Source organism: Lampetra planeri, chromosome 38 (assembly GCF_965212315.1).
Source record: "Lampetra planeri chromosome 38, kcLamPlan1.2.h2, whole genome shotgun sequence".
NCBI classification, from domain to species: domain Eukaryota; kingdom Metazoa; phylum Chordata; class Hyperoartia; order Petromyzontiformes; family Petromyzontidae; genus Lampetra; species Lampetra planeri.
The window spans coordinates 4,690,284-4,796,152 of record NC_136144.1 but is presented as its reverse complement, the minus strand read 5'-3'; the positions used below and the strand labels follow the sequence as shown (position 1 = coordinate 4,796,152).

The following is a 105,869-nucleotide window of genomic DNA, read 5'->3' as shown; positions in this document are numbered from 1 at the left end:
AATGCTTTATATTAAGTTCGCTTGCTTGCGCGCTTACGACCGTGCAAATCTTTCGGTCGTTTTTTAACCCACTTCCCGTGATCCAATCGAGCTCACATTTTGCACACAGACTCGTTGTCCGTGTAGCAACGCTCACGACTCGTTCACACCGGATAGTTGGAGGCACACTGGTTTATTAACACCATACGTTATGACATACACACTTGAGGGGGTATCGGCCCCCTCACCCGTCTATCTGAGGACACACCTCCTAGCTAACCCTAGCCTGCCTCAGAGTCCTCCTCTCGTGGACTAGGGGAGGATATCTTGGCCCGACACTGGTCAGTCGGGCCCGGTACTCAGAGTCCAGACCAGCACTGGCTCTGGCTCTGGTACCACGCCACTGGCTCGAGCCTGCGCGGTCCTGACAAGGACGGCGTACCAGGGGGAGACCAGGGCTCTATCTAGGACGTCTTCCGTCTTCTCTTCTTAGCTCACACATCACTCCCGAGCCCCCCGATACATTCCCCTTTTATACACCCCCCTCCCTGAGGGGTGGGGCCCCGGGGGATCGTAACGTCCGAAGCGCGGACGTCGTAGAGGCCACCTGCCCGTGCACTGACGTAGCCCCGCCCACTGTGCTTGTTTACCATAGGCTGCCATGCATAACGGGCTCTCTGTAACACCCCTACATCACTCCCCCCCACATAGCATGCAGCCGTCCCGGCTGCCAACATACAAAAATTTGACAATAAAGGTGCCTTCACCCCCTGACCGCGCGTGTGCCTCACTATTTTTGAACCATAACAGGAAACAGAACAAGACGCAACGACAAGATGAGAAACAATCCGTCGCACCCCCCCCCCGAATAAATACGAATTCCGTAAAAAAACAGCCTATATACAATCAGCAGGGAACCCACCACGCACACACAACAACGGTGAACCCAACATATGTACATCCGAGGAGCGGGAAACACACCATCCACACAACACCCAATAAACACAACACGCGCGTCCTTGCAGCGGGCCCCTCACACGGGGTAACCGCGCGTGGCGGACCATCAGGTAGCGACTGTCCGTCTTGAGGTGAGCATTCATCTGACTCCGCGTGACCCTCGGTATCCGCAGGAGGGGTGATCGGGCGTGAGCCCGTCACTCCTGATGCTCCTGAAGGTGGCACAGCCGGCAAGGCATTAGGTGAGAGCGACGGAGACGGACCCAGCAAGTCGGCCGACCCCCCACATGTTTGGCCACGCGCGTGTGAAGTGGGGTTGTGTACCGCAGCGAAGGGTTTTAATCTGGAGGGGTGCACGAACCATCGCCGCTTCCCCCACTTGATGCGCACGCACTGCGGACGTAACACCTCCACCACTTCCACAGGGCCCCGCCACGGCCGCACCAGTTTAGAGGAGGTTGCCAGTGGCACCTGGGGGCAGTGCAACCATGCCTTGTCCCCCGGCTTCCACTGCAACATGTGCGCTCGACTCAATCTAAGGCGCTCATTCGCCTTCTGACGGAGGTCAGGGTTTTGCATTGCAGCATCCCGTGCCTCGGTCAATTTGTCCAGATTAAATTTAACGTGGTCAGCCAGATTAGTTTTTCCCTGCGGCACGGGGATCCGCAACTGGGCACGAACAGGCGGGTCTGGTTCTCGGCCGTACATGAGGTAAAAGGGAGAAAACCCCGTAGCCGCATGGGGTGCCATCCGGTACGCCGCCAAGACCCCCTGAATTTGTAGGTCCCAATCCGTTTGCGAGTCCGAAACTTGTTGTGATAACATGGACGAGATGGTGCGATGCAAACGTTCGACCATCCCGTCAGTTTGTGGGTGATATGGGGAGGTCCGAATTTTCTTTGTGCCCAGGAGATCACAGACTTGTCTGAGTAGTTTACCGGAAAAATTTCTGCCCTGGTCGGTCAGCAGCCTCTCCGGAGCACCTTTGTCCAGGACATAACCCTGAACAAAGGCCTCCACGATGGCTGCTGCCGACTGGTTGGCCAGAGGCCAGGCCATAGGCCAGCGTGTAAAATACTCGACACCCGTCAACAAATATCTATTTCCTCTGGGGGTGGCGGGGAATGGTCCCAAAATGTCGAGAGCGACCAGCTCGTTTATCCTGGACACTTTAATCGATTGCAAGGGCGGGTTAGACTCCCGTGCCGGCGGTTTGCGTTGTGCACATTGAGGGCATGATCCCAACAAATCCCCAACATCCCTCGTCATGCCGGGCCAGTAAAAATCAAGTTGCAGCAAGGCGAGAGTCTTTTGGGTCCCCTGGTGTAGGAGGCGCTCATGAGCGGCCCATACCACCCTACCCCGCAACCCAGTAGGGACCACCAGCCGATGTCGACGTGACTTCCCGTCCCAATGCATTAGCAGACCTTGGCACATTTCCCATGCGTCGGAACCACCTCTTTTTCCCCCCGCCGCACCGCCAACGCGACGTCGCCACCCGAGGAGGGAGACATCCTCCATCTGGAGGCGCCCCCATTCAATGACGGGCAACCCCAACAGGGAATCTTTGCCCTGTTGTTCGATCGAATTAGGAACCACTGCATCGTCGTCGTTGGCGGCCGCCAAGACAGGTACCGATGTGTCCCCTGGAGGCCGGCAACGTCCAGACCCCAGGAGGCATGCACACTCGGAGGTGGTTGGCAAGCGTGACAGAGCGTCCGCGTTGGTGTGGCGAACGCCCTTACGGTATGTGGTTTGGAAATCGTAATCCTGGAGGACCTCCAACCATCGGGACAATTGTCCCGATGGCTGTTGAACCCTCAGGGCGTACTGCAGTGCCGCATGATCTGTGCGGACGGTGAAATGCCGACCGTACAGATATGGGCGATACTGTTGGACGAAATGGACAATTGCCAACAGTTCCCTACGGGTGACACAATATCGTTGCTCCGCTGGAGACAACACCCGACTGCCGTACGCAACCACACGTTCCACGCCGTCAACCACCTGGGAGAGCACGCCCCCAATACCCGTGTTGCTCGCATCGGTGTCGAGCAAGAACGGTTTAGAAAAATCAGGGTAAATCAGGGGAGGAGCGTTTACCAAAGCGTCCCGAAGGGAGCAAAAAGCAGCTTCCTCCTCCTGACCCCAGCAGAACCGAACCCCTTTAGATGTTAAAGCATGTAGGGGTTTGGCGATAGTCGCAAAATTAGCGACGAAGCGTCTATAATACGACGCAAACCCAATAAAACTCCTAACCTCTCCCACTGAGGTGGGAGTCGGCCAGGAGCTGACACACTGCGTTTTGGCGGGATCGGTAGAAATACCTGAGCGCCCCACGATGTGCCCCAAATAACGCACCGACTGCGTAACAAATGGCATTTTTGGGGCTTAAATTTCAAATTAGCAGCCCGCATCTTTAGGAAAACCGCCCGCAACCTCTGGAGATGTTCATCAAAAGTTTTGCCAAAGACAATGACGTCATCCAAATAAATCAGGCACGGCTCCCATTGCAAACCAGCCAAAACCAATTCCATCAACCGCTGGAAAGTTGCCGGCGCTGAGTGTAAGCCCATCGGCAACCGGTTGAATTGAAACAGGCCGTGCGGAGTACGGAAAGCAGTTTTAGGCTTTGAATCATCGTCCAGAGGAAGCTGCCAGAATCCCGAAAGTAAGTCCAATGTGGAGAAGAATCGCGCTCCCGCCAAGGCGTCAAGCGATTTGTCCATCCGTGGGAGCGGGTATGCGTCGGCAACCGTAATTTTATTAAGGCGCCGAAAGTCAACGCAAAACCGCAACGAACCGTCCTGCTTCTTAACCAGGACGATCGGCGCTCCCCAAGGGCTGTTGGAGGGAGAAATGATGTCGGCGGCTAGCATGTCATCAACAGCCGATTTGACATGGTCCTTTTCAGCGGGACTCAACCGAAAAGGATTCTGGCGTATTGGCGCGCTGTCACCCGTATCAATGTGGTGACGCAGCAGATGAGTGCAGCCCAAATCGTATTTATCCCGACTGAAAACGTCGGAAAATTCCCGCAGTAGTGTCTTAAGACGTTGGCGCTCTAAATTTGAGAGGTCCGTCGATCCCGCGCAAAGCGCCTCGAGCCACCCTTCATCGCTGTCCGAATGTGGCCGCGGTGCAGGGACAGCGCCGACATGACTCGCGACGGGTTCCTCACAGGGCACCGGCGTTGCGTGAGCAAGCACGGTCCCCTGTGGGACCACCACCGTCTGCGAGCCCACATTGAGGACCGCGATGAAGGGTTCTCCTTCCCCTCTCACTATGGTCTGGGCCGGGAGTAAATTAGGTCCACTGACCCCGGCCCTAGACGGTCCCAACAGAACCCCTTGAGCCCCAATGCCCTTAGCGAAGGGCCGCCGAAGTTTCAAGGGGATCAACATTTGCGCCCCCGGAGGAACGCGCACCGTTCTATCTACGAACGCCGGCACCGTCGCGAACGCCGTCCGGCTCGTAGCGGGGGATGGCAGAAACGCCATGCGTCGGCCCGATGGGAGCTCAATGCATCCCTGGTCGATTAATATTCTAATCGGCATTTTGGCCAGGAAGTCCGTCCCCAGCAGGCACGGAACCGCCAGCGAGGAGGAAACAAAAATCGGCCCAGATAATTTAATATCCCCGACACAAATCTGGGCTCGAATTTGTCCGATGATGCCAAGTGAACCCCCGTTAGCAGCAAAGAATGGTACATTAACAGGCATCAAAGGACGGCTCTGGGCAGGGAGAATGTTATAAATCAACTCCGAAATAATGGTCGCCGATGCCCCTGTATCGACCAGGATGCGCACCTCGACCCCATCGATGTGACCCACAACGGCCGACGACCCCGACGACGCGGCTACAACCCGATGGGCCAACACGGACCACTGGCTGGGTTCAATGTGAGTACCCAGAGCGGTGCGTGTTGGTGCCATGGTACGCGGTGTTTGAGTGTGTGATGGGCGTGTGCGTGGGCCAAACATGAGGGGTGCCGCGACTCGCCGGATTATGATGGTGGAGCTTGTGACGAGGGCCGGCGTCCCGTTGAGGTGTCGTCCCGCGCTGCCGAGGAGAGCGGCACCCCGAGGCGACGTGGCCCCGGATGCCGCAGTTATAACAGCGTGGAAGCGCTGGTGGCGACGATGGATGTTGTAGACGGCTTGAACCGGCCCGGTCCTCCCGCACTCCCGCTCCGTGCTGCCGTCGATGGTCGATGGAGCAAACCGCTTCCACCGGGAGGGTGGCTGCAGTGACGGCACGCTCGCTCGCTGCCTTGCTGGCCTTCCGTCGTTGAGAGGACAGGTTTGCGTGGAGAAGACGGGCCGCTTGGAGGGAGCACATCTCTGCATCGTCCTGTGCGACAATGACGATGTCTAAGTCGTCCGCCAGCAAAAGTATCTTCTCTGTCACCATGGCGTCGACACCCTCGTCATCCATTCGTGGGAAGGCCTCCTTCGCCAGTGCCAGGAGGCTTGTGCGGTACGCCAGGGGCGACTCCTTCGTCCCCCGCTGGCGATCGTAAAAGAGTTGGCGACAGTCCGATGGTGGACCATATACTGCAGATAGCACCTGCATCGCCTTCCGCAGCGTCGAGCGCCTCTCCTTCGGAGCCGACGTTAGAGTGGCGAGGGCGTCGCTGTCGAGGAGTGCTGGCAGCGCGCGGAGAGCCTCGGCGTCTGTCCACTGTGCCATCTCCTGGTGAGCGAGGAAGCGCCGCTGGAAGCCGCCCCAGTCGCCATCCTCGCCCACAAATTCCTTGAGCGGGGGCAGACGCTGATGTAAGGCAGCGGCTGCAGAGGACGATCGCGCTCCCTCGTCACCCTCACTTGACTCAGCGTCGGCCCGAAGCAGCGATGGCATCGCCGGTCGCACCCGTGAAGACGTTCCGCCCGTGGGTGGTGACGCGGCAGATACTGTACTCTCGCCGTTGGACGCGATGCTTAGAGCGGCCACGCCCTCAACAGCAGCTGCGGCGATGGCGGGAGTTTCAAAATGTTGCCCCGTTGAAATGGCGGGAAGGCGCTGTGGTCGTTGGCTGCTGTCGCCCCGTGGCGGTCCCGCAGCCCCCAGCCGCGTGATGTTGTCGAGCATGGCGGCTGCGGCGTACAGGAGCTCGGCCAGCTTCGCGTGCGCCTGCCTCAGCCCCTCCGTCGACGGCTCCCCTTCCTCCAGCTGCTGTGGCGCGGACGCGCCCAACCCCGGCTGGTCGATGGCATCTTCAGCCGTGTCGGGCCCTCCGACTGCAGAGGTGTCTTCTGCCTCTGGTACCCCGACTCGAGTCGTCCGGCGTGTATCCATGTTCGTACTTTGTTTCACTTCTGACGCCAGATGTAGCAACGCTCACGACTCGTTCACACCGGATAGTTGGAGGCACACTGGTTTATTAACACCATACGTTATGACATACACACTTGAGGGGGTATCGGCCCCCTCACCCGTCTATCTGAGGACACACCTCCTAGCTAACCCTAGCCTGCCTCAGAGTCCTCCTCTCGTGGACTAGGGGAGGCTATCTTGGCCCGACACTGGTCAGTCGGGCCCGGTACTCAGAGTCCAGACCAGCACTGGCTCTGGCTCTGGTACCACGCCACTGGCTCGAGCCTGCGCGGTCCTGACAAGGACGGCGTACCAGGGGGAGACCAGGGCTCTATCTAGGACGTCTTCCGTCTTCTCTTCTTAGCTCACACATCACTCCCGAGCCCCCCGATACATTCCCCTTTTATACACCCCCCTCCCTGAGGGGTGGGGCCCCGGGGGATCGTAACGTCCGAAGCGCGGACGTCGTAGAGGCCACCTGCCCGTGCACTGACGTAGCCCCGCCCACTGTGCTTGTTTACCATAGGCTGCCATGCATAACGGGCTCTCTGTAACACCCCTACATGCGTGACAATAAATTTTCGTGAAAATTTTTTTTTCCAAATTTTTACACTTTTTAGGAAAAAAAAAATTATATTTAATTACCAATTGCTTAATGATGGCAGGCAATCATCTGACCCATATGTGGCAGCCATCTCAAGCCAGAGGACGAGAGGACTCTAGCCGCTACGCATATAAAGGATTTATAGTGAAAAACTTTGTTTTTACGGGTAAATTTTTTGTTTGTTTCCCCCACTTTGGGTTGACGTCTTAAATTCTGACCACCCCCCCACACTACCCCCACCTCCACCCTTCTGATCGACGTGACCGCAATGTCTCAGCCGGGCGAGTGCCCCAGCAGCAGCAGCAGCACGACTCCAAACGTGAATTCCATTCAAATCTGAACGTCCTTTACGGGGCGTTATCCGTTGCCCCCTCCCCCCCGTCACTGACCCAATTCATTAACGATGTCATTGTGGCCTGGAAGGCGTTAACACAAACTGGGGGGGGGTCCGGGGGGGGGGCTGAGCGTGGGTATGGGGGGGGGTGAACACGAGGTGCCTTTTGGAAAGCTCTCTTCTCTCCTCTCTCTCGGGAGCCGATTTGATTTTTGTTCGGCCGTAATTTTGGATTCCCGATAACAAATCTGGTCCGGCAGAGGCAGGAGGCGGCTGATAAGGACCCCGCGTGTCCTCAAGATAACGGGGGGGGGGGGGGGGGGGGGACGCAGCCCCTGCACCGCCCCCCACCATCACGTTTCCTAATCCCCCCACCCCCATCTCTCCCTCCTCTCTCTACACCTCCCCCATCTCTCTTCCTCCCCTCCATCTTCCTCTTCTCCTCTCTTTTTCCTCTTCCTCCCACCACCTCATCTGCGAACGACCCTCGTCGACACAGTCGTCCTTCCCCCGCGCCTCCGACGAGCACGGCCGGCTACGTACGGCGCAAAAGAAGTTCGCCGTACATGCTGCATTCTCGTCCCTTGGCAGCAGCGAAGATTGCACGGAAATCCACGTGGCGGTCATCCCCAGACCAGCCACGGACAGCGCCGTCTGGTCAATTCCAACTCTGGCTAGAACGTCTCCCTTATGCCACGCAGATTGTCCGGCGGCTATTTGGACCATACTTCACCACGGTTGGTCAACGCAGATTGAGGACCAGGGAGCACGTCGCAAATCCCACTCGCCCGTGCAATTGCACCGCCTGCACACTCGATAGCCAAGTCACCGATCGATGCCCGGAGCCTTGACACTGGCTCACACCACTACAAACCTTCACCAAACCACACAACCACACCAGCCGGCGGCCACCTCATCACACCCAACACCGTTACAAAGACACAGATCCCCCGTATAGACTGTAGGGGGGCAAGTGCTGTTAGCGAGCACCTATGAAGGCCGGAACGGTACACAAGGGGGTGGGTTGCCAGCACCACACCCGACCGTCTTTGTCTCCCCAGTGGCCAGTGGCGATGTTTACTACACACCGCACCGGGTACTCATTTTAGGGGAGGCCCAGGACCGGTTCACAATCGTCACTGGTATTGGCCGTGAGCGGGAGTCGAACCCCAGTCGCCGGGTTCACAGCGCAGGGCGCTAACCGCTACACCACCGCTCCCCACATCACACCCAACACCGTTACAAATCCTCTGCGCAAGACGCACCACACACCAACAGGCAGGCAGCCACACCACCCAACTACCCCTACACAACAACCTCCCCCCTTCAGGACCAAACCACCTCGGGACACCAACGCACAGAGAACCACACCTGACACCACCTCCACCAACCACGCCATCGCACCACCCACCATTCCCTCGCGAATTTCTGCCCAGCAGTCCACGGACACCACGCGGCGATTTACAAAAGCACGACTTTATTTTGTTTATTCATGGATCACGTTCATTCGCAGGGCACCCACACCCCCTTCCCTGGGGGTGGAGGGGGGGCGCGGGAGTTCGCAAACGCTCGCAAAAGGGACGTACAAAAATACGCGTAAACTTACGTAGGGGGGGGGGGGGTGCTCGCCGGTCGATCTCCCTTTGCATCCGTGCGTCGGCCACACCACCGCGGGGGGCCTTCCCCCCCCCCATCATCCGCCGAGAAGGCGACTTGGCACTCGGCGCCAGCCGCGAGTGACTTTGCCCGACCGACCAAACGCACCCCCCGTCCACCCCCCCAACGCTCCGGGCTCGCACCCCTGGCCGCGGGGGGGGGGGGGTGAACTGGCGGTGGAGTCCCGGGGGGGGGGGGGGGGCTTGCACCCACACCGGGGTTTGGCGCGGGTGGTTGGGACGAGGAGGAGCCGGCGAGAGGGTCCCGCCGGCGATCTCCCGAGATGCAGCAGAGAGGCTTCGCCTTCCCACTCGAGTCGTTCGCTCCCACGCTCTCGGATCCGTACGCTCGCTCGCACAGGTGTGTGAAGTCAGCTCACTCACACAGGTGAGTGAAGTCAGCTCGCTCGCACAGGTGTGTGAAGTCAGCTCACTCACACAGGTGTGTGAAGTCAGCTCACTCACACAGGTGAGTGAAGTTAGCTCACTCACACAGGTGAGTGAAGTCAGCTCGCTCACACAGGTGAGTGAAGTTAGCTCACTCACACAGGTGAGTGAAGTCAGCTCACTCGCACAGGTGTGTGAAGTCAGCTCACTCACACAGGTGAGTGAAGTTAGCTCACTCACACAGGTGAGTGAAGTCAGCTCACTCGCACAGGTGCGTGAAGTCAGCTCACTCACACAGGTGTGTGAAGTCAGCTCACTCACACAGGTGAGTGAAGTCAGCTGACTCACACAGGTGAGTGAAGTTAGCTCACTCACACAGGTGCGTGAAGTCAGCTCACTCACACAGGTGTGTGAAGTCAGCTGACTTACACAGGTGAAGTCAGATCACTCACACAGGTGAGTGAAGTCAGCTCATTCACACAGGTGAGTGAAGTCAGCTAACTCACACAGGTGAGTGAAGTCAGCTCACTCACACAGGTGAGTGAAGTCAGCTGACTCACACAGGTGAGTGAAGTCAGCTGACTCACACAGGTGAGTGAAGTCAGCTCACTCACACAGGTGAGTGAAGTCAGCTGACTCACACAGGTGTGTGAAGTCAGCTCACTCACACAGGTGAGTGAAGTCAGCTCACTCACACAGGTGTGTGAAGTCGGCTCACTCACACAGGTGAGTGAAGTCAGCTCGCTCACACAGGTGAGTGAAGTCAGCTCGCTGACACAGGTGTGTGAAGTCAGCTCACTCACACAGGTGTGTGAAGTCAGCTCACTCACACAGGTGAGTGAAGTCAGCTCGCTCACACAGGTGTGTGAAGTCAGATCACTCACACAGGTGAGTGAAGTCAGCTCACTCACACAGGTGAGTGAAGTCAGATCGCTCACACAGGTGAGTGAAGTCAGCTCGCTCACACAGGTGTGTGAAGTCAGCTCGCTCACACAGGTGAGTGAAGTCAGCTCGCTCACACAGGTGAGTGAAGTCAGCTCACTCACACAGGTGAGTGAAGTCAGCTGACTCACACAGGTGAAGTCAGCTGACTCACACAGGTGAGTGAAGTCAGCTCACACACACAGGTGAGTGAAGTGATCTCACTCACACAGGTGAGTGAAGTCAGCTCACTCACACAGGTGAGTGAAGTCAGCTCACTCACACAGGTGAGTGAAGTCAGCTGACTCACACAGGTGAAGTCAGCTGACTCACACAGGTGAGTGAAGTCAGCTCACACACACAGGTGAGTGAAGTCAGCTGACTCACACAGGTGAAGTCAGCTGACTCACACAGGTGAGTGAAGTCAGCTCACACACACAGGTGAGTGAAGTGATCTCACTCACACAGGTGAGTGAAGTCAATCACTCACACAGGTGAGTGAAGTCAGCTCACTCACACAGGTGAGTGAAGTGAGCTCACTCACACAGGTGAGTGAAGTCAGCTCACTCACACAGGTGAGTGAAGTCAGCTCACTCACACAGGTGAGTGAAGTCAGCTCACACACACAGGTGAGTGAAGTGAGCTCACTCACACAGGTGAGTGAAGTCAGCTCACTCACACAGGTGAGTGAAGTCAGCTCACTCACACAGGTGAGTGAAGTCAGCTCACACACACAGGTGAGTGAAGTGAGCTCACTCACACAGGTGAGTGAAGTCAGCTCACTCACACAGGTGAGTGAAGTCAGCTCACACACACAGGTGAGTGAAGTGAGCTCACTCACACAGGTGAGTGAAGTCAGCTCACTCACACAGGTGAGTGAAGTCAGCTCACTCACACAGGTGAGTGAAGTCAGCTCACTCACACAGGTGAGTGAAGTCAGCTCACACACACAGGTGAGTGAAGTCAGCTCACTCACACAGGTGAGTGAAGTCAGCTCACTCACACAGGTGAGTGAAGTCAGCTCACTCACACAGGTGAGTGAAGTCAGCTCACTCACACAGGTGAGTGAAGTCAGCTCACTCACACAGGTGAGTGAAGTCAGCTCACTCACACAGGTGAGTGAAGTGAGCTGACTCACACAGGTGAGTGAAGTCAGCTCACACACACAGGTGAGTGAAGTCAGCTCACCTCACACAGGTGTGTGAAGTCAGCTCACTCACACAGGTGAGTGAAGTCAGCTCACTCACACAGGTGTGTGAAGTCAGCTCACTCACACAGGTGAGTGAAGTCAGCTCACTCACACAGGTGAGTGAAGTCAGTTCACTCACACAGGTGAAGTCAGATCACTCACACAGGTGAGTGAAGTCAGCTCACTCGCACAGGTGAGTGGAGTCAGCTCACTCACACAGGTGAGTGAAGTCAGCTCACTCACACAAGTGAGTGAAGTCAGCTCACACACACAGGTGAGTGAAGTCAGCTGACTCACACAGGTGAGTGAAGTCAGCTGACTCACACAGGTGAAGTCAGCTGACTCACACAGGTGAGTGAAGTCAGCTCACACACACAGGTGAGTGAAGTGATCTCACTCACACAGGTGAGTGAAGTCAGCTCACTCACACAGGTGAGTGAAGTCAGCTCACTCACACAGGTGAGTGAAGTCAGCTCACTCACACAGCTGAGTGAAGTCAGCTCACTCACACAGGTGAGTGAAGTCAGCTCACTCACACAGGTGAGTGAAGTCAGCTCACTCACACAGGTGAGTGAAGTCAGCTCACTCACACAGGTGAGTGAAGTCAGCTCACTCACACAGGTGAGTGAAGTCAGCTCACTCACACAGGTGAGTGAAGTCAGCTCACTCGCACAGGTGAGTGAAGTCAGCTCACTCACACAGGTGAGTGAAGTCAACTCACTCACACAGGTGTGTGAAGTCAGCTCACTCACACAGGTGAGTGAAGTCAGCTCACTCACACAGGTGTGTGAAGTCAGCTCACTCACACAGGTGAGTGGAGTCAACTCACTCACACAGGTGAGTGAAGTCAGCTCACTCACACAGGTGAGTGAAGTCAGTTCACTCACACAGGTGAAGTCAGATCACTCACACAGGTGAGTGAAGTCAGCTCACTCGCACAGGTGAGTGAAGTCAGCTCACTCACACAGGTGAGTGAAGTCAACTCACTCACACAGGTGTATGAAGTCAGCTCACTCACACAGGTGAGTGAAGTCAGCTGACTCACACAGGTGAAGTCAGCTGACTCACACAGGTGAGTGAAGTCAGCTCACACACACAGGTGAGTGAAGTGATCTCACTCACACAGGTGAGTGAAGTCAGCTCACTCACACAGGTGAGTGAAGTCAGCTCACTCACACAGGTGAGTGAAGTCAGCTCACTCACACAGGTGAGTGAAGTCAGCTCACTCACACAGGTGAGTGAAGTCAGCTCACTCACACAGGTGAGTGAAGTCAGCTCACCTCACACAGGTGTGTGAAGTCAGCTCACTCACACAGGTGAGTGAAGTCAGCTCACTCACACAGGTGTGTGAAGTCAGCTCACTCACACAGGTGAGTGAAGTCAGCTCACTCACACAGGTGAGTGAAGTCAGTTCACTCACACAGGTGAAGTCAGATCACTCACACAGGTGAGTGAAGTCAGCTCACTCGCACAGGTGAAGTCAGATCACTCACACAGGTGAGTGGAGTCAGCTCACTCACACAGGTGAGTGAAGTCAGCTCACTCACACAGGTGAGTGAAGTCAGTTCACTCACACAGGTGAAGTCAGATCACTCACACAGGTGAGTGGAGTCAGCTCACTCACACAGGTGAGTGAAGTCAGCTCACTCACACAGGTGAGTGAAGTCAACTCACTCACACAGGTGTGTGAAGTCAGCTCACTCACACAGGTGAGTGAAGTCAGCTCACTCACACAGGTGTGTGAAGTCAGCTCACACACACAGGTGAGTGAAGTCAGCTGACTCACACAGGTGAGTGAAGTCAGCTCACTCACACAGGTGAGTGAAGTCAGCTCACACACACAGGTGAGTGAAGTCAGCTCACTCACACAGGTGAGTGAAGTCAGCTCACTCACACAGGTGAGTGAAGTCAGCTCACTCACACAGGTGTGTGAAGTCAGCTCACTCACACAGGTGAGTGAAGTCAGCTCACTCACACAGGTGTGTGAAGTCAGCTCACACACACAGGTGAGTGAAGTCAGCTCACTCACACAGGTGAGTGAAGTCAGCTCACTCACACAGGTGAGTGAAGTCAGCTCACTCACACAGGTGAGTGAAGTCAGCTCACTCACACAGGTGAGTGAAGTCAGCTCACTCACACAAGTGAGTGAAGTCAGCTCACACACACAGGTGAGTGAAGTCAGCTGACTCACACAGGTGAGTGAAGTCAGCTGACTCACACAGGTGAAGTCAGCTGACTCACACAGGTGAGTGAAGTCAGCTCACACACACAGGTGAGTGAAGTGATCTCACTCACACAGGTGAGTGAAGTCAGCTCACTCACACAGGTGAGTGAAGTCAGCTCACTCACACAGGTGAGTGAAGTCAGCTCACTCACACAGCTGAGTGAAGTCAGCTCACTCACACAGGTGAGTGAAGTCAGCTCACTCACACAGGTGAGTGAAGTCAGCTCACTCACACAGGTGAGTGAAGTCAGCTCACTCACACAGGTGAGTGAAGTCAGCTCACTCACACAGGTGAGTGAAGTCAGCACACTCGCACAGGTGAGTGAAGTCAGCTCACTCGCACAGGTGAGTGAAGTCAGCTCACTCGCACAGGTGAGTGAAGTCAGCTCACTCACACAGGTGAGTGAAGTCAACTCACTCACACAGGTGTGTGAAGTCAGCTCACTCACACAGGTGAGTGAAGTCAGCTCACTCACACAGGTGTGTGAAGTCAGCTCACTCACACAGGTGAGTGGAGTCAGCTCACTCACACAGGTGAGTGAAGTCAGCTCACTCACACAGGTGAGTGAAGTCAGCTCACTCACACAGGTGAGTGAAGTCAGCTCACTCACACAGGTGTGTGAAGTCAGCTCACTCACACAGGTCAGTGAAGTCAGCTCACTCACACAGGTGAGTGAAGTCAGTTCACTCACACAGGTGAAGTCAGATCACTCGCACAGGTGAGTGAAGTCAGCTCACTCGCACAGGTGAGTGAAGTCAGCTCACTCGCACAGGTGAGTGAAGTCAACTCACTCACACAGGTGTGTGAAGTCAGCTCACTCACACAGGTGAGTGAAGTCAGCTCACTCACACAGGTGAGTGAAGTCAGCTGACTCACACAGGTGAGTGAATTCAGCTCACACACACAGGTGAGTGAAGTCAGCTGACTCACACAGGTGAGTGAAGTCAGCTGACTCACACAGGTGAAGTCAGCTGACTCACACATGTGAGTGAAGTCAGCTCACACACACAGGTGAGTGAAGTGATCTCACTCACACAGGTGAGTGAAGTCAGCTCACTCACACAGGTGAGTGAAGTCAGCTCACTCACACAGGTGAGTGAAGTCAGCTCACTCACACAGGTGAGTGAAGTCAGCTCAATCACACAGGTGAGTGAAGTCAGCTCACTCACACAGGTGAGTGAAGTCAGCTCACTCACACAGGTGAGTGAAGTCAGCTCACTCACACAGGTGTGTGAAGTCAGCTCACACACACAGGTGAGTGAAGTCAGCTGACTCACACAGGTGCGTGAAGTCAGCTCACTCACACAGGTGAGTGAAGTCAGCTCACTCACACAGGTGTGTGAAGTCAGCTCACTCACACAGGTGAGTGAAGTCAGCTCACTCACACAGGTGTGTGAAGTCAGCTCACTCACACAGGTGTGTGAAGTCAGCTCACTCACACAGGTGTGTGAAGTCAGCTCACTCACACAGGTGAGTGAAGTCAGCTCACTCACACAGGTGAGTGAAGTCAGTTCACTCACACAGGTGAAGTCAGATCACTTACACAGGTGAGTGAAGTCAGCTCACTCGCACAGGTGCGTGAAGTCAGCTCACTCACACAGGTGAGTGAAGTCAGCTGACTCACACAGGTGAGTGAAGTCAGCTCACTCACACAGGTGTGTGAAGTCAGCTGACTCATACAGGTGAGTGAAGTCAGCTCAATCACACAGGTGTGTGAAGTCAGCTCACTCACACAGGTGAGTGAAGTTAGCTCACACAGGTGTGTCAGCCAACTTATACAGGTGTTTCAGTCAGCCCACTCACAGAGGTGTGTCCAGTCAGCTCACAGACACACACACACACAGGGGAGGGGGGGGAGGGCAGGCCCCATTCACTCGGTCGCCAGTCGTTCTCTACGACTTGCGACCGAGTGGTCTGACAGAGCACCGGTGCGGTTCAACGCAAACCGGTCCAAACCAGTCCAAACCGGGCCCAACACAGGCCAAGCCGGTGAGCGTACGACTTGACCGGGGGAAGCCAGCCTGGAATTTTGACGAGCTCAGCCCAACCCAATGTGGGATGACCTGAGCTGACCCGACCCGTCCCGACCCGACCCGTTCTGGACCAGCGTGGCCTAGCGACAGGCCCCGGCGGTGGGGGGGGGGGTGGGGCCCGGTGGTGGAGGGAGGTAGGGGGGGGTGCGGCCCGGCGAGGTTGTGGCCGTCACATTGCAATGCCGGACGACTGGAGGACGCGTCTCTCCACCTCGCTCAGGTGATCGCGGAACACAGGGAAGCACGGCTGCTGCGAGAAGTGCTGCAGGAACTCGGTGAGGTAGGCCTGTGTGGGACCGACAGCAGCAGCACAGTTCCGATAACAACGTTAGATCGATGCCAAGATCGAGGTCAAGTTGCCATCGTGGCGGCGATGCTGTCTCCGCCGCATCGCAGCTGCTGCACGGGAGACGCGCGGCGACCTCCAAGATTCTGAGCTGGCAGCCTCATCCCACCGTCTGTTCTTAGACTCACACAGAGACCCGTACACGAACGCAGAGACCTATAGACTCATACAGAGACCCATAGACTCACAGAGACCTATAGACTCATACAGAGACCCATAGACTCACAGAGACCTATAGACTCACAGAGACCCATACACTAACGCAGAGACCCATAGACTCACACAGAGACCCACAGACTAACATAGAGACTCAGACTCACACCCACACCCGCACAAAGACCCACAGACTCACACAGAGGCCCATAGACTCAGTCTCCCGCCATCTGCTCTTGGGTTTTCTCCGAATTAAATCGGTGACGAAAATATTCGTGAAGGAGATTATTTCTCACTCCTCCGGGATCGGCCGGCGTCAGATGGCCGGTGGCGCGGCTGGAGCTACGTGCCCAGCAGTACGGCCGGCGCTTGACTGGTGCTGGTGGTTGCGCCTTTAGCACAACGACTCGGCATGCGGCAAGCGGACGGCCAGGTCGGCCCCCCACCCCCGCTCGCTAGCCGGCAGAACGTGCGCGCACGAAGCCGGCGCGGCATCTGCGAGGCCCCGCGTGGGGTTTGAAAGGCGGCTGCAGTTGGGCCCGCGCGGGGACAAAGCCGCGGTCGTGCGGTTGAACGGCGCACCCTGGCACCGGCACACGGCACCCACGCAGGCCAGCGGCAGACACGCGGTTCGACGTGAACCATGCACCGCGCACACCAAGCACAAAGGTCACCAGCGTAGCCTTTAACAGGCTGTTGGGGCAAGCGCTGTTAGCGAGTGGCATCTATTAGGGGCCCGCATGGCGCACGAGGGGTGGCTGGCCAATGCCACACCTGGCTGCCTTTGTCTGCCCAGTGCTGATGTTTACACACTGCACTCGGTACTCATTTAAGGCTCAGTTAATCTAGGCGAGGTCCAGGACCGGTTTCAATAATCACCACTGCAATTGGTTGTGAGTGGGAACTGGGTTCGTAGCGCGGTGTGCTAACCACTGCGCCACTGCTCACCACGAACGTGTAAACAAGCACGCACACACACACGAGTATACACGTACCCACACGCACACATGTATACACACGTGCGCACACAAATGTATATACGCACGCAAGACACGTGTATACACGCACGTATACACGCACGCACACACACCGTACACACACACACGTGTACATACACACGTGTATACAAACGCGTATACACGCACACACGTGTATACACGCTTGCACACACACACGTGTATACACGCTTGCACACACACACACGTGTATACACGCTTGCACACACACACACGTGTATACACGCTTGGACACACACACACACGTGTATACACGCTTGCACACACACACACGTGTATACACGCTTGCACACACACACACACACAGGAGGCGATGTGGTGACATAGCGGGAGCTGGAGGCTGTGTTGCAGAGTGCGGGCGGCGCAGTGGGAAGCGGCGCCGTTTGTAAAATTAGTCGAGAGCCCCCCCCCCACTCCCCCCCCACACCCTTCTCCTGGATGCCGTCTCCCCCCCATCAACGCAACACGCTCTTTACCCCCCCCCACCACTACCCACCCACCCCCCCCCCCAAGCCACCCTACGCCCCCCCCCCCCCCCGCAAACGCCCCGGGATGCAATCAGCGCTAACGGCCGTCGAGGCCGTTCACGAGCGAAGCGCACATTACGGGCGCCTGACACCGCCATCATCGCCATCATCATCGCCGCCATCATCACCATCAGCGCCATCGTCGCTCTCACTCCCTCCCCGCCCTATCTCACTGCTCGCACATTTGCATATTCTGAAATGCAGCCCAAAGTGTCTCACACCCCCCCCCGCCCGGCGAATCAGAGGCATGAACAGATCTACTCCCTGTCTATCCCTGCACCAACATCCACTCCCTGCCCCTACCTGCACCAACATCCACTCCCTGCATCAGGACATCCACTTCCTCCCCCCACCTGCCCCACCCTCCCTCCCTGCACTCCCTGCCACCTTGTCTCCCTGGTGCCCTCCCTCCCTCTCTCAACAAGATCCGCTCTCCCCATCTCACTCCCTGCACAATGAGCTCCTCTTTCGTTGCCTCCTGTCCCCTATGTCTCCTTGGTCCTCCTCACTCACCCCCCCCGCCCACTTCCTCCCTCCCCCCCTTCCCGTGCATCTCACCTGCAGGTCCACCTGGTAGAGTGGATCCATCACCGCGTCCGGGTCCTCCTCCTCGTCGTCTTCGTAGAAATCGTCGTCTGTTGAGAGGGGGGAGGAGGTGGGTTGAGAGGTTAATGGGTGGATGACGATGATGACGACGGCGATGACGATGATGACGATGACCTTGGTGACCTCCCTCGCTCGGCATTAGCAGCCTCCGCGATTGGGGCGTCACGATTCGATTAATTAATGAAACCAACCAATCACCTGCATACTGCTTGGCTCATCTGTATATGCCTGATTGTTTGTGTTGCTGTGTATATTTGTGTGTATGTGTATGCTTGTGTGTATATGTATATGCGTGTGTGTATATGTGTATGCTTGTTTGTGTGTGTGTATATATGTTTGTGTTCGTGCTTGTTTGTATCTAGCATGGAGCAAGCGCGCTGTGGTTACATCACCGCCACTTACTGGCGAACGATGGCGGTTGTATATCTCTGCATGTTTGTTTGTGCGTGTGTGTGTTTGTTTGTGTGTTTGTTTATGATGGGAGCGGTCACGCAGTGGTTAGCGCACCGCACTACGAATCCGGTAAATACGAGTTCGATTCCCGCTCGTGGCCACTAACGCCAGTGACGATTATCTGAACCGGTCCTGGGCCTCTCCTAAGGTCGACTCAGCCATAAATGAGTACCTGGTGCGGTGTGTAAACATCGCCACTGGGGAGACAAAGGCGGCCAGGCGTGGTGCTGGCCACCCACCCCCTCGTGTGCCGTTCCGGTCTTCATAGGTGCTCGCTAACAGCACTTGCTCCTCCAGTCTGTTAAGGCTATATGGAGGATCTTTGTGTGTGATGAGTGTAGTGTGTGCGGTGAGTGGTGTGTGTGGCGAGTGTAGTATTGAGTCTTGGTGAGTGTAGTGTGAGTGTCGTACTGGCTCTGTGAGTGGTGAGTGTAGTGGGAGTGGTGAGGGTAGTGTTGAGCCTGTTACAGGCTATACGGGGGATCTTTATATTTGTATATAGCATGGTGCAAGCGCAGTGGTGACGTCACCGCCACTTAGTGGAAAACGCGATTGAATGTCTTTGTATGTGTTTGTGCATGTGTGTGTGTGTTTGTGCATGTGTGTGTGTGTTTGTGCATGTGTGTGTGTGTTTGTGCATGTGTGTTTGTGCATGTGTGTGTGTTTGTGCATGTGTGTGTGTGTTTGTGCATGTGTGTGTGTGTGCATGCGTGACTTTGTTTACGTCTTGTGTGTATATCTGTTCGCTCCACTAATCTCAGCGAACGCGGCTTCATTTGAGAGCTTGTGATACGCAGTTTGTGTGCACACGTAGACCAACATCTCCCAAACAATTGACCTTTCACCACCCGATGATTCTGCCGACTGCCCCCAGCCACAGCTTATCCGCTTCACCATTTACAGTTCACCTCACAACACAAAGCTAGCACCGTTTCAAAATCGTACAACGGACAGACGTGCACCGTTCGGGGCAGGAGGAAGGGAGGGCTGCGAGCTTCCCACTGCATCGTGACAGGTGAGTGACAGGTGAGCGGTGAATGTCAGATAGGGAGCAGATGTCACGTCACCCCGTGCGTCCCGTAGGACACTCCCAATGCAGTGCCCCCCTAACCACTGACCCACCCACCCTCCCCCCCTGCCCGTGACAATGGTTTTCAGGAAGGACCTAAAAAGAACAAAGCTATGCACCGAAACAGAATCCACCATCCATCCGCGTCCGCTCCACGTTTCGGCGAAACGTTGCGCGGTTCGACGCCAATTTATATTTCGAGCGGCGTGCGGTGAAATGAGCCGAGGCGGGGAGGGGGGGAGCGGTGTGGTGTGGGACGGGACACCTGCAGAATACGATCGGCGCGCACGGGACACTGAGAGACGGCGGAACAAAAGAACAGCAGAGCTAGCCGGAGCGCGCTCTCCATGGCAACGGGGCGGCACTCGGCCCGCCCGCCCGCCCTCACCGCACCGCCCCCGGCACGGCACCGTTGGCCCCGCTCTCAGCCACCGCCATTATCGGGCAACGCGAGCCCAGGCTCGGAGAGACGGCGGCTGTGGAGAGGGAGGGAGGAAGGAGTGGGGGGGGGGGCGCGCGAGTGATTGAGCGGGGAATTGTGACCCACTAGCACACCACCACCACACAGAGTGCGCGCGCACCACACGCACGCGTACGCACGTTGAACTTCTTTCGTACCTTACGTGGCCAACCGTGCTAATCGGAGGTGCGGGTGAAGGACAACAAACTGAACACGAAAAGCGGTTCTACAGAAATGAGTTTGTCAATCTGGATGATTTAAAATCGCAAAGCTCCAGTGGCTTCTTGATATCGGAAGGGAGAGCCGCGTTCCAGACGGCCGCAGAAGCGCATCCAAAAGCGCGCGATGCGGTGACAACCGTCTCTGTTCCATGTGTGTGCGTGTGTGCACGTACGCGCCGTGCACACACACACACACTACGTACATACGCCCCGCGTACACACGTGCGCACGCACACCCCATGACCCCACACACCCTCGGCTCTCACTCCACATCGACCTCTCCCAATCGCCCCGGGCCGACGCGGCTTTAATCTGACAAATAAATAGGCAGTGCAGAGATGGCTGGGGGTGCTGGGGTGGGGGAGCAGCCGTCACAGCCAGAGAGGGGAGGGGGGGGGAGAGGGAATATTGCGAGGAGGGATCAGGATAATTGATCGAGCCCAAGATGATTGGTTTCTGCTCGCCGGGCAGAGGTGTCCGAGGGCGACAGGGAGGGCCGGAGATGGAGAGGAAGATAGAGGGAGGGAGGGAGGGAGAGGGAAGCGCATACAGGGAGACAGATACAGGGAGATGGAGAGAGCTAGAGGGAGGGAGGGAAGTAGTTAAGAGTGAGAGGAAGGAAGGTGAGAGAAGCAGATACAGGGAGACGCAGGGAGAGGGAGACACAGGGAGACACGGGGAGAGGGAGACAGGGAGACACGGGGAGAGGGAGACAAGGGGAGAGGGAGACACGGGGAGAGGGAGTTGCTGGAGAGGGAGACGCGGGGAGAGGGAGACACAGGGAGACACGGGGAGAGGGAGACAGGGAGACACGGGGAGAGGGAGACACGGGGAGAGGGAGACACGGGGAGAGGGAGACACGGGGAGAGGGAGTTGCTGGAGAGGGAGCGCAGCATGTGCGCGACTGTAACTTTAAAGAGTAAATTTTTCCAATTAACCAAGTTACAAACTCGTGCCCGTCACCGCAGGTCGCCCACCCGCACACGTGCCAGAATGAGAGGGGAGGGTGGGCGGGCGACATCCCCCGCCGCGATCCCAACAAGGGAACCCATCGCGCTCGACTTTTAACAATAAATACAGTGGTGAATGTGGCGGCCTCTGGTGGCTGGAGGAGGCCACGTGATCCCGTGACCCGCGTCGGAAACGAACGTGAAATGAAGAGGCAAGCGCGCGCTCCCACACGACCGGGGACGCCGCTCCCACCTCATCAGAATATTTCTCCTGGAGGAATCCGATGAGCTATCAAGCTCTTTTTCACAAGATGAGCGGCGGCGGTGTGGATCCAAGGGAGCGGGGCCGGTGGGTGATGGAGGCAATTGGCTCTCCCGCTTCCCTTCCCGTGAGACCCAGAATAGTCTTTTTTTATTGATATTTACCAGAGAGAATACATTGCAATGTGTTTTTCGTTGCTATTAATTTAGGGTCCTATTTAAAAACCGTTACCCATCTTCTTGGTTCTTTCGGTAAAGTCACGTAGAAGGGAAGTAATAAAATAATAAAAAGAAAACATAATAAAATCGTGAGAATTATTTTATTGTTTTCTTTTTATTATTTTATTACTTCCCTACTTTTGGGGCCAGTACTGTTAGCGAGCACCTATAACAACCGGCACGGCACACGAGGGGGCGTGTGGCCAGGCTGAGTCGACCTAGGGGGAGCCCAGGACCGGTTCAGATATTCGTAAATATAGTTGGCCGTGAGCGGGATTCGAACTCGGGTCGCCGATTTCGAATCCCGCTACCGCTCCCCACACGCAGAGTGCGCACACAAACGTGAACAGGCACCACACACACACCACACACACGTACGCACCACGCAGACACGTATACACGTACACACACCGCACGTACACACGTGAGCAGCGCATGCGGTGTACGGGAGTATAGCAAGGCGGGTCGCAGACCTCTCTGTCTGCATTGATGATCATTCATCAACGTCGCCGTCGTTTCCGACGGAGACTTCGGACCGCGACCACCCAGCCCAACTCCACAGCCCCCACAGGGGTGGAGGGCCACTAAGGGAACGGGGCTCGGCAGGAACGCCGAGCGACAAAATGCCTCGTCAACTACACCGGACACTGTCCTCGACGCCTGCCGCAAGAGCCCACAGCCACGAGCGGTGATGAAGCGAAGGAGGGTTTAGCCGAGAGGAAGACGACAATCAGCAGCAGCAGCAGCCAAGGTCAATCCACTGCTGGACGAAGGCTTCCCTTCCAAACCGCCGCAGCCACTTTCAATGTAAACGATCCACCCAGATCTTGCGCGCAGACCGAGAGCAGAGCGTCATCAGCGCTCCATCTGTGGGCGGCGATGATGATGGTGGTGATGAAGCTTGCGGCCATACAGGCCTCTCAAAGCACCCAAGGGGGCCTCAGGACAGTGCCAAACGTCTCCACGCGTAGGGTGGGGAACCGGGCGGGGAGCGGGCTGGGACCGGGAGGGAACCAGACCATGACCAGGTGGGGTCCGGGCAGGGACCAGGCCGGGCCCAGGCGGGGAGCAGGCCGGGAACCCGAGAGAAGACGGAGAGCCCCGAGGGCTCAGCAAAGGCCTTACCCGGATAGATAAATAAATAACTCACGGTAAATGACAGCGCCATTAACTCTACCGCCGCCACCTGCGACGCGGGGAATTTACTAAATCCATTACGAACGCGTTATAATTTGAGCACCCCCCCGGTTTCATTAGGGCACCTTTCATAAATCAATTGCAATCTGCCAAGCCACTGCAATAATCGAGCCGCCGTTCTTGTCAAAGAGTTCCATGCGGAAAAAAAGCGACGAGTGCAATCGAAAGCACGGAGGGCGGCCGCCTGGATCGGAGACGTTTAGAGCCAGCGCCGCGAGAGCGAGAGCCAGGGGAGTGAGAGCCAGCGCCGCGACAGCCGGCACCGCGGGAGCGAGCGCTGCTGATATCCTGGGTTCCAGTCCCCGGACTTAAAGCCACCCAACCCGCTGTGTTGGCTAAGCCGGGTTCTCAAGCGTATCGGCCAAGTAACCACTGACTTACATAGCGACCCATCGACGACTCACACAGACCCACAGACATACGTAGAGACCCCATAGACTCCCACAGACAGCCACGGACTGACGTCGTCACCCATGTATTGAGTTGTGATGTAGTCGGCTGACAACCTCAAGACGGACTAACGGACACAGGGACGAATGAACACTCGTGGACGGATGCAGTGACACGTGGATGGACAGATTGGCCAGAATGACGACAGGCACACGTATGGACAGGCGGATGGACTCGTAGACGGACAAATGGACAGACGGACACACAGATGGGCATGCGGCCAGACACATGGACACACAGAAGGACATACGGACAGAAGGATGGACGGAGCAGTAAGTCATCATACGGCTCCCTAAACACCGCGATGGTTGGCCAGTGACACAATGGACCAAAGACAAAGATCCCCCCCCCCGTAGAGCCTCAACAGACTATTGGAGCAAGTGCTGTTAGCGAGCACTTATAAAGGTCAGCACGGCATTTGAGGGGGTGGGTGGCCAGCACCACGCCCGGCCGAATATGTCCCCCCAATAGTGATGCTTAAACTCTGCAGCAGGTACTCATGTGAGGCTGAGTCGACCTAGAGGAGGCCCATGACCGGTTCAGATAATCGTCGCCGTTGTTGGCCGTGAGCGGGAATCGAACTCGGTCCGCCAGGTTCGTAGCGCATCGCGTTAACTCGCTACACTACCGCTCCCCACACACGTATACACGCGCACGCACGCACGCACGCACTGGCAGTGCATCAGTGGGCGCCCGCTTGGCCATGTTTCACCCGCGACAGACGTGACCAATTATAAGTCTGCCTTAAAAAAAACGTCGTTTACACTGAGCCTTAACTGCCTCAATTAGCCCGAGTGACACAGGGCGACGTTTAAACCCGGCCACCTCCTGAAACGATCGCTACGACGGAGGTCGGCGGAGGGATGCGACGTGACGGGGGGGGGGGGGTCAACTCGCCCTGCCCTGTGCTGCCCCCCTGCCCTGCCACCCCCCACGCCCGCCCACACCCATGCCCCCCCCCCCCACCCCGCCCATCAAAGGGAGACGTTCGTGAATTTAGTGTCGCGCCGAAGCGGGCGACGATTTGAATGCAGCCGGGAAAACGGCTTTTATCGCCATAATCGCCGTCATCAATCACTCGCCTGCCAGTGGCAATTTTGTCCTGGGTTGGGATGCGGGTGTGGGGGGTCTCTGGAGGGGGGTGGTGGGTGGGGCATTGTCACCCACGTTCTGCTCCACACTACACGGCGACTGCTAACTCACAGCAGGAGAGAGAGAGTGGCGGTGGACAGCACCACCATCAAAGACAAAGGTTCCCCCCGTATAGCCTTAACAAACAGCCCGGGCAAGTGCTGTTAGCGAGAACCTCTGAACACCAACAATTGCGCACGAGGGGGTGGGTGGCCACCACCACGCCCGGCCGCCGTTGTCTCCCCAGTAGTGATGTTTATACATCGCACCAGGTACTCATTTGAGGCTGAGTCGACCTAGGGGAGGCCCAGGACCAGTTCAGATAATCGTCACCGGTGTTGGCCGTGACTGGGAATCGAACTCGGGTCGCCAGGTGTGTCGCGCAGCCAGCGCGCTAACTGCTACACCACCGCTCTCCACCAGCATCACCACCAGCACCACCACCAGCACCACCACCAGCACCACCACCAGCACCACCACCAGCACCACCACCAGCATCACCACCAGCATCACCACCAGCACCACCACCAGCACCACCACCAGCACCACCACCAGCACCACCACCACCACCCACCCGCCCCCTGGCAAAAAGCAAAAAAAAAACTAAATGAAATCTGCCCTAAAAATAAAATGTAGCTATAAAATTCCGCCGCAGGCTCCAGACCCCCAGCGAGTCGGCGTGGCAGATGGGGCGGAATGAAGCGGCACTGTGGGGGTAGCGCGTGGAGGAGGCGGGGGGGAGAGAGGGGCTGTCGAGTGAGGAGATTGTGTAGTCGTAGTAGTGAGGGGGGGTGCGGGCGGTGTGCGGGGCGGTGTGCGGGAGTCAAGGGGGGAGAAGAGGCGGCGCTGTGGGCGACAGTGCCGCCAGGTTCCCCGGTAGCGCCTTTCACGGCCCGCCCAGGGTCTTTGCCGTTTATCTTGGACCGCCTGTGCTCCTTTCTCACCGCTTGCGCGCGAGGCGCCCTGGTTATGTTTTTTTTCACCACCACCGTAATCATTTTTCGCTTCTCCCCACGCGGCCACGGCTTCTGTCTCACGAGGCGATGGGAGAGTGGCGAGGGTGGGGGGTTTGGGGGCGGGGGGGGGGCGGCCGCCCGGAGACGCAGGATCGCTCGGGGCCTCGCGTCCCCGTTGTGTCCACGCGTTGGGGGTCGTGCCGCGCTGTTAACCCTGCGGAAACGCTCGCCCGCCGGGAAACGCCCTCTCGGCAGCTCCTATACAAGTTCCGCCGTCTAGCAGCGGACAAAGAACGCCGCCCGCATCGACTACGGAAGTGGCCGTGTGGCATCATCATCACCAGCATCATCATCATCGTCGTCGTCTCCCGAAGCCATTCATTATCCAAAGCAAGGTGGGGTGCCCCCTGGCTCGTTGCAAGGCTGTCCAAACGGCAATTTATTCAACCTCGCAAACAACAAACACTGAAGCCCTCCGGTCACTACTGGACCGTCATCTGGAGAGATTCACAAAAAAAACCACAACGGTGACGCGGCTTGCGAATCGTCGCCGGCGCTCGCTCTCACCGTCGCTTCACCAACGCCGCTTTACCAACCGAGCGGCGCCACGGTGGCCCGGGCCCAGTCGTGGCTCGGTCGCCGTTTCGGTTGCACAGAGAAGTTCGCGGTACGGATTGCCGTGGCCACCCCCCCCCCCGCCCTCCGGTTAATACCGCCGGCGCATTTCGTCATAAACACGCGTCGGAAGTCCCGTGACGCGATTCGAAGACGAGCAGGGCCTTTGCGTGCCTGGGCGTCACGGCACAACTTTGCCAGATTTGGAAAAATAACCGGCAAGCGAGCCGATTTGGTCCGATGGCAGAGCAACGTCGCCCCAACTGTGAAACGACCGCAGTTCTGCAGAGCACTCGCCTGTGAAACGGTGAGCCCACGCGGATGTCCCCTGCGCGATGAGAATGGCGCGAACACCAAATTAACCAATCAAGCATTGTTTACGGTGCAATAACCTGCACTCCAAACACTCCTCCACTGCCAATAAAGCACACCAATCCAATACCCATACCCGCCATTTGCCACAAAGTGACCTGGACAGGCCAGGTGCACTTTGAGGCCACGTGACGTATCGAAGGCTCGCTGACAGGTCACGCGCGCGTAAATTGCTCATTCATTTACGCAACGGGTACACCAATATCGCACGCCAATTATTATTATTCTAACAATTGACCATGGCTGATGATGATGACGATCAGTCGAGCAATCGATTAGTTCCTCGGATGACGGTCGCGGCTCTCGACGCGGCCGCTTGCCACGTTCGCTCCGGAGTCGTGCGGAGGAAAGTTTCGAGCGCTTCGGGGTGGGGGGGGGGTGGAAGGGAAGTCAACGAAAGGACGAGAAACGTCACGTGCTAATTAGGCCGCTCGTGCATCGCACGCCGGCTCGGGCGGGCAGCGCACGGCGATGTCACACCGCCCACGCGGACCACAGCCAGGGGCAGCACGGGGGTACGATAGCTGCCCTCCACGCAGTCGATTCGAACGCCTTCGTCGCCCCGTGCATCTTTGCAAGCTTTGCCGACGTTGAACTGGACGACATATGAGGTCCGTCCGCTTGAACGCGCGACTCAACCTTCAGGAATCGGGACATCTAGACAGAGAACACTGACTCGAGCCGAACCCAAACGCCCTCATGCTACAAGGGACAACAAAAATCCATTCGAAACAACTTGCGACGCTGTCGCCGCTGCCGCTGCTGCTGCTGCTCGTGAGAAACAGACCAATCTCCAGTGTTCAATTGTGCTCACTCTACAGATCCTTCATCGCGCACTGCCAAACAGATCGGCTTAACCGCTGAGACAAGGATGTCTGTCTAGAGGTTTAACCGCTGAGACAGGGCTGTCTGTCGAAGAGCTCTCTTTGGACAGGGCGTCACAGGCCGTTAAAAGTTTCTTTGGTCGGAGGAACGCGGCACCGATCCAGCGGACAAGAGCGTCCGCATCAGCTGGTGGGAATCTGCGGGAGGGAGAGACGTAGGGGGCTCTGGCCAAACCGAGGGGGCCCCCCCACACCCTCCCAGCAACCCCCCCCTCCCCCTACCATCACCCATCACCCCCCAACCCGTACCCCCCCCCACCCCTGTCCACTCATACTAATTGGCACTACCACCACGTCCTTGCGCCACGCTTGCAGAGCGACTGCCCCCCCCCGCCCCCGCCGTGCGCTCGCGCGATGGCATTTGTTTACTTGGCCGGGCACAGCGCACGGCTCCACGCGGTGGCGGCGGCAACTGCGGCAGCAGTAGCACCAATAGCAGCAGGAGCAGTAGCAGCAGATGTAGCACCAGCAGCAGATGTAGAAGCAGTAGTAGCAGCAGTAGCATCAATAGCACCAGCAGTAGCAGCAGATGCAGATGTAGCACCAACGCAGATGTAGCAACAGCAATAGTACCAGCAGCAATAGCAGCAGTAGCATCAATAGTAGCAGCAGTAGCCGCAGACGCAGATGTAGCAGCAGTTGTAGCAACAGCAGCAATAGCAGCAGCAGAAGCATCAAAAAGCAGTAGCACCAGCAGCAGTTGTAGCAACAGCAGCAGCGGCGGTTGCAGCAGTAGTAGCAAGCAGCAATAGCTGCAGCAGAAGTAGCAGCAACACCAGTACCAGCTGTTGCAATAACAAATGTTGTAACAACCGTAGCAGCAGCAGCAGGAGCAGCACGGATGTCACATTCACACAGGCCGGGACTCGCCTCGGGGGAGAAGAAAACCGGGATGACATGCACACGCGCGAACGTGCACACATGCATGCACACACAAGCAAGCACACAAGCAAGCACACAAGCAAGCACACAAGCAAGCACACAAGCAAGCACATGTATATATGTGAAATACACACACCCGCTTGTACATGCAGGCATAGACATCCCGATACCCACAAGCGCAGGCACGCAGACACATGCATACGTGCAAACACATGCATACGCACACACATGCAAGCATGCACACACGAACATGCAACACGGGGGTATACATATACACGCATGCAAACACGTGCACACATGCAAACACGTACACAATGCAAAGACAAAGATCCCATACAGCCTTTACCAGACTGTTGAGGCAAGTGGTGTTAACGAGCACCTATGAAGGTTGGCCCGGCAAACAAGGGGGTGGGTGGCCAGCACCACACCCGACTGCCTTTGTTTCCCCAGTGCCGATGTTCACACACTGCACCAAGTACTAATTTTAAGGCTGAGTCGACCTAATAGAGGCCCAGGACCGGTTCAGATCTTTTTTTATCCAAATCAGAATCCTTATTTAGACTGCAAGAATCCATGCCCCACTCGGATGCACATGCACGCAAGGGCACACGCGCACATAATCAACCGTGCACACACACACACGCACTCACGCGAGTACACACACGCACTCGCGTGGCCACAAACCAGAACCAGCAGCAGCATAAACAGGCAAATGAACACAGGGCACGCACGCATACAACACACGAAACAAAGATCACCCGTATAGCCTTAACAGACTGTTGGGGCAAGTGCTGTTTACAAGCACCTATGAAGGCCGGAACGACACACGCGGGGGTGGGTGGCCAGCACCACACCCGGCAGATTTTGTCTCCCCAGTGGTGATGTTTACACACTGCACCAGGTATTCATTGAAGGCTGAGTCGACCTAGGGGAGGCCCGGGACCAGTTCAGATAATCGTCACCGGTGTTGGCCGTGAGCGGGAATCTAACTCGGGTTTGCGGGTTCGTAGCACAGCGCGCTAACCGCTGCACCACCGCTCGCCACGGACACGAAACACGGACACGTGCGCGCGGTGCACTCCTTATAGAAATTATTATTTGTTGACGTTACTCCTAATGCCACCGACTCGCTCATTAGAAACCGCTTGCGTTTTTATTGTCCGGCTCAGCGTCGCGTTTATTGTTGTCATTACCAGCCTGTGGTTATTATGTCACAGCGAGCGATGGGAGGAAGGTGGGGGGGGGGGGAGAGTGGGGGGCAGGAGGCGGGGGGCACGGGAGCGGGGGGGCGGAAAGGGGGTGGGGGGGCGATGGCACCGACCGACTCCGTTCTGCCGTGCCGCCCCGGTGGTACCGGACCCAGGACGTGTCCATCACTCCGCCGGAATTTTGATAACAAAGGGGAATTTATATTTACTCTTTCGCTGCATTCGGCCGAGGGAGGGAGTGAAGGGGCAGTGGCAGTGGAGAGAGGGGGGGGGGGTGTGGAGGTTGGGGGGGGGGGCGAGCGGCAGCTTCTGAAAATAAAATTTATCTCGCTCTCTCGTGCTGGAGCCGAGGCCAGGAGGCTCTGACATGTCCGATTTGGGGGGTCTGTGCAGATGTGTGAAGCCGAGAACGGCAAAATGACTGCTCCTGTTTGTGTCATCCTCCTCCTCATCCTCGAATCCACAGCCCTGCGGCGCATGGGACACTTCGTCATGTTCAGCTCTCCGCACCCCAACGAGGCATTGTTAGGATGCGGTGGCGAGATGTTAACTGCTTCGCCTGGTATACAAGAGGTTCGTGGGTTCGATCCCGACCCTGATGCCTGCAGTGTATGTGGAGTTAGCGTGCCTCTCTCCCCGTGGCCGCGTGGATTTTTCTCCGGGTACTGTGGTCTTTCCCTCCACATTCAACATCACGCGTTTAGAGCATCTGGCTGCTATACATTTCCACGCGATAAGCCACTTCGTTGAGCTATCGTTTGCGGCCAGGTCGCTTCTGAAAGAGCTACATAGCTCTGTGGGCCTTACCTGGTAGAATAAAAAAAAGTGTTTAGTTTAGTTTTTTTTATATGTTGGGTATGGGGGGCTGCTCGCTAAGGCCAGCGCAGTCAACGTCCCCGTCCCCCACCGCCAGTCTGTTGCCTGCGCAGTAGGATTCGAACATGAGCTTCCTCTCTCTTTCTGCGCTCGCTCCCTCTTTGCTTGGCTCGAGGGCTCACTTGCGAGGCGGCCGTACGGTCGGCAGCGATCGGAGCGTGCGAGCTCATTAAAATACCACCCCCCCCCCCTCTGTGCCCGCGCCCCCCTCATCCCCCGCCCCTCGAAACGGGACGAGCGGAGCGGGAGGAGGGACGGCTGCAAACCGTGTCCGCGGGCACCGCTGTGCATTGTCCGCATCTTCATCGTCAACGTTCCGACCGCCGCCACCACCGCCATGTGCATCGTCGCGTGAATCGTCGTCGTCGTCATCATCGTCATTATCTGCGCCATCACTATCCGCATCGCCTCCACCATGCTAATCGCACCTCCAATTAGCACGGTTGGCTACGTACGGTTCAGAAGAAGTTCAACGTACATACGTACATTCCCATCATCATCATCACCTGCAGTACCATCATCACACTCATTATCATTTTGACCACCAACAACCACACTGCCTTGCATGCATTAGCCTCAGTAGTTATCATTATTAACACCATCGTTTCTGCGTAACTATGACTATCACGTCATCATTATCTGCAGTATCATTATCTGTATTATCACCATCATCATCACCACTTGAATCACTATCAACATTACTACCAGCAGCACCATCTGAATCGTCATCTGTACCATGGAGACTTGTTTATGCCGGTAAAAAAGCACACGCGCGCACCAACACACACGCGCTCCTCACACACCAACACACACGCGCGTGCACAAAGACAAAAGCACGGCACACGAGGGGGTGCGTGCCCAACACTACGGCCGACCGCTTTGTCTCCCCAGTGGCGATGTTTACACAATGCACTGGGTACTCATTTGAGGCCGAGTCGACCTAGAGGAGGCCCAGGACCAGTTCAGATAATGGTCACTGGCATTGGCTGTAAGCGGGAATCCAACTCAGGTCGCCCGGTTCGCAGCGCAGCACGCTAACCGCTACACTACACGCGCACTCACACATGCGCACTCACACACGCGCACTCACACACGTGCACGAGAATTGCGTAACGGCATGTGCACGTGCCCACACACATGCAAAACAACAGCCTCGCCTACAGCCTTCAATAGGCTGGTGAGGACAAGTGTTGTTAGTGAGCAGGAGTGGGGGGTTGGCCAGGACTACACCCCCAGGACCACCTTTATCTCCGCCCCCCCCCCCCACCTCGTGCCGAATGTCTATACAGCGCCACACCGGGTGCTCGGCGAGGGCGCAGCGCCGGTTCAGATATTCGTCAAGGATGTTAGCCGTGGCCCGGTATCAAACTCGCGTCGACGGGTTCGTGGCCACCACCGTTGCTACACCGCTGCGGCCGAATCGATTTAGCTGGAAAGCACGAACGTACACACGCGCACGCGCCCACGCATGCCCTTCCATCTCTCCGGTTCAAGGTTACGCTTCCAGGAGACACCTACCCCGACTGGCGGCAAGGGGGGGCCAGTGAGATCCCCATCTCTATCTGCTCGGGCTGTGCAAGATCCTTTTGTCAGGCTCCGCCAAGGGAAAACCTATACGGACTGCCGCTCCCTCCCTCCCTCCCTCTCTCGCTCTCCTCCCCCACCCACCACCTCCTCTAACCCCCCCCCTCTCTCTCCTCCAATCCTCACCCCCACACCCTCCCCGACAACGGCCACGCTAAATTGAAGCCTCAAGCAACAGGGTCTGAAATTGCATTCGGAGGAGGAGGAGGCGGGCGGGCGATGCTCGGTTGCCACATTGCCGAGACGTAACGCGGGCGACGTGGAGGTCTCGCTAAACGCCCATTTGCCTTCCGCAGGTTAATTTTTTTGTGTTTGTGTTTTTTTCGTTCTTCTCTTTCAGCGAATGGCTCCGAGCGATCCAATTAAACAAATTCTCTACACGGCTTAAATGTCTTCGGCGAGGTTTCCATTTCCCCCCCCCCCCCCCATCTGTCGCCCGGTGACGATCGGCCTCCCGAATAAATGTGTACACACGGCTAAAACAAAGACCCCCCCCCCTCCCCCCCACTACTCACCGTATAGCCTTAACGGACTGCTGGGGCACGTGCTGTGAGCGAGCGCCTACAAAGGCCGGCAAGGCAGCACATGAGGGGGTGGTGTGGTTACGACACCACGCCCTCGGACGTCTTTGTCTCCCCGCTGCTGATGTCTACACAGTGCGCTCGTTTTTAAGGTTGAGTCGACCTAGGGGAGGCTCAGGAACCGACTGGAATATTCGCCGAACGTTGTCGATCATGCGCAGGACTCGAACTCGAGTCGCAGAGTTCGTAGCGCAGTGAGCAAACCCGCTGCACTACCGCTCCCGCCCGACACACACACAACAATTATACACGCACCTACACACAAAACAAAGATCCCCCGTATAGTATTCACAAACTGTTGGGGCAAGTGCTGTTAATAACCAACACCATGTCCGGCCGCCTTTGTCTCCCCAGTAGCGATGTTTACACACCGTACCAGGTACTCATTTGAGGCTGAGTCAATCTAGCGGAAGCCCAGGACCGGTTCAGATAATCATCACCAGTGTTGGCCGTGAGCGGGATTTGAACTCGAGTCGCCGGGTTCATAGCGCAGCGGAGCGCTAACCGCTGCGCCACCGCTCCTGCCTGCCACACACACGCACACAACTATACACACACACACACAACTATACACACACACACACACAGCTATACACCCACCCACACACAAAACAACGAGATACACGCACGTACAGTTACACACAGACACATCAGCTGCCTCCCCCTCCCCACACCAATCACAAACTGGGCAACAACCTCTGCACGCAACCACGAGCCACGATCGCTTGCAGTCTTTCATGTCTCGTGTGAGACCTGACGCAAATGCATGCGGGGCTCAGCCGTCAACCGCACTCATACAAGCCATGGCAGCAGCAAATGAAACTATTAAAATAAATAATAGAGTACGACGTTTCGATTGCAACACAAGCAACCGTCATCAGGTGTGAATGCAAGCTCGGAGATAGACACACATAGAGAGAGAGAGACAAACACAGACACGGAGAGAAACACATACACAGAGAGAGACACAGAGAGAGAGACACACAGAGAGAGACACACAGAGAGAGAGACACACACAGAGAGACAGACACGCAGAGAAAGTGTGTGTGCTGTTTGCCTTTTGGCGTCCTCTGGTCTAACACCGTTTTGAGACTAGGCTTAAAAGAAAGCTGTCTCTGGCATGGACCGATCAGTTTCAAATACAATGCATTTACTATCAGAGTATGTTTTTGTTTGCATTCTGACCACAAGCATTGTGGTTTAATGCAGATATGACTCCTTGTAAAAGGTTTCAGTTTGGTGTTTTAACATCTTAACACCTGTTTTGTTGCCAAAAAAAAGGGGAAAACCTATTCTCATAAACGATGATTATTTTGCCAGGCAAGGCCCACTGAGCTGTATATCTCATTTTCAGAAGAGACATGGCCACAAATGAGTGCTCAACGAAGTGGCTTATCACCACCTGGAAATTTATAGCAGCCAAATACTCTAAACGCGTGATGTTTATTCTAAAATTTGGATGGGAAAACCGGGAGGACCCGGAGAAAAAAATGCACGCGACCACGGGGAGAGAGGCACGCAAACTCCAAATATACAAGCGTCAGGGTCGGGATCGAACCCACGACTTCCTGCATACCAGGCGAGCTAGTTAACATCTCGCCACCGCACCCTAACGATGTCTCGCCACCATGACGCAGACGATTGCGCGTACTTGCTGACGCACAAATGAAAATCTAAAAAATCTATCTGGCAGCGTGCAAAGATTGTGATCACTGCCCAGAAGAGAACCAAGGCCCACGTACAGACCCCTTGCCCGCTTCACACACACAAAGGAGCAATCATCAGAGCGATACTCCACTCCGCAACTCCTGACGCAATCTGGCTCAACCACTCCCGATGTAAAATTGCAGTTGTTGCTTTACATCAACGTCAGCCACTGGACGCTCGCTCCGCAAGACCCGTCCTCGATCTAACACGGCCTCCGCTACGGTGCAACGCGTGCCGACTCACAGAGTACCGGGCGCCACGCTGGCTCAGAGATGTTAACTACCTCGCCTGGTACACAGGAGGTCGTCGATTCGATCCCAACCCTGACGCCTGCTGTATATGTGGAGTTTGCGTGTCTCTCTCTCTTATCATCACCACGGTGGCTATGAGATATTAACTACCTCGCCTGGTACACAGGAGGTCGTCGATTCGATCCCAACCCTGACGCCTGCTGTATATGTGGAGTTTGCGTGTCTCTCTCTCTTATCATCACCACGGTGGCTATGAGATGTTAACTACCTCGCCTGGTATACAGGAGGTCGTGGGTTCGATCCCGACCCTGACGCCGCTGTATATGTGGAGTTTGCGTGTCTCTCTCTCTTATCATCACCACGGTGGCTATGAGATGTTAACTACCTCGCCTGGTATACAGGAGGTCGTCGATTCGATCCCGACCCTGACGCCTGCTGTATATGTGGAGTTTGCGGGTCTCTCTTTCTCCCCGCGGTCGCGTGGATTTTTCTCCGATCCTCAGGTTTTTCCTTCCACATTTAGAATCAACGTGCATTTCGAGCATTTGGCCGCTACACATTCCCACGTGCTAAGCCACTTCCGTTGAGCTATCATTTGTGGCCAGGTCGCTTCTGAAAAAGAGCTGCATTGCTCAGTGGAGCCTTACCTGCTTAAAAAAATTTTTTGTTTAGTTTAGTTTGACTGGTGGCGTATGGTGGAGCCGGGGTGGTGGGAGCGGTATGGTGGGACCAGCGTGGTGGGACTAACGTGGTGGGAGTGGCGTGGTGGGAGTGGCGTGGTGGGAGCGGCGTGGTAGGAGTGGTGTAGTGGGACCGACGTGGTGGGACCGGCGTGGTGGGAGTGGCGTGGTGGGACCGGCGTGGTGGGACTAATGTGGTGGGAGCGGCGTGGTGGCACCGGCGTGGTGGGACCGACATGGTGGCACCGGCGTGGTGGGACTAACGTGGTGGGACCGGCGTGGTGGGATCGGCGTGGTTGGAGTGGCGTGGTGGGACCGGCGTGGTGGGACCGGCTTGGTGGGAGTGGTGTAGTGGGACTGGCGTGGTGGGACTGGCGTGGTGGGACCGGCGTGGTGGCACCGGCGTGGTGGGACCGGCAGGATGCGACCGGCGTGGTGGGACCGGTGTCATCGTCTTACCGTATCGGGCGCCGGCGCCCATCCCCAGCAGCTCCGACAGCGTTTGGCCTCCCGCGTCCTCATCCTCGTCATCGTCGTCCACGTTATTCTCATCATCGTCGTCGTCCAACTCGTCCCACGTGTCGTCCAGCTCCTCCCCGCCTGCTGCCAGTGACCACACGCACGGAGACATTCAAACGGCCGTGGTCCGTGCCCTCGTCACGCTCGCCATCTTCGTCAACGTCATCATCGTCATCATCATCTTCATCACTGGCATCACCATTGTCGTCATCGTCGCCTGGATTACCACCAGCTGAATCATCATCATTATAACCTGGATTGTCATCATGTACATTGTCATAACCCAAATCATCATCATAACCTGCACCACCATCGTCATCATAATTACCACCAATACCAATACCCGCCATTCGTCACGAAGTGACGGTGATGTCACCACGGCGCCTGTGCCAGGCCAGGTGCACTTTAAGGCCACGTGAAGTGTCGAAGGCTCGCTGACAGGTCACGGGACAGACCCAGGTGCCATGGGTTGGCTGACTGAAATGACTGGTAGATGCACCAGCTGTACCCTCCACTGTGCTTACCACCAACCACACCACCACACACAAATTATCATTAGAATTATCACCAATTCAATCATTATTCTTTTCTGGACCATCATAACCTGCATCATTATCGTCACCATGTGCAGCATCACCTGAATAATCATCATGGACTTCATCCACCACATTTACCAGTTGCAAACAGGACCCTGCGGGGTGGGCTGGTAGGAATAATACTAATACCGGTACAGGGATATCGACCGGGTATAGAGGAGTTAAAAAGAAAATGATTTATGCATGGGGGGTGAGCGATGACGTCCACACCCCCCTCCCCACTGACTCGCGCGCCCACAGAGCAAGGATTGCAACAGGCGATGTCATTGGCTGCGCCGGATGCGACGGCCATCTTGTTTAGTTCATTTAGTTCACGGATCGCAGGGGGAGCGGGCGGCCATCTTGTCGGACAGACGGACAGTCGGACGGACGGACGGACACATGAATCTATTGGTGGTCTGGTCCACTTCGTTCCTACCAGTATAATTGACCCTTATCTGCAGCATCACGCAGCATGTTACGAAGCACCGATTTACATCTATTGTACGCTAACAATACAAATGCATTAATTGTTGGCGTGAAGATAACTTGTGTTTGTACGTGTGTTACGTTTTGTGTGATTGGACTACGTGCCTCCTGCAGCCACTAGAGGTGTTATATTCCAAGTAGTTTGCAAACAAAATGTTTAAAATCAAATCACAACCCTGAATTGCAACAATGTATTGAATGATGAGGAACGAAAATTGTAATAATCATCATCATTATAGTCGCCTCTAGTCATCATCAATATCTTCACGATAATTAACTGCAACAGCAATACATTATCTAAATCACCTACAACATCCTCCTCATTATCATCATCGTGACGACCAACACCTTCACAATCAGAACCACAACTTACCGCCATCACCACCAATACCACCACCACAATCTCCCCCATCATCACCTCCATCAACATAATCACTATCATCATCATCAACAACAACCACCATTCGTCACAGCACTTGTGCCAGGAAAGATGCGTGTTGAGGCCACGTGAAGTGAGGAAGGGTCACTGATGGCAGGAGGTCACGGGACAGACCCACGTGTTATGGGTTAACCAATAACACCATCACCACCACCAAAGACAAAGATCCAACGTGTAGTCTTTAACAGACTGTTGGGGCAAGTGCTATGAAGGCTGGCACAGCACACGAGGGGGTGGGTGGCCAGCATCACGCTCGACCGCCTTTGTCTCCCCAGTGGCGATGTTTCCAGAACACAACGGGTACTCATTTGAGGCTGAGTCGACCCAGGGGAGGCCCAGAAGCCGAATCAGATAATCGTTACTGGTGTTGGCCGTGAGCGGGAATCAACTTGCGTCCAATGGGTTCGTAGCGCAGCGCGTACCACTACGCTACCGCTCCCCACATCACAACCACAATCACCATCGCCACGAACTACATTGTCGTCAACACCACCCGCATCATCACCACCGTCGCCGACGTATCCACCACGACGCTCACACGCCACACAGCCGCGTCTCACAACTGCCAGCGCACGGCGACAAGAGCACGGAGGCATCACGGCTAAACCAAATAAATTAGCCACCACAAACTGCTTCTCCCTCCCACCTCCCGCCGACCTCCCCCCCCCACTATCCTCTATTTCGTAATCAGACCCGAGACATGACCTAAAACTAGCAACGGAACACTTTTATACATGGATTACTTTTATTTACAGGCCCTCCGGTTTTTCCCTCCACATTATTTAGAAACAAGCGTTTAGATTTCTTTCGATTAAGCGGCTGCTATACATTGCCACATGATAAGCCACTTCGTTGAGCTATCATTGTGGCTGAGTCGCTTCTGAAAAATAAGCTTACATCTTAAACGAGGGCTTTGCCTGGTAAAATAAAATAGTTTAGCTTTATTTGTATATATTTTTTTCAGTCATTTGCTTACCTTTACTATACTTAGCAACTGCTATCGTGATTTAAAGCTTTAGTGACTGCAGGGATTCCTATTCTTGCTTCTTTCGGTAAAGTCACGTAGAAGGGAAATAATAAAATAATATGAATATAAAACAATACAAATTCTCACGTTTCGACTGCAACACAAGCAATCATCATCAGGTGTGAAATCCACAGCAAGAAAATTTGAAAAAATAATTCTTGGTGATGATTGCTTGTGTTGCAGTCGAAACATTGTGATAATTTTTAATTTATATTTATATTATTTTATTATTTCCCTTCTATGTGACTTTACTGAAAGAACCAAGAATAAAACTGCTATGTGTTTTTGCAATGTTTGTTGTTGTAACATTCTGACCCCGTGCCCCAACTGTAAATCTGTGAGAGAGCAAAAAAGAGATTTATAGCTCAATCAGATTCCTCCTGTATAAATTACATCCTGATATTTTTTTTTTATTCGTAAAATTCTCCTCCTGCAGGAAACCCGCGAGGTGGCGGGGGGAGGGAGCGACAAGCACGGCGGAGAGGACGACGCAGCGGCGAGTCTCCCGAAGTCGCGATCTCGGCGAGGGAGAAGGGCGGTGGTGGGCCAGTCGTACGGTGGCGGGGGTGCTGATTGATGAGCCCTGACAGGGCACGGACTCCCCCCTCCTCTTGCCCCGTTGCTCAGTCACGGCTCTAACGCGCCTGTCGCTCGGCTCGCCCGTCCAATCACCCGCTCATTAGGGCAGATTAATCCTCGTCACGCGGGCGGCCGTTACGTCACCGGCGCCGATAGTCGTCCGAAAGCGAGGACGCGCATTAATACCATGCAGTCGTCGTCGTAGTCATCGTCAGCCACCGTCTGTCAATTCATATGATGAAGGCGTCCCGCAAGCCGTCGCCACATCTCACGGTTCTGCGGTGCATTCGCGCTCAGCTAGCGGCCGCTCGCGAGTTGATTTCACCGCTCCATCTCACTGGCGGACGTCCCCTCCACTGGCCACCGGCTCCGTCGTTATTCTCGCAGGCCGGACATCGTCCCCTTCCGTCCCCGTGTCCTGCCCAAGCCCGCTCGCTCGTCTTAGCAGCCAACGTGATGTCCGCAACCTGTGCGTGTTCTCTAACCCCAGTGTGCGAACATCTCGCCGCGGTGGCGAGATGATAACTACCTCGCCTGGTACACAGGAGTTCGTGGGTTCGATCCCGACCCTCACGACGCCTGCTGTATATTTGGAGTTTGCGTGTCTCTCATCGTTATCATCATCAGTGGCTAGGAGATGTTAACTACCTCGCCTGGTATAGAGGAGGTTATAGGATCGATCCCAACCCTGACGCCTGCTGTGTATTTGGAGTTTGCGCCTTTCTCCCCGTGGTCGTGTGGATTTTTTCTCCGGGTCCTCCGGTTTTTCCGTCCACATTGAGAATCATGCGTTTCGAGTATTTGGCTGCTATAACTTTCCGCATGATAAGCATTGGGGCTATGATTTGTGATAGCTTCTGAAAGAGAGCCATGTAGCTCAGTGGGGCCTCATATAATAAAATAAAATAGTGTTCCCTCTTTCCGTCTCCCCACGCAATTGCAAGCAACGTCGTGAAGCCGCCGTCCATGCACAGAATTAAGTCTTAAAGATGTAAAATGATAAGAGCTTTTAATGAAGAAATACAATTATCTAATTCAAATCATAATACAATTCAAAGATGTTTCATTTTAAAACTTCAAAACGGAGCATCGGGTGCTTGCGTGAATGCGTCGTTCGTGTGCGATTTTTTTGGCGAATTTCCTGGCCGAAGGCCGTAAAAGGATTATAATAATCAACTCAAGGTCCCAAGCTCTTTCCCCAAAACATTAAAAAATCATTTGTTTCACCCCCGGTGCACGTTTACCGCCCGCGAAACTTCTCTCTCTCTCCCTCTCCCTTCCTCTTCATCCTTTCCTCCCCCCTTTCACTTCTCACACTTTTCCATTTCGTAGGTAACAGCCAGGGGATCTCCTCTACGGCTCCCGTTCGTCGTGATGCCCGTGGTTACTCCAGCCCTGCGCTTCACCAGGATACGTCGTCATCCTTGTTGAGAAGAGATATATATATAGTTCTAATTAAGGTTTTGGGTTTAGATCGCGTAAGTGTCAATCAGTAAGGGATTTGTCGCGTAAACAAAACGTCAATTAGTGACTACTTCAGCCCACTGGTGCGTTGGAGAGTAAATTAACGATATTTACAAATTTGAGTAGTACGACGTTTCGCTGGTAAATACATCCAGCATCTTAATTGCGTTTTGATTACGTGACAATTCCCTTACTAATTGGCTGTGTCGGGTGGTGGAGGGTTACGACACAACATTTATACTTACGCGATCTAACCCAAAAACCTTGATTATGAATATTGGTTGCGAAATCCTACGTGTTAAACTGATATATATAGTTCTTTAAAGATGATTCCCGTTTATCGGTTTTCTCTGTCTGACGCCTTGCAAGGCTGCGATAAGGGGAGCAAAATGGGTGAAGTATGGGTTGTGTGCGGGACAGAGTCTGTTTGAAAATTATCCACAAAACGACGGAATTAGACGGAACGCCAGCCGCTCGTTGCTCCCTTCATCTCTCTCGCGGGCCGGAGCCGCTAATCGGGAACGGGTCGAAGGAAACGGGAGTTTTTTTCCTTCTTTCTAACGCATCTAACGCGCTGTGGGTTTCAGGACGATGTAGAATAACGATAACAATAAAAACGCAAGAAGAAAGACTGCACGGCGACGGGAGGATGCGGAGCGCAGAAGGCGCGTGCGTGCGCATACTCACACGCACAAAGACAACACAGACAAAGATCCCCCGTATAGCCTTAACAGACTGTCGGGGCAAGTGATGTTAGCGAGCACCTACGAAAACCAGAACAGCATGAGGGGGTAGGTGGCCAGCACCACGCCTGGCCGCCTTTGTCTCCCGAGTGACGATGTTTTTACGCACAGCACCAGGTACTCAATTGAGGCTGAGTCGACCTAGGGGAGGCCCAGGACCTGTTCAGATAATCATCACTGATATTGTCCGTGAGCGGGAATAGAACTCGGGTCGCCGGGTTCGTAGCGCAGCGCTCTAGCCGCTGCGCTAACCGATCCCCACACACGTGCACACACATGCACCCCACAGCTTGTGCGAGCTCATACGCAGAAATACAAATCTTGCCGAAGATCCCCCCCGTGTGGCGTTTATAGGCTGTTTGGGGCAAGTGCTTTTAATGAGCAGCTATTAAGGACGGCACGGCGCACGAGGGGGCCGTGCGGCACGCTTAATGCCCGACTGATAACCTCCTGTCGCCACGGCGCCGAGGTGTTATAACGCCGCACCAAAAACGTACGGACAAGTTGACGTAGGAGAGGTCCAGGGCTGGTTGAAATATCCCCCGCCACTTATGTACGAGCCGTGGCCAGGAATCGAACTGAGGTCCGTCGGGTTGATGGTGTCGTACGCTAAACACTGCCCCACCACTCCTCATACAACGACAAAGATTTTCCCACCATCACCCGTATAGCCTTTAAGCAATCTGTTGGGGCAAGTGCTGTTCGCTCGTAGAGCCTACGAAGGCCGACACGACACACGAGGGGGTGGGTGGCCAGCAGCAACCGCGGCCGGCGGCGCTCGTATATACACACAGACACACACGCAGCACACATGTGTGCACGCGCACACACGATTGTTCACACGCGTGCAAAAAAAAGGCACGCGACGGCGTCTTTGAGTTATCAGCGCCGCACAGCCGCTCGCCCCCACCCCCCGCCCCCCCGAGACCCAGGCTCCATCAAAGCCGCGGCCGCAGCATCATCCGCTAAGCCGCGCGTTAACCCCTTCCCTGCGAGATCTCCCTCCCCCAAAGCCGCCGCGGAGACGGGAGGTGCGAAAACTCCGGCATTCCGCGACATACCACAGGGGGAGCACCCTGGCCGCGTCTGCCGGTCTTGCCCGTTGTTTAAAAGATTACGATTGTAGCCGTGACATGCCGTGCGAGCCTGATGATTGGTCCACGCGTCGCACAGGATACGGGCACACACACACACACGCGCATACACACACACGTGTGCAAGAGATCTCCATCTGAATTTGATGAGTGTTTTTTTGAGGGTGTACTATAAAACCTGTGTTGCGAATTTCTTCAATTTATGATAACGATAATGATGTTGTTGATAATGCACTTAAGGACGATGATGATGATCATGCAGGAAATGATGACAACGGTTATGATAACACTGATGATGACATTGGTCATGATGATAATGATGATGACACTGGTCATGATGATTCTGAAAGTAATGATGATGAAGTTAGTAATAATTATGATGATCATTTAACCCTGGTTAACACCGCGGATTGTATGCACCACAACAATACTACACGCTGTCTGCTTCACTCACGGCGGACGTTCAAGATACCGTGACGTCATTCGCAAGAGAGGAGGAGGCCATCGTGTGCAAGTGCAGTGGCGGCCCTAAAGAGGCACAGCGTGCGGTGTAACGACATCGCGGACACCACGATGGTGTGGGTGTAGTATCGGACCTCGCTCGCTCACACCTCTCACTCACCCCATAGGCATTAGCTCGTTCATTCTTCCACTTGGTTACTCACTCACTTGCTCACACACTCACTCGGCCACCAATTCACCCACACACTCACCCAAACACCCGCTCACTCACCCACACACTTGCTCACTCACCCAAACACTCACTCACTAATTCCACTCATTCAGCCACTGACTTGGCCACCCACTCACTCACAAATTCGTTCACCAAAACATTCGCTCAGCCACTCACCCACCCACTTCACTTGTTCGCTCAATCACACAATCAATCTCGCTCGTTCGCGAGTGATGATAAATTCCTGCCGTCGATCGCGCGTCGCAACATCGGCGAAGCAGTGAGGGCGTGCATTACCGGCTGACGCCTGTCGCGAAGCATTGCTCTCCATGATGACCGACAGGTCGTTGATAATTAGCTTGTAAATCTTGACGAGCAGGGGGATCACCGTCCATCGCTCCGGCGCTGCACCACACACGCGCACAAAGACAGAGGGTCACCGTACACTGTTGGGGAGAAATGGTGTGAGCGGTGAACAGCTAAGGCCGGCAGGGTGAATGAACAGGTGGCGTGGCTAACACCACACCCAGCTGCCTTTGTCTCACCAGGAACTAATTTAAAGCCGAGTCAACCTAGGGGAAGCCCAGCACCGGTTCGGTTTGGAAAACCACTCGCCGCTGGTGTTAGCCATGCTTGTGAATCAAACTCGGGGCGCCGGGTTCGCAGCAGAAGTATAATGCTAACCAACGGTGCCGCGGCATTTGTGCCAAGTTAGGTGCACGAAAGCTTGGTGGTTGGCAGGAGGTTATGGACAGGCCCAAGAATTATGTGTTGACGGATGTGCCAGGCTTGCTGGCAGATGACGAGACAGACCCAGTTGTTACAAGTTGACTGGTATAGATGACTGGCAGATGGCCCCACCTGTGCTCCCCACTATGCCATACACGGCACACCACGAACACGCGCGCAGACGCACGTCACACACGCACGCACGCACAAATAACACAACCAAACTCCGAACCCGGCCTGGAACCCCCCCAACACTTTGGCTCATCAGCACGCCCGAGAGCCCGTCGCTTATTCCAAGGGCAAACAAAGACACATTTGTTAGCCTCTTTTTTTTGACACTGCATTTTCCATATTGATTTTTATATTTGAAAGTCATAAATAAAATCAATTTAACAATATATATGATAATTAAATGGAGGGGGGGGGATATTTAGGGAAGAGAAATATCGTCCGTAAATGGCCACAATCGTGACCACTAGATCGGTCCCTCCCATGATGCCTTGCACGTCACGTGGACATCATCATCATACTTCGTGTAAGCCGCACCGCACACACAAACACGCTTACACCGACATCATCACTTCTAGCCACCACGGTGACCTTGCTATCACAGACACTTCTCCAGCTAAAATACTCTGAGAAAATCACCGTTAGCGTCTGCCATCCCGGGTGGTACCAGATGACACATTTATGGAGGAAACGGCTACTTATTTTAGAAACTAAAGAAGAAACTAAAACAATTTTGATGTTTCCATGTAGGGCCCCCACTGAGCTGCATAGATTTTTTTCAGAAGCGACCTGGCGATCACAAATGATAGATCAACGAAGTGGCTTATCTTGTGGAAATGTATAGCAGCCAAATACTCTAAACGCATCAATCTATATTGTGGAGGGAAAAACCGGTGGACCCGGAGAAAAATCCACGCGACCACTGGGAGAGAGAGAGAGGGAGACACGCAAACTCCAAATATACAACAGGTGTCAGGGTCGGGATCGAACCCACGACGTCCTGTATACGACCAGGTGAGGTAGTTAACATCTCTGAGCCACCGTGGCGCCCAGAGAGCCCGAACGGTGGCCGCCGTCATGCCTACTCTGGGCGGTCTTGCTGCGAGTCTGCACGGCGTTGGATGTCGAGAAGATCTGCTCTCCGCGCACCGTCAGGTCCTGCAGTCGCGTGTCGTGCGTTGCCACGCCGTGCTGCAGCAGCTTGCAGAGCGCCATCGCGCTGTCGGGGGGGGGGCCAGTGGGCGAAGGTGAGCGGCGAACGAGCGGGGGGACACGGGCGCGCACGACGACGCGTACACACCGATGTGGTAACACCAGAGGTCGCAAACGGGTTTTGATTCCTTACCCGTACCCGGCCGCACCAGGGTCGCAAATGGGTACCTGTACCCGTACCTAGCCGGGTACGGGTACCCGTTCCCTACCCGTACCCTACCCGAAATGAGTGACAAACGGTTACTCACCAGTGACTCAGGGCCTACCCGTACCCATACCCGGCCGCACCAGGGTCGCAAACGGCTACCCGTACCCGTACCCGGCCGGGTATGGGTAGCCGGGTATCGGGTAGGGTACGGGTATCGGGTACCCGGTTGTGACCTCTGGGTAACACCGACGCTAACAATGCCACCGAGCCTAACTTAACCTACTAACTCTGGTACACTCATATGGGTGTGAACACAATGATGCAGACCCATTGACACTGAGCCTAACTTACTAACACTGTTACACACAGATGCTAACAAGATTGGTACACACTCATATGGACATGAACACAATGACTTAACAAAACGTACCAACCCTGCTACACACTCACACGGATGTGAACACAATTACAATTAACTTACTCACATGGGTACACACTCACATGGATGCTAACACAATCACAATGACATTACAGATGTGCTGGTACGGCACATCTGTAATGGCGTGCGTGACCGTCACAGCACCTGGCTGTCTCCCCAATGCTGATGTTTACAAGGGAGGCCCAGGACTGGTTGAAATATCCGTCACTGATGTTGGCTGTGAGACAGAGTCGAACTGAGGTCGCCGGGTGGGGAGCGCAGTGCGCCAACCACCGCGCGCCAGTGCTCCCCACCACCACAACTAACCAATGTACTAACACTGATACGCACTCACACTGACGCTAACTCAGTGACACTTCCACGCTTAAACTCTCGTCACGGCGCACACCGGCGCACAAACACAATGACACAATGGCACACTAACACCTGACACACTGTCTACGGGTCTCTGTGAATATTTTCCAGGCCACTGACAAACCGGCGTATGTGGCACGCGGCTAGACGTGGCCACGGCCACGGGGGAGTGGAGTCTACTGGACGTGGTGTGCCGGGCGCACCTGACTTTGCCCTCGTACTGGCCGTAGAAGAGGTGCTGGCGGCTGGTCCACTCGCTCATGACAAACTCGAGCGCGGGTTTCCCCGTGGGGCCCGGCAGGCTGGAGAGGAACTCGAGCAGCGCGTCCAACTGCGAGTGCACCAGGTGCGCAAACACCATGATGAGAGACTGCGGGGGGGGAGGGGCGGTGATGGAGAGGGGGGGGGGGCACGCAGACATATGACACAGTGAGCGAGCGGGTGGGTGATCGAGGGACTGGTCGGCCGAGCGAGTGGTTCATCGTGTGAGTTGGCGATCGAGCAGGCGATTGGTCAAGACAGTAAGTATTATATGATTATAAGTGAGTGGTCCATCGAACAGGTGGGTGTTCAAGCGAACGAGTGGTCGAGCGAGTGGTCGAGCGAGTGGTCTAGCGAGTGGTCGAGCGAGTGGCCGAGCGAGTGGCCGAGCGAGTGGCCGAGCGAGTGGTCGAGCGAGTGGTCGAGCGAGTGGTCGAGCGAGTGGTCGAGCGAGTGGTCGAGCGAGTGAGTGGTCGAGCGAGTGGGTGGTTGAGCGAGTGGGTGGTCGAGCGAGCGGGTGGTCGAGTGAGCGGGTGGTCGAGCGAGTGAATTGGTGATTGAGCAAGAAAGTGAGTGAGCGAACCATCCACTGGGCAAATGGTCGTTCGAGCGAGCAATCGGACGATCGAGCGGGCGACCCACCTGCATGACACTGAGCGTCTCAGCCTGCTGCATCTTGCTCAGCACAGCGCGCAGCATGAGGTCGAGGCTGTCGCCCAGCTGCGTGCCGAGGCGCCCCACCAGGGTGGACACGAGGCGCCCCACGAAGGTGGCGGTGAATTCGGAGGAGCGCGGGTCGAGCAGGCGCGTCACGGCCTGCAGCACGTACCACAGGCCCGAGCGGCCCGCGTCGTCGCGCCAGCCGCCCACCTGCTCCAGCGCCACGCTCACGTAGGCCCGCAGGCACTCGCCGCCGCTCTGCGACGGTGACAGAGAGGAGGGGGACGGGGGTGGCGCATGGGGTCAGGGTCCCCGCAGGATGACGGTTTCGCGGGACGGGTCGCGTGGCCGGCTCGCTCTTGCGGCTTCGCTGCGGGGTTTTGAATGCAAGAAATCTGTGCAGGAGCGCCCGGGGAGTGCTCGCTCGCGTCTGGCTCCACGGGCCAACGTAAAGGAACACGCAGCCAACGTGGGGGAGAAACAACCGGCTCGTTGCATGTTGGGTTGAGTGTTGCCGTTATAGTTGGAGGATGTAGTTGCGGTTGTGGGTTGTGATTGTGGTCGCGGTTGTTCGGGGGGGTGGGGGGGGCGGCACCTGCATGACGGCGTTGTCCTCGGTGCGCAGGGTGCACTGTGCCACGGCCGGGAACGCCTGGCACATGAGCAGATCGGAGAGCGGCGGCTTGGTGTTGCGCACCACCCCGCTCAGGATATCCAGCGCCACCTGGGCCCAAGCGACGCCGCGACGCGTGGAAACGCAATGAGAGACACCGGCGCGGAACTCAACGCGAAACAAACCGCACGGAACTCCACGCTACGAACTCACCGCCAGCGCAACCTGGGGTCGCGCGGCGCCACACGGGGAAGCTGAATGCATACGACTGGGCGAGTGCGAATGCGCACGTGTGCGCGTGTGACAGAGTTATCGAGACAAGCGTAAGAATGAGCGTTTGGAGGTGTGCCTTTGACAACGAGTGCGTCGACTAACCCATAACACCTGGGTCTGTGCCACAAGCATTTTACACTTCACATGGCCTCAAAGTGCACCGATCCTGGCACAAGCGATGCCGCCGACCTGCTATCAGCACCACGCTCACGTAGGCCCGCAGGCAGCGAATGAAAGTCGCTACTGCGGCTGCTGTTTCTGCTGCACAGGCTGCACAAAGGCTGCACAAGGGCATCTTAGGCTTCGCATGTGTGCATGCGTGCGCTCGTGCGTGCATAAGTGTGTTTCGTACGGAGCATAGCCCTTGGGGAACTTTGTCAGGTGGCGCTTGCATGATGCTGACGAGCGTGGGGATGAGGCGCATCTGCAGCGGGGCCTGGCACGCCTCGATACGAGACAGCCCCTTGAACATGTCCTCTGCCAGCGACGCCACCACGGGGTCTACGGGGAAAACACCACCGCTGCCATCACATTCCTCATCCACGCGTACCCACAAACACCATGATCCCCCGTGCAGCCTTTACCAGGCTGTTGGGGAAAGTGCCGTTAACGAGCATCTATGAAGGCCGGCACCGGCGCACGAGAGTGTGGTATGCCCAGGACGACGCCCGGCCGCCTATGCCTCCTGGTGGCTGATATGTATATACCCTATTTGAGGCTGAGTCGACTTAGGGGACGCCCTGAGCAGGAATCAAACTCGGGTAATGGAGCGTCCTAACCACTGCACTACGGCTCCCCACTCGTTCTTTCACACTCTCCCACACACTATCATGCACTCCGATTGATCACACGCACACATTCGTCCACTCTCAAAGACAAAGATCCCAATGTAGCTTTAATAGACTATTGGGACAAGTGCAGTTAGCGAGCACCTATGAAGGCTAGCACAGCACACGAGGGGGTGGGTGACCAGCACCGCCAATGTCTACCCATTGGCGATGTTCACACCATCACCAGATAATCGTCACTGGTGTTGGCCGTAAGCGACAATAGAACTCGGGTAGCCGGGTTCGTAGCCCGGCGCACGCTAACCGCTACTACACCACCGCTCCTCGCTCTCTGCACACACGCGCTCACCCTCTCCCACACGTCACGCACGCACGCACCATTGCTGTACTTGAGGAAGAGCGCGATGGTGAGCGGGCAGACCTTGGCCTCCACGCTGCTCGTGAAGTCGGCGTCGACGGAGCAAACCACGCACAGCGTCTCCATCACCAGCGTGAGCACGTCCGACGTGAAGTGCGTCGCCAGCTGCACCAGCGCCTCCACCACCGCCGGCAGGAACGGGCGGAGCACCTGCACGCTGCCCGCCTGCTTCAGCTGGTCGCAGTAGCTGCAGCAGTAGCAGCAGCAGGAAGTGGTGGCAGCAGGGAACGGGGCGAAAGGTTTCCCATGAGTAAGGAATTCTCACGGGGGGGGGGCGGGGGTCTACAATCTATGGGGTCAAGACACGGCGCCGCATTGGTGGCGCGCGTCCCTGCAGCGCAAGTCTCACCCCCAGACGGCGCGCACGGCCGAGATGCGCACGGAGGGCGGCTGCGCGTCGTGCAGGCCGCTCACGGTCGCCTGGAGGAAGCGCTGCACCAGCTCCGGCGTCATGAGGCTGGCGAAGCGCGACGCCGACCAGAGCGCTCGGCCCAGCAGGAACGGGGAGGCTGCGGCGGTACCCGGGTGGTGGTGGTGGTGGTAGTTGAGGTGGTCGTGGTATAATGGTGAAGGTATTATAGCAGTGGTGAATATTAGTAATGATTGGAATCGTGAGAGGAGTTATAGTGATGGTGGAGATAGTGAGGGCAGTCATTGTGGTGGTGGTGGTGTTGGTAGGTCGGTGGCAGTACAGTGGTGGTGGCGGAGGTGGCGGTGCGTGGAGGGGGTGGGAGACAGACGCGCACAGAGGGACGTTACAGACAAACGTCGCCATTGCCGTTTAACAACGTTGCGCGCAGGGCCGGCACGTCTGTGACCGGAGACACGTTGACTCAATACAGACCTTGTTGGTCACCCCGTGCCCTTATAAATGTCAACGTTCATCCTACAAAGTCCCACACCGTATGGATCTAAAAACTAAATTTCCCTGTATAAGAATACGGGTAAACCTTATGGGTTGACAGGTATGCTAACTACACGTGTCAATCACATCCTCACACTAGCTCCACCCCTAATCCTGACTAGACGAGCCAATCGTATCCTCACACTAGCTATACCCCTAACCCTAACTACACTAGCGAATCACATCCTCACGTGAGGTCTACCCCTAACCCTAACTACACTAACGAATCACATCCTCACGTGAGGTCTACCCCTAACCCTGACTACACTAGCCAATCACATCCTCACACGAGGTCTACCCCTAACCCTAACTACATGAGCCAATCACACCCTGACACTGGGAACTCAAAAGTCCTGGCAAGGGGCCCCTACACGATAAGCCACTTCGTTGCTGTATATTTGGAGGGGTCTCGTGGATTTTTCTCAGGGTCCTCTGGTTTTCCCTCCACATTTAGAATCAACAAAAACGTGTTTAGAGCATTTGGCTGCTATAATTTTCGACGTGATGATAAGCTACTTCGTTAGGCTATCATTTGTGGCAAGGTTGCTTCTGAAAACGAGATGTATAAGCACAGCGGGCCTTACCTGCTAAAAAATGTGTTAATAGTTTAAAATAGTTTTAGTTTGTCATTTGTGCGTATCGACTCGTTCGCTGCCTGCAAGGTTAGCGGCACGGCTCGGGTTGTGCGGTGGAAAAACAACCCGGCGCCTCCCGTGCCATGCAGGCCAGGCCGGGCCGGGCCACCTCGGTTGGCAGTGGAGTGAAAAGAAACAAGAAATAAATATAACCCGTAAAAACAAAGTTTTTCACTATAAATCCTTTATATGCGTGGCGGCTAGAGTCCTCTCGTCCTCTGGCTTGAGATGGCTGCCACCTATGGGTCAGATGATTGCATTGTACCATTAAGCAATTGGTAATTAAATATAATATTTTTGTCCTAAAAAATGTAAAATTTTGGAAAAAAATTTTCACGAACATTAATTGTCACGCACAACGAGTCTGTGTGGAAAATGTCAGCTCGATTGGATCACGGGAAGTGGGTTAAAAAACGACCGAAAGATTTGCACGGTCCTAAGCAAGCAAGCGAACTTAATATAAAGGATTTAAAAAGGAGAGAGAAGTGCCACAGCAATCGACACCACCGGAGGGACGGCTGCTCACCGGACGAGCTGAGGTCGGCGAGCACCACGTTGGTGAGGAAGCCGTCCATGTCGAACTGCACCTTGCCGCTGCGGACCGCGTCGATCACGGCGTCCTTCACGGAGCCCAGGGCCAACATGCACGCCTCGTGCAGCTTCCACCTGCGCACACGACCACCCGCTCACGTCGCATCGCCTACAGCGCGTGTCCACCAGCACGTGTCCACCAACACAGGCGATCGCCTACAGCGCAACATCCACCAGGACATGTCCACCAGCACAGGTCGTCATCGCCTACAGCGCAACATCCACCAGGACATGTCCACCAGCACAGGTCGTCATCGCCTACAGCGTGTATCCACCAGCACGTGTCCACCAACACAGGCGATCGCCTACACCACAACATCCACCAGGACATGTCCACCAGTACATTTATTCCAAATTAAGTGAAAATACACAAATGTAACTTGACGAGTCTGATGCTTTTTGCGCAGCCACCCACTCTTCAAGGGTGAGGGGGGGGCAGGTGGCGGTGGTGGTGACTGAAAGCGCGAGGGGGAAGAGGCATTCACGGCACGACATTAGGAGCTTGCAAGCGACAGATTTTCGCAGGCGATGAGACGGATTTCGAATCTGGCCGGCCAGCCAGGGGAGGGAGAACCACAAGGCGAGCGAGGGACAACAAAAGCCAAGCTGTGGGGGGTAAGGGGAGGGGTGGTTCGGAGACGGCGGCGATCTGAAGGCATGGCCACGCAATGCCGGCCTCGGCACTAAATAATCAAAACGAGCCACCCGACCGTGCACAATAGCGGCCGAGAGGCGAACGCATCCAGCCAATGATTTCACATTCTGCGTTTGTTACAGAACGTGAAAAAAAAAGTATATATTTATAAATACGTGCTTTATATATATAGTTGGAATGAGCAAGTTGGGTCAGAACAAGGCATGTCTCTTGTTCGAGAAATCCAGAGTGACAGGTCCAGTGACGGGTCGTCCGAGCAGGGCTGTCAGCTCGACTCGACAGTGTACATACTCACGCACGCACTCATTTGCTCACTCACACACACACGCGTAAAAGACAAAGATCCACCGTAAGGAGTTAGTGCTGTTCACTAGCAGCGATGAAGGCCGGCACGACACACAAGGGGGTGGGTGGCCAGCACCACATCCGGCCGCCTTCGTCTCCCCAGTGGCGATGTTTACACACCACACACCAGGTACGTATTTGAGGCCGAGTCGACCTAGGGGAGGCCCGGGACCAGTTCAGATAATCGTCACTGGTGTTGGCCGTGAGCGGGAATCGAACTCGGGTCACGGGGGTTCATAGCGCAGCGTGCTAACCGCGACACTATCGCTCCTCACACTGGCACACACACACACACGCGCACTCAGAAAAGGCATGCACGCACACTCGCTCACTCACTCACCCACAAAGGCATGCACTCACACACTCGCGTCTTGGTACGCACACAGATACACATGCAAACGAACACTCTCAGATGCACATGTCCTCACCCCAGGCCACATACTAGCAGACGTACGTTCAAGCACGCCTACTCAGACTACGCACACACACACACTGGGTTCACACGCTCCACATTACCGCACACCCCCACAAACAATGACAAAATATTTCCAATACAGCCATTTTCAGGCTGATAGGGCGAGTGCCATTAGCGAGCCCATATGAAGGCCGGCACGGCACACAAGGGGGTGGTTGGGTTGGCCAGCACCACGCTCAACCGTTTTTGTTTCCCGAGTGGCGATTTTTACACTCCGCACAAGGTACTCATTTGAGGCTGAGTCGACCTAAGGGAGATACAGAACCGCTTCAGATAATCCTCACTGGTGTTGGCCGTGAGCGGGAATCGAACTAGGGTCGCCAGGTTCGTAGCGCAGCGCACACATACACACACGCGTGTGAGTGTGTGTGCGTGAGCAAGCAAAACTCCAAGCGCGTAGCCACGTCTCAAGGGGTCAGACTCAACGGGGGTGACAGCGAGGAGGCGCCTGTGGCTCGCTCGTTCGCTCGCGGCCCACGACCCCCAGCGATCGGCGGCGCGAGTTCAGCAGCGTACCCGTGAGCCCACGTGCGTGCGTCAACACAAAGACCCCCGTATAGCCTTAACAGATTGCTGGGGAAAGTGCTGTTTTAACGAGTAGCACCTAAGCGGGAAATGAACTCGGGTCGCCGGGTTCGTAGTGGGAGTTTTTATTGTAGTGTGCTGATCTTTAAAGGTGAATTGAAAAATGTTGATACTGCTACTGATACTCCTGCTGTTATGGAGTGACTCATGCAGCTAGCTATGGCTGCAAAGTTTGGTCGTACATGTCATGTATATCGTTCATTGTTCAAATTTAATCAGTTCCTATGATCACTGTTACATTGTTTTTATAGCTTTATTTTGGTGATTTTGAAAACGTTTTGGTTTAGCCATGTTTGTTTGTTGCAGTACAGAGTTAGCCTGATATCTAAATTGTCTCATGGTTGTTATTGTTTGACTTGCATCCCACTGGGAATTTTGCACACAGCGTTGAAATGCGGTGTTCTTTCTGGAAGACTTTGCTGTTTTTCCCTGGATTTTTCTGTTGCGTGTAGTCACTTTAAGATGTTTCTTGTTCATGTTTTTGTTTGTTGCGGTTGCACCCGAGTCAAAAGCCGCACGGCTCACAGGGTTATACCTAATAAATGAAACTGAAAACTGAAATGAAAAATGAAATGAAGGGCTGGCACAACACACGAGGGGGTGGAGTCGACCTAAGGGAGGTCCAGGACCGGTTCAGATAATCGTCACCGGTGGTGGTGGCCGTAAGCGGGAAACGAACTCGGGTCGACGGGTTCGTAGCGTGACACGCTAACCGCTACACTCTCACGCACTCACATGCGTTCAAGCATGCCGACGAACAACTGCACACGCGTCGCCCGCGCAATCAATACACGCGTGAACACACACTCTCAAACAAAATCACGCAATAACACGCGCGTGTGCGGTACGTGCATGTATTCCCTTGCATAACCACAAGCCAAACGGAATCTCACACAGACAAAATAAGGCAAAGACCTCCGATGAAGCCTTTCATAGACTGTGAGGGAAAGCGCTGTTAGCGAGCAGCAGCGGCACCAATGAAAGCGGCACGGCACATGAGAGGGCATCGTAGCCAACACCACTACCCAGCCGCCCTTGTCTCCCCACCGCTGATGTTTCCACACCGCACCATGAATTTATTTAAGGCTGAGCCGAACTAGGGGAGGCTCAGGACCAGTTCAGATATTCGCCGCTGTTATTGCTCGGGAGTGGGAATCCAACGAGGTGGGGCCTTTAAAAAAGAGGTGGGACCTTTATGTGTCTCTTAAAATAAAATAAATCACGATGTTTCAGGTGCAACACAAGCGTCCATCACCAGGTGGGAAAGCATGGTCTGCTGCTGAGGCAGACTGTTTAAAAAGGTTTGAAATGGGTGTAACCTTTTAAAACAGTCTGCCTCAGCAGCAGACCATGCTTTCCCACCTGATGACGAACGCTTGCGTTGCGCCCGAAACGTCGTGATTTATTTTATTTTATCCCTACGTGACTTTACCGAAAAAAACAAAGAGTATAGATTCCTGCAGTCACGAAAGCCTCAAATCAAGATTGTCTCTTAAAAGGTGTAGATTCAAAGCTGCTGCTGCGAATGCGCAATAGGGGTGACATTCCCGATGGCCTGGTAATGACGGTCTTGGTATAGAGAGGAAGAGGAGGTTGTGAAACGCACTGCTGCTTAGGAGAGTTCTACCGTGAGCTGTACGTAATCATGCGGAACTTCTTTCGCGCCGTACGTAGCCAACCGCGACAATCGGAGGTGCGGGGGAAGGACAACAAAACAAACACCAAAAGCAGTTCTAAAGAAATTCGTTTTCAATCTAGGAGTGCACGGTGGAGCGAAGAGCGTTACGGTGGGTGGGGCCGCAAAGATGAAACGACAGCCCTGGTCCTTGGTATAGAGAGCAGGAGGTTGCGAGTCACTACTACAGCGGGGAGTTTCTACCGCGAGCTGTAGTTCAGGCTGACAGCAGCGAAGAGGTAACGGGGAAATGATGCCTGGCAGTCACGGGCCCTTGTTCGTCGTACAGAGGGGGAAGGTTGCGAATCACGCTGCTTGCTGCTGCTGCTGCGGAGAGTTCCTACCGTGCACTGTGGCTAAAGTAACAGAGCTCCCGCCACCGAACGGACGCGATCGTACCAGTAGGAGCTGCCGGCGTTCCGCGCCTGCTCCGCCTCCTGCAGGTGCCGCGTGGCCGCTGCCGCCAGCGCCGCTGCGCTGTCCCCCTGAAACTCCGCCATGATCGCCTGAAGCACAGGCAGGCAACACACGCACGCACGCACAAACGCAAGCACAAACACGCACCAACAACAGCCGCCATTTGCCATGGTGGAAAGATGTTAACTACCTCACGTTGTAGACAGGAGGTCGTGAGTTGGATCCCAACCCTGATGCCTGCTGTATATTTCGAGTGGTCTCGTGGATTTTTCTCAAGGTCCTCTGGTTTTCCCTCCACATTTAGAATCAATAACAACGTGTTTAGAGCATTTGGCTGCTATAAATTTCGACGTGATGATAATCTACTTCGTTGGGCTACCATTTGTGGCCAGATTGTTTCTGAAAAAGAGCTACATAGCTCAGTGGGTCTTACCTGGTAAAATATGCTAAATTCCTCTTGATATGCAAATTATTTTGTCAAGGCGCCCTTCCCCCCTTCCAACCCAGCTTAAATATACGCTCCAATTGTGGTGGTGTTTCATTCAGACGCTGTCTCCCCGACAGACCTGGTCTTCACCTGAGGACGGCTGCTTGCGTTGTGGCCGAAACGTCGTGAGAATTATTTTATTATGTTTTATTTTTATTATTTTATTACTTCCCTTCTACGTGACTTCACCGAAAGAACCAAGAAGAAAAATAAAGGTAGTTCCGTTGTTCTTAAAGTGACGTACGTCACTACAACGCTTGGGCCAGGCTAGGTGCGCTTTGAAGTCGTCTCGTGAAGTGCGGAAGGCTCTCGCTGCTGGCTGGAGGTCACGGGACAGACTCAGGTGCTGTGAGTTGGACTTACTGAGGTGACTGACAGATGCACCACCTGTGCTCCTAACTGCGCCAACTCACAACGGCATACACAAATAAAACATTTGTGCACATTCGTACACGCACATACGGACATGCACACAAATAAACACGGACGTACGCATGCACGCACACATGCATGCATACTCAAAAGACACACGCACACACAAAGATCCCCTGAATTGCCTTGAACAGACTGTTGGGGCGATGCTGTTAATGGCACCTATGAAGGCCGGCACAGCACACAAATGGGTGGGTGACCAACACCACGCCCGGCCGCCTTTGTCTTCCCAGTGCTGATGCTTTATATGCCGCACCAGGTGCTCACTGAAGGCCGAGTCGACCTAGGGGATGTCCACGACCAGTTAAAGTATTCGCCGCTGGAATTGGTCTTGAGCGTGAAATCAAATCGGGGTCATAGCAAAGTGCACCAACCACTGCACCCCACTCCCTACGCAGGCACGCGCGGACAGCCATGCGCACACAAACCCACACACACATGCATACAGAGAGTCACATGACGCACAAGCGTCTTCTCCGTGTCCTTATCACCCCCGAAACACCGACTGCCGTAACCCTTTCCATTAGCCCCACCAGGGCCACCGGCTTGCCTCACCCCCCCACGCCCACCACTGCCCCCCTCACCAGCAGCATGTCCTGAGCAGAGATGCGCACGGAGTAGGAGAGCGTGTCGTCGTCCTCGTCCTCCACAAACTGCTCCGGGTTCGCCGTCCACACCTTCACCTGCACCGCACGGCAGGCGTCACGGAACGGTGGGCGTCACGGAACGGTGAGCGTCACGGAACGGCGAGCGTCATGGTGAGTGGCACGGTGAGCGTCACGGAACGGCGAGCGCCACAGAACGGCGGGCGTCACGGTGAGCGTCACGGTGAGCGCCAAGGCCCGGCGAGCATCACGGCACAGCGAGCATCACGGCACGGCGAGCGTCCTGGCATGGCGAGGGTAACGGCGAGCGCCACAGAACGGCGGGCGTCACGGTGAGCGGCACGGTGAGCATCACGGCACAGTGAGCATCACGGCACGGCGAGCGTCCTGGCATGGCGAGGGTAACGGCGAGCGTCACGACACGCTCAGGGGGCTCGCTGAGCTTGCCAGACGGTCCCTCACCGAGGCTCCTGCGGAGTGCTACGAACACTCCCGCGGAGTCGATCGCTCCCCGTCTGTGGGACAGCTCGGCCTCCACTAGGAATGAGTCGCCCTCCCTCTGCATCACAGTACCACCTCACCCACCCACAGTCACAGTACCACCTCACTCACTCACAGTCACAGTACCACCTCACTCACTCACAGTACCACCTCACTCACAGTCACAGTACCACCTCACTCACAGTCACAGTACCACCTCACTCACAGTCACAGTACCACCTCACCCACAGTCACAGTACCACCTCACTCACTCACAGTACCACCTCACCCACAGTCACAGTACCACCTCACTCACTCACAGTCACAGTACCACCTCACTCACTCACAGTACCACCTCACTCACAGTCACAGTACCACCTCACCCACAGTCACAGTACCACCTCACCCACAGTCACAGTACCACCTCACCCACAGTCACAATCACAGTCCCACCTCACCCACAGTCACAGTACCACCTCACCCACAGTCACAGTACCACCTCACCCACCGTCCCAAAACGTGACCCCGACACCCCCCACGAACCCGTTCACGCGGATAGAAGCAAAAAATCAGCCGACCACCGCACGTCTCCTCGTTCCATCTCCCTTCTCCCCGTAGCATCGCGTCGATCCTTCGCGAGAGGGCTTACAGGCAGCCGCATCCGTCTCGAAAATATTACGGACAAAGTCAACCCCCCCCCCATTCCCACCAAAGCAGAAGTTGAACTCGAAACCTGCCGACTGTGATCCGGTCGCTCTACAGCTGAGCCACCTGGCCAGCGTACGTACACACGATACACAAGACACAGACTGCCCAGATAGCCTTCACGGACTCTTGGGGCAAGTGCTGTTAGCGAGCGCCTCTGAAGGCCGGCAGCGGTGCACAAGAGGGTGAGTGGCCAACACCAAGCCCGGCCGCCATTGTCTCCCTAGTGGCGATGTTTACGCATCGCACCAGATACTCATTTGAGGCCGAGTCAACCTCGGGGAGGCCTAGAACTCATTCAGATAATCGTCACTGGTGTTGGCGATGAGCGGGAATAGAACTCGGGTCACCGGGTTTGTAGCGCAGCGCGCCAACCGCTACACTACCGCTGCCCATACGACACGATAGACACACGCGTGCGTACGTGCGCACGGTACACACGCACACACGTGCGCACGCTCGCGCTCAACTCCGCCAGCGAGGCGTTCGCTCCGTGGGGAGAGCTGGAGACACGCGCTGGTCACCACACGGGTTACACGTTGCGGGAGAGACCGCCCAGGGGAGTGCACATTACTCCCATTAATCATTCATCGGAGCCCCAGGTGCAGACGCGAGCGAACGTGTGCGCCTCTGATATCGCACGACGGACGCCGGCGTTCGGCTTTGCGTTTGAATCCATGGATCCTACAGCTGCGGGAATAACAAGACCTCACGCAGTCCTAAAGATGACAATGATTTGGTTTTGGACGAGCATGGCTGGGGCAGAGGGTGGGTGGGGGGGGAGGGCGAGGAGTGACATCAGCACGACTCACGAACCCGGCGCAACGCTGTGGGGATGCGGGTGACGTTACCACTGAGCACTTGCCTGCCCGCGTGCCAGCCGTCCAGCGAGCGAAACTTTTTTTAGAAAACAGTATGTTAGATCCTCCCACGTATACGCCGGGACATCTCACAGTGCTTCGCGTCGCGTTTCATCTCAACACATTTTGAAAGGGGACCCACGGAACACGAGTGTTAGCATCAGCCAGGTCTGCCTGCGACAGAAAACCGGACAACATTGCCGCACGCGACAGACCAGGAGAAACCTCTCGCTGTAACCGTGGCTTCTAGTCACCTACTTCTGTCTACCAGGGTGCCAGAAAATATTTGTACATAAAGACAAAGATCCCCCCTCATGGCCTGAACAGATTTTTGGGGGCAAGTGCTGTTCGCGAGCACCTATGAAGGCTGGCACGGCACATAAGGAGGAGGTGGGTGGCCAATAACATGCCCGGCTGCCTTTACCTCCCCAAATTGCTGGTGTTTACACACTGCACAAGGAACTCGTTTAAGGCTGAGTTGACCTAGGGGAGGCCCAGAACCGGTGCATTTATTTATTTCATTTATTTGGTTTTACCCTGTGAGCCATTCAGCTCTTGATTTGGGTGCAACCGCAACAAACGATAAAATTACAAAATACGTTAAAAATTTACTGCACGCAAATTTAAACATCCTCTATAAAAACAATTAAATCTTCCAGAAAAAGCACCATACGTTTATGCTGCGTACAAAAAATTTGCAAAAATCCCAGTTTGATGTTAGATCACAATAACAATACAATCTATATTAAAATTTTAAGAATAACTCTAAACTGCAACATATATTCACCACTGTTATTGGACCGTGAGAACGGGAATTCAACTTGGGTCGCCGGGTTCAAAGCGCAGGGCACTAAATTCTGCACTACCTACCGTTCCCCAAGTATATACAAAACAAGTTCAACATACGTACCCACACATTCAACAAAAAAACACCGTATTCCGTATTATTATCGAGAGGCACCCCAATCTTGTGCCCAGCGCCAACGCGGTTACATAAACCTTGTCTTACACAGGCACACATCACCCCTTCGACTCACGCATTAAAGCGCAGGGAAATCAAACCGTTTCATGGCAGCGTAAACTACTTACATTCATACGGAGTAGTACATTCTAAAGATTCACACCAATACGGATTCTACCAATTCACTGCACTCTGATATCCGATTAGATTTAAACCGCTTCGGATTCTACAGGATTACACCGCTGTAGATACATGTATATCATGCAACAATCGCTGTAGCAAACAAAAATTAAATAAACAATCCGCCCGCGGGTTGAATTGTGACCCCTGGAATTGAGGCAATTCATCAAATGTGGCGACACGGGTGGCATCGTTACAACTTCTATTTTCTGCGTTTATTTTGTTATTTCATTTCATTCTTGGGGGGGGGGGGGGGGCAGAACAAGACCGCCTCGTATCTGCCGGAAAGAGGCCATCCTGCCCACTCTTGTGTTCTGCTCTCGCAGGTCGATATATCCGAATCACTCGACCGCCTGATTGCCACATCATCGAGTTCAATCAGGTTCAATCAGCCCGTTCGTCCGAGCCCGTAGCCACCGCCCTCAAGGTGAACGGGTGGGTGGGTGAGTGGGTGAGTGCATGAGATAACTCGTGGGTGAGCTGCTGAGTGGACGAGCGAGTGATTAGGTGGGTGAGCGAGTGACTAAACGAGTAGGTGAATATTCTTAGCTAAGAATATGATTCCTTGCAGTCACGAAAGCTTCAAATCTAGAATGAAGGAGTAGGTGAATCTAAATTGAGTGACCTCTCGTGTTTGCTAACACCTCCGATTAGCACGGTTGACTATGTATGTTGCGAAAGAAGTACAACATACATAATGATGTAGAGGTGTAATTGTGTAGATGTATGGGTACGGATGGGAAACAAACACAAGGGGCGGGGTTAGGGCTGTACACGAAGGAGGTGCTCGCACCGACGTCCGCACCTACATCCCCCACGGGCCCCTCCCGGGGGCCGAGTGCTATAAAAGGTGGTGAGCCGGAGGGCTCGAGGTCGAGTATTTGCTTTAACCAGCGAAGAGCGAAGACCAGCTAGAATAGGCCCCGGAGCTCCCCTGGCTCGCTGTCCTTGTCAGGGCCGACCAGGGTAAGCCGGTGGCGTGGCCCCGAGAGCCCAGACTGACGTTCTTATAAGAGCCGGTCTGGAGACTCAGGGTGCCGGGATCCCAGCTTGACCAGGGCTGGGATAGGTAGCCTCCACTAGCTCCGTAGTGGAGGACTCGGGCGTAGGTTAGTGGGGTTAGATGTTGCGTCTCACTGTTAGACGAGTGAAGGGGACGATACCCCTCTAAGTGCTGTGTGTACCCGTTACTGTGCACAAGTTGGTGTTAATAAATAAGTGTCCCTCCGACTCCGTCGTCAAAGTCTCCTGAATACTTACTACACATACACAGATCAGCATCCATATCAGTAATCCCATCGAGTTCAATCAAGCTCCTCGCTCCATGTTCGAGCCACCACCGTGTGAGGGGCAGTTCTCAACGATGTGCACGGCCGTTTGCTGGGTGGCTCCAAGCACACGCAGTGGGGAGTGGCGCACAAACCCAAACTGTGAAGAGCTGCCACAATGAGACCTAGAAACGGAAGTTGATTAAAAAGTGTAATTGACTACATTTCCTGTGGTGGATTACTCGGCCGCTCTGATATGAGCCCGCACTTTGCCGTACCGCGTTCTCCTGTCAAGCCAGCGTACGGCAACCTCCTCGACGCCCACGGTAACGCGAGTTTCGCAACATTCGTGCAGTGATCCACCAGCCCTCGCTGCTGGCAGCGCAGCACTGAGTCAGCCACGTGCCGCCACCACCGCCGCCGCCGCCGCCACCCGGCTGTTTAAAGCGAGCGGCGATCGCGGCAAGCGCAACGGCACGGGCCGCATCCCCGTCACCTCCCGACGGCGCAGGAACCACGCGGCGGCGCTCGGAGCTCACGCCGTGGTCGGTCGGCGGGCGGGGCCGAGCGTCGCGACTTAACGAGGCGTGCGCAATTACCGCGCTGGCGCCGACGTGAATTTATTAAGGCGCGGCCGCCATCGCGCAACACGGCACGGGAGTTCGGGGCGGGTGGTGGGGGTGTTGGGGGGACACACGCTGGGGGAGGGGGAGAGGGAGGCGATGATCAATTGGGGGGAGGGAGGACAAGATAGCTTTGGCCGTATGATGCAATGCACAGACTTCAAATCTGCATAATAAGCAGCTGCTCTGTACGTGTGTGTGGGGGGAGGGGTCGCTGCAGCGCAGGCCAAAGGGCCCAGAACACCAAAGTGGCCAGCAACACACAGGGACCACCTCTCCGGCCTCCTCTGTGTGTGCTGTGAAAAAGGGCCATGGCCTGAAACGTCGCCTAATTAAGCTCAACATTTTCTCTTCAAGGGCACTGCAGCATTATTGCCGAAAGCGTTTAATTTTGCTGTTATTGTTAAAGTTGCAGGAGGCAAGAGTGTGTAACCAATTTCCTGAATTTATTACAAGAGCTTGAAGCGTACGGGAACAGACGATGGCAGGCAATTCCCAAGTGGAGTAGCGTAGGGAAGAAGCAGAAAGAGAAGAGTTGTATGCGACCTGCGGTGCGGTAATCGAGCGGGCGAGTGTGTAGGTGGGTGGGCGAGTAGGCGGGTGAATGAGTCCACCAACATCGCTCGTTCGCTCAATTCTATCACTTGGGAATTGCCTGCCATCGTTGTATCTCTATTTTGTTTTGTTATTTTCGTGTGCGGTGGAAAAGTTTGGCTACGGTGAGCATCAGTGTGGCAAGTTGTACAGGAGTCGGTCCTGGCCGGGCCTGCCAACTTCACCGACCTCTGCTTCGCAACAAATCACCGTCAGCTGCGTCCTCTCCCTGTTCGCAGCAACGGGGCCCGAGGCTCCATCCCCTCCATCCATCGCTGACATAAATTCTTATTCCGCTCGCGTTAGAGCGGGGGAGCAAGCATCAGAGTGAGCGAGAAAGAGAGAGAGAAGCGAGTGTCAGAGTGAGCGTTGAGTGAGCAAGAGAACGAGCGTTTAGAGACGAGCGACAGCGCGAGCGAGCGACAGGGCGAGCGAGCGAGCGAGCGACAGGGCGAACGAGACAGCGGGAGAGCGAGCGCTAGAGAGAGCGAGAGAGAGGAAAGCGAGAAAGAGAGCGTGACCATTGTTGACTGAGAGGCAAGAGAGAGAGACATTCGCTGGAAGGGTTAAAGCAGCCAAAGGAACATTTCCCCGGGAGCGAAGGCATGGGGCGGACCCCCCGCGCGGCGCACACTCGGTATGCAAAGCGGCAGCCGCAGACTTCATTAGCACACTTAATGGCGCGCCGAGCGTGAGCTGAATTGCCAACGGCATGCGGGGACCGCCAAAGCCACAAATTAACATTTAGATAAAAGCATGGGGAGTGAGGGGGGGGGGTGGAGGGGGGGGGCGCACGCACGCAGAATGTAAAAATCATAAGCGAGCGTGAGGAGCTCGCTCGCAAACTCAAGTCCTCCCAATCCTCGTTTGCTCACCGCCTTATCAGCCCCCACCGTCAAATCGCTCCCCAATTTCCTCCCCAGACCGTCGCGGCTTCGGAATTTGCCTGCGTGCGATCTCGCGATCGTTAGCCCCCGCCGGCGGGCGGCGCCTCAAGCAGGGCGTGTAACGGCGCATCGACTCCCCGATCAGCGCCGACGACGCGAGCGCTCGTGACGTGCACGTGCGCATCAATCCACGGCCGGAAGAGGTGCCGCCCCCCCACCCTTTCTCCCCCTCCCCCCCAACAACGCCCATTCAGGTCGCGAGGGGTTATGTGACCGTTACTTCACCAGTTCGGAGAAGGCGGGGGAGGGAGCTTTGATGCTGGCATCATGGATAGTACAGCACAACAACGGACTTGTTGAACTGCAACCACTCCCTGCAGACACCTTGGCCATAATGATGTGGGCAAGTGGCTGCAGATGCCCTTAAAGCATTCAGCAGTGCCCTGACAAAAAGCTGCAGAGTGCACTTTGCTCCTTGTCCTGAGAGGTACCCTTCACTCTTAGCCCCTAGGGCAGCCCCACCACACAGCGCCCATGGATCCCAGGGCCTGCCCACACCACGCTAGCCCTCACGGCAGCAACTGCTCCTCCGTGATTTGTGTCGAAAATGAGGTAGACCCCAAGGTTGGCCCACACCTCACGGATATTCGCTCGCACATAGCTCCCCAGGGGCTAGTCCACAAAGATAAAGATCCCCCATATAGCCTTAACAGACTGTAGGGGCAAGTGCTGTTAACGAGCACCTATTAAGGCCAGAACGATACACGAGGGGGTGGGTGGCCAGCACCACGCCCGACCGCCTTTGTCTCCCTAGTGGCGATGTTTACACACTGCACCAGGTACTCATTTGAGGCTGAGTCGACCTAGGGGAGGCCCGGGACCGGTTCAGATAATCGTCACCGGTGTTGGCCGTGAGCGGGAATCGAACCCGTGTTACCGGGTTCATAGCGCAGCGCGCTAACCGCTACACTATCGCTCCACACACACACGCACACACACACATGGCAAAACCCTCTGGGCTGCTCACACATAGCCCCCAGAGCTAGTCCTCACTGCTGTAGCCTGCAGGGCTAGCCGCACACACACGTAGCCCCGCAGGGCTATCCGCACACACAGGCTCCTCAGGGCAGCCACACACGAACACACATAGCCCATTAATATAAAAATATATATTAATTTACTTACTCTTTGGTTCGTTCGATAAAGTCACGTAGGTAGCAAAATAATAATAGATCAGCAGGATAACTGCTGTATCTGTTCCACCTGATGACGGTCGCTTGTGTTGCGATCGAAACGTCGTGATCTATTATTATTTTTCTACCTACGTGCCTTTACCGAAAGAACCCGAGTATGGATTCCTGCAGTCACGAAAGCTTCAAATCTAGATTAATTGACTTATTTATCCAGGAGAGACACACTTATGTCCTCGGACTCATTTTAAGCAGGGTCCTGCATTGGTTGTTTTTATGCGGGAGAAAATCGGAGCGCCCGGAGGAAACCCACGCCTTGCGTGAGGCAGCAACACAGATGGAAAAAGATGGCAATTAGTGCATTTGCTGTACTGCCTTCTTCTGGCGAGTCAGGGCATAGCACCTTCACGACAACCCACCAACCCTCGCCTCCAGAGTGGTGGATAACAGGCGTGCATAGCCACCGCTGCCCATCTAACACCCAGAGATGCCCCCCGTGTTGGGGCACGTGCTATTCGCGAGCACCTATGAAGACCGGCATGACACACGAGAGGGTGGGTGTCCAACACCACGCACGGCCGCCTTTGTCTCCCTAGCGCCGATGTTTGCTCACCACACCAGGCACTAATTCGTGGCTGAGTCGACCTAGGGGGGGGGCCCAAGACCGATTCAGATAATCATCACTGGTGTTGGCCATGAGCGAAAATTGAACTCGGTTCACCGTGCACGCACGCACACAAACCCTACAGCGGCTCAGTACACAATCATAGCAGCCAGGATCCCCCCACGAAGAAAGCCACCAGAGGAGCCCCCTTATACACAAATAGCCCCCCGTGCTCACCTGCTCCTCGGTGATCTGAGCGTAGAGAATGAGGTAGTAGATGAGGTCGGGCAGGGCCTTGCGCAGGGTCCCGCGGAACCGCGGCGCCTCCAGCAGTGCGTGCACAAACTCAAAGATGCTGAACACCAGGTTCTCAAAGCCCAGCACCTCGCCTGCGTGGCCAGAGAGCGGGGGGGGGGGCGAAGGGGCAGGGTCAGGCCAGAGATGTCACACTTCACCGAGTCACAGGCGGCGTGGTAGTGGGATGTTAACGCCCTCGCTTGGTACGCGGGAGGTCGTGGGTTCGATCCCGACCCCCCCCCCCCCCGACACTTTTATATCTAGAGTTTGTGTGTCTATCTCCCCGTGGTTTTTCTTAAACATGCATTTAAGAGTATTTGGCTGCTATAAATTTCCACGTGATGAGCCACTTTGTTGAGCTATCATTTGTGGCCAGGTCGCTTCTAAATAAGAGCAATGTAGTTCAGTGGACCTTGCCTGGTAAAATAAAAATATTTTATAGTTGTTTAGTTTACTGGGAAGGCCACAGATCACTGAGAAGGTCAAAGGTCATCCAGAAAGCAACAGGTGACAAGGAAAGTGACAGGTAACTGTGAAAGTCATTCGGATGCATCGTGTGAGCAATAACACATTTTCTTCTACAGCCCTTTGCCAATCCACTGCTTGGTGATAAAATTCCGAGTTAAAATGGAAACAAGTCTAGCGAATTGCAAACACAAGTGAGAGGCGTAGATGGCCTATCCACGTCGTGTAGCTCGTGAGGGTCGTTTGACCATCCTCCACCTTGCTGAACTTGAACTTCCTTCGCACCATACGTAGACAACCGTGATAATTGGAGGTAGGAGAGGGGTAGCGGCGGCGGTAATGGTTCAGATATCACTGATGCTAGCCATCGCTGGGAGTTTAACTCGGATTATCGGGTGCGCGGTGTTAACCACTGCACCACCACTCCCCCTTCTCCCCCCCCCCCACTGCCCGTGAGTAGAGTTGAGGACACGCACCGTCTGAATCGACGGGGTCGGACGCCTCCTCCATGAAGTTCACCTCCGTGCGGACGTATGTACAGTGTGGTCAAGGGAGGAAACCTCACCGTGGCGGCGTCAACAACTCAACAACGACACGCACGCACGTACACACACGCACACACGCGCACGCAACCATCGAGCTCGGGGCCGCCAATCGAACGTTTGTTACGTTTCCATCGCCGATCAACCGCGCCTGTGCCGGCCGTTAGCTTCAATCGGCGTCGCCAGCCGGCGAAGCCAGCGACGTCACCTTCGTTACCATAATCGCGGCGGTCAGCGTCATACTCGGCGGCCGCCATTGCCGATCCCGTGCCGCGTTTCGGCGAAAGCCGCGAGGATGAAGCCACGCTGGGGATCAGAACGAGGGTGGTGGTGTGGGGGGGGTGACGTGGCAGCTTTAACCCTCGCGGAGAGCGAGTGGGTGCGGACGTCATGCGTTCAAAGCGTGCAGTGCACACGCAGGCACCGAGCCTAGCAGGGAAAAAAATATATAAAACTATAAACACTTTTTTATTTTACCAGGTAAAGGCCCCACTGAGCTATGTAGCTCTTTTTCAAAAGAGATTTGGCCACAAATGATCGCCCACTGAAGTAGCTTATCATCACGTGGAAACGTATAGCAGCACAAATACTCTACTCGCTTGATGTTGATTATAAATGAGGGGGAAATCCGGAGGAGAAAAATACACACGACCACAGGGATACACACGCAAACTCCAAAAATACAGCAGGCATGAGGATCGGGATCAAACCCACGATATCCTGTATACCAGGCGAAGGAATCAACATCTCGCCACCATGGTGCCTATATATATAAATCCTTGCAGTCACGAAAGCTTCAAACGACAGAGGACAAGGGCAGCCCGCTGGAAACATGTTGTCTAAATCACGGCGGGCGAGCGAACGCACGGGGGCGCCGACCCAGGCGGTCGTGCGGGCGCTATTAGCAGGTGACGTGGAGGTGCGCGCCGAATTTCCCCTCGAGAATGGAGAGGCGAGCGCCGGGGAGGGGGGCGGGGGAAACGAGCGCGACGCGGAGCGCGAGCGGGGAATGTGGCGGCATGCGCGCATGCATACACGCGGGAGTGATCGCGCGCGCACACACGCGCGCACGTAAGCATATGCTTGCACACTTACACACCAGCACAAAGATCCCCCCTCCCCGTAGCTGGTGGGGCGAGTGTTGTTCACGAGCGACTTTGACGGACGTCAAGGCGCACGAGGAGGTGGGTGGCCAGTACCACGCCCGGCCGCCTTTGTCTCCCCAGTGGCGATGGTTTACACATCGCACCAGATACTAATCTGAGTCTACGTCGACCTAGGGGAGGCCCAGTACCGGTTCAGATGAACGTCACTGGCGCTAGCAGTAAGCGGAAATGGAACTCGGGTGTCCAGGTTCATAACACTAACCACTGCACTACCACTCCCCACACACACACACACACGCGCAATCGCACACACGCCTAAACATACGCACGCACGCGTGCTCACGCAAGCGACCAGATTGCACCTGAAATTTCAATAATTAGCTGTCAAATTTTCTGTTCTATTTTCGGTGGCGAGGCATCGATTCTGCACGCAGAGACCAACAGCAAGCAAAAAAAAACAGCCATCTAAATTCACCCCCCCCCCCCCCATCGCAGTGGCAGAAACCATCGAAAGCTTTTAGCGGAATCGGTGCTCGCCGCTCGCACGTCTGACATCTCTCAGCCATGGCCGACACAAGTGCTCGCCCGCCCGCCTGCCCGCCCGCCCGCCCGCTCGCACCCTGTGATTTCCGCGGACCTGTTGTGCGCCCCATGACAAGATTACTATCATCGGCGCTCTTCCCACGGCGCACGATTCACTCAGCGGGAGAGAGAGCGGCCTGGGGAGAATCGGGGCTTCGAGCGACGCCGCCGTCAGGCGGGCCGGCGCCCACCGCTCGACGGGCAGCTGTCCCCCGCGGAGCCGGGAAAATGACATCGGGCAACCAGAAAGGAGCGAACCCTGCCCCCCACCAGGGGTGTCCGCGGCGGTAGTGCAGCGCAACCACGACCGCCACCAACGTCGCCATCGCCCCCCGTCCTATCCCCCCCCTAGGTATTCCCTTCGTATGCTCGTTATCTTCCCCCCCCCCTCTTCCACCACCACCACCCAAATCTTCACTCTTCCCCCTACACGGTGTCCCAACTTGGTTAGGGCAGCAGGCATTATTTCACCTCTTCTAAAACCGTCCTCGACGCGCCGCTCAAAAATTCCCGTGGTTTTCTTTCGCCCCTCGCCGACTGGGCAGCGACGCATTGTACCGGGCCCGCAATTGTTGTTGCAATAAAAAGATAAAAAAAACATCCGCCGCCACCACCTCCTCCACTATCACGATCACCGCCACCAACACTATCATTTCCACCATCGCCGCCACCACCATCGCTCGCTTCCATCACCAGTTTCATCACGGGCGGCTAAAACCCGGACTGGAACCCAGGCTCGCAGCGGCTCAACGTCTCCAGAGCCTCTGATCAACCTCACACAGTCTCGCCCCTCTCTTATGTTCTGTCTCATCTGTTCCGTCTCGTTTGTTCCGTCTCATTCGCTCCATTACCCTACGTGCAGTAATTCCATTTCATTAACATGCACCGTGCGTAAATCATATCCTGCTCTCCCACACACACACACAAATTCCACGTGTGTGTCCCGACCGCAACGATCAATTTTCATCGCCGATCCGTTACGCGCATAATTCCGATTTGCTCATTGCACGTGGGCAGAGAGCTCTTGGATTCCGAGGTGGGTTGCAGCCGCCGGTGACGTAACTGAGTTCTCAAACACAGAAAAGAGTTCCATGTGTGTCAACGTGCCGAATCGTTCACCTTCTGGTTAACGTCGAGGAAACTGCTAAACACAAAAGACGCTACGGTCTGTTCTCCTCCAATTCCGTGTGTTGTTTTCATAAAGCGAATTTGATATGACGCGATGAAGAATGAAGTAGGGAACATTTTTTATCACGCGGACGCGAATTGGATGTAACGCGCTCGAGTGACCGAAACTACGTTACAGCCCGAGCAGGAATAAGCAGCCGTACGGCTGCCTCGGCGTAGCAGCGTCGCACAAGGCGGGATGTTGCTGGATGCTTCTAGATGCTACCCAAGTGTCTCGGTCTTTCTTCGGCCTGCGTGCGCATCTCACGTGTTATCGCGGACTGTGCTTTACCCTACATTACATTTGATTTATTATGACGCAATTTTTCCATAACGCCCTGTTCTTCAGGAACGCAGCAACTACGACCGTGTTACAGGAGGAAAGACTGTACTTCTTATGACTGCACAATAAAAAAAGTAAAAAAATCATCCATCACGTAAAATCTGCTTAAAAAATTTGTGGGATTGCCGAACAATCTGTGAGCTGTCCAAGCGGATTCATCATCTCCTTGACAGTGCGCCGATCGCACGTTTGCAATAAATCATTTATGGAGGAATGAAAGCGACCGATTATATACATCTATACAGTACACCCTAATATATATAAACCTATCGGGGGGTTAAACGATGTTGAATTTAGGACCACCCAATGTTCTGGAGTGGCGTTGTAAACGGCGGCCCCCTGAGATGCAACGCCACCAAGGAAGGTGACCCGCAATTCCATTTTCCTTTTCTCTCACCCTTCTGCTTCGCAAAGGAATAACAACAAAAAAACCCAACCCACTTTGTGGAATAACGACCTCAATTAAGCGAGCCCCGTTTCCCACGGCGACGCACAAACATCAAAGGTTTGGTAGAGATGCGGTGTGGGGAGGGGTGGTGATTGGTGGTAGAGGAGGAGGGGGAGGAGGGGAAGGAGGAGCGGGAGGAGTATACTCAGCCGCATCTCACAGCAGCCGCATCTCACACCCTCATCTCACAAAAGACAAAGATCCTCCATATAGCCTGCACAGACTGTTGGGGCAAGCGCTGTTAACGAGCACTTATGAAGGCCGGCACCGACACACGAGGGGGCGAGTGGCCAATGCCACACCCGGCAGCCTTGGTCTCCCCAGTGGCGATGTTTACACATCACAACCAGGTACTCACTTGAGGCTGAGTCGACCTAGGGGAGGCCCAGGACCGGTTCAGATAATCGTCACCGGTGTTGACCGTGAGCGGGAATCGAACCCGGGTCGCCAGGTTCGTAGCGCAGCGTAGCGCTAACCGCTTACCCTACCGCTCCCCCCTCATCTCACGCCTACGCGAGCACAAACACCCGCGTCTCACACCCTCGTCGCGTGCGTGTCAATATTGTCATCACACACCAACGCCTCATCAAAACGCGCAACTCACACCAACACCATGACCACAGACCAGAGAGCCACAACACACCAGTGGCCCCACATCTCACACCTCCGCTCCCCAGGTGTGAATCATTTCCGCACAAACTCGTGCAGGGACTCAAAAATGTAAATATATATATTTTTTAAGACTTAAAACGTGATGAGCGAGCGTTGCGTGCGCGCAAAATAATTTAATAACCGTGCAAATTACAGGAGCGGAGGGGGGGGTGGTGTAGGGGTGGCGCTCCTGGCTGTCGTGACCCAAAAAGGCAACAATTATTATCATTTACGCTTTCACTAAAAGCGGTGGTTAACCGTCCTGACTGCACGATGGCAAATTACTTTAATTGCACGACAAAAGCCACGAAAACCGGGGAGGAATCGCTCGACTCGAGGTTCGTGCCGGGGGTTTTTTTTGGTTTTTAAAGACTATCGTACGCTCGCGGCTTGCGGCAACGGAACGCACCGATCACAAGCGGCGACCGCGTTTGCTCCGCTGGGGTGGGGGGGGCAGGCGAGCACGGCGGGCGGAGAGGGCTAGGGGCGGTGATGGTGTGACGCAAATCACGCAAGGCGCATCGGTCCGCACATCCCATCAAGCGAGCCGCTTTGTTGCTGCTGCTGCTGCTGCCGCCGCTGATAGAGAGACAATGGGTTGAGGCGGGAGGGGGCCGGCCTGGCAAAACGTGAATATTTTTTTTTTGCTTTTCTGGAATAAAATCCATACTCGCACGCACGGGTGCACACGCACAAGAGGGGCGGCGGTGGCAGCGGAGGGTGCCCTGTCATCAACGCAAAAATCCATACCGATACCGGCGACACGGCCGCAATATCGCAATATTATTACCGCGTCGAGCCGTCGAACAGGGGCGACAGCAGTGGCGGGCGTCACATGACCGTCACGGGCAGAGAGATGGGGGTCGCGACCTCACAGGCAATGAGGTTACAACCAAACCCCTGCCCCCCAGTTCTATACAAACCGCTGCCCCAATCCCTTTGCGTATCACCCAGCGCACGCGGATGCGGAGGACGAGGCACACGGAGGCGATGCTGGCGCCATGAAGGATATATGGTGGCGCTTTGGGTGAGCGTGTTCCACACGATGGGCAGGATTTGCTGCATGGAGGGAGACATCTGCTTGGGGAAGCTCTTGACCAGCGCTGTGACGGCCTGCGTGTGGACACAAGGACACCCGGACAGATCATGGGTACACGCTGGGACAAACGGGTACACACGGAGGCAAGGATGGACACGTGCACATGGATACAGACACGTGCAGGTATAAAGGCACAGGCGCACATGGTCATGCACAGATGCATAGAAGTATGGATGGATAGACAGTCATACATCGACAAGCAGAGGACACACAGTCACACATGGACAAAGCAAGATACACATGGACAAACACAGACTCACATGGACACAGATATATTTAGCCACTGATGGGCATAGCCATTAGACTCTGGGGCAAGTGCTGTTAGCGAGCACCTATTAAAGCCGGCACAGTACACAGGGGGGTGGGTGGCCAGCACAATGCACAACCGCCTTTGTCTCCCCAGTGGCGATGTTTACATACACCACACAAGTACTCGTTTGAGGCTGAGTTTAACAAACGGGAGGCCCAGGACCGGTTCATAAAATCGTCACTGGTGTTGGTCGTGAGCGGGAATCGAACTTGAGTCTCCGGGTTCGTTCCGCAGCGCGCTAACTGCTGCGCCACCGCTGCCCAGTGATGGCCACACACATACACACGAGGTTATCATTAAGGACGGCTGAGGATGGAGAAATGCAAATAAGTTTACAAAGTTGCGCATCCTGTAGAGGAGTGTGCTGTAAAAAGATGGGAACCCACACGAAAATGGTTTCAACTAATTATTTGGTGATATGACTGTGTTGGCAGTGGTGCACAAGTACAATTAACCACAACAGAGTTGTTTTGGGGTTAGATCGCGTAAATATAAATGTGCCGTTAAACCTGTCGAGGCTGGTTGTAATTACTGGCGAAACGTCACTGCACTCAAATAATAAATGTTGTGGGTTTACTCTCCAACACACGACCGGTGTGCTGTTCTAGTAACTAATTGGCATGTTTTATTTACGTCACAAACCTTACTAATTGGCTGTGTCGGGTGTTGGCGGGTTTAACGACGCATTTATATTTACGCGATCTAACCCAACAAACCTCGACAATGGATAATATTGGTCGCAAATGCCTCCTGCTACGTGTTATTCACCAAAATCTCAACACATTCGTCAATAGACTGTAGAGCTATAAAAGAAAAAAATATACATGTAAGGGACGACGTTTCGGGCAACGGTACTTCTTCGTAGGACATGTGATTTAAAGGTATCACGCACGAGCTCTACTGGAACACTTTACACTTCACTCCTGAATGTTTTTTTTGCTTGCATCACCTCCCGACGAATGACTGCAAAAAAACTAAGGTAATAATTCACGAACATCTTCTTGTGGCCGAAACGTCGTGAGAATAATTTTATTATGTTTTATTTTTATTATTTTATTACTTCCCTTCTACGTGACTTTACCGAAAGAACCAAGAAGATGAATCCCTGCAGTCACGAAAGCTTTAAATCGAAATTCACGAACACTCATTCCGTCCACTTAATCCACCGACTCTCAACACAAAGCTATTTTCGTAATGATGGGCGACTGCGGATTCGCCAGCCACGTTCTTTTGGGTGCGGGACACGCCTCGGAATCTCGCGAATGACGTCTCGCCATTGCACACGCTAGCGGAGGAGTTCGTGGGAGCCGGGAATTGATGTAGGCCCGACACAGCACGCTGCGGGGAATATTCTGGAAGTTTTTTTGACGCGGCCGGGTGGCTCGGAGGTCAGAACGCCGAGCCAGCACCGTCAGGAACCTCGGTTCAAACTGGGGCGGCCACCAGTGATTTGATTCTTTTTCTGCACTTGCTGTACACAAGAACGAAGGCCCGCAGCAGAACGCTGGGTGACAAAAAAACAGCACGCCGGCATCCGCCAGACCCATGTACCTGACGGGGGGGGGGGGGGGGGGGAGCTACCAGTGATTTCAACCAGGTTCCCAAGCGTAGTGAGTCGATGGCCGGTCACTAATGTGCCAAAAAAAAACATTCTATTATTTTGGTTTTATCACTTAATTTGTCCCAAAATCTCCAAATCTGAGATAATGTTTTTTATGTTCGGTTCGATCGACATGTCATGAAACATCTCGACCAGATCACCCGCTGTGGCGAGATGTTATCTCCCTTGCCTGGTATACAGGAGGTCGTAAGTTCGATCCCGACCCTGACGCCTGCTCTATATTTAGAGTTTGCATGTTTTCCCTGTGGTCGCGTGGATTTTTATGTGGGTTCTCTGTTACTTAACTCCACATTTAGAATCGACGTGCGTTTAGAGTATTTGGTTGCTATACATTTCCACATGATGATAAGCCACTTCGTTGAGCTATCATTTGTGAGAGCCAGGTCGCTTCTGAAAAAAGAGCAACATAAGCTCAGTGGGCCTTACCTGATAAAAATGTTAATAATTTATAGTTATTAAGTTTACTCGAAAGGCCACAGATCACTGCAGGGCACGTGTGAAAGATAAGACGTCACTTTGAAGGGAACTAAGAAGCAGTTCTGTGACATCTCCTTCAGCGGGACGCAGATTTCTCACGTAAGGATCTACGTACGTACGTACGTACGATGTTGAACTCCTTTCGCACTGCACGTAGCCGACCGTGCTAATCGGAGGTGCGGGGGGGGGAAAGAGGGCGGGAAGGCAAAGTGCCCTTCCAGATTTCCAGCAAGACGAACAACTCCGTTTCGTAACGCGACCCCCTCGGCAACCATCGCTGTGCGTTTCCGGAACGTGGCGACGCGCACTCCCACGTATATTTGTATTTCACAATAAACAAATATATATATAACCCAATAAAAATAGCCCTGCTTAAAGGGCAGCGACTCAGGTCCCTCCGGCCGCATCACAGCGGGTTGTGGCATTGGGGCCACAAACGAGAGGGGGGAGCGGGCGGTAGGGGCCAGCGCACTCACGGCTACCTGCGGCAGCGCCAATCCACCGCGAAATGTAAAGCTAAATCTGGCGCAGTGAGCGGTCGTGCCGGCCCCGCGGGGCTTCCGTGTTCCCGCGCGGCACCCGAGGCCACGGCAACGTTTAGATGGCGCGCCCCTGTGCCGAGCGCGAGCGGGGAGTGAGGGCACCCACCCCCCACCTCAATCCACCTCCAACCACAGCCCCCCCCCCGTCCCCCCACCTCCCCCCACCACAAAACGCACCCTCCCACCTTCCCCCACCACAGCCTCCTCACTACCACAGCCCCCCCACAACCTCCGCCTAGCGCAACACGCCCCCTCCCCACCTCTCCCCACCACAGCCCCCCCCACCTCCCCCCCATCACAACGTGGCCCCCACCCACAACTCCCCCCACCACCGGGCGGCAGGGGCTCAATACAAATAATAAAATGTTCCGAAATTCACGACCCCCCCCCCCCCCCCTTTGTCAATATCCACCATGGCTGGCGGGATCGGGGGTCGGCGGTGTGAAGGCCTCCACATTGCCGTGCGAGTCGTGGGGGGTGGGGGTAGCTTGACCATGCTTCACCATCGCTGGCCAGTGCTCGTGGGTAACTACGGCCAGCAGAGACGACGGGACCTCATGAGTACAGCACAACACATTTTGCTGTGCCGCCCTCTGCTACCCGCCATGCATCTCCACAGCAGCCTCTAGAACCTGTTGTATGCACGGTGGTCACCCATCCAAGCACTATCAAGGCTCGAGCATGCTTAGCGTCCGAGGTCTGTAAAAATAATAAAAATAATAATCTGTATTTTTATAAAAGGCGCCTTTTATCATTGAAGTACGTAAAAAATTTAAACTGCACTCACAAGAATAGATTAAATCTAAGCGTCGTAGAAAGCTGATAATAACGATGTCAATGACTACCTCAGAAATTCCAATAAAATTAATAATTATTACAGAGTAATCTTAAGGTAGGAGGAAAGCCTGTACAAATAGGCGAGTCCGAAGGTGTGATTTAAAAAGTTAAATAGACTCAGAATCCCCCATGGACCAAGGAAGGGGATTCCAAATTCGCGGCCTGAAGAGATTCGCTGCATCCTCTGGGATATGGTCATTGCTGATGACTTCGATTTTTTTTAATGTGGTAAATAGTTCAATACATGCACAGTATGGTCGACTTGTTCCTGCACTAAGCCACATTTTCTGAATATTAATGATATTACCTTCAAAATTACACCCCGTACGTATTATCGTAATTTTTTGTTTTACTGTGCAGTGAACGGATTAACGCAGCGTGCGATATGACGCACGCGCAGGTCGCACGCAGGCCTGATAGGAATTGATTTTGATCGACGTGTCGTCAGACACCTAGGCTGGCGCAAACACACACACACACGTACAACATACGCGAGCACAGGGCCGCGTATACGACCAGCCTGGCGCAATTTCGGAGGCATCATCGGCCAAGCTCACACGGCACAGCGCCAGCCAGTCAAGCCAGTCCGCCAGCCGGCCGGCCAACCAGCCAATCGGCCGGCCGGCCAGCCAGCCAGCCAGCCAGCCAGTAAGTCATCCACCCAGCCGGTCAGCTGGCCAGCAAGCCAGCCAGTCAATCATCCAGCCAGCTGGTCAGCCAGGCAGCAAGGCAGCCAGTCAGCCAGTCAGCCAATCATTCAGCCAGTCAGCCAGTCATCCAGCCAGCAAGCCAATCAGACGACAACCCCACCAGGCAGTAAGTACGATAGCCCGCTAGCGCCGCCCGCCAAATCCAACCACACCGCCATTTGCACGACGTTATCTCCGTCGCCTCCCGTGAGAGGCGAGCCCCTCCGTGCCGCCAAACAATTACGGTTTCAATTTCATGACCATTTAACGCAAATTTAGCGCCGTCTTTTTTTTCTCCCCCCACACTCGCTCTCTCTCTCTTCTCCACCGCCACCCCCGTACCGTGTGCAGGCAGGAATTCATGACACAAGAGTGGCCCCACGGTCACCACCCCCCCCCCCCACCCCCCAAGGGGGACGCGAGTGGCAATCGCGAAAAACACAGAAGGGAAAACCGGAGCAGCTAGCGCCGCCAAGCCCAACGGCCCCCAGCAGCGGGAGAGCGCGGCGTTTTCCCATGGAGCATTGCGGCAGCATTCACCAAAAGAATACAGTAGACTCTCGATTATCCGCGTGCAGTTTATCAGATTTGCGGATTAACCGCGCACCTGAGATTTTGGATTTTCCCTTAAGCCCAAATGAATAATCTAAAAACAGTTACACATTGTTATTCTTGGAAATGTTTATTACAAGTCACATGCTTAAACCGAACAAATATGTTGCTCCGGTTAATCCAAAATCCACGTGATCGCCGCGACAGTAATGGGCGGAGTTTGATTGATGTTGATTGGAGTGGCTCTGCTGCTTAATCGGCCGAGTCTCCTGCTGCGCGGGAGCAGGAAAGTGTCATCATTGAGCACGCGCATCGATCGGTCGATTCGTTACTATACATTTTTGTTTTCTTCATTAACAAACAAATTTTTCTTAATTTAAACTTAATTTATACCTACAGTGTTTTTTTTGGCATAGAGATCCGCAGAAAATGAAATTTTTGGATTATCCGCGATTTTGAATAATGGGCGGCCATCCTTTCCGTCATTAGCGTGGATAATCGAGAGTCGACTGGATAAGTAAAAACGGTAAACGGCGATGATTCCCGGTTTTTCCTCCCAATTTCGCGCGATGGAGAAGTTGCCGTGGAACAATTGAGAGAGTTGACCGTATTTGTGACGCGGAGTTTAGACTCGCTGCGACTGTGACCACGAGTCCCAGACCACGGAGCGTATCGCATCAACCCACCCGCTAAGATCTGCTGCGGGAGGCGCTACATTTCCCCAATTAGCATCTCAGGAAGCCACCGAGCGGATCGCCAAATGAGACGTCCCATTACAAGCTTCTACCATCGTATGAAAGAAGACGTGAGACACACTGAACTTCAATTGAAAAGCAATGTAACCATCTGCCTATAGAAGAGAAGGTATTACTGGTAGGAACCACCTGGTGTAACCACAGGGGATTATTGTGTCCGTCCGTCGTGCATCAAAAAATGGGAGAGTGGGGCTGGGTGGAGAGGGGAGGGTGGGGAGGGGCTGGGTGGGGAGGGTGGGGAGGGGCTGGGTGGGGAGGGTGGGGAGGAGCTGGGTGGGGAGGGTGGGGCTGGGTGGGAGGTGGGAGGGGTGGGGCTGGGTGGGGAGGGGCTGGTCACCCCGTGGTGCTCTTATAAAACTCAACGTTTAACCTACTCACGCCGGCTTGTGCCCGCCCTCACAGTTGGCCATATTTGCGGAATACACCAAGCCGCTGTTGACCCTGGCCATTGACCGAGCAACCCAACGTTCCTACCAGCTCCCTCCGCAGGAATGTGCTAACCCTGCTGTGACACCCAGTTCAAAAACAAGGGCACTGAACAAATAAAAAATGGAACAAAACCTGAAAAGTGCGCAAAGAAGCACAGAGAGGTGGATGCTGGAACGACACTGGAGAGACAGGCAGAGGAAGACGTGGATCAGAGAACGCAAGCAGGTTGAGCACACAAATGGGCTTGGGCAGGACGCGTCAAGGCTATAAAGGACGACGGCCAGCGGTCGAGACTAACCACGGAGAGGCAGCCAAAGGAGAGGACATGCCCAAGGGCGTCCGCAGTGGAGATGGAACCATGGAATCGGTTGGCGAGACGATGCCTGATGGACTGTGGTATCGCAAGACTGTGCAAGCAACGATGAAGACTTAGGGAGGTCTTCGCCCAGCAGTGGAGAGATCATGGCTGACCAATTCACATTTGTACGACTAAATACCTTGAAGTGCATGGACGGCAGCCGACGGATATGGACCGCGAGTAACGTCGTGGGATAGAAGCAATTCAATTCGGAACACTCACCCGTGAGCAGTGCACTACCCTGTGCTGGAAGGCAGCTCTACAAGTTAACATCACAGTACTACTACTTGGAGACAGTTAACAAACAAAAAACCCCAACGCATTAACGCTATCCCCCTTGTGCAAGGCCAGTGTAACTATCTTCTTTATTTGTTTTCATTTTAATTTATTTTATATTTTTAACCTACGTGACTTTACCGAAAAAACCCAAGCGTATAGTGTAACTATCATCAAAACATTAGTCAACGACACTCTAAGGTCAGCGTTACTGATTGATGTTTTTAGTTTGTGTTGCGCCAACGCAGGCGGCAGCAGCGGCGGCAGCATCACCATTATATGTTTGCAACTTAACTTAAAAGAGTTTCTCAAATTGCTCCACTCAAGGGGGGTAAAGCGCGAACCTTTTACATTCCTCGCCGAGAGCGTTCGTCGCACGTCAAAAAAACTTGTTTTTTAATCGCCCCCTCACCCCCCCCCCCCGCAAAGGTGACGAGGTCAACAATACCTTGAGGACCTCCATCTTGAGGCCGCTGTCTGACGAGGGTCCGTCGGGGATCTGCATGGCCTGGATGAACGCCTCCAGGAACTGCTGCAGCACGGGGAAGAGCAGCGTCTTGCTGGCGCCCTGGACGCACGTGCCAGCACGCAGGTCAAGGGTCACCGCCGGGACTGGAAGGTTCCTTGTACGTACATTGAACTTCTTTCACGCCGAACGTAGCCAGCCGTGCTAATCGGAGGTGCGGCGGAACGACGACAAACTAAACACAAAAAAGCAGTTCTAAAGAAATTCGTTTTCGATTTGGATTTTTAAGTTTGAAGCCCCGTCGCTTCCTAATGTCGGAAGGGAGAGCGTTCCAGACGGCTACAGAAGCGCATCTGAAAGCGCGTGATGTGGTGACCACCGTCTTTGTTCGATGGCAGGCCACAAACACTACACTCGCCACACACAAAGATCCCCCGTATAGCCTTAACAGACTATAGGAGCAAGTGCTGTTAGCGAGCACCTATTAAGGTTGACAAGGCACGTGAGGGGGAAGGTGGGAATCGAACTCAGGTTGCTGGGTTCCTAAGGCAGCGCGCTAACCGTTGCACTCCCGCTCTCCAAAGACAAAAACACAGAAAGACAAAGACACCTAGACAGACACACAAACTTGAAGGGCCACCGCTTAGACAAGCAGGTTCTTTGTGAACCAACGTAGAGACAAATATGCCACCGATCAATGCACAGACCCGCAGCAGTGTGTGCTGTTAGCGAGCACCTCTTGACACACGTAACAACAGCCGCCATTCACCACTAAGCGACGGTGACGTCACCACAAGCGCGCGTGCCGGGGCAGGACGTGGCAATCATCATTTTAAGTAGGTCGTTTCCTCAAACGCGAGGAGGTGCACCGCTCGCAAGCTCGGGCTGCCCACGCTTCTCACCTTCTCCACCTCGTCGATGGCGTGGATGAGGCTCGCGCAAACCGTGAAGATCTCCACGGCTCGCGCCCGCGTGCGTATGCTGTAAACCTGAAACACCGACGCGCGCGAGCGACATCACCGACTGAAACTCGGGCTTCGGCGCGTCAGAGAAACGGCGACAGATACGGCGATGGGCCCCTTTAATATTGTTTACGTTTTGTGTCATTCGGTTCCATTTATTCGATTTGCTCGTGGTTGGTAATACGGAGCTGTATAAAATCAAGTTTGTAAGTTAGTGGTAAGCCTATGTGTTGCACGAGCTTAACGGCGCAAGCACATCCGTACAAACGGGGGCAGGAAGCCCAACGCGAAAAATAACGCAACGATCCGGTGGTGAGCCCGACGGTTTGGTGAAACCGAGACAACAGAAACAGAAATATTTCATGACCCGAATCGCGACACGGAATCACGATACTCGATGAAAACTCTAGGGGGGGGTGCTGATTCGGCACAGGCCCGCAGTGGTAATGGTAAACTGCTGACGCCACGGGGAGCCTCACCTCTGCCATGGTGAAGATGCGGTACATCTCCGGCAGGATCACCGGGGCCACCAGTGGCATCTGTGTGTCCGTCACCTCCCTGGTGAACTCTAGAAACACACGACGGGCGATTCTCCATACAACAACACATCTACAAAGACAACGGTCGCCGTATAACAGACTGCTGAGTGCAATTAGCCAGCGCCTATTAAAACCGCCAGTGCGGATGTTTACACGCCGCACCAGATGTTCTCAGGCCCAGTTGACCTAGGAGATATCCAGAATGGGTTCCCATAATCGTCACTGCATATTGGTCGTAGAGCGGGAATTGATCTAGGTTAGCCGGTTTCGTAGTGCAGCGCACTAACCACTATACTAATGCTCACACTGACACACAACCTCACAACCCTGTATTCACACCCACACCCACCCTCACTCACCCATCCTCACACACTTACCCACCCACCCTCTTGCACTTACCCATCTACCTTCTCACTCTCACTCACCCACCCTCTAACATTCTCACGCCACCCTCTTAAACTCTCACTCATCCACCATCTCACATTCACACTCTCACCCACCCTCTCACATTCACACTCACCCACCCACCCTCACATTCACACTCACCAACCCACCCTCTCACATTCACACTCACCCACCCTCTCACACTCACCCACCCACCCTGTCACGTTCACTCACCCACCCACCCTCTCACATTCACACTCACCCACCCTCTCACACTCTCACCCACCCACCCTCTCACACTCTCACCCACCCACCCTGTCACGTTCACTCACCCTCTCACATTCACACTCACCCACCCACCCTCTCACACTCTCACCCACCCACCCTCTCCTTCACCCCGGGACCCACAGCGGCGCCCCCGCGTCTCTCACCGGTGAGGACGCGCATGGCCCCGTGCACGGCGCTCACGTCGCCGCCCGTCAGCATCTCCATGAGGAGGCCGAAGAGCTGCGGCCACGCGTCCGGCCAGTCCCAGTGAGCGATGGCCGACACGGCGTACGCCACCGTGGAGCGCACCTTGCTCAGCGACTCACGCAGGCCCGCGGGCAGCAGCTGCCTGATGGCCGCCTTGGCCTGGTGGTGGGGGGCGAGGGGAGGGGTGGGGGCGTGACGGGGGGGGGGGGGTCACGAGGCAACACGCGTGACGTCGCAGCAATCGAGCACCGAGGTTGGTAAATGTGAATGGGGATTGATTGATGACGATGAATGTCCGGGCAATTTCATGAGCGACGCACTGCAGGCATCCACGCTCCCATCAGCCGGACACTCTCCTCAGATGCACGCTCGAAAATAAACTATAAATTCAACGATGTTTTATTTTACCAGGTAAGGCCCCACTGAGTTATGACGCTTTTTTTCAGAAGCGACCTGGCCACAAATGATAGCTCAAGGAAGTGGCTTGTCATCACATGGAAATATAGAGCAGCCAAATACTCTCATGAAATACCCACTCACTCCCATCACACAAACACACACCAGACACACACACACACTCTAATCAGACACGTTTACACACTCCTATCAGCATCACACGCTCTCTCTGTCCCATCTGCCCCACACGTAAACACACACTCGAGGCAGTGATAGGGACGCCCACAGCCGCCGTGTCACCGTGCCAGAGGTGCGGGACCGGCGGCGAGTCAAACTCACGCTCTCGGGAGCCTCGGGTGGACGGAACTTCTCCGAGTGCGCTGACCAGTGCGTCTCCACGTACTGCTTCAGCACTACAGACGCCAGCTGCGCGCAAATACACACACGATCAGATCAGGATCAACATCAAGTTGTCATCGTGACCATGGCCGCCGCACCTCCTCGTTACCGGCGGTTGCACCCCTCTGCCAGATCCCGCAGCTGCTGCACAGGAGACACGCGGCGACCTCCAAGATTGTGCCCTCACAGCCTCATCCCACCGTCTGCTCTTAGACTCACACAGAGACCCATACACTAAAGCAGAAACATATCGCATCATACAGACCCATACACTAACGCAGAGAGCAATAGACTCATAGGACCATAGACTCATATAGAGACGCATAGACTCACACAGGCACCAACACTCACACAGCAACCCATAGATTCACAGAGACGCATAGAGCTTCCCCAACAGTATCCCAAAATCTGCTCCGAGGCCTTCTCTTCCCCTTGGTCAGTGGACAACATTGGAGATCGTTCTGACGTCGTCTCAGCAATCGGCCCTCCTCCATCCTGCAGACGGGGCCCACCAATCGCAACAGTTTTTTGCCGCGTCCCATCTCCACCACTCACCCGCCACGTTCTCCTGCAGAAGCCTTCATTGCCTTTGCATGTCCTGCCACAACTTTCTCAGCGTCCGTCTCGGACACCCACGCTCGAATGCCGACAGCTTTTACTTTTTCGGTTGCTTAGTTATAGGGTCCGGCGCTCTCAGATCCGCGCAGGAATCAATACATACTCGAAGCACTCCTGCTTCGAATAGCCTTCCTTTGCTACACTCAAGACCTGTGGCCTGCTAAAAGCAATGCACCCCTTGGCCACCGACAGCCTCCCCTGTGTGGGCCTGCATAGACTGCCGGGGAAAGGTGCTGTTAGTAAACTTTGCAATTATGCAACAGAATATGAAAGCTTCTTATCCTGGTAGGGGTACGCGGAGAGTTGACGGGGCCGCTAGGGAGTGCACGACAAAGCCAACCGCTGGGATCCACGTACACGGACAATGTTTGTATCTATCTTTGGTAGGTTGCACCTTTCTTTAATAGCAACGTGCGAGTTACTTATGTAATAATCATAATAGTTTATAATCATATTAATTAACTTAATTATCCAGGAGGGGTACACCGAGTCTTATGATTCATTGTCAGCCAACTAATAATGAGTGTTTATACACGCGAGAGGAAACCGCAGCACCCGGGAGAAAATCCACACGCGCGAGGGGGAAACACTCTATCCCAGTACGGATGAAAACAAATGCTGATTAGTCCACCTGATTGACTGCCTTCTCCTGGCGAGCCAGGGCATGACTCCACGACGCCCACGGGAAGTGAGCTTCACAACAATTCTGTGTATGTGGTGATCCACCAACCCTCGCTGCTGCCTCCACAATGCTGGGGACAGAGGCGTGCGCGCCACCACCGCCGAGCTTACACAAAAATTGAGGGCAACTGCGAAGTTGCACGGAATCACAGGGACGACGTCAACATCGTACGTGGCGTAGATCGATGTCGTAAATTCCTGAGACGCGAGGCAGTTCCCTTCAACGTGAAGGCAATAACTCCAGTGCTTAAGGGAGCTGGCCAGGGCTGCTTACTGCCATACCCGGGAAATATTACGTTATGTCCACGCTAGGGTGCCACTGAAAATGTCATTTTATTACTTTCAAGGTCGCGCCTCCTGGTTTTATTCGTATATATGCCTGTTAAGCGGGAGGGCCGCGATGTTAATGACAACCCCTCAACATTTTGCCCAACGGAATTGTGACAGAAAAAGCATCGTAGCCAACACGCGCACAGAGGCACAGCGCAGAGGTAGACATTCAGAGAAGAGGATGGGATCGTGAGCAACCTGTAAACACGATCAGACTGGAAAGGCATCGTCAACAAACTGACTCGCACACCAAAAGGAACACTGAGAGGGGGGTGTGTGATCCCACAAAAGGAACACACCGAGAGGAGGGTCTGCGATCCCACTAAAGGAACACACCGAGAGGGGGGTCTGCAATCCAACTAAAAGGAACACACCGACAGGAGGGTGTGCGATCCCACTAAAGGAACACACCAAGAGGAGGGTGCCCGATCCCACAAGATGGAAACTTCACTTTTCCACACACCTATCGAGCGGCGCCCGAGTCCGTCCATCACCCTTCACGTGTTTTTTACACAAACCTCAAAAACCGCCAGGCCAGAACGGGAATCGGAATCTTTACCTATCCTGGAGACATCCGATGAGCTACAAACAGTCTTCACATGCCGGACACCAACGCCCGTGCCGGCATAGTTTTTCGAGCGAGATTGGCAAGAAGGGATATATAAAAGGCAACGGTCTTTCTTCATAGTATATATAATAATGTACATGATATATAAGTATATGATAATTCAATAAGGTAAGTCCCTTGACACTAACGTTTCATTAATATTGCATCACTTTTACATAAGTTATCATGACCCCCCCGCCCCGTTGCCAACACATGAACAGAACTAGTGCAGTAACACTTTGATCAATGTGACTGGTTTTCAACAAGGCGAGGCCCAAATAGCTACGCAACTTTATACTCAAGTTTCATTCACGTTGGACCATCCGTACGTGTTACCGTGGTCCCCCCCTGGTTACAGAGAGACGGACGAACGGACAGAGATAATGCAATAAAACTGTAACATGATGATGCTGCTGCGTAGCAGCAAGAGTAGGACACGCGTGCGTGAGAACGCAGACGTGCTTTATAAACCAAGCGTGTGGATGGTGTTCGAGCGTTGTGTGGACATTCACACGCCGCCGTCCGTCCGTGCGTTCCGTGTGTTTCCGTGCAAACTACTTCATCGCACAAAGGCTCGATGAGTGGACTGGCCTTGGCAGCCTGGTATGTTTACGCCGGCGGCACAATGCGCGACAGTGGCACGGAAAGCCCTCGGATCGGAAACGCGCAAACCCCCGCCCGTGTTTTAGTGCGAGGGGGGCACGCGACGTCCCATCGACTCAGAAGTCCACATTTGCCAAATTAAAAAATGACACCCAAAAATGACACACACGCGCAAAGATCCCCCGTATAGCCTTAACAGACTGTTGGGGCAAGTGCTGTTAGCGCCTATAAAGGCCGGAATGGAACACGAGGGGGTGGGTGGTCAGCACCACGCCCGGCCGCCTTTATTCAAATAATGGTCACTGGTGTTGGGCATGAGCAGGAATCGAACTCGGGTTGCCAGGCCTGTAGCGCAGCGCGCTGACCGTTGTACTACTGCTCCCCACTCGCGGACAAACACACATACATCCATCCGCTTTGGATCATCATCATCATCGGAAAGTACAGTATTTATTTAGTATTTATGCTTCTATTCATTATCTAGGAATGTTTTTTTGTCTGGGGTTTTTACATGTTCATTTCAATTATTTTGTCTCCAGGTAATTTGGCATTTACACCAGTACTTATTTCATTGTGATGTTGTCTATTTCTGGTTGCCGTGTACCTAACCCCATTGTTTAAGTAAGACTTTAAGGGGTCAATATCTATGGTTTTGCCTTTCGCGGCACTTTACAAGACCGTAACCCCCGCGATATTCAAGTGTCTCCTGTATAATAAGCTAGGTTTCGGGAAAATGTCATTCTTCATAGAACGTTGAAAAAATAATTGTAGTAGACAGATATTACGGACGAGACAATGCTAACGTGATGGATCGGGACCGTACAAGCTAGAAAATTCAAACGAGACAAAAAAAATGAAATTCTTTAATCAAATCACACGCCTGAATCGTGACAATTCCCCGAATCGCCGGGACAGCGAGTCCTTGCACGCTTTAAGCGCGAGGGTGACCACTAGGCCCCGTGCTCTGGCCCCGCACGCGAGGCCCTGGCATATGTGAGACCCGTCCCATCGCTTAGCTCACCTGGCGGATGGCCAGCGCTCCATGAGGGTCGACAGTGAGCTCGGCGAGATGAACCCCGAACTCTGCACACGCAGAATCGCAGAAGCAAATCATCCCTCCACGACGTACGGCACGTCAACCCAGCACGACGGTCTTACACAAAGAGATGAGACATATATAGAGAGCACTCTCACGGTTGTAAACATACACAGAGACAACACACTGTGCAGACATATACACAGATAGACATCACTCTTGTGTAGACATATACACAGAGACAGCGCCCTCACTGCGTAGACAAACACAGGGACAACGCTCTCACTGAGTAGACATATACACAGAGATAGCAAGGATTACCCCCGCGAAGCCTTTTCAGACTGTTGGGGCAAGTGCTGTCAGCGAGGCTGGCAAGGTGCACGAGGTAGTCGTGTGGATGGCACAACCGCCCGGCCACCTTTGTCAGCTATTGATGCTTATGTTTTACACACTGCACCGGGGCACTCATTTGAGGCCGAGTCGACCTAGGGGAGGCCCCAGGACTGCTTCCGTGAGCAGGATATCGAACTCGGGTCACCGGATTTGTGACGTAGTGAGCCAACCACTGCACTTACCGCTCCACCACACCAGTGTAGACAACAAGGCTGTAGCCATGCAGTCAACATTGGGGGGGACCAAATCTTCCAGGGGGTCGAGGGTTCCCCTCCAGAAAAAAAATCCAAATTTGAAAACACTAATTTCCTGCCATTTATTGCCTAAAATATTTAAAAAATGCACTAACACATAGGATGGACTTTTATTTTATTTTTACAATGTCTAATACATGTATTGTATTCCATTGCTCTGTTGTTTTTTCTTCTTTACCTTTTCTTGTTTCATTGTATGTAATGGCAGAGATTAGGGATTAATCAAGTACAACCATAACCACAATCATATAAACAGAAATCTATTTTACAGCAATATATTGGGGGGGGACATTTTGAGCATATTTGAATATTGGGGGGGGGGGGGGAATGTGTCCCCCCCCCAATATTTATAATAATTACGGCCTTGGTAGACAGACACGCACAACCGGCACCAGCTCTCACCGTTGTACTGCACGTAGAAAAAAAGACTCCCACTTTCACAAGTATGTACATACACAGACAACCACCCTCACCAGTGTAGAGACAAAGACACACACACAGAGGCACCACTTCCACAAGTGTACAAGAGAGCGTTCAATTGCCTGGCGGTTGCAGACTTCATCACTCGGCCACGACTCTCTGCACGTGGGCAGTGCGGCATGTGGCCGACTACGTCGAGGACATCGTAGACAAGGGGGGTGGTGATAAAGTTGTACGGTGGCAAGTGAGGCTGTGAAAAGGTTGTCACTCTGTAGTGTGTAGTGAGAGGCCCTTGATGTCCACTGTGGTTGCCCCCCACCCTTCCAGGTCTCCTTTGCAAAGGGATAGTGTGTGCGCTTATAAGCGGCTGTGTGGGAAGAGTGGGCTTCACGTATTGCCACACACCGCGAGTTACGCATTCAATTCAATGTGCGCATTATGCAGCAGTAGCAGCAGCTGAATGAACTGCAGAATCATCAATATCGGTGCCAGACATCACGACCATCATCATCACGGTCTCCGTTCATACCTCCACCATCACCACGACGTCCATCCACAACCGCCATTGCGTGGCGGTGGCGTCACCACGGCACTTGTGCCAGGCTACGTGCACTTTAAGGTCACGTGAAATGGCGCGAAGGTTTGCTGGCGGGAGGTCACGGGACTGATTGAGGTGCCGTGGGTTGAATGACTCAGATGACCGGCAGATGCACCAGCTGTTGCCCCAACCCCCCCCCCCCCCCCATTACTACTCTGATCACCACAACTTCATCAACCTCATCTTCAACAACCTCCTCCTCCACTCCTCAACCACATCACCACTACCATCACCTAAATCACCACCACCGCCTCAATCGTCACCACCATCACCACCAAACCCACCACCATCGCCACCACCACAATGACCATCAACCACTATCACCACCACAATGAACACAACCACTACCACCACCACAATGACCACCACCATCACCACCACAATGACCACCACCATCACCACAAGGATCATCAACCACCATCACCACCACCACAATGACCACAACCATCACCACCACAAGGACCATCAACCACCATCACCACCACCACAATGACCACAACCATCACCGCCACAAGGACCATCAACCACCATCACCACCACCACAACAACCACCACAATGACCACCACCATCACCACCACAAGGACCATCAACCACCATCACCACCACAACAATGACCACAACTATCACCACCACAATGACCATCAACCACCATCACCACCACCACAATAACCACAACCACCACCACCACAAGGACCATCAACCACCATCACCACCACCACAATGACCACAACGACCACCACCACAAGGACCATCAACCACCACCACAATGACCATCAACCACCATCACCACAATGACCACCACCACAAGGACCATCAACCACCATCACCACCACTGCCTTCTCACGCTGACCCAAGGGGGTCGCGGGTCACGTCTCGGGGTCACGGGTCACGGACCCGGCGCGTGACGTCACCACGCGATTCCCGCGCTCTGCACCGTCACCCCTCCTCGCTCTCCCTCCCCACGCTCTCCCTCTCTCTCTCCCTCCTCACCTTCCGTCACCTCCAGCACCTTAATCTGCGCCTCGCCCGCGGCGCGCACCTCCTGCACGGGCGACAGGATGGCGGTGAGCGCCTCCATGAGCGCCTCCCTCAGGCCCTGTTGCACAGGCGCCGAGGCAGCCATAGCCCCCCTTACTCCTCCTCCTGAGCCTCAGCGGCTGCGACCGCACTGCGCATGCGTGGTGGAGGGGGCGGGGCTCCCCCGGAAGTGGTGGTGGGGGGTCCGGAGTGGGGGTTGGGTTTCGTTCAGAATCGGGAGTGCGGGCGGGAGGCGAGGACTCCTCCACTTACGAACATTCGACTTACGAACTTTTATGGAATGCGAACCTGGGTCCCGTATGGCCCAGTTTGCCTGTTCGGACCCGAGAGTCATGAGTTCAACCGCCGCGCAAAAGATGGCGGCGGTGGTATCTACATCTGCAGAACGTGAAGAACCAGTGACATCTACATCTGCAGAACGTGAAAAACCAGTGGCATCTACATCTGCAGAACGTGAAAAACCAGTGGCATCTACATCTGCAGAACGTGAAGAACCAGTGGCATGTACATTTGCAGAACGTGAAGGACCAGTGGCATCTACATCTGCAGAACGTGAAGAACCAGTGGCATCTACATCTGCAGAACGTGAAAAACCAGTGGCATCTACATCTGCAGAACGTGAAAAACCAGTGGCATCTACATCTGCAGAACGTGAAGAACCAGTGGCATGTACATTTGCAGAACGTGAAGGACCAGTGGCATCTACATCTGCAGAACGTGAAGAACCAGTGGCATCTACATCTGCAGAACGTGAAGAACCAGTGGCATCTACATCTGCAGAACGTGAGGAACCAGTGGCATCTACATCTGCAGAACGTGAAGAACCAGTGGAATCTACATCTGCAGAACGTGAAGAACCAGTGGCATCTACATCTGCAGAACGTGAAGAACGAGTGGCATCTACATCTGCAGAACGTGAAGAACCAGTGGCATCTACATCTGCAGTACGCGAAGAACCAGTGGCATCTACATCTGCAGTACGCGAAGAACCAGTGGCATCTACATCTGCAGAACGCGAAGAACCAGTGGCATCTACATCTGCAGAACGTGAAGAACCAGTGGCATCTACATCTGCAGTACGCGAAGAACCAGTGGCATCTACATCTGCAGAACGCGAAGAACCAGTGGCATCTACATCTGCAGAACGTGAAGAACCAGTGGCAGCTACATCTGCAGAACGTGAAGAACCAGTGGCATCTACATCTGCAGAACGTGAAGAACCAGTGGCATCTACATCTGCAGAACGTGAAGAACCAGTGGCATCTGCAGAACGTGAAGAACCAGTGGAATCTACATTTGCAGAACGTGAAGGACCAGTGGCATCTACATCTGCAGAACGTGAAGAACCAGTGGCATCTACATCTGCAGAACGTGAAGAACCAGTGGCAGCTACATCTGCAGAACGTGAAGAACCAGTGGCATCTACATCTGCAGAACGTGAAGAACCAGTGGCATCTACATCTGCAGAACGTGAAGAACCAGTGGCATCTGCAGAACGTGAAGAACCAGTGGAATCTACATTTGCAGAACGTGAAGGACCAGTGGCATCTACATCTGCAGAACGTGAAGAACCAGTGGCATCTACATCTGCAGAACGTGAAGAACCAGTGGCATCTACATCTGTAGTACGTGAAGAACCAGTGGCATCTACATCTGCAGAACGTGAAGAACCAGTGGCATCTACATCTGCAGAACGTGAAGAACCAGTGGCATCTACATCTGCAGTACGTGAAGAACCAGTGGCATCTACATCTGCAGAACGTGAAGAACCAGTGGCATCTACATCTGCAGAACGTGAAGAACCAGTGGCATCTACATCTGCAGAACGTGAAGATCCAGTGGCATCTACATCTGCAGAACGTGAAGAACCAGTGGCATCTACATCTGCAGAACGTGAAGAACCAGTGGCATCTACATCTGCAGAACGTGAAGAACCAGTGGCATCTACATCTGCAGAACGTGAAGAACCAGTGGCATCTACATCTGCAGAACGTGAAAAACCAGTGGCATCTACATCTGCAGAACGTGAAGAACCATTGGCATCTACATGTGCAGAACGTGAAGAACCAGTGGCATCAACATCTGCAGAACATGAAGAACCAGTGGCATCAACATCTGCAGAACATGAAGAACCAGTGGCATCTACATTTGCAGAACGTGAAGAACCAGTGGCATCAACATCTGCAGAACATGAAGAACCAGTGGCATCTACATTTGCAGAACGTGAAGAACCAGTGGCATCTACATCTGCAGAACGTGAAGAACCAGTGGCATCTACATCTGCAGAACGTGAAGAACCAGTGGCATCTACAGGAGATTATACAACGTTTAAAGCCATTCCCCGTGTTTAGTGTACATACCGTACAACATGTTTGGAATCGACAGGAAGAAAGATGGACTTACAAACAGTAACTCTGGAACCGAACTTGTTTGTACTCTATTCCTGGAGGAAAACAAATTAGTTCTAAATAAAAACGTTTTTACCGATGTCCAGTAGGGGCACGGGGTAAGAACGTTACAACAAACAGTACAAAAACACGATAGTCGTGCAAAGTACAGGAAATACAAACAAATCACCCACACACATACAAATGAAACTAAACCATCCCCATCCTACAAGGCAAAGCCCACTGAGGTATGAACTTATTTTTCAGAAGCGATCTTGCCACAAATGATAGCTCAACAACGTGGCTTATCATGTGGACACGTATAAGCAGCAAAATAATATAAAAGCGTATTTCTAAATGTGGAGGGAAAAAGCGGAGGACCCGGAGAAAAATTCCACGCGACCACGGGGAGAGAGACATGCAAACCTCAAATATAATACAGATGTCAGGGTCGAGATTGAACCCACGACTTCCTGTATAGCAGACAGGAGAGCTTGATCCTGCTGATGAGACACTGTCGAAACCAGTCCTTAACAATAATCATCTGGTAGAAAAGCTTGCCCCTTCTGATGAGACGCTGAATGTCGAACCCTGTCGTTGCCTATAAACATTTGGCAATTCATCAGCATTGATTCATGCAGTGACGTGCGGTGAGGTCAATGGCTGGGGAGGCACTGGCTAATGTCAGAGCCAGATTCACACACTAATGGGGGTGTGGCCTCGCTGAGGGGGGCGTGTTCTTACTGAGGGGGGCGTGTTAGTGAGGCAGATGTGATAGCTGCCTCCCCTGGTGCTTTTTCATTGCAATTTCATGTCGAGACCAGCGAGCCTAAATATCTACATACACATACGTGAAATAAGTTACCTGGAGAATGGAAGGCGAGGACATGAAATGAAGGGGTCTACAAACATTACATTGGTGACATACTGAGATAGTTACAGGCACGCGCTTATTGCCCGTGCTCCATCCAGTTACTGAGGGGTTGCGCAATCAGAGGGGAGGCTGAGCTCGTCGCTGCCTCACCTCTCGTCTCTTCCTGTATTTGCAGCGGAGCTCCGCAAATTTGGCGATTTTGACTATAAAAATGATTGGAATCGTACAGGAATGACATTTTTAACACAGATCAGTGGAAAAATCTGAATATGTATTTTATTTTATTATTCTTTGTTTTTACTTTTCGTAACAGCTATTTTCATTGGAGTATGATAGATGAGGCTCTGCCTTCCCTGTCTCCCCTGACCGCACGTCCCTGAATTCATGCAAGCCTGACCCTGCTGATGAGACATTGAAAGTCGAAACCAGTCCTTGCCAATAATATTTGGCAGGAAAGCGTGCTTGATCCAGAGACACGTAATATCAGAATCAGTCCCATTTAAACGTTAATCTATTTTCCAACATCTGGGCATGCAAACCTGACCCTCCTGATGAGACATTGAAAGTCGAAACCAGTCCTTGCCAATAATATTTGGCAGGAAAGCGTGATTGCTCCAGAGACACGTAATGTCAGAATCAGTCCCATTTAAACGTTAATCCATTTTCCAGCATCTGGGCATGCAAGCCTGACCCTGCTGATGAAACATTGAAAGTCGAAACCAGTCCTTGCCAATAATATTTGGCAGGAAAGCGTGATTGATCCAGAGACACGTAATGTCAGAATCAGTCCCATTTAAACGTTAATCAATTTTCCAGCATCTGGGCATGCAAGCCTGACCCTGCTGATGAGACATTGAAAGTCAAAACCAGTCCTTGCCAATAATATTTGGCAGGAAAGCGTGATTGATCCAGAGACACGTAATGTCAGAATCAGTCCCATTTAAACGTTAATCCATTTTCCAGCATCTGGGCATGCAAGCCTGACCCTGCTGATGAAACATTGAAAGTCGAAACCAGTCCTTGCCAATAATATTTGGCAGGAAAGCGTGATTGATCCAGAGACACGTAATGTCAGAATCAGTCCCATTTAAACGTTAATCCATTTTCCAGCATCTGGGCATGCAAGCCTGGCCCTGCTGATGAAACGCTGAATGGCAAACGCATTCCTTGTCGATAAACATCTGGCAGTTTGTCAGCGTGGGCTCATACAAGCCTCACTGCTGATGAGACAGTGAATGTTGAAATCAGTCCTTGACAATAAATATCTTGCAGTTCACCAGAATTTGTTCGTGCAAGCCTGACCTTGCTGATGTAAATGTTGTGGATGTACTCTCCAACACACCGGTGGGCTGCAGTACTCGCTAATTGTCGCGTTTTGTTTACGTGACAAAACTCTCACTGTGTCGGGTGGTGGAGGGTTACGACACAACATTTATACTTACGCGATCTAACCCAAAAACCTTTATTATGAATAATATTGGTCGCAAAAGCCTACTACGTGTTAAACTTCGTGCTAATTACCTACACCGTGGGAAGTTATGCTATGGATAGACTTGCCACCGTCACAGGAATATGGAGTTGTCACTATTGGCTCAGGGTCGTCAGTGGAGTTGAACATCGCCTCATACTCATTTGAGCATAAAGGCATGATCACCACCGTCACCACGACAACCGCCATCATCAGCAGAAGCATCGCCATCATCTCATCCAATCACTAAAATCATCATTATCAGCATCGCATTAGCAGCAGCAACATCATCATTATCAGCAACATCTCCTTACCAAAACATCATCAGCATTCGCAACAGCATTCATCATGACCACTGTTAGTATAATAATCATCAGAAGCAACAACAGCAGCAGCGCAACCATCACCACTATCATCAACGTGGGCCCACATCTGAACGGTCAGTTGTGCAACATGGTTGCATGCAACTGATTATAACCAGACACGTCCACACTTATACTGGTAGGAACCTCCTAGTTACACCAGCCCACAAGGGATTATTGTGTCCGTCGTGCAGGGAGGGGCTGGGTGGGGAGGGAGGGGCTGGATGGGGAGGGTGGGGAGGGAGGGGAGGGGCGGGGCTGGGTGGGGAGGGTGGGGCTGGGTGGGAGTGGGAGGAGTGGGGCTGGGTGGGGAGGGTGGGGAGGGGCTGGGTGGGGAGGGTGGGGCTGGGTGGGGATGGGCTGGTCACCCCGTGGTGCCCTTATAAAACTCAACGTTTAACCTACTAACGCCGGCTTGTGCCCGCCCTCACGGTCGGCCATATTTGCGGAATACACCACGCCGCCGTTGACCCTGGCCATTGACCGAGCAACCCAACGTTCCTACCAGCTCCCTCCGCAGGAATGTGTTATCAGCAGGGAATTAAGTTGTGCGATTTCGACAGCGACATGGTTGCGCAACTGATGGCTCGGATTGCCCCAGATCACTCAAGATTGCAACTGGTCGCTTAACTTGCAAACGATTGCGACTGCTCACTCAATCTGCAACCGGTCGCTAAGATTGCAACCGGTCGCTTGACTTGCAACCGATTGCCCAAAAAGTGCACCCGATTGCTCAGATTTGCACCCCATGGCTTAAATTGCACCCGATGGCTCAGATTCCACGTGATTACAGGTGATTGCAGGTGATTGCACCCGATCGCAGGTGATTGCTCTTGAGAGCAGCAGCAGCAGCAGGAGCAGAGGTCGCTAACGGGTTTTGATTCCTTACCCCCCCCCCCCGTACCCGGCCGCACCAGGGTCGCAAACGGGTACCCGTACCCGGCCGTACCCGTACCCTACCCGTACCCGGCTGGGTACCTGATTGCGACCTCTGGGATGAAGCCATGTTGCAGGCGCGGGTGGGTTGATTCTAGGAACTTGAATTGTGAGAAGAGACAAGACGTTGGGAAATGAGTGATAAACGGTTACTCACCAATCTTAATTTGGAGCTTTCGTGACTGCAGGAATTACTCTTTGGTTCTTTCGGTAAAGTCACGTATAAAGATAAAATAATAAATTAAATAATAGCATACGACGTTTCGATTGCAACACAAGCAATCATCATCAGGTATACTCACCAGTGACTCACGGCCTACCCGTACCCGGCCGCACCAGGGTCGCAAACGGGTACCCGTACCCGGCTGGGTACGGGTAGCCTGGTATCGTGTAGGGTACGGGTATCGGGTACCCGATTGCGACCTCTGAGCAGAAGCAGCAGCGTGGGTAGTGAACCCGTGAAGAGACGAGGCGAGGAGAGGGAGTCGTGGGCGGACTCGCTTTATTGAGTTCAGTGCGGACACGGGGAGAAGTCGCCTCGGCGGGGCGAGGACATTCGGTCATTCCACGGACGGGGGACGGGATTCAGTGTTCCGCGCTCGTGGTTGGGTTGGTTGTTGTTGTTGTGTTTGTTGCTGGTGGTTGCTGCTGTGGTGGTTGTTGTTGTTATTGTTGTTGTTGTTGTGGTTTTTGTTAGGGGGGATTCACAACACGAAGTCACCGCGGTTCGGTCGCGCGCGCGCGCACTTCATTCACAACGACGCACGTGACGAAACGAACACCAACCACGACCTCCACCACGTGGTCAACAAGCTCCTCCACCACCAACCTCGTCAACAATCTCGTCCTCCACCTCCTCAACCACTTCCTCCTCCACAACCACTTTGCCCTACTCCTCCAACCACCACCACAACCACCACAACCACCTATTCCTCCTTCCCTACCACCTCCTCAACCACAAACACCTCTTCAATTGCGACCTCTTCCTTCTCCACCCACACGCAACCAACGTTTCCATCATCGCCACATCATTCCTCCACCACACCATCACTACGCGTTTAAAACATTTCAATATAATATACTATTCGTTATTTAACATCTACGATTATACTTTATAATATGTAGTTTTTGTATTTCAATGTATAGGACACAGAACGGTTATAATATATACTGTATGTCGAATATAATATACTATTTACTAGACTTAAGTATTGTCCACGTATCGGTCGCCTCGGGCTGTGAGGACACTGGGAGGCACGCGGGCTGCGTTTCACCTTCGGGCTGCGTTTGACCTTCGGGCTGCGTTTGACCCCTTGGGCTGCGTTTGACCCCTCGGGCAGCGTTTGACACCTTGGGCTGCGTTTGACCCCTTGGGCAGCGTTTGACCCCTTGGGCAGCGTTTGACCCCTTGGGCAGCGTTTGACCCCTTGGGCAGCGTTTGACCCCTTGGGCTGCGTTTGACCTTCGTGCTGCAAGAACAGAACCGGGGCAGCAACAACGCCCCGACCACTCGAAACCCCGACACGTTCGTCAATAACGCAGCGCGTTGTGTGCGCGGCCTTGAAAAGGGCAATGGACCTCCTTGGTAGCCAAGTGATTAATTATTTGAACCTTATGGCGGTACCATAGTACCCCGGCTCTCGCATAATGTCCGCGATGCAGTCATCTTTAGTCTGTTGACGGTCGACCATGCTGCATTCGACTCATCTCGACGAGCTGTACACGATGCACCACTACGGTGCATTACGAGCGTTCAGGGTTTCAGCGCAATCATGCTGGCTGCGTTTCAACATCGCGGAGTAGCACTGATTTCGGATTGATTGGTACCCCAGTCGCGGAGTGAAGTACATCCCTGGAAAAAAATTGTGTCCCAGAAATAAAATATTTGCCACGACCATTTTGTATTATTTGGTACCCCGGGGTACCGCCATAAGGATCATTTATGCAAGAAATCCACACCGATTCGTTGGATTCATTTTCAGGAGAGTCCTGTTGCTGCTACTACGTTGAGTTTTTGTTGTTGTTGAAGATTAGTTAATTATTATACGTGTGGGAGGAAAGCGGAGCACCCGGATAAACCCCACGCCTTGCGCGAGGGGGCAACGCTCGATCCCCGTACAGATGGAAACGGACGGAGATTTGTCCACTTGCGGGAAGGCAGTTGTGTGATCCACCAACCCGGCCGCTGCCTCCACAGTGCTGGATTATTTACGACATGCACTTAAAGAAGGCCCATTTCCTCTTACGACCACAGTGTTATTGACATAGTGTGTTGAGATGTGTGTTCCAGAGGCAAAGGCAGCAGCAGCAAATCATTCGTTGAATTGCGAGGCAAGTCCAGGGAACACGGGAGCCGGCACAATCTTTTCTCGACGTGGCCAATACCGCACCGGTGAATTTACGTGGCGACCCCTTTGGGTTTTTATCAAGCAATTTCACTGGCGCTGATCGTGTAAATAAATCGGCGCAAATCAAGAGGATTGTCCCTCCCGCTCAGGTGGTGCAAGTTTCCGCTCTGGCCCATGGGACGACACACCCAAGTCATCACTTTGCCCACCGCGGCTCCGGCGTCCCATTGTTTACCAAGGTTCACAGTTCAAATGCGCGCGCGATGATTGGTAAACAGGTTCCGCACGTGCGCGCACGAGCGTGTGTGTGGTGCGTGGGACACAGATCCCTATGGTTGGTCAACACCACGCTCGGCCGCCTTTGTCTCCCCAGTGGCGCGGTTTACACACCGCGCCAGGTACTCGTTTTACGGATGAGACTACCTAGGGGAGGTTCAGGACCGGTTCAGATAATCGTCACTGGTGTTCGCCGTGAGCGGGAATCGAACTTCGGTGGCCGGGTTCCATAGCGCAGCGCGCTACACACACGTAGTTAGAAATAGAATAAAATAAATCACGACGTTTCGATCGCAACACACGCGATCGAAACGTGTTTTATTTCTAACTACGTGACTTTACCGAAAGAACCAAAGAGTATCATTCCATGTGTGTGTCTCCAGCGTGAAGTGCTGCATTCAAAAACAATAATACGGGCCCCGTACGCTTGCAGCAAGGAATCTGTCTTCCAACCGCAAATACAGCCCGTTTGCTTCCCAGTGTTCCCAAACCTTGAGCCAAGGAATTGGACCGGCTCCCTTCAATGAGGGTGGGAGGGCGTGGTGTGAAGGGGGGGGTGGTCAGGCGAGCGAGTGTGGATGCGAGGTCAGAGGTGGGGGGGGGGCTAATGCAGTGAGCGCGGGGAGCGGTGGCGCAATGGTTAGCGCACCCACTGTCGCGCCTAGTTTAAATTAGCGATTTATCGGGGCCACGGCTAACGAATGATATCCGATCTGGGTGGAGGGACTCATCTTCACCAAACCCGCACTGACCGGCGTGGTGAAGTATGGTCGAACCACCCATATGACCGACACGTCACAGGGAAGCGGAGACCCTCGTTTCTCATCGGCTGTAAATGATGATCATCATTATTATTATAATTGTATTAATTCGGTGAATGTATCTTTAGTGGGATCTTGGGTAGATGGTTGAGATAATGTCGCATTATCGATTAATCGATTAATGTCGCCAATTAAGATCACGACGCACGCATTTCCGCAAAGTAGCAATGCTGTGGGGGGGTTTGTTTTCCGATTGGCGTACGCTGCGTAATCGTGGATTTTACGTGACCCCCCCCCCACCAGCCACTAGAGGCAATGTTCCAAAAAATATATATCTTACAATCGACTGTTGAATAGATCACGGGAATTGGGGGGGGCGGAGACCCATCAACACTCGCTCCATCACCATCACCACCGTCACGTGACTCCACCGTCATAATCATCCATCACCCGTCATTGTACATGTAAACCCGGCCCATATAGTCTGCAATAATCATATAACCCCCCCCCGACCCCGTCTTAGAAGCTTTTACTCAGAAAAAAATAACATTAATCGCATTAACAAAAACAAAAAGTTATACTTGCTATGAAATTATTTTCTTTTCTTTTATATATAAAATCGGAAGATAATCGGAAACAAACTAAAACTGATAGAACATTATACAAATTCCTGCATATATGTGTTATGTTGTGTTACACGTAGCAAAACACGTCTCGCTGTGTTTCCCCCATATATAATTTTCTTATATCATCATTATCATCCTCATCATCATCATCAATAGCATCATCACAATCAATATCATCATCAATATAATTATAGTAGTACAGGTCTATGGTTATTAGTTATTACTGTCAATACAAATATATCCAATTGCTTAAAACACTTCTACAAGTAAATACAATAGTAACGTTGCTTCAACAACACCACGAGGTTTCACGCACGCGCACGTGGGGAGTGCGGGGGGGGGGAACATCGCTCTGGGGGCAGGGAGGGTAAGGGGCATGTGCACGGCTGAACGAATCGATGAATGAACGAGTGGGATTCACAACCTCACGGACCACGACGACCATAAAATAACATCGACCAACATCGACGAGTTGTACGAACGGCATAAGAATCACGGGGGTACGGGGGGGGGGCTAGGTGGAGGGGGGGGGCGAGGCATGAGACGCAGTGACACAGCTGGGTGTGGGATAGGGTCAGGGTAGGGAGGGAAAGGGTCGTGACTCTCACCTGTGTCTCACATCTCACCTGTGGGCTCAGCTGTCTCACATCATCTCACCTGTGTGATGTCTCACCTCTCATCTGTCTGGTTTCAACTGTCTCACCACTCACCTGTGTATCATTCCTCAGCTGTTTGGTTTATCTCACCTGCCTCTCACTTCTCACCTTGTCAAATATCACCCGTGTGATTTCTCACCTGTGGCACCTGATTGCTCACACCTGTGCTCTCGAATCTGTGCTTTCGCGCATTTGTGCTTTCACGTCTCACCTGTGCTTTAACCTGTGTGCTCAGCAAGTGAACTCAGCTGTGCAAACCTCACCTATGTCAAACCTGTGTGCTTTCACCTGTGCTCGCGCACCAACCTATCCCACCCGTGTCTCCCACCTGCGCACTCTCCCGTCTCATCCCCCGCACGCCCCCCCTCCCATCCAGCATCCCACGATCCAGGGTCCGGCATCGAACTGGATCGGACCCCTGAGAGGGGTACATCGAGGGGACTCACAGCTCGCCCACCGAGGGGGTCGTTACTCGTACAAATATTCACATGGGTCAGCAAAGACACGGCCACTCGGAGTGCGCGTGGGAATGGATAAAGGCAATGGTCTCGCGTACAACCTGCACAGGCTCTCGGTGCAATTGCTGTTGTTATTGGGCACCTATGGAGGCCATGCACGGCGCACTTATGAGTGGGTTGGGTGTGGCAAGATCCATTATCCAGCCGTCTTTGTATCCCCAGAGCTGATGTTATACACACCGTATCAGGTACTGATTTAAGGCTGAATTGACCTAGAGGAGGATCAGGACAGGTGCAGATATTACTCGCCGATTATTGTTCATTTTTGCTGAGAATCAAACTCAGATTCATAGCGCAGTGACCTAACCACTGCGCCACCGCCCTATTGTGCATGAACGCACACAAGTGTGCGTCAAGCAGCAATAGATGGGGTCTCCGCTAGGCAGACTCAGCCTTAAATAAATCTGGTCCCGTGTGTGAACACGAGCGCTGGGGAGACAAAGGCACCCAGACGTGGGTTTAGAGCCACACCAGCCCCTCGTGTATCACAGTCCCGGCTTTAACAGGTGCTCGCTGACAGCACCTTGCCCCAGCAGCATGTTAAAGGCGACACGGAGGGGTGTTTGCGTTTGTCAGACTGCACCGGTTCACCGATTCCAACCGGTTATTTTTTACCTTCGCGATACATTCATAGATCTGTGCGAGTGTAAGCGTAGATTATATCCGATTTGAAAGGTTTTCACTCGCCGGGCTCCCATGATTAAAAAAAAAAAACTCTGTTCTAAACGGGCTGTTACGTTATCATTAACAACGATATACCGAAGAATCACGGGCCTTGGTTAATCTACTGCTGGACGAATGCCTCCCGATGCCATGTCGATCACGAGGGTCGTTCGATCATACTTCACATCGCGCTTTTCAGTGCACGGGTTTGGCGAAGGTGGGTGGTGGTGGTGGTGCTGGTGGTGGTGGTGGTGCTGGTGGTGTTGGTGGTGGTGCTGGTGGTGGTGGTGGTGCTGGTGGTGGTGGTGGTGCTGGTGGTGGTGGTGGTGGGTGGGATGCCCAGGACCGGTTCGATTATCACTCGACACTGATGTTAGTCGTGGCCGGGTATCGAACTCTGTGGTGTTAGCGAGCACCCATTAAGGTCGACAAGTCAGCCCCTATATACAGCCCCCCTAAAAAAGCGCCTAGTGAACACGAGGCATAAGCTTATGTTCACAAACCGCATTATCGGGTACTTATTGTAGGCTGAGTCGACCTAGGGGAAGCCCACGATTGGTTCAGATAATCGCCACTGGTGTTGGCCGTGAGCGGGAATTGAACTCGGGCCGCCGTGATCATAGTGCAGTGCACTAGCCACTGCTGCGCGCTCTTGGTGGTGATTAAACATCGGTATCGAAATCTTCGTCCCGCTACATGTTATTAATATTCATATGGTTACAGATACTATGGCCTGGTGGGGGAGCGGTGGTGCAGCGGTTAGCGCGCTGCGCGGGGAACCCAGCCGCCCCGAATAACAATTCAAGGCCATGGCGAGTGATAACTGAACCGGTCTTGAGCCGACCCCCACCCTTCTGTAACCCGCACTGACCAGCGTGGTGAAGTATGGCCTTCATCCAGTAGTGGACTCACGCTGGGCTGTCAATGATCAACGTTATAATTTATCGTTACGGAGCCTATCCAGTCGCACCAATGTGGGGTTCTGTATATAGTTACCGCCAGAAGAGACTCCGCGTGTAATCAACCAGCAATGACAATGATCGTAATAATGATAACAATGCCCTCGAGTTAACCCAGGAAAGCCTCGTCGAGTCTCAAGGTCTCTTTTTTTCTTCAGGAGGGCCCTGGCACGTGAGAAACGCGGCCCGTTCCCACCAGCTCGCTCGCTCGCACCGATTCAACAACGGCTCCGATTCACGTCGATCCCAATCGAACCCATATAATTGAATGCAGGCATCGGGGGGGGGGGGGGGTCCGCGTGTGGCCGCGCTGACGCTCGCCGCGAACCAATTCGACGATTGGCAAAGGGGAAAGAGATGCGTTGAGCTCAAAGCTCCGCCACCTCGTTTACTCAACTCCGCCGTTACAGCTCCTCTACGGCGTTGCTCTCGGGGTCGGAGGAGAGGCTTCAGGATGAGTGGAGCGAGGCGGAGGAGGTGGGGGTGGAACCAGCAAGCAAAAACATCCGGAACAAGCACGGGGAAAACCTACGGCCCACGGGGCCAGACACGGCCCACAACTTCATGTCACACGGCCCGCGAATTAATTTCCACATAGCCTCACTAATCGGGTGCTAGAGGGCGGGGGGAGAATACTGTCAAAGCTGGCATGAACACTGCGTTTCTAATTTTATACGCCCAGCTACAACTTTTGAAACACGCACACGACATTTTTAACCGTCACCGCAAAGCATCTTCGCTGCACTTAATGGGGGCCCTAGAGGGCGGTCGGGGTAATACTTGACCACCTGGGTTTCTAATACTTTTGCTCTGCACTCGGGTCACTGCCGTCCGTGCCCGCGATGTCTCTGTGCACTGGGCAGAGCCGCGCTGCCCGTCGAATCTTGGCCGCGAGAGTTCCTCTTGGAACCTCGGTCAGCAAGAAGGTGCCTCACCCACCACACCCACTGCCGCTCCTGAGCTGTGCCCACTGGCGTGACAATGCCCCCAGCCCAGCCCCCCACGTAATACTGTCAGCCGAGATGCCACCCCATCCCCGACGATCATCACGATCACACGCAGCGCCCTTTTGCTCCCCAGACGTATCGTGCGGCCAGCGTCTGTGATGTTTATTTGGCACACGCCGCATTGGACGATGCGTTTTACTGGCGTGTCCTCCACTCGTCTCTTGGCACATCGGTACGACCGTCACCACCCCCGCCTCCCCGCCTCTTACATCTGTTGAAATGTTTCCGTAACTTCATTGTGTTATTGCTCTGCTATCGGTCTCAATATAATTGTGGCCGAGCCCACGCGCGCTAAAGATAACAATTAATGTTTTTTTTCGTGGAGGATTTTGTTTGTTTTTGCAATAGTCTCGACATGTCACGCGATGACGCGCGGCTGCTATTTGCTCTGATTTCTCATCGCTTCACTGCTGTAGAGTACTTTATTTATATTTAGGTGGACCCAGGTCACTCACTCGTGTCGATGAGACGTTATCCTGCTCACCCGCTTGAACATAAACCTGACCGGGGCTTTTGCTAAACGTTTATTTGGGTTATCCTGAGGCTAGAATTCAATATTTGTCAAATATTAACCGGAGATTTGAACCACACAGGGGCTCTGCCATGCATCCTGCACTCATAGTTCACCATGGCAAACACCTTGTTTCCCACTCACTAAACTCTCTTATAATTAGTTTGTATTTATCCTTGTAATATTGAACAGTGAGCAGTTAGTCTAAGAAGTTTGGGAGTATTCAGTTATTCAGGCTCAAATACCCACTTCCCATTCCCTTGTCCGAAAATCTGTCTGGGTGTCGCGGTGGTTCAAGCACTCGGGAGTTTGGATCTTCCAACCCGGAGGCCTCGGGCTCGCATCCCAACCAGGGTTCACTCACGTCGCGTTATTTTACCGTCCGTTGTGGAACTCCGCGGGAAATGCGATCGGCGTTAACGGAGATTCTCCCCGCGTGATGCCCTTCCCTTGTCCGGTTAAAAAAAACTGCACTGAGTCCCAAGGCTCTCTTTTCATGCAGGCTGCTGCACGGGGATGTTTGGCCAATGCGATTTTAAATAACGGGCGTCGATTTTCGGGGCGGGAGGAAAGTTGTAAAACCTCGCCACGCACACGAGGAGACGACGCTCGAAGGTCTGCTCTGCTCACGGGCCCACGGACCGACTTGCTCTACTGCCCCATTCTCATGGGCACCTCGCGGCCTTCGCAAGTTTGAGAGACTCACGCTAGATCCCTACGTGATCCACCAATCCTTTCCTTCAAAGAGCCCGTAACAATTTTATGGGGAATTAAACAATGGTTGTTCTACGGACAGACTTGCCCCCTGCCATAGAGACGTGGAGTTATTACCACTGGCTTGTGGCTGTAAACAACTGGTGCCGTGCCCTCTTAGTTGCCATGGTCACGTCTCAATTGACCTCTTCTCGTGGGGGTCACCTCACTGCCACCACCCCCCCTCCCCCACTTCGTGTCACCTGATTGCAGGACATGTGACCGAGGTATCGCGTGTGATTGGTTGTGGAGCTGCTACGATCGTGCCCGGGCGATTTGTTTGAGCAACCCGAAACCGCTCCCGACATCACCGCCACGCAACTACACCACCGTTGCACCCGTCGCGTGGCCGCTTTGTCCATCGCATCCGAGCGAGTGGGTTGCGCAAGGAGGAAACTGACCGGTTTCGGGATCGGTGGGACCGATCGTCGCGGGTTTGAACAAAATGCGCCGCGCTTAAGCGATGGCGGAAACGCGTCGCTAAGAAATCTCCGAGCGGATCGTCGCTCGAAAGCCGAGGAGGCGGTCCCCACTGCTTGCAATCGTCGACGAACCGCTCGCAACCGGTTGCAGAAACGTCCGGACGTAAGCGACTGCATTGGCGCAACTGATCGCTCAGGCGTCGGCCCGGCTTCTCAAGGCCGCCGCTACACTAGGGGCAATTTTACGGCAATCGCCGGAGGCAATCGTCAGTTGCAACAGTTGCCGCTGCAGATTCTATGGCAAACAATTCTAGTTGCCCACACGTGGAACGAATCTGATCGCCGCTGCTGTTCCTGCCCCCTCTGGGATGGACAACTGGGATGATGGCAGCGTCCAATCGGATCACGGGTGGCAACGGTTGCTCTAAAATTGCCCACAATGTGGTCCCGGCCTTCAGAGCAGCGGCTCCCGATGGGTTCACAAAAAGCACTGGCATCATCGCGTCACGCCACGTGGCGTTGCACCGAGTGGCGTCACACCGAGCAGCGTCACACTGCCTGGCATCACACCACGTGACATCACACAGCCTGGCGTCACACCGAGTGGCGTCATGGTGGGAATGTTTTCAGTTAGGAATGTTCAGGAGTCTAACGCATCTACCGCACGTCGTCGTCGTCATCATCATCATCAATATTACGACAGGAGCTATTCGACATCGACTACTATATATATAATGCATATATAAAAACAATCATGAATAACAACGATCACTTAAAAAACGGCGGACGGACACGCCGCGGGGAAAGGTCTCACTCGCGGGGTCTCTGATCGGATCTCTCTCTCTTTCTCGCCGGCATGCACGCGTGCGCGGACCGGCGCCGCTGATTTCAGAGACAGGGTTCCACCCGTAGTCATCTCATGAACCCGCCATGAACAGCGCCACCTGCTCCCAGAAGAAACGTCGCCTCCCGCAGCATCCCTCGGCCGCTCGCGGGTGCGAGGCCGAGCGTCTGGGCCCCTGCCCCCCCGACGGCGGGCGGCGGTCGCGAGATGTCAAGATGTTTGATATGAACAGGGCCCTACATTAATGGCAATAATAATAATACTCATACCCGAACGGGCGATAAATGTATTGTCGCTGGTCAATATCAATAGAATACCAATTTTCTGGGTGGGGGTGGGCTGGGGGGCTGGCGGTTATTGCCACGATCACCCCCCCCCCCCTCGCGCCCTTCCCCTCCCACTTGGATATGCCCAGAGCGGAAGCTGAGAATTCAATTCTTCTCAGGGGGCATTGCTGGCGAGACCAGGAGAACTAGGATCCCACTTTTTTCTTTGCGTCTCAAATGTGGGTAAAACGAACGTACCGAGGGAGGGAGGGGGGGGCTACGCCGATGGTAACTTATGGAGGCATCTACAGGGTGCGAGCGCGCTGTTTTCAATCCGTACAATCGCCAAGGGGCAGCTGCGGCAGTGAGGAAATGTCGTCTCCCTCGCCTGGGTTCTATCCCGGATCCTGACAATGCCTGTACTGTGTCAGTGTTTGCAGTACCCGCGTTCTCTCTCTCTCTCTCCGGTCGCGTGAATTGTTCGGCGTTGCCCCCCCCCCGCTCCCAACCCCAACCATCCACATTGAGAATCAACGCGCGCTCAGATTATTAGGCTGCCGCTATAAAT

The 105,869-nt window shown here is 54.0% G+C and overlaps 1 protein-coding gene across 3 annotated transcripts; it reads right to left on the bottom strand.

Annotated features, from left to right (window-relative positions):
- Nucleotides 1–14,754: 14,754 nt before the first annotated feature.
- Nucleotides 14,755–88,817, bottom strand: IPO9 (importin 9). Of its 3 annotated transcripts, none has more exons than XM_078612230.1 (24): nucleotides 88,617–88,817; nucleotides 85,946–86,007; nucleotides 82,026–82,112; nucleotides 81,248–81,449; nucleotides 80,373–80,461; nucleotides 79,834–79,920; nucleotides 78,914–79,033; nucleotides 71,533–71,633; nucleotides 66,158–66,216; nucleotides 65,157–65,308; nucleotides 56,547–56,645; nucleotides 55,026–55,132; nucleotides 50,827–50,966; nucleotides 49,111–49,270; nucleotides 48,722–48,948; nucleotides 47,908–48,056; nucleotides 47,265–47,393; nucleotides 46,652–46,927; nucleotides 45,952–46,118; nucleotides 44,681–44,814; nucleotides 43,155–43,262; nucleotides 35,715–35,855; nucleotides 18,201–18,277; nucleotides 14,755–15,886 (listed from the first exon to the last, which is right to left on the bottom strand). In XM_078612230.1, the coding sequence occupies exons 1-24, from the start codon at nucleotides 88,747–88,749 to the stop codon at nucleotides 15,770–15,772; spliced, it is 3,123 nt and encodes a 1,040-aa protein (XP_078468356.1). In that variant the 5' UTR covers nucleotides 88,750–88,817; the 3' UTR covers nucleotides 14,755–15,769. The 3 variants fall into 3 exon arrangements, with proteins under 3 accessions (XP_078468356.1, XP_078468355.1, XP_078468357.1); XM_078612229.1 differs by having other exon boundaries at nucleotides 14,756–15,886; nucleotides 35,715–35,858; XM_078612231.1 differs by lacking the exon at nucleotides 88,617–88,817 and adding an exon at nucleotides 87,557–87,741 and having other exon boundaries at nucleotides 14,756–15,886; nucleotides 35,715–35,858.
- Nucleotides 88,818–105,869: the final 17,052 nt, after the last annotated feature.

What these genes read in the sequence shown, in the direction of transcription:
- IPO9 (XM_078612229.1), bottom strand. Translation starts at nt 88,749, where the DNA reads ATGGCTGCCTCGGCGCCTGTGCAACAGGGCCTGAGGGAGGCGCTCATG. An exon ending in GCATCTTCACCATGGCAGAG is followed by an intron (nt 79,921 to 80,372) that starts GTGAGGCTCCCC and finishes TCGGTGTTTCAG; the next exon opens with GTTTACAGCATACGCACGCG. An exon ending in CGACCCCGTCGATTCAGACG is followed by an intron (nt 65,309 to 66,157) that starts GTGCGTGTCCTC and finishes CTGGCCACGCAG; the next exon opens with GCGAGGTGCTGGGCTTTGAG.